This window comes from Myripristis murdjan, chromosome 1, assembly GCF_902150065.1.
Source record: "Myripristis murdjan chromosome 1, fMyrMur1.1, whole genome shotgun sequence".
Classification (NCBI taxonomy): Eukaryota; Metazoa; Chordata; class Actinopteri; order Holocentriformes; family Holocentridae; genus Myripristis; species Myripristis murdjan.
The window spans coordinates 9,408,068-9,531,483 of NC_043980.1; the positions used below are offsets into that span (position 1 = coordinate 9,408,068).

At 43.7% G+C, this 123,416-nt stretch overlaps 2 protein-coding genes and 1 long non-coding RNA gene across 7 annotated transcripts in view; all 3 read left to right on the forward strand.

Moving 5' to 3' along the window:
- Positions 1–8,978, forward strand: part of tab1 (TGF-beta activated kinase 1/MAP3K7 binding protein 1) — a 33,554-nt gene extending 24,576 nt beyond the window's left edge. The window contains exons 8-11 of one of the 2 annotated variants that reach the window (XM_030053292.1): positions 1,379–1,523; positions 2,047–2,260; positions 4,052–4,205; positions 6,810–8,978. In XM_030053292.1, coding sequence (XP_029909152.1) covers positions 1,379–1,523; positions 2,047–2,260; positions 4,052–4,205; positions 6,810–7,035 — 739 coding nt within the window. In that variant the 3' untranslated portion in view covers positions 7,036–8,978. The remainder of the gene's footprint in view (positions 1–1,378; positions 1,524–2,046; positions 2,261–4,051; positions 4,206–6,809) is intronic. The other variant, XM_030053300.1, reaches the window with a different exon arrangement.
- Positions 8,979–10,466: 1,488 nt separating this feature from the next.
- Positions 10,467–93,520, forward strand: mgat3b (beta-1,4-mannosyl-glycoprotein 4-beta-N-acetylglucosaminyltransferase b). Of its 4 annotated transcripts, XM_030053260.1 has the most exons (7): positions 53,072–53,082; positions 59,072–59,076; positions 61,900–61,983; positions 80,847–81,315; positions 85,010–85,677; positions 87,417–87,699; positions 90,546–93,520. In XM_030053260.1, the coding sequence occupies exons 3-7, from the start codon at positions 61,916–61,918 to the stop codon at positions 91,041–91,043; spliced, it is 1,986 nt and encodes a 661-aa protein (XP_029909120.1). In that variant the 5' UTR covers positions 53,072–53,082; positions 59,072–59,076; positions 61,900–61,915; the 3' UTR covers positions 91,044–93,520. The 4 variants fall into 4 exon arrangements, with proteins under 4 accessions (XP_029909110.1, XP_029909100.1, XP_029909128.1 ...); XM_030053250.1 differs by lacking the exons at positions 53,072–53,082; positions 59,072–59,076 and adding an exon at positions 10,467–12,549; XM_030053240.1 differs by lacking the exons at positions 53,072–53,082; positions 59,072–59,076 and adding an exon at positions 16,297–17,176.
- A 5,845-nt stretch (positions 93,521–99,365) lies between these two features.
- On the forward strand, positions 99,366–105,339 carry LOC115360398 (uncharacterized). The gene is made up of 2 exons (XR_003928341.1): positions 99,366–99,594; positions 100,250–105,339. It is a non-coding gene; the product is annotated as an uncharacterized LOC115360398 (long non-coding RNA).
- The last annotated feature ends 18,077 nt before the right edge of the window (positions 105,340–123,416 follow it).

Consider the following 123,416-nt stretch of genomic DNA (forward strand, 5'->3'; position numbering starts at 1 on the left):
TTACGTCTCTTTGACGCTTAATTTGACCCCCTACACATGCTCAAAAACTCACCAAAATCGGCACGTACACCAGGTCTGGCGAAAAAATCGATAAAATCAAAAATCGGACCCCCTAAGTGTAAAAATGGGCTCGGTAGCACCACCTAGGGATGCAAAGGCAGCCGCTGCGGCCCACAGGAATGTGATAGAAAGACCAAACCAGCGCCGAAACGTAGATCTCATCAAGCCCGACATTTTTTGTGCCGCCGCCCCCCACCTAAAACCAACAGGAAGTCCACAATTTGCATTTGAAAATCACGTTTTCGCCCAAATTTTCGCTTTGCAGAAAATCTGTCTTTTATTTATTTATTTGCACCATAATACAGAGACAATTACATCGATACAAAAAAACAATAATACAGAAAGTGCTGGAGAGGTAAAAAACCCCAAATGGGCTTATTCAAGGAAACCTCCCCAAAAATGAAGATAAGATAACAAATAAAATAAAATACTCAAAATTCAAGTAACGACAAAAACAACAACAACAGAAGTACAAATACCGTATCATAACACCAAAAAACAGTATAAAATTAAGAGTAAAAGTGAAAATGAAATAATTAGGTAGAAGCTGTAGAGTCTTGGTGTATTAGATAGGATTTGAGTCTAGACTTATAATTAATCAGAGATGTAGATGTTTTCGCTGAATGAAAGTATGAATTCCAAAGTAATGAACCCCTGTAAGTAAAAGAAAATTGACTCTGTGCGGTGTATTATAGCCGTTTTTTCCTCTGACTTTCTTCCCGCTGCTGTTTTAGCACAACTCACAGCCTCTTGAAACTGCATGACCTCGCGGCTCCCCCCGCACCACCCCCACACACACTTCTCATTTCCTGCTCCTGTCTGAGGCCCAGGCCAAGCAAATTAGGCCCAAATCTCTAAGACCCATTCCAATTATGATCCTCAATAAAAGACACTTAATAGAATCTTAATAGAATTTCCCCCCTTAGTGCCGCCGGAGAGAGTGCAGGAAATTTGATGTGGACAAAGCCTGAGCGATTCCTCGGATCTGAGAGATCAAATGAAGCCTGATTGTGTTTAGGTGGGGTGCACTTATCTTGTCTTCCTCTCTCTTTGTGTTTTTTGTCTCTGCTCCTCTCTCTGCATCCCTCCTAATCTCCTCCATTTGCCGCGTCTTCTTCTTTCCTTCTGTTCATGTCGAAGTCCTCCTTTGTTTTTTTTTTCTTTCCTTCACCGTCTTTTCTTCAAATCTCATCCCTATTCCTGCCTCTGTACCTCGATGTCCTCTCATTCTCACACTCTCACGTCCATCTCTCTGTCGTTTGTGTATTTATTGTCCCATCTATCCCCCCGTCCTCCTCCATCATCCCGGTGTCGTCAGTGCGGCCAAGAGCAAGCCAGTCATCGCGGAGCCAGAGATCCATGGCAGCCAGTCGCTGGACGGTGTGACGGGCTTCCTGCTGCTGATGTCAGAAGGTCTCATCAATGCCCTGGAGTCCGCCCACGGCCCCGAACAGGCCAATCAGGTTGGCCGGATTCATTTTTTTATCGTCTCCTGCTGTTTCATCCACTCCCCCGTCTCTTATTCTTCTGTCTTTTTCTGCTAGTCTCTTCCTTTTCTTTTCCTCTTTCTACCCTCTTTTGAAACCTCGTGTTCTCCCTTTACATCTTTGTGTCATTGATCTCCATCTGGCGTCTCCCCCCTCCCCTCTCTTCCCCTCTTTCTCATTCCATATCCATCTTCCTGGACCTCCTCCCTTTTATATCCATCTCATGTCTTTCCATCAGCTGTGTCTTCTTCTGTGCCCTTCTTCTGCTTCATCTTCTTCTTCTGCTTCTTTTACATACATACCTCACATTGTTTCTCTTCTCTTCTCTTCTTCTCCTCATCTCTTTTCTCAACTCTTCTCACATCTTTTTGTCTTCTCTCTCTTCTTGTGTGTTTTTGTCTCTTCTCTCTTCATCATCCTTTATTGCCTTACATCAATCTCTCTCTCTGTCTCACCCTCTCTCTCTCTCTCTCTCTCTCTCCTTCCCTGTCCATCAAAGGAAATGGTTGCCATGGTAGCAGCGGAGCTGGCCCAGCAGTCCAGTCTGGAGGCAGTGGCTCAGTCGGTGGTGGAGCGCGTCAAGCGGCTGCACCACGACGTCTACGTCTCCGGCTGCCAGAGGGCGCCATACTGCTCGCGTCACGAGGACATGACCCTGCTCATCCGCACGCTCAACTACACGCTGGCCGACGGCGCGCTCACGCCCACGCAAGGTAGGACAGCTGTCGGCTACGTGGCTGTTTACCTGATCGGTACGCCACGATCACTCCGCTCTTTATACAAAACATGGAACTTTTCAGGATTTGCAACTTAATATAGGGCTGTAGCGTATAGCATCATGTAGAAATTTTAAATCAAATTCTTTAGAGCCTTGAGATCACCAAACCATTATCCTACAGAGTCACATAAAACTTGCTGAGTCGTTTCATTTAGTAAAAATCCACTGGTGCTATTACTTGGGAAAACACCAGAAGAAATTAGCACGAAGGATACTCACTTGTTTTTAGTTTTAAGAGTAGCATTAATTAAACAAATTACAAGAAATAGGTTAAAGGATGATGACTTAATTAATTCTAAGTGGAAGGATCTGGTAAATGACATATATGGAATGGAGAAAATAACAATGAGAATTAGAAATCAGGTTTATATTTTTGAAGAAAGATGGGGAAAATGGGTGAGGTATACAACAAACAATACTCGTAATGATCCATAATATGAATTTTTGCGTACTTATTTTGTCTCCGAATAGGTCTGTATCTTGGTCCATGTAGTGTATATCAGGGAAATGTACCCTCCAAATGAAATGAAATCATATTGATATTTGTGTAATTAACTGATATGTATATATATTTTTTTGATTTTGTTTGATTTGTCTGTCTGTTTTGTTTTGATTGGTTGGTTATTTTTCTATTCTGTTTTGTCGTTGTCCTTTTGATTTTCTAAAAATGCAAATTCAAAAAAAAAAAAAAAAAAAACTTGCTGAGTTGTAATCATGTTGAACTTTTAGGGTCTAGCATCACATTTAGAGACATGAATCTCGTAGAACCTTTAAAGACCCTCAGGATCTAAAATCATTTGGACCATTAACAATCATATGAAACATTTAGAGTTTAGGACCGTTAATTTAGAATCATATAAAACCTTAACAGTTTTGGGTCACATAAAACCTTTATAATCACATACTGTCGATCTTGAAGAATTCAGAGTCATGAAGAGCCTTTAGACTGGGGAAGCATATGGAACCTGTGCAGAGATCATTTAACTGCTACCCAGCTTTAGAGACCAGCTTGGCAAAGAGTCCTCCTCGTCTCTTCACAGCGCAGCTTCTGGCCAATAGGACCCAACGCTGTGTGTGTCCTGTAATCTCACCTGACAGATGTCCATGTGTTTATGTTATGGCCATCTGTTCGCAGACGATGGCTAAACTAGAATGTGATCCTCAGATCCTCAAGATAGAAGTAGAGAGTATCAATCAAAGTTCAGCATCACGGTATCAAAGTTTTTTTTTTTTTTTTTTTTTGAAGGTTGTACCCAAACTTGCGCTTTTCCAGTGGAGCTGAGAATCGCTTCCTCACTGAGCCAAAACAGCAAGGTTGATGAAGATGAAAAAAAAAAAAAAAAATCCAGTTTATTCTAGATTCCCAGTTTGCCTCTTTTTCAGCTGAATCTACGCACGAATTTCATCCTCCTCTTTTTTTTCTACTCCAAAATATTTGCAAAAAGTCTTAAAAAAGGATTGCTGTGGCTCAGAGAGTTTCATTGTGAAATAAACTGAAAAAAGCAGACATTTACCCAGAACCCAGGATGTTGCTCCCACAAAATGAAAGCTCCTGTTCTACCTTTGTCATTATGGCTGAATAATTCACCCTTTGTGTCTGGATGCTCTTTGTTTGTTGGACTCTGTAAATGTCATGCAAATCGCTCAGAGGTAAAGAGCGCTGAATAAATTGAGTTCATCTTTGACCTTTTTGCCTCGGCCTGCGTTCCCTCTGCCCTTCTTCCAGGTGGGCGGATCTACCCGGTGTCGGTGCCCTACTCCAACAGCCAGAGCACCAGTAAGACCAGTGTCACCCTGTCGCTGGTGATGCCCTCCCAGGGCACCCTCACCAACGGAACCAACACCGCCTCCACCCTGGAGGAGGGCACCCCCACACCTGGGTAAGCTTCATTTCTCCCTGCCTTGTCCCCACGCTGCTGTGTCTGCTGTGGGTAAGCTTGATTCTCGCTCCTCTGTTCCCCCTCCTACCGCTGTGTTTGCTCTGGGTGAACTCGATTTTCACTCCCCTGTGTCCCTTTTCCTGCTGAGTGTACGCTGGGTGAGCTTGATTTTCATCCCCAAGTCCCTACCTATTGCTGTTGCTTTCACGCTGGGTAAGCTTGATTTCTGCCCCCTCGTGTCCCCTCCCTGCTAAGTTTATTTTGGGTAACCAAGACTCTCGACTCCCCCCGTCTCTGTGCTGCTATATTTACTTTGGGTGAGCTTGAATTTTACTCCCCTGTGTCCCTCCGCTGTTGTGTTTATTTTTGGTAAGTTTGATTTTCACTTCCCATCGTTGTATGCTCGGCACTGTGCCGGGGTCGCTTTCATGGAGCTTGTTGGAACGGGAAGGCTGATCAAAGAGCGGCGGCGTAACACAAGCATATGACAGCTTTTCCTGTAAGCTCGCAGCTCTGGAGAAAATTAAGAGACCACATCAAAATGTTTCACGGCTTACTGGTATGTGTCTGTGTTGCATCTAAGCTGGAATTCCCTAATAAGCCATCGACCACATTGGATTGTAATTTGCAAACAGTGTACTCTAATTCATAACATTAATTTTCAGTTGGTAAAAATAGCCCAAACACACAGTTATTATTATATTATACACTGAAATGCAAACTAAACAAGTTTGCATGTAGAAATGAATCTTCCAAATAACAGTGTCTTCACCTGTTTGCCATGGCTTTGATAAGTCTTGGCACATTCTTCCTGGCCTTTTATTGGTCCCAGCTCTGGTGCAAGAATTCAAACAGCATGAAATATCTGGGGAGACTGGAAGAGAAGATTTTCCACCACTGTCATACAGCAACACAGATTTTGAAAAAAACACAGAGTGGGCTCTTGATTATCTTCAGAGTTATATATATATATATACAGAACATTAACATTCACTTGACAAACATTATTGCTCCTCTCAGAAACTACGAGTGCACCAAGTAATTTAACTTTGATTGATAATATTACAGTTACAACTAAGACCTACGTTCATCTCTTGATTCATTTTCATCAGATTTGGCCGGTGTCCACTCACACGAAGCTAGTTTAGCTGAGAAACGGCATTAAAGTTTACTTTCTTTGCATGGAACTATTCCCAGCACTTTGATTTTACACAGGAAACAGCTACAAGAATATATGCCATCGGGGTTATTTTGTCCCCCTCATCATTCACAACTGAGTTTTTGCAAATTGTGAATGTATAGTATATTGCTTGTTATGCTACATTTGCAGGGACTGATCATGTTTACAGCTTTAAAGTGGCTGTTCAGCTAAGTAGGACTCGCACACTGGTATTGAAAAAGCAGAGTAAGGAGTCATGTTTAGAAAAACACTTGTTGTTTAATGTGTAATGTACAGGGAATTACTGCAAAAAGTGACAAGTAGACTGTCCTGGGTGTAAAGGCTTTGCACAAAGAGAGTCCACATGAACTGAAATGTTTTTTTCACTGATGCTCTGTAATTTTTCTAAACATGACTCATGAGTCTGATTTTTAGAACCCAGTGTATGACTACATGTCCTCAGTTGAATTTGAACTTCTAGTAAACCTGCACACCGACGCATTTTGGATGTTTTTAGCGAGCTCATCTACTCTTGTTGACCTGCCTTTTCATGTTTCATGTTTTTCTTCAAAGTGCATACACGACAATTCAGAATTATTGTCAGCGTGATCCCTGGCTTTATGGGCCTTATCAGCAAGGTTCAAACGCATCTTTTGTAAATCGTATTGCCTGTCGGAAACTACCTGTTTATGTACCGTAATATAACATGGCTGAGATTAGCATGCCTTTACTTGGATTGCTTCTTGAATGTGGCTGCCGCTGCTTTGGGCTGCTGCCTCGGTTTTTGGTGCATGTGCATGCTTTCTTTCTCCAATCATTTACTAGTCCTTTTTTTTTTTCTTTCCTTTTTCTGGCTCTTGCTGCTGCCCTTTGCTCCGTCTCCCACTTGCACTGCTTCTCTGTCTTCTCTTCCACTATGACTTGCCCTTCCACTCTGTTCCTGTCTTCTATTGACTCAATATCACGGTCTGTATTTCCCTCTCTCTCTCTCTCTCTCTCTCACGGGCCCCACCATGTCGATATCTGCCCCATGCCCCGCGATCTGCCCTCGAACTTTTTTCTCCTTTTCCGCTTCTCAGCAAGCTCCACCCCCACCCCGCTACCTGCCAAACGTCCGTCGACATCCTGCAGCCCATAATTGAATTCCCTCTTTCCCCTGTTTCCCCTCTTCCACCCCTCCCTGCTCTCCCCCCTCCTCGTCTCCCGCTCTCTACCTCCCTCTTCTCTCTGTCCACCGCCCCTGTTCACCCTTCTCTCCCTCTCTCCACCTCCCTCGTCTGTCTCTCCAACCCGGACTTGGACCCCTTCCTGTCTTCTGACGGTCCGACTCTCATCCCTCTCTCCTCCACCTCCTCCGTCCCCGCCCTTCTACCTGCCTTCCCCTCTTCCTCCACCCTCCCCGCCCCTCCTCCCCCCTCCTCTTCCTCCTCCATGGCTCTCCTCAGCAGTCAGAGCCCCACTGCCACCCTGCAGTCCACCAACACCCAGACGCAGAGCTCCAGCTCCAGCTCGGGAGACGGCAGCCTCTTCCGGCAGAGGGGCAGCCAGGCCGCTCAGCCCGACGAGACGGGCCGGGTGCCGCCCTACGTGGACTTCAGCCAGTTCTACCGCCTGTGGGGAACCGACCACAGCGACGGCCAGAGCACCCAAGGAGGCCTGGGACCCCAGTGAAGAGGAGAGGGAGGGTGGTGGGGTGTGTTGGAGGGTGGGAGGGTTGATTGAATGGATGCTGTTGATGTACCATAACTAAAAAAGTGACCCGAAGGTGCTTGGGGGGACAGATGGAGGAAGAACTGGGTTTTTCGGGGTCATGCAGTTCAAGGGCTGGTGGAAATAACCTCTTGACATATGGAGTGGCATCGCTGCAGAATTTAAAATGGAAACAAAATGATGCTCCCCTCTCTGTAACAGAAGCCAGCTGTGTGCGTATTCGCTGCTGTTGTGATAAAAACACATCTGCAGACACGGTCGCCGCAGACCTTGACGGTCCTTGAAAGTTTTAGCGTTTTAAGAAAGGCTTTAAAAGAGTCTGAACATGAATGGATGTCCTGGAAAGTAGGTGAGTGTTTTTATTATTATTAAAATACTTCAGTAATAAGCCTCGGTCGTGATGCCCCGGGTCAATCCAAAATCCTATTTATCCACAAATCAGGCCGATTCAGATGGAGGCAAGAGAGCGTTATTGGGTCTGGCAGTGCAGGTCAGCTCTCAGCATACTTATAGATTAAATTCCAAATACATTAACATAATCAATTTCTTATTTCACCGGCGTCTTAATGTGCTGCACCATTTCTATTTTCTCTGGAAACAGCATCCATATGCATGTCGCATGCGCTCAACAGAGAAACCAAACAACAAGCATCAGGCTGCTCAGATTTTTGGGCTGGCTAGGCTCTCATGGCGGATCAGGCTCTTGTGGGTATTTAAAAAAAAAAAAAAAAAAAAAAAAAGCTGGCTCTTCAGTTGCAAAGCCTTAGCTCTACCGAACGGAACAAAATGCCATGGTTGGTTTAGCCGAGCTATTAGCCTGTTGCTGTTCTTGATGCCATCTAGTAGTCAGATAAAATCGTATGGTGCACATTTAATTTTCAAATCAAGTATGGAGAAATCAAGCAAACATGCAGTTATGTGTTTTTTTTTTTCACAACAGCAGTAATATGTAATTTGTTGGAGTCTATATGCCTATCATGTAAGAAACAAGGTGAGATGGAGCGCATCTGTTCTTTATCCTCACAACCCAAAACCTGAAGGTGGAGTTGTTCCGCCACAGACAGGGACTAGAAGTTCACGGGATTTGGGAAGGCTGACGGGACATTATTCTTCGACAGCTATGATGCATCAAAAGTATGAAGCACGCCCCGCTCTTTGTACGCTGAACTCCAAACACAACAGCGAGGAAGAGGAATGGAAGAGGCCTCGTCCCGCCGTCCGGATGGTTTGGCATTGATGGATCGGGAGCGCGGGAGGCTCGAGCGCCGGCAGACTCTGCTTGTAACGCGGCGGAGGAAAAAATATAATCAGCCATCACGGTTAACGTTCAGGGTGAGGGGAGGCTGGAGAAAGCTGGGATTGGGGATGGAGTGCGGGAACAGGTGTTGATTGTCGAGGCGAATGGAGCCATTCATCAAAGTCAAACAGTCGTCACTTTTCAATGTTTCGCTCTTGTGTTTTCAGAAACAAAATAACTTCAATCGACATCTACAGTAGTGGTACCAAAATCTGTATTTATTGTCTAATATGACATTTTAAAGGAAAAATCCACTCTCTGATACTGTAATGTTGGTTAACTTTTTCATGTGCAGTGAATTTCAGGGGTTATTATGTGATTAAGTGGTGTGATTTCCTTTTTCAGTGTACCAAATGTCCTCAGCCTGTCTCATGTACTTCTCCCTCAGCGACTTCCTACATTTCCCAGAGTGACTTGTGACAGCTCCCGGAGGAGGAGGATGATGATGATGATGATGAGGAGGAGGAGGGGGTGGGGGGGTTCTCCTGTGCTGTATGTGTGCAGGTGGAGACAGCAATAGCAATAATGCAATAGGAATTTAAAGCTGAGAAAAACCGAGCGGAGAGCGAACACTGCTGCACAAAAAAAAAAAAAAAAAAAAAAAAAAGATGCTGAAGATGTACTTCATACATTACCGATGACACATCTGAAAAAATATGCAAGCTTTGGCTGCACTGCATTTACTGTCTACTGAGGCGAAAATCGGTGAAGAAACTGGTATCTCTGCCTCTTCTTGCATGTATTTACAGCTCTACTGGATTTCTGTTTACTCTGTGTGTGTGTGTGTGTGTGTGTGTGTGTTTTGGGTATCTGAAAATCTTGTAGACATCAGATATGATTGTAGCTGCGCTTGAAATATCTCCATGTGACGTTTTGTTGTGTGCTTTTGGCCAGTTAGCTTCGGGCATCATAGAAACACACCACCAAACAAAATGGACCAGAAATGAAAGGTTTATCACAAGTAGCTATTTTTTTTCCTTTTTTTTTTCTTCTTCTTTTTCTTTTTTTTACATGTTTCATTTTTGTGATGGGTTTTTCCTTTTCAATAGAGTGTGACTGGAGGTGGGCGGGCACTGTACCATCATGCCAGTATGTGTTTAGTGATGTTTGGAAATTACAGCCATTAGTCTCGCCATCCGGTGTTCTTTCTGTAGCACCACCCCCCTGGAATCTAAATCCAAACAAGGAATTAAAGTTGAAATCTGTCATGTTTCCCCCCCCTCAACTGGGAAGTCGGGGCCTGCATGTCACCGCGTCGGTCGGACTGTGTTAGATCTCAAAATCTGTGAAGTGGATTGCCTTGAAATTCGGTGACTGACATGCTGCCGAGAGAATGGAAATTTTCAGTTTTTATGAGCCTGTGACCTTTGGTTGCACCTCTCCTGGTTGACGGTGCCTGTAAAGTCTATTCAAAACAGAGCTGTTAAACTATAAACCAGATTAATCAAAAACAAACGCTCCAATTGCAATCTCATTGCATATAGCGCCTTAGCCGGCGCTATATGCAAAATAATGTTTGGACAACCTGAGTGTAATGCACAATGCTAGTTGCTGTGAACCTGCTGTCACATGAATATATTTACATGATCCTGGGCTGTTTTACTGTCAAATTTCAAACCTAAGGTCATTAAGATATTCACACTGGCATTATCAAGATAGGAAGTGACATGAGATCTTCCCCCATCCTGGAGCAACAATGTTCTGAAAGTTACAGATTTCAGCTTCAATTTATTCCCATTCATTAAATGAACACTTCTCTAAATCAGTTTGGCGTGAGGAGGAGTTGATCGGGGACAGAACTACGAAAAAAAATAATAATAATAATTTCCCTTTACAAATGAAATGGAAGTTTTATGTCTAGAAATCCTGAAAAAAAAAAAGAAAAGAAAAAATCACATTCCTGGTAAAAACATCAATATAAAAGTGACACCTGCTCTCTGATAAGTGCACTTAGAGCCATTCTTCAGTATGGCCAAGTGTTTGGAGACAAGACAGATTACTAATTGATCATTTTCAATTCAATTAACTTATTAATCTGTGCAGAAATTGGATGGAGGTAGGAGGCCCAAGGTGAACGATGAGAGGTCAAAGCACGCCGCTGCCGTCACCGCGCTCTCCTCTCAGCGTCTCCGCTCCTCCCTCTCAATAAGCAAATGGACACGGGCGGAAGATTTAGCGTCTCAGCTGTCACCGATATGATGTATCTCACATTTTGTATTCTCCATGTACCGTATGTTTTATTTTCACTCTGTGTGCTTTTATCTGCTGCGTGCTGGGAGATATAGTGCCTTGCCAAAGTAAACCATACTCGAGAAGCATATAGAGCGTGGCCTCCTGTCTTCTTGTGATCGATGTAGCCCGGGTGATCTCGATGTAAGGGGCGTGGCCCTGGACACACACGACCCGGGCGCCGCTCCAGCCCTCAGAATGCTGCAGGCCCTTCCTTGTTTACTCTGGCTGCGCTCGTAGAGATTCAATAAGAGAGCCTGGATCAGAATCAGGCATACTTACTGTGGCAAGTCGCTGCAAAAAGGACACTTTAATAAAAAATACAAAAAAACCAAAAAAAAAAACAAAGCTGATTCATTGTGCATATAATTTCAGATAAGCTGTCAATGACTATTTTAAAGTTAAATTGAGTGTAACACAGATTTAAGGAGGTTGTTTTCCAGCTGATGCCATCTCTCATTTGAGATTTAGCAGAACAGAAAGCCGGGGCCAAACGGAGCCGAGATGCATTAGGAGTGAAACACCCTTTTTAATTACTTAAGCTGGAAGTCTTTTGTTCTCAAACAAGATAATGCACTATAATGCAAAATTTGCTGTTAGCACCGCAATCTTCATGGAAACAAGCAACAAAGACCCTGATAGAACTTTAAAAAATATATATATATATCTACCACATTCCCACAATAAGGGGATTGAAGTTATTGAACTGTTTTTTTTTAATTTACTATTTACCTTTAAAGAGTTTATGTTTTGTACACAATAATTACTTATCCATATTAAGCTTTGAAGTAATCAATTTAAAAGTCTCACTGTGGTACAAATAGATTGGCTGTATCAATTTCTGCCAGTCATTATAAGTAAAAACAGTCACCTTTGTGGTGCAAAGAATGATAATGTGATCTGTACCTACCCGATCAAAACATTTGCTGTTTCAAATTTTCAACTTGGAAAAAAAAAAAAAACAGCTCCTCCAACCCACATCCAATCTGCACAAGCTCAATCACAGATGCCATTTGGATGGAAGCTCACCTTAAATGCCTTCGCATACTATAAACCGGTGTGTCTCGCAAAGCAAATCAAGTGTTTGTTCCCTGCCTCACAGGGAAGGTGGGAGGCCTCAAAGTAAATCTTTAAATTAACATCTTCAGCTCATCTGTTTAGCCACTTATTCACAGTTGCAGCCTGAAAGGGCATCACACGTTTGAACACACAAAAAAATGAAAAGCAACACCCCCTCAATCTCAGGTCCCTGAATAAGAGGGAAGAATCTCGAGGGCCATTATCTCTGTTTCTGTTCACTTCTGATGCATTTTGCCTTTTTTCTTCTTCTAAAGTGAGGCTGCTGACAGAGCTCCTTTGTGAGCCTCTGTCTGATCTCTTGCTCTGCTGTGTGCTGCACACAGCCCATCAGGTGGCAATATGGAGCCAGGCATGCAGGTCTGTCCACAGTCCACACACACAAGGCATCCTTTTAAACGTCAGCCTGTCCTCGGGTTCACAGTCAAGTTGTTTTGGGCTGCAGGGGTGGCCGGCTGATTAAAGTCACTGTCCTGTAACCTGAACAGCCCAGCCGGCTTCATTCATTACACCCCCAAGCGGCTGTGATAATAGACTCATTGTGCTGTGGTTGCAGTTAAAATGTTACCAGCCACTGGGCGGGACCTGTTATCTTCACCACGAAGGAGTGTTTAGGGTGTAAACGCAGCCAATGAGTAGGCAAAAACCTTACTTGTTGTAGTTGAGGTCACCAGGCAGCATGTGGCTGGATTTGTGTTACCTGCCCCTGTTGCTCAGTCCACACACCTGATTCTTATCAGCCTTAATAGCAGCGCTTGTTTAGCATCAGCTGCAAGCAGGAGCCTCCACCTGAACAGAATGAGCCTGGATTTCCTGCATGTGGACTTTTTGCCCCCGGCTGTTTAGCTTCATATCACTGCTGAGGATTACAGGTGAGAGCAACAACAGCGGACAGTGTGAAACTTAGACACACACGCTCATGCTGTTGTGAAGGAGAAGAGCTCTGCGTGTGTGTGTGTGTGTGTGTGTGTGTGTGTGTGTGAGAGAGAGAGAGAGAGCGGGCGAGAGTGCAGATAAAAGCAGGTCTGTCACCATGGTGGATTTAAATAAGAGCTGCAGTCTTCGCTCTGTCAAGTGTCTATAAACTGTTACCGCCAGCGTAATTTAATCTGTGTCTCCGTCTGAGAGTAAACAGCAGTGTCACAATTAAAGCTTAAACATGCCTGCTATCTTTTTATATGCTTATGGAACAACTAGAGCTGTCGTGGGATATTGACAGATTTTTTTTTGTTTTGTTTTCATGTCCTGGTATTGTGATGGAAAGGACGCACATGTCCAAAAGTGTGTGTTTTTTTTTTTTTTTTTAATAAGCCACCTTTGACTTCTGGAAAGAATAACCCCTATTTCCAAGAGCAGCTGCAGCTTGCAAAATAGGACCTGACTCATGCATATCAGCAATGCTTGTGCGCATGAGTCATGTATTGTAATGGATATTCTATCAGGGGATATCCATGGTAAAAGTTTTGTAACCAGTGAAGCAACAAAAAAAAAAAAAAAGTGCAGGAACCCCGACGTTGGCATTTTATCAAGTCATAAAGCTTATGACTGAAATTGACTTTTAGGATCAGCATAAATTTAATCTGGCCACACTGTTGTGTGTTTTTTTTTTTTTTTTTTTTTTTTATTCAGACATAACTCAAAGTGGCCGTCCCTTGGCTGTCTTTGCTTTTTGCTGCAGAGTGCTAAAGCGGAGATAAGTGTCCCCCCCCTGCACACACACACACACACACTCTCATTCTCTTCCGCATGTCTCTGTAACCTTGCCTTTGAATTAAGTTGCTCAGTTTGTGAAAACCTAAACCAGCAGGAGCACGCCTGTTTTCCCTGGAAATGCATCAGGTTGATGTTGACGGAGGCTCGATAGTCACAGAGGCGGATTCTGCAGCCAACCAGTTGAGTCTGTTTAGCCTCATTGTTCTTCATATCGGTCATATCTGTGATCTGATCAGACTGTTGCTCGGTATTTTTACATTCCTTCCACTTTAAAATGTGTGTGTGTGCATATATGAGAGCGTGCATGTTTTCATACGCCTGTCCAATGAGAATGAGTAAGCAAGAGTGTTTTGGAAGCTGCTGGCTTTTACTGTTTGAGTCTCCCTTGGCTGTGTTTGATTGTGTTGGACAAGAGACTGAGAAGCATGAAGCTCTGCAAAGAAGAATTTTGATTGGAGCCGATGCTCATTGGAAGCAGTGAAATAAACCTCCCCGGTTGAAAATAGCCAGAATTATCTTTTTTTTTTTTTTTTTTTTTTTTTTTTTTTTTTTTTTAAGGTTTGTTCTCAGGGTTGGATCTGTGAGGGGTTTTGAAGGATGTTGATGCTGGAACTGAGGTCAGAAATATTTCGTTCCACTGTTCAATATTTTAAAATTTCTTTTTTTCACACCGAGGAAAAAAAAGTATTCATTGTTTTCCAGGGAATTTCATTTGTTGGAAGGGAAGCCTGTGAAGCAGCAGCTCATCATAGCACAGAAATTGTCTGTTATAATGCAATATTTGGTAAAGTCTTGTAGACGGGCTGCTCATTAAGGTAGAGGTGACCCCCCTCGCACATCTGTTCAGCAGTAAGGGGAACTCTGGGATACATTACTGGCTTTTTAGAGGAATAATTATTTCACAAAAGCAGAACGATATCGCAAATCCTACCGAGCTGCCGTGCTGTTGACAGACAAGGATGGGCGGATATGTGATATGGGCTTCATGATTCAATACAAGCACGATACCACGTCACAAATAAAATGTCAATAATAAAATATGACTGTGCAGAATTTTGTTTACTTATGGGCCACAAATCTTTACAGCAAAAACACTGGACTGTCGGAGCATAAGCAATAATTTAACTATCATTACGAAAAGTGCAGATAATGCACTTTTGAAGGAAAGTTGTGATGGTCGAGTTGTCTCATTTGATTGCTAGAGAAAAATAAAATGTAGCCAATATTGCGATTCATCACCATGTTTTTGTATAGTAATATACTGAAATTTGATATAGTCCTATCTTTACTGTCAGGGGCCGCAGGGTAACCAGCTGGCTGCTGGCTGAGGCTGTGAGGAGGCTGAAGGGCTCAGGCACAAAGGATGATAACACTCCGAACTGCCTTGTTGGTTTGCAGGACAGGCGTACAGCTGTATTTCTGTCTTGGAAACTGACAAGCTGAGGCATTTCCAACGTCAGGGACTTTTTACATGAACGTTGACGCTTGTTCAAAGTGATAAGCTTGTCTTGTTTCTGCCGCCGAATGAAACAAGCCCCTGGACTTGCTCTTCTCGTCCCAGTGACCAGCTCGGCTGCACCGGCACTGAGAGGGACGGTGACCTTTAACCCGCTGGGCCCAGTCATAAGCAATTATTTTGATACATTAACATGCAAAACCACGTTTAATAAATTTGTCCTCATCCTACTGAAGTGCATAATCACCAAGTAAAATAAAACTCACTTGGAAATATGCCCTAATTTGCTACACATCTCATTTTGTTTTGGATTATGAACTCATTTTTGTGTTTTTTCATCGCTTTATAAAACATAACTGTGTGAATAAATTGCACTGCACAGTATAAAGTGCATTAAAACTCGCATTTGCTTTTTTATTAATTTAGATAATTATTGTGTAATAGTAACTATTCTGTTTAAAAATGATACATGGTGATTATTGCCCAGCCCTGCCCACTGTTTATCCATTCATCAGGCGAAGGCAAATATGAAAAGGTCAGCTTTGTTTGTACTGACCTCGATCCCAGGTGCAGCCTTAAAGAGCTTGAAGGCAGTCACACCATGAAACGATAAATGAAATGTGACCATTCTAGGTATTGCACCAGCACATTAAAGACATTGAAGTCAACATCATAAATGTTAGCCAGACAAACAAACCGGAGAAAGTTGATCTCCACAAGCTGCCAAAAGCTGGAAAAATTCCCAGGGCCTCCGCATCAGAGTCTCCGAGGCCTTTTGAAATGATGCGGCTTGCCGATAAAGGCAGCAGAACTGAACCTATTCACTGTGACTGCTGACTAAACAACACGGCTAATTCATTTTGTGCTGGCTGCTCTATAAAGTCCCCTGCAAGTGCTCAGTTTTATTTCAGGCCTTTCAATTATCAAGTTGAGTTAGACGCCTGCAGCCTGTTTGTCTGATGCTGGTGCACATGGGGGACTCGGCAGTGCAGGGGTAAAATAAAACAGGAACAGGTGGGGAACCTAAAAAGATCAAGCAGCCACCAACATAAACAAGTCAATCACATTTTCACAAAACCCCCCTCCCTCTCACAGACAATCTTTTAAAATAACTTAGGCCTTCATCATTTTGATAAAGCTCACTCTGACTTTAACTTACTACAAAGTGACTTCACACTGTAAAGCCTGCAGACAGACCACGCATTTTCCTGCGGCGGCTGCTCCGCTTGTTTTCTGCGGGGTGAAACGGGGGGCACGGTGCAAGTCTTGGTCACCGGAGACTCCTAAAGGCTACAGAAGTAGCGTTTAAAAATAACAGAAGTGTACTCCAGCTTCTGCATTGAGTTGTGCAAGCGAGCTCCCACCACTTCTCTCTCTCTCTATTTCCTCTTTTTATTTCCTCATCGCCCCCCGATGTGCGCCCCCCTCGTCCGCCGCTGATAAGCAGCATAACGGGGAGGAGCTCTCCTCTCCTGGGGCCCCTCCTTCCTTCCCCTATTTTTTCTTGCTTTTCAATTGCCCCGCACCAGTCCTGCCTCTCTTCGAGCCGAGGGGAGTGAGTGAGTGAGTGGGTGATGAAGAAGTAAAAGAGGAGGAGGAGGAGGAGAAGAGGAGGGGGGGTCTTATTTTCTTAGGAGCGGAAAGGCGTCACACCGGGTGCAGCGCGCAGTTGGAGGACGGAAGATAGAGGGAGTCGCATCGCGGAGAGCGAAGAGAGACCGCGATACGGAGGGAGGAGGCGACAGCGAGCCGTAAACACGTCAGAAAACGGCGAATAGGACGACAGAGAGCGGCGGCGGCGACCCCCACCACCACCAACACCACCCACCCCCGCTTCCCTCCCCATCTCTCCATCTCCATCCCCGCTGCACCGTCGGTGCTGATAACCCGCCGGAGCGGAGCGGATCGCGGCTCCTTGCGCACCGACGCAGCTCGGTGCGTGTGTCTCTTTTGTGTATCTGTCCGCCTCGCCGTCCCTTTTTTTTTTTTTTTTTTTTTTTTTTTTTTGTAAAGAATAAACAGCACCACCAGAGGAGGCTGGCTCATCAGCACGACCGACAGGATCCACCGTACACCGGTCTCATCCGGGGCGATAGGAGCCCAGCATCGGCGCAGAAAAACCGGGGGGAAAACAACGGCGAGATGAGTGTAGCGTAGCCCGGTCGACGGAGAGACCCCGGCCCTGTTCCCGAGCGCACCGACACTCCAGCATCACCGATGCTCGGGGATGGCACCGCGATTTCTGCAGCGACACCGCTAGACTATACATCATCAGCACGGCTCTCACCCACCATGAAGCTCTGAAAGACATCCGACACTGGCACAGATGGGTAAGAGGAGATGCTGTCTGTTTTCTGTGCTCGGGGTGGAGGTTGAGGAGGTGGAGGAGGAGGGGGGGGTGGTAGTGGTGGTGGCAAGAAGGCTTGTGACGTGCAGACCCCTGCCATTGCACTTGCACGACTGCAATGTTGGAGGAGGAGGAGGTGGTGGTGGAGGAGGAGGAGGAGGTGGAGGGGGGGTAGCCTCTGTCACAGTGTATGTGTGTGTGATTAAGTTGCTTATCTGCTGCTCTCTCACGAAATTTAAAGGGAAACGGCTGACCATGAAATGATGGCCCTCCACAAGAAGCAGCCCAGGATGTGCCTCTATTAAGGCAGAGTAGCCCATGTGCACTGCTCTTTATCTTTTTCCATCCTGTGTTCATTTCCACCCTGACACTGCTGGGGGTCTCGCGGCCCTCCCAACTATTGTTTCAGGTGGGGCGCAGGTTTTGTCCGTGCAGGATGTGTGTGTTGAGGCTTAGTTCTCATAAAGGAGCTGGGAGTCTCCACGAAGCCCACAGCCAAGTGCAATGCCAGTGACTCAGGCTGTGGATCCCATGTTCATTAATAGTTAATCCTGGAGATTTCACATCGGTTATGTAGCTGAACAAGTCTGAAAAGTTCACCGGGCAGAGGAAGGGAAGGCGCCGGCGCTGCTGCCAGCATTTGTGGTTTGACTCCTCGGGCGCCCATGTTGGAAACGTCCGAGCTCGTGATGTAACGCGGCACTTTTTATCCAAAATGATCCATGTAAACAGTGAAATGTTGTTCAGGCGAGCTCGGTGGCTTTATCACAACGTTTCCTCTCCTCCACCACGCCCTCTCATTAATTTCTGCACATCCCATTTTCTACCAAACGCCAAAAACTGATGGCAGCTTGTTTTTTTGTTGTTGTTTTTTTTAAGCCCTTCCTCTTGTCAGCAGCAGGCTATGTCTTGCTGCTCAGAGGGAAGCCCCGCTGCACGTCACCCCACCTAGACTGAATATCCTTGCCCCAGGCAGACATCTTCTGCACACAGAGACTGCGAGCCTTGCGGTCGCCGAGGCCCATTTCCATCTAACCTCTAGTCAAAAACCAAACCACAAGCCACCGTCGCACCTGAACCTCTTTTCTAAATTTCCCACGAGAACAGGCTCGGCTCCTCAGCTGAGGCTCACGGGTCAGGTATTGATCTGGGTCCCACATGGGTAATGGTGTATACACAAGGGCTTTGGGGGGGGGGCAGTCCTGGATAGATGATTAAGGGCAAATCTGGTGCAAATGAAGGAGGGGGAGGTGGCAGCCTCGAGGTTAGAGATGAAGCAGATGACGGTTTTTGCTGCAAGGCGAGAAATGCACGGCTGTGGAGAGGAAATGCAAAACACCGTCTTCCCGCCGCGACCTCTGGCAAGGTGCCCTTGAGCAAGGCACTTCTTAACTACCGGCTGCTCACCGGCCAGCAGTAGACTTTTTGTTTTTTTTTTTTTGTTTTTTTTTTCTGGTCTGTGTGCAGGTGTGGCTGATGAGCACAAGCGTGGCCCGTCAGTCCCTCCAGGATAAATGAGGTTTCACAAAACGCACGGCAGGTCTCACTGGACAGATGGTTAAAGTCAATTGTCGGGGAATCCGTCTCCATTTACTGCAAGGTCTCTCCAACAGAGACTGTGTGTCGGTGTGTGTGTGTGATAATTTTGGGAGGAGTGATAAGATCGACACTCTACATGTGAGCCAGCTGTTTATGGAAGAGCAGGCTGACTCCTCTCATTGTACTTGATGTTGTACTTGTACTTGTACTTGTATTGCACCGTGACACAAAGCAGGTCTGCATCTGGATGGTAGTCAGGTGGGACGGCACCCCTCAGGTGATCCGTCATGTTTCTTGGCCAACCAAAACTGAGGTTGTTTGATGTTGTTACCCCCCCAAATATCTGCACAGACAAAAAAAAAAAAGTGCAGTAGAAGAGCAGCAGGAGCCTCATTTGATAGGTTTGTACATCAGAGCTGTCAATTAAGATTTAAAAATTTATATTATTTAAATATAGTCTTCTCTGGCATATTCACAATACGGTTTGAAGTGAATTCATGATGAACATTGTAACTGGTGCTGCTGAAGAAGGGCAGGTGGTGGAGGAGGAGGAGGAGGGGGGGGGGGGGCAGTAATTAATAGACTTATCAGTGGGAAATAGGGGATTTGCTTGACCAAAGAAATCATTAGCCCGGCCTAGGCCTTCCTTGCACGGAGACTTCACTGTGTTTGTTTGCAGCGGCGGCACAAGCGGAGGCAGCCGCCGCCGCCGCCGCCACCGCCGGGCGACATGGGTCGTGATGTCACGGCGGCTTTGAACGCTCCGCGGCGCCCCAGCAAACATCCCAGGTCCCCATCGCCCCAAAACAACAACAACAACAACAACACCAAGGACCGCGTCTCATGGGGATGCTGGCCTTTTCAGTCAGCGCTGATGCTGATTCTCTGAGACACAGCAGTGGGCTGGTGTGTGTGTGTGTGTGTGTGCGTGCGTGTGTGTGTGTGTGTCAGAGGGGTGTTGCACAGAGACAGAAAATAGGAGGAGAGCAAGAGAGAGAAAATGTTTCTGTGGGGACCTTTGGGCTTTTGGACACCACAACTGGGGACTGAACACAGCTGTCACACTTGAATATGTATGGCGCGCGCGTGTGTGTGCGTGTGTGTGTGTGTGTGTGTGTGTGTGTGTGTGTGCAAGCACTGGGGGACAACAGTGTAGAGCAAGTGAGGTGAATACACAGCTGCTGAGGAGGGAGAAGTCGGGACGGGGAGATGAATGGAGCGAGATGTAAAGAGACAGAAGTGAAGAAAAAGGATGGATGGATAGATTGATGGAGAGACCGAGTTGGCTCGATAGGGACCCGGGGAGGGATGAAGGCAGGGAGGAAGTGTTATCCAGTCATCCATCGAGTGTGCGTGGACTCCAGAGATCCACCTGAGCCCCGCCGCTGAGGCTCAGTTCTGGTGCCAGATTTGATTTAAGAACAAATTCCCATCATTTCTCTCTATTCCCCCGTCTCTCTTTCGCTTAATTGGCACGAATGCGGCAACGCCACCGCCAAAGTGTCTAATTAGAGCTCAAATTCATCTGTAAAGGAAGGAATAATAGCAAAAACGCGTCCTCCCGAGCTGCACTTTCTCCTCTGATCTTCCCCTCCTGTGCAGTCTTACACCTTTCCGGGTTATTTTGTTACGGCGCGCGACCTTTCCCACGACTCCGTCCCTTCTCTCCCGGTCGTTCTCACGCACACCCTTAACGTCCCGCTCCTCGTCCTTTCAGCGTTTGCAACTCGAGCCGCGAGGCCCAAAAAAAAAAAAAAAAAAAAAAAAAAAAGCCTCCGCTGGCAAAACCGAGGCTGTCAAGTTAGCATCGCCAGAGGTGACGGGGCGGACAGAGAGCAGCGGCGTCTCATTGTCCCTGTCCTACTTGAGCATCCTGTTCCGCAGACGCCGGCCCGCGTCGCCCGAGGCCACCGGGATCTTAGCTTTGGGAGTCCGCAGGCGAGAATGGACAGAAATCACCGAGCAAACTCCCTCTCCACAGTTGGCGATGTTCTGTGTGCAGGTTGCCGGCAGCGTAGTTTTCACCCACCGTGGGGAGGGACCGTTCCTTCAGATACTCCTTCGATTCGCTTTGCTTGAGCAGGTGAGAGCGATGCCGGTTCCAGGGAATCCAGGGATTTGTTTGCCCGCAACTTCAGGTTGATTTTTTTTTTTCCTCGATCTATATTTTCTGCAGCTGTCGGCATGCAGAATCAACCAGAAAGTTGTTTTGTCTGCTGGAGTCTATTGGTTTGAAAAGATCGAGGCAGTCCCAGTTGCACGTCAGATGCTTTGGACCCAAATGGAACCTGATTGCAATCGCACTCCAGCGTTTGAGTTGTTTAGCTGCTGCACTGGTCCAGAATGGATTCTTGTTGGGTGTGTGTGTTTGTGTGTGTGTGTGCACAAGTGTAGAATAAGCTCCAACTCTTCACTCACAGCCACATGCAAAGAGTGGATCAAAGTTACAGCGGTCCGACTATTTTCTAGAAACTGCGTCTCTAGGATCATCATGTGTGATAGAAGTGCTCGGTAAAGAGACTTAAACCAGGATCAGGCCTCATGATATAAACTAATATAACAGGGTATCCGCAGGGTTTTAAAAGGTAGTAAATAAAAGAAGCCCAAATTAAGGCCCTTAAAAGGTAGTAAAAGGTAACGAACACAATTTTACTTGGTAGTAATTTTTTTCATCATCCCTTCAATATATTATGACTTTTCCATTGATGCTGATTTTTTCCTTTACAGTTCATTTAATGAAAGAAATATTAAAACGAAAAGTATGTGCGAGCAGGACACCAGGACCTGTGTCGGCGTCGATAGCCAATCAGTGATCCTGACTGCATTTGCCGCCCCGTAGCGTGTACACGATTGGTTCACCTGCCACATGTGGCGCTCATGCGGGTCTCAAAACGTTAGCGTGAGCAAGCCACTCGCCAAAATGGGAAAATGTGAGTTTTCACAGCTTTGGCTGGATGACCAACTGATTAAGTTATTTTGTCGTCTATTGCGATTGCGAAACTGTCAAGCAGACATGAACAGCTCATTCTCTTCATTTGTCTGAATAGAAGAAAACCCTTGTATACTGGATTAAGCCAGTAATGGGAAATGACCGGGAGGCTTTTCGCTCCGTTTGCAAAAAACTATAAATGTTACCTGGAACGGCGTGAAAGCCATTAAATCACACGGCGAATCCACCATTCATCAAACAGCGGGTTCGCGTGTGGGGAGAGCAGCTTCCCATTTCGTTTTTTGGAGCTGCACAAAGAAGTGCAATTGCAACCTCAGTTATAATGTAATAATAATAATAATAATAATAATCATAAACTTTATTTATATAGCATTTTCATACAGAATGCAGCTCAAAGTGCTTCATAAAAGGAATAAAAATAAAATAAAATATGTATACGTGTATATATACACATACATACACATTGATAGATAAACAAATAAATAATTGAGAACATCAACAGCAGGAATAAAAGGGGATAAACGAGAAAAATAAGAGGTAGTGCGTTACATTAAAACATCGGAAACGCAGCTAAAAATCTGAAGTAAAAAAAAAAGATCAGTCATGAATAAGAATACAAATGCCTTAAAATGGATTTTCGTGCTCAAGTCTAGCCGTCACTCCACCTCAGCGGCCAACCACCAGCACCGTCACCAGTGCTGCTGCTCAATGCCGTGTTGGTAGTAAAAGATATTTGAAAGGTAGTCAATTCAACTTGAGGATTCCTGTATAAAGCACGAGCACAGATGGACGCTGTGTTCGGCGCTCACGAGAATTCATTTTTCACGGCGTGTTGACCCCAAAATAAGCAGCACATCTCACCGCTTTGTGTTGAGGTGTTTAGCTGGGGGTTCATTTTGCGAGTAGTCCTAAAGAGTAGGGCCACAATCAGCCTTGAAAATCATGTCGTCTGGCCCTGCCTCGAGCCAAACCACCACGCCGCATGCGGGTGGAGGAGGATCCACTTGGAAAAAGCCAAAAAAAAAAAAAAAAAAATTGGCTGCGTTAGACTTCACATCGGGGGTGTCCTGGGCCATCCTGCACGACAAATCTCAATTAAAGGAACATGTCACCGTACTTGTTTATCGTTTACGAGCGTCATCCCGGGCGTGGTGCTGGAAATCTGTCAGACACGACGAAACCGTGTCAGGATCGCGGCTGAACTCCCGCCGCCCGACCCCGGCCTTTGTGAAGCTGAACGATGCCGGAGGGGAGGGAGGGGGGCGTGTTTGTCCCAGCAGCTCGTGTGACTTCACGCCTGGGACCGGGGGCGGGCGAGGCTTAAAGATCCTCCTTGTTCCCGGGGAAGTCAATGGGACGCCGGACAAAGGGATGCGTTCAGCGGCGGGATACAGACGGCGAACTCCTGCGAGCCCTTCAACTAATTACAGGTCGGAGTTCAGCGGCGAGTGAAAGGAAAGGAGAGGGGGAAAGAGGGGAAGACGGCGAAAAAGAGGCTCGAAAACGAGTAATCCGTCCCGAGCGTCTTTCACTGCAAAGTCCCTGTTTTGCTGCTGTTTCCTCCATGACCTGTTTTTTTTCCCCCATTTCCACTGAGGGGTCATATCGCAAAATCAACCTCTTTTTTTTTTTTTTTTTTTTCTTCCTCCACCTCAGCTTTGTGTGTAATCTCTGCGGGACAGGCCGGCCCCTCCAACAGGTTACGTACGGCCAAGCACAGCCTGCTGCCGCCGCCGACCGGGAATTAAGCTGTGCTCCACCTCTGATCTGGCATCTACACACACACACACACACACACGTGCATATACACAGTCCTACGCTCCTGGCTGTGCACACACTGTTCCTGGAGAGAGGCAGACACACACACTCTGTACTCAAACACACACACATGAAAACCGTTTTTTCTCCCGTCTCTCATACACACATTGTCATCCAGTGTGTGTGTTTTTAATTTCACTTTCACGTATTTTCGGCCCTCCTCCCCCCTGAGCTTGAGCTGCCCCGGCCCCCTCCCTCCCTTCCTTACCCGCTCTCTTTCACTTCCCCACTCGCCATCTCTCTCTCTCTCTCTCTCTGCCTACATACCATGTAGACACACACACACACAGAGACACACACACACACACGTATGAAATGTGCAGCACATACCACCGTAATGATCAGCCCCCTCTGCCCACGCCTGCTGCAGATCTGCTGCATTGAAATACAGCGAGGAGGGAAAACAAGGGAAGCACACAGGGCGTTTCGGCATTTTGTGAAGGGGGGGGGTAGGTGAAGGATACGGCCTCCACCCCCACCACCCCTCGTGCCTGCAAGGTCACCATTCAGAGCCCTCATTAGTTGCTCGGGTGGCGTTTGATGGCTCGATGCGGCCGCAGTTCCTCGTCTCTAACCTGTGGGAGAAAAACACCGTCTCAGAGCGTCTCAGGACGTGAAAGTTAGCGCTCCGCCGCTCCGCTTTGACTCGGAGAGCTCTCGTGCAGCTGCCGTCTGTGAGACTGGCATGTTTGATGCGCTGGCTTACAGCACGTTATGCGAGTAATGCTCTTCCTCCTGTCAAGGTGCCCTTGAGCAAAGCACCGACTGCCAGCAGTCAGAATCCTGCCAAAGAATTTTTTTGCATGACTGACAGACAGTTTCTCCAACCTTTTTATCAAACCAGTTTCCCTAAAAGACAAATGTTCCTCTATGTGGTTTATTTTCAGTTTTGGACAACATGACTACTGATTGATTGGTTCATTTCTAGTTTTTATTGAATATGCATTAGAAAATTAGAGATTTACTTTAGTCACTTTTTTTTTTTGTTTTTGTTTTTGCACAGTTATTTTCAAATACTGAATATCAACACATCTGTCAGCAGTTTTAAAGGACCATACGAGTGATTTTGCCTGCTTAGTGTCATACCTACAAAATGTGTGAACTTCACGTTTCTGCTCATCTTTTCCAAAAGCCAAGCCGTCGTATTTTTGAACTCCAGTATCATTTTTTCCTCCCTTTTTATTCAGTCATTGGTTTCCCTTTGTTTCACCACGATACTTTCTCCACACCACTGTTCCATCACGGTAATAAAGTCCCCCACATTAGTTTTCCTCAAAGCAGCAGCACCGTTGTGTTTTTGATGACGGAGTGAAACATTCTCTCCGCCGGGGAAAGTAGTCCCCGAGGAAATGTTTGTTTTTACACCGATAATTATCAGTTCTGTGGCTCATGAATGGTGACGGCGTGGTTAGCTGCAGAAAAATCATAATTGATCAGTGCCAAAGTGATTTTGATTATATTGTGAAGTCTTTGGTACCCCCACACACTGCAAAAACGCAAAATCTTACCAAGATTATTTGTCTTATTTCAAGTCAAAAATGTCTTATTTCTAGTCAAAATATCTCATTACACTTAAAATAAGATATGCTTGTTTCATTGGCAAAATTTGCCAGTGGAAAAAGTGAAAATTCACTTGAAATAAGTGAAAATTAGCTAGAAACAAGAAACAAATTTTGCCAATGAAACAAGCAAATTTTCACTTGTTTCAAGCAAATTTTCACTCGAAACAAGAGACAATTGTCTAAAAACAAGTTACTTCTGAGGTGATCATGTCTTATTTTAAGTGTAATGAGATATTTTGACTAGGAATACGACATTTTTGACTTGAAATAAGACAAATAATTATGGTAAGATTTTGCGTTTTTGCAGTGCATGATTTGCCACGTCTTGTTGCGGTGTGAAATCTGGGGAAATTGTAGAAAACAGGCCAAACGTTCAAAACCTCAGAAAATTGGACTCAGTATCTCTCGTAAAGAACCCGTGTCGATCAAGTCTTACTGACGAGCAGAAAGACGAGGGGCTTATAAAAGATGTAAAGGACGCCTGACAGCAAAGAGCTCATGAGTTTAGTCGCTGCACGGCTGAGGATTCATTATAAGGAGACTATTTATAATGAATGATAACCGATTATTCATGTTAGCAGGGAAAATCCGACGAGGCTGTGAGTGGGCTGTGCTTACGCTGGATCATTAAAATTCGTCTCTGTTTTGCTATACGTGCTGCTTGGTCGTACATTCATCTGGGTTTGAGGATGAAGATGTGATGCGTTACCTGGATGCATCAAACGTTTTGCAGAAGAGGGCTTATTTTAATAACGCCGCATCTGAGAAAGGCGGGCAGTCATTTCTGTGAACTGCATGAGGAGGAGATATCCAGATCAATAGGTCGTGCACAAGTTGACCAGTATAATAATGGTTCATCAGCCAGAATACACAACTAGCACAAGGTATCAGGTTATATTTTGGCTCTGGAGTATTACCGAAGTAAAGATAGATAGATACTTTATTGATTCCAGATGAGATTTAGGCTTCCAGTAGCTCAGTCCAGTAAATACAGACAATATGATAAATACCCAGTCCAAATTAGAAATACACACCATATTTGCAGCCTACAGTCGAACAGCCTGAGCCTGAGACGATGAGACTGAAGGCAAATGAGCTAAGAAACTCGATTAATTTGAGTAAAGCTGGTTAGTTGGATGTGTTCAGTTTATTTGCAACAGCATTTGTCAGGTAATGTGTCTGCAATGAGCCTAGAGCTGGATGATGTATCAATATCACATTTATGGTGATAGAAAACTGGATATCATGGGCTTTTATTGTGATATCCTCCTGAGACCCAGCCTATTCAATTATGTCCTCTGTAGTGGACATCAATTGATCGTCTATATCCTTTTATTGATTTGAGCTACCCTATCAAGTCCTGGTGCACAGAGGACATCCAGGCCTTTCCAATGATATCTCATGTGATAAGGTGGGATGAGGTGAACACCCACTTTCTATTGAGCCAAAATGGCAGCTGCAGAAAAACGCACGTCGTGAAAAACGAAACAGGAAGTCAAATATTGTTTAGCTATTGGTTTTTACTCATGAAAATTATGTATTTTCTTGTTAATGGCATTGATTGCCTGTAAGTGATTATCTGTGGTTATTTGATTGTTTTTTTTTTTATTATTTAAATTTAAAATTAGCTGTTTTTTACAGTAAAATCCACTACAGTGGACGTACTGTAAAATCTAAAACAAAAATATTTTTGTGAAATTCAAATTCATGTGAGTTGTTGTTTTAACTCTCAATAGACAAGAAATCACAAAAAAAAGTTAAATTGGAAGACACTTTTTTTCCCCTCGGGTCTCAGGAGGATATGGCTTAAATGTTGTCGTTTCCTGGTTTTGAAAGCTGCGTTACAGTGAAAGGTTTTTTTTTTTTTTTTTTTTTTTGAACTTCCTGGACTGTTTTAGCCGCAAAAAAAAACAAACAAAAAAACAGTATTTGCCTCATCCTGCTTCGTCATCACATCCACGTTACTGAGACGTGTTTACAGTATCAATACAATATTGAGCTATTCGGTAAAAGATAGTGTGATGTTACAAAAACAGACGTCTCCTTCCATCGCCATACTCGCAAAGTATGTTAAAGTAAATAATTTACCAAGCGGGTCGAGAGCTTTTTTTTTTTCTTTTTTTTTTTGGTGTGCAGCAAGGTGCTTTGACTTGGAACATATTGTGATATTACGGCGTGTAGAGGTTACTATCAGAGGGATTTCCAACGTAAACAGCTCAATAAGGGCCTCGTAAAAAAATCCCTGCAGTCACTCAGCGGCCTCAGCAGATCTCCCGGCCGACATAAAGAGCGGTGGACTTTGGTTAATATCCTTAAAGCGTCGCTCTGTAACACCACCTTATCGCACGTGAGGCACGGCCTGAGAATGTGGCCCGTCCCGCTCCAGAGACACGGCTCTCTAATCCAGCAGCAGCCCCCTCCCTCGGACCGTCACACACACACACACACACACACACACACACACACACGTGGAAAAGCAGGGTCTTGCGATGATGAAGTATGGATCCGTGTTATGGCAGGTCAAGCTCGGTCTGGCTGGGGCTGCATGTGGGGGGCGGATGAAGAGCCCTCCATGCACCGCCGCTGTTTGTCAAGGAGAGGAGGAACCGAGGAGGAATGTGTCGCCCCGCCGAGCCGGACCTGACGCCTCTGCTCTCCCACCTCCCTCACCCACTCTCCATCTCTCTCTCCATCTCTCTCTCTCTCTCTCTCTCTGTCTGTGTGGTACTCCTGTCAGAGGGCCAAGCAGAGTTTACCACCGGGCCAAAATAGAAGCCGTCTGTCCTTGAGGATGTTTCCCTCCCTGTCCCTCTCTCTGCCTCTGCCCTGCTTTCTCTCTCTCTCACCCACTTTCTTTTTTTCCCTCCCTCTGTGACCTCAGTGTCATCTTACAGTCACGTCCTGCCGTGCCCCCTTTTTGTGCGACTCACCTCGCGGGGAGCGAAAATGGGCCTGACCTGCGTTCGACCCGGCGTGTGTGTGTTTACGGAGGCGACAGCGCTGGAACGTACCACCGCGGCACAGCTTAAAGGGGGAGGGGGGTTTGCCATCGGTCGGAAACAGCGAATCCGGCAGAAGTCAGGCTCCTCCAGTCAAAAAAAAAAAAATGCAAATTCACACACGCACATTATTCTTGGTGTTGTTTTTTAAAACTCACTCGCAGCGCCAGATGGTTGGGCTCTCGCCATCAAGGAAAGAGACAACGAGGACCAGAAACCATTTGGAAGTTTGGGTTCGTCATACTTGACGGTATCTGGATTAAATAAAACCTAATACTTTAAGTAGGTTAGGACAAAAGCAGAAAAATGTTTGCAAATGCTATTTAAGCCAAGTCGGATGTGAGGGTGGTTTAGAGTGAATTTATAGTCCGAGCTGGAACGGGAGTGGAAGAGAGGGCATGGTGACATTGCAGAAGCTACTGTTAACAGCTGACTAGGTGTTTTTTTTTTTTTTTTTTTTGTAGTTTTTTTTGTATGAGGAATTGTTGGATTGCAGTTTATCAACGCAACACACACACAGCTGACACAACTGTGCTCCATGGCTCTCTGAAAGGCCCACAGTGTGTCCCAAAATCACCGTGAAAAACAGCCTCAAAATAGCCGACGGTGTTACGCTATTTCCAGGAACATAACACACACACACACACACACATGCACACACGTGCACGTTCACACACACAAACATACACGCACCTTTTCAGTGTTTTTCAGTTGTCAGCGCCATGTCGGTGTTGGATAAAAAAAAAAAAAGGGGAGAAAAAAAAAAAAAAGGCCCTCAAAAATCAACAAAGCGTTTTGCTGGGAACCGCTGGCATAACCACAGAAAGGCTTTCAGGGAGGCCGAGAGAGATGGAGCGATCATGAAAGAGATTCTCTCACATTACCGTTTGACCACCATTATTACTTTAATAACATGCGGTAGAGTCTCTGCTGGAGAGTGCAGAGAGGAGAGAGAGTGAGAGAGAGAGAGAGAGGGAGGCCAAGGCAGAGACAGACAGAGAGGCAGGAAGGAGGTCGGGGGCGGACTTATGATTCAGTTCAAACAGCAACCAAAGCTGTTTGGCCACTTGTCGGCTTTTATGACTCTCACAATGACATGTGGCCGTCACATACTTTTCTTTTCTGGCTGCTGAGAGAGAGAGAGAGAGAGAGAGAGAGAGAGAGAGAGAGCTACGTCAGTGAGGATTCTGCCTCCAGTAGTGTGAGGGAGGGATGGACGGAGAGGAAGTGAATGGAGTTAGGGAGGCAGAGGAAGACAAGGCTGCCAAATGTGTGTGTGTGTGTGTGTGTGTGTGTGTGTGTGTGTGTGGGGTGGGAAGCAGAGGATGGATGGATGGACAGAGAGAGAGAGAGAGGGAGGGAGGGAGAGGGAATGAAAGCAGGAGGAAGAGGGAAAGATATTTTCATCAGGATTATCCTGCGGCAGAGAATCTCATCTGGGGAAGTGGCCCAGTGCTCACTGAACACACACACACACACACACACACACACACAGATTGTTGAGGCTACAGAAGCTGGGAAGGCTCCTCTGCACCTCCGCTTGCCCAACAGACTCACGGTTGATTTTTTCTTTTCTTTTTTTTCTCTTTTTGATCAATCCCAATTGCCTTTTTTTTTTTTTTTTTTAGCTCGACTCGCCGGTACAGATCTCAAAATCGATTTTCTGTCGTTTAACATACAACTTTTCAACTTTAAGGCTTTTCTCTCCGTCCCATCTTTCTGCAAAAAGCTCCATATAATCTGAGCGCCGTCATGTTAATGTAGGGCAAGAGAATCCATACATAACTCTGTCATAACAAACTGGAACAAAAATTTGGAATTAAAGTGTTTTGAGTCAGTTTGTCACCTGATTGATAATTTATTACACATAAAAAGTTATAATTAATATGCACGACATATTAGTCTACCCAGGTGTTGTGCACTAGGTTGTATTTTAAGCCAAATTTATACATTTTCAGTCAAATCTGAAGATTATTGCCGTGTAATAACTACATGTCATGTTGTGGCCTGTGTTTTGTGGTTGCTCATATCCAAACTTCTGTATAACACAGTTTTGGCTCTCTTAGTTCTTATAGATTTGTCACATTAAAACAAAACGTCCGTCTTTCCCAAATTAAACTCAAGTGCAAACAGACTGAGACGCCATGTGGTGTGTGTCACGACAGGCGTGTTACGGGACGGGTGCTCCTTTGATCTTTTTTCTCTCTCTGGCCTCATAAAGGCCTCGTTTGAACAAAAGAATTAAAAAATGCCACGTTTTTTTTTTTTTTTTTTTTTTTTTTTTTTAAAAAGACTGGTTGAACAAACAGCTGGTCAATCAGTGGGTGCATCCCAAGTTCACTGCTGTGCCCCCTAGCAAAAAAGGGGCAGTGTGTGTGTGTGTGTGTGTGTGTGTGTGTGTCAGTCTGCCTCATCCTTGTTGAATGTGAGAGCTCCTCCCAGTTGATTGTGTTGTTTGTTCGCTGTACGTCTCTCAGCCTGTGGTTTGATTTTTTTTTTTTTTTTAGGCTGCAGCAGCCAAATGAGGAGCTCTGTCACTTCTCGCCCTCCGCTCTCCGTCACACACACACCATCCCTCGTTCCTCAGCCATCACCCCTCCTCCACAGTCCTCACCCCCGTATTGGTCATCTATCAGCCCCGCACTGCATGTGTCTCCATCGATTATCGCACCTCTCTAACGAAGGCATCCGTCAAACAGGCGTGAACTTCAGTCGATGGCAAAATGTCTCTATTTGGTAGAAGAATAAACAATTTTTCTGTCGCTCATAAACAAAATCTAAATATTGTACAGCTTTTGACACATTTTAGTTCGAGGAGCCAAATATAGAGCATATGGAAAAACTCAGTTTTAACGGCTTATTAATCGTCATTCGTGATCACCTAGATTGTTGTATTAACAAAGGTCATTCACATAATCATTAAAACGTTTTTTAAAAAGCCACTTCAGGTTTTAGTATTTGGAACGCGTTTAGATCCAGTTTCTAATTTAGAAAAAAAAAAAAACGTCCATATATTAATTTCCAGCTGTCACAGCCCGTGCCCTGCAGGCTGCAGGCCGACAATGCAGAGACACTGAAATGGGGATGCACAGGTCCAACAAGAAGAACATGTCAGCTGGATTTGCGTGCAACACACACACACACACACACACACACACACACACACACACACACACACACACACACACACACACACACACACACGTAATTTCTACCACCAAGAATAAGTATGCTCACTTTTTTTATTTTTATTTTTTTAGCTGACACAGTCATTCAGAGTTTACTGCATTAGGTAGAATAATTTTCAATTCTTTAATCACATTCAATAGAGACAATATAATATACAATATATAATATAATAACATATACATATATATAATATATGCCTGGGTGAGGGCTTTTTTTTTTTTTATCACAGCCCTCTCAAGCCAAGCACAGAAAAAATGGCATCTGTGGCATTTAAAGTAAGATTTGCTTATTGAGATATCACATAAAGCATTTCAGAAGGCTTTATATCCTGTCTTTTTTTTATTTATTTATTTTTTTTATAGATCAAAATATGCTCAGTTTGGATTGTTTTCATGTTGTCGGATAAGAAAAGTCACGTTCAACCGTCAGTGAAATGAGTTATTGCGCCAGTCCCAAAAAAATGAGTGGAGATCTGTTTTGTGGTTTTGTCAGTCAAGTCAGCTTCCCTATTTTTGACTTCCATGTAAAAACGCTGATACACACACACACACACACACACACACAGAGTCAGAATGATAGCCGTGGGGTCAGAAAGCAGGCCGGGCAAAGCGGCGATTGTCTCGGGAACTGAAACTTGTTAGTCCAACTCCTACACGAAAACTGCTGGCTCGTTCTGAGCGAGCAGGCCGAGCGATGTGAAGCCTCATCTCTGCAAAACATCTGAGCCACGGCGCAGTGAGTTTGGAAAGCAGGTGTGCACTTTTATATGCATTATTAATACTCACTGCATTGAATATTTGAATTTAAATTGTGAGGCTGAATTGAACAGGTGGACCCCCGGTGATGACTGCAAAGCTTCTTTTAGGTTTTGTTGGCTTGAGTTAAGGCACATGAGCGGAGAATATAGTATCTAGTGAACTGGCTTGAGATGGTCAAGTGCATTTTTTTGTCTTTGTTGGTCCCAGTCAGTGAGCAGCATCTGACTTTACTGGGAACATGAGTTTTTTTGTTGTGTTGACTGAAATAGTGGCTGTCGCGCGTGAAGGTTGAAGCTGCGAGACTCCAAGTGTGCACAAGTGTTCCTTCAAAAAAAACAGCTTTTGAAAACGTTCCTCTTCAAATCACCCTGAAAGGAGCCGTTTCCATTTCCCGACCGTTTGCTGCTTTTTCCGTGTTTGCCGCTGAAGCCCCTGTGAGAGCAGCGTGAGCGCTCCAGCCCGCAGGTACCCGCACGGCATCAAAGACCCTGATGCTTTTCCCGATGTTGTCTCTGGAAATTGAAATGAAAACATTTTCCGTGAAAGCTGTTGAATCTCATCTAATGGTCGATCAATGGCTGCTTTTTTTTTTTTTTTCTCTCTCGCTCAAAACCAAAATGGATTTTGATGTTTTGCTGCGCGTATTATTTCAGATTATCGCCCCGGCATTGTGATAATATTTAATTCTGGTCCTCTGCTTCCATTCTTTGTAATCCCCCGAAGCTTTGATTTGATCTACTCCACAAGCCAAGAGTGGAGAGCCAACCAGGAAAGCTAGTGCGGTGGGTTCTTGTAGTGGTGTGTGTGCGTGCATGCGTGTGTGTGTGTGTGTGTGTGTGTGACAGAGAGAGAGAGGGAGTGAATGAGCGGTGCATTTTAATGAACATAGTGGGATGTGGGAATATTCATCATATCACACATTGCTGTCTCCCCGTGGCATCTTGTTGTTGCCAACATAGCTGCGTATCATTAGTTCTGTGGTGTGTGTGTGTGTTTGTGTGTGTGTGTGTGTGTGTGCCACACTGCTGTCGTGCTCCTTTTGTTAAATGAAATTGCATACACCCCCTCGTGTAGTGCAGCAGGGTGGCCTGCTGGTGTATCACGCCGCCCCGTATCCATTAAAAAGGGTTAAACTGCCACCACGATCTCCATGTTTGCGTCACTGACCCCTTTAACCTGATCCTGGTGTTCGCTGACCTTTGACCCCTGTGCATATGGCTTAAAGATTGATCTGTCTATCTGTCTCTAAATCAGATTGTGTAGAACGGGGAGCTTGGCGTGATCTCAAAATGGCATAGAGAGGCTTTGCGTGCCTCCGTTATTGGTTTTAATGAAGCGGAGGCTTCATTGATAAAGACGATCCTTGAAACTATAAAGTCAAAGGAGCTGATTAAAACGCAAATGAAAACAACTGGATGCGTTCGTACCTTTTTAGGGAAAACCAGTGTGATGCAGTTCATGAGATGAACATCAGGAGCAGAGACTTTATTAAAGGATACATAATATAATAAACATAATATACCTCAGCTGGTGGCTGTTTTATAGTTTTATAGTGTTATGAGTGCTGTAAACTACACGCTGGGCCTCAGGTGTGAATGATCTCCAGTTTTTACACACAAAACCTCAGTGACGAATCAAACTTCATTTTAAAGGAGAAGTTTGCCCTTTTTATTGTGTGGCATCATCCTCACGTTACTTTACTTTCTCATAGATAGATAGATAGATAGATAGATAGATAGATAGATAGATAGATAGATAGACTTTATTGATCCCAACCAGGGAAATTCTGGTGTTCCAGCAGCAACAGTAGAAACATACAATAAAGTTAAATAAAATAGAATAAAGGCTAAATATTTACAATAAAGACTATAAAGACTAAAAACTAAAAATATACAATAAGGGCTAACCTAAGAAAAGAGATATGAGATGTGAAATATACATATGGTTATGAATATGAAATATACAGATTGAATTGTATAGATAAGGAGAGTTAGCATGAAACCCCGAGAACCAAGAACCAAGTGGCAGAACCCGACGCCCGGTACTGGGATTCAGGAACTAACAGACTTGATTCGACCTCTTAAGGAATCATCCACTTCCCCTCCAGTCTGAAAAACAGTGTGAATGTATATTAACCTAGGATGTAATATATAGATAATAAATAATAAATAAACAGTCATCTTGCACATTATTCATGATATTTTTTTTTACATCAAAAATCTCATTGCGGAATTAAATTGTGAGAGCACCAATAGTCATCGCTACGATATCGTCACAATATCCACGTTTTCCGTCAGAGGAAATGTGATGTTTGATTTTGTCCAAATCACCCAGCCCTACGTGGATATCACAGCCATGTATTACTGAAAATATTGTGGATTTCAGCTTTTAAACGGGATGTGTTTGCCCAACAGTTTGTAATAAGTGTACTTAAATGCCCCAGTAAGCACACCTCTGTCTGAATTTCCACCTCACTGACTTCCTGTTCATTGCCCTGGAGAGGTTGTGTAACCAAACCCTGTTCATCTCAGAGGATCCCCAGGTGCGCTTCCTGGAAAACAATGGCGAGCCGGATAGGCGTGACTGGGCGGGGACTGCCTTCTGGCGCTCCGCCATTGTGGGTGAAACGTGGGAGAAGGTCAGCCGGCAGATCAGATGTGTTTAGCGCCTATCACATTTGGGTGACACACACTCACGCGCCCCGCAGACAAGAACCTAATCTGTAAACGCGAGAAGGCCCGTCGGTGAAATCATCGGTAATCCAAGACCACGCCCGTTGAGATTAGCCGCCGCTCAGACGATGCGGCCGTGTCACATCATATTCTGACTTGAACAAATACATCGTCAGGTCGGTGTTGAGTGTCCGTAACCTTCCATCACTGACGAGTATTTAGAGCACAGCAAAAAAAAGACACCCGCTATCGTTTACATGGACTACGTAATTTGATGCTCTTTTTGTTTGTGAAATTAAGGCAATACCTGCATCAGATCAGATCACGGCTGTGACAGGAAGGGTTTTTTTTTTCTTTTTTTTCCTCATGTAACATGACTCCCAGAAAACATTTAATCACAGTTTGACAGTGACAGTTTTATTATGAGCTTTATTCTTATGTGTAATTGCGTGGGTATTTGATTTCAGGGAAGTGTGTGCCTTCTCTCACCAAACGAATGCTGGCATGAAAGTAAAGCACATTATTGGTTCCTGATTCTGTTACCAGTCATCTGAGGACCTTTTGCATAGACAGACAGGCCTCTGAGGGTAAGATGATGTTGGTTTTGAATATATTTGACTGACTTATCGGTGTAAATTTCCACCAAATCCCATGTCCCGAAATATCTTTGAGATCATAGTTGCACCCCTGTGCTCTGTTTTCCTATGGGTGTGAGTCTGGAGCCTTGTTCACATGCCCAACAGCTTGGAGGAATAATCATGCCATTAAACTTTAGTAACTGCCCAGCGACAATAAGCGCGTCACGCCGACGTGGTGTCATTCCAGCTACATCACGGTGACTTCATGCCTCTGAATCTACATTTTTTTGAAGTTACGAACAAAAAAAAAAGAAAGAAAAGCCCTTTTAGTGTACGATCGTATCCATCATTGATGAGCACAGAGGGTCATTACATCCCCGTGTGTGAGCTTCACATGAGACATAAACCGTTTGCGTGCGGCGGCAGAGTGACACTGTGTGATGAAGGTGTGTGTGTGGTTGTAATTCACAGGCTGACATGTTATCCCGTAGTCACATTTTCTCATGATGGTATTACATCAACGTAATGACAATTGAAAAGACGGCTTTATCGAGGATTACGCAGGCATGTGCACGAGCGTGCGTGCGTGCGTGTGTGTGTGTGTGAGAGAGAGACTTGTGCAAAGACACACATGCATGCACACACTCGCTCCATCAGGAGCTGTGATGCAGCACTATTCTAGCGACAGGAGGTGGGTGCAGAGTTGAATGGACCTCATTGTGTTCTACCAGACGTATCTTGGAGACAGACCGGCGAGCCAGCATGGACACACACACACACACACACACACACACACACACACACACACAATCACAATGTTCCATGCCTAGGCCCACGCTTGACCCCACAATGCTCTCTCTCTCCCTCTTTCTCTCTCTCTCTCACTCACACACACACACACACACACACACACACACAATGAGAGGTACTGTATTAGAACAGATGAACCTTGTTTTGCTTATCGGGATTCTGCGTTCCTGATAAGCAAAACACAGCAACATTCCTTCACCAAAGCATCCACATGAACTAAAAGCTCATACTCTATTTACTTTGAAGGAGAAAGGCAACAGTTTTTTTTTTTTTTTTTTTGGAGAACTGATATTATTTATTTATTCATGTATTTACTTGGCAGTTACAGAGAGAGACAGCAATGACTCGGCAGAGACGGGGGAGGGGAGCGACATGTAGCAAAGGACCGGCTGGAGTCGGTCCTGCGTCGCTGTGTCAAGGACCTTCTGCCCGGCACACACCACATGAAATCATGACCAGTTTCACCGTCCCACACAAATTTTCAAGATCGGCGTGAAAAAGGCACGTCTTTGCTCACATAGTTTATGAAGGTCAGCCCGTCGTGTCGTGTCCTGATCTGATGCAGTGTGGGTTCATCTGAGATGTCTAGGTCGCTTAGATGTTTTTGTCCTTGCCCTTCTAGCGGTACAATGAGATGATTCGTCTCATTGGAGTGCAGCAGGATGGATGAACATATGTAGCCACTAGGGGTCTGACGATATATCGATCTAAAGATCAGTGATCCAGTATAATCGATACAAAGTGAAAATACCGGTCCATATCGTCATCTTAGCAATACGCCTTTTATTTTGAAATTCCCATGGCAGGTCTGTGTCGCCATGTCTGTCCAAGCACACGGGCTTCAAATTGTGCTACCGCCAGGAAGGTAATGGCAGCCGCAGACGACGGCCAATGAAAAGACAATAAGGATATCTTCTTACTACTTAGCAGAGATGGGGATTTGAGTCATTGCGACTTGGACTCAGGTCAACTCAAGTCACTGTCTTAATGACTTGTGACTTAACTTGACAAAAAATAAAGAACTTGAGACTCGACTTGGACTCGGAAGTTTAAGACTCGGGACTTGACTCGACTTGAGACACGATGACTTGAATGACTTGAAATATTGCCTAAATATCTCTAGCCTATCTCTAGCCCTCTCTACTACCGACCTTACGTTTTGGAGAAACACACCCATCATATCAGACGGTGTGCAGGTAAGATTATAATAATGTGACTTGACTTGGACTTGACTTGATCTATTACAGGACTTGACTTGACTTGCCCAAGAAAAAGTTACTTGGGACTTACTTGAGACTTGAAGGTTAAGACTTGAGACTTACTTGAGACTTGAAGGTTAAGACTTGGGACTTACTTGAGACTTGAAGGTTAAGACTTGGGACTTACTTGAGACTTGAAGGTTAAGACTTGGTACTTACTTGAGACTTGCACATGGGTGACTTGATACCATCTCTGCTACTTAGGCGTTAATCAGCACTGTGGAGATATTTTTGTGGATGTTGTTATCATGGAAGCAATTGATTTCTTTCTCATCTTCAATTCTTTTGCGAAACTGCGATGACCCAACCATCTACAAGCCCAAACCCTAGTTACCACCTTTAATCCACACATAGGAGTGTGTAAAACAACTTGATCCGTTGAGGTTTTGGTGCTAACATGCAAACGTCCTCAGTAATTTGACTTTCCGTCTTGCAGGCTCTAGTGCCGTGACTTCAGCATCTTTGTCCTTTTTGAGGCTTTGCAATCCCTCGTCCTCTTGCCCTGTGTAAACTCGCATTGTTGCCCGATCCTAAAACGTGTGCGCCACCACCGACGCGAGATGGGATTATGGCTCGGCAAACGTGAGACGTCTTGCAGCATAATCTGGTGTAAGATGACTGTGATCGTAAGGGTACGTGCTCTACTGAAATGAGCCACCAGGATGCACTGTTTTTTCAATGAGCGATGGCTGCCAAGTCTCGAATTAAACACTGAGGTTGGCATTTTTCATGTTTGTATGGTAGGCGTGCATGAGAGTTTTAACTAGAGCGGCTTAAAATTCATGAAACAGAAGATTGAGCTTCGGTTCACAGACGTTATGAGCAGACCCAGTGCCCGGGTAGTATTCCTGTCATCCTTATAATTAAAAAATAAACTAATCAGCACTGTCATGTGTCTGACTTTTGCATGCATTTCACACAGCAATGCTCGTATCTCTTGCTTATACATGATAACCGTGGTCTGTTAGTGTGCATTATTCACCCAACTTGTAGTTTTTGATGTTGAGCCTTGTTTTGGTCTGTGCCGTTTTTTTTTTATTAGGTCTGTGACAGTGCAGTGATGAAGCTGGAGTCGAGAGCCTGGCTTCCTGGATGCATGTTTGGAGACAAAGCTCGCCTTTGTGCCGTTTTCAAATCAAGGGAACAAAGCTGATCTCAGTTCTAAGACGTGGAATTGTCGTCGTGATATTGCGGGGGGGAGATGGGCGTACAGAGGAGCTTTCAGAGCCGCTTTTCTCGCGGCAGCAAAATAGGAAGTCGAGATTCGCAAAGAAGTGATACTGGGGATTATACCAGAGACGGCTCAGAGGCAGGATGGCCCAATGCCTCGGTTGTTTCCTGCAGTTGTGTCACGTGGGGTTCACACGGCCGCTCCCACACTCACACTGACACACACACACACACACACACACATACACAGACGAGACGCAGCTCCTGAGTCAGTTTGCTTCGAAGCAAACTGGCTCAGGAAGTGGAAGAAGAGTACAGATTATGACTTAATGTCCCGTAAGCACTGAAGTGAAAATTAGACCCATCGCCGCAAATCTTCAACAACATCCTGACGTTAAATTTGTGTTTTCCAGACAAACGTTTGAGGAGGAAGGTGAAGAGTTTCAGCTGCTGCAGAAACATTTCTAGAAAAAAGAAAAAAAAAAAAAGCAGTGAGTGTAGTGTAGTGCTTGTAATGTTCACCTTTCGATAAACGTGAGGATTTGCAGTATTATATTATTTTACCTCGCTGTTCCACATTTGAACTGATGTGAACCCTTAAAAAGTCATAGAAGAGGGAACCTTTCCTCCTGCTACCTTCGTTCCCATGTGATGTAACCCTGCTGGACAGGCGGAGGCAGAGCGGTGACCTGAGACTTCAGTGCAAGAGGAAAGGGACCTGGAATGACATCAGACTTTGGATTAGGATTATTGAGGAGAAAGCTGTCTGTTTATTTTTTATTTATTTATTTTTTTTACTTTTTAGCAGGGGCTGGCTGGCGTTTTCTTTCTTTTCTTTCTTATCTCGTCCCCGGGACATCCCGCCACAAAGAGCGAGTGACACTGTTTCTGTGAATCCCAGCGTGCATTTTTTTTTTTTTTTTTATCATCTGGTTCCCCTGGTGCCACAAAACATCCAACCTGACTGAAACTCGGTGTTCGTCCTGCACCACGAACTGAAATCTAATACAAAAGATGAGGATTCATCAGTGATAATCACAGGTTGAAGCTGCGCTGGGGTTTGGTTCTCCGTTACTGCACCTTTTTCTTAAAACCACAAATTATCCGGCGCCTCGTTACACCTCCTAATTGACACCCAGACGGATAATTAGCGAGGGCGGCTGCACGGCTCAGAACGCGGCGCTGAGGTGCTGCTGAACGTGTTCGGAGTGAGCGGGCGTCCTGGAGGGTCGGGGGGATTTTGGGGCTCAGTGTAAAAGGCCTGCACGTCTCCCCCTGGTCACTCCCCTTGTTTTTGCTGCTCTCCTCTAGGCACAATCTACATTGATTTTTTTTTTTTTTTTTTTTTTACGTCCTTACTTCCCCTCCCCACCAGTTATTAAATAAAATATAAGCTTTGGGGTGGGGTATTTGTGTTTGCCTTGCAGCTAATGCGCACACACACACAGTCTTAAGCCTCTCCGTCTCTCACATATTCATGCATGCTGTTAGAGCTCTCTCTCTCTCTCATTCTCTCTCTCTGTCTTTCTCTCTCTCTCATGCACACACACACACATGCTCTGCCAACTCTATGTGTGGCGCAGAAAGACAAGCGTTCACTGTGGTTCCTCTTTTCTCCCCCATAGTCCGCGGTTACGTCGCGCTCGCGAAAACACAAATTAACTGCGACTTGTTTCAGCAGGAAAGAAAACGAGACAGGTGGAGGTTGAAGCTGCTGTGCGATACTACGTAAACAGAGTTACTGTGAACATATTACAAGGCGTGTTTGCATACTTGGTATAGAAATAAATGACATGCATCATCATCCCCCACACAGTTCACACCCAAAATGCCTGTTGGAGCACGTAACGGTGTGAACCGCACGTTAAAGCGCCCGCACAGTTTCCTTGAGTCATATGAGGTAAGTTGCATCTGCGTCTTCTATCACTGAATCATATTTTTTAAATTTATTTTTTGTCACTTTTGCCGTCTTGGCACACATACACACATGCACACACACACTGCCCCACACCTGCAATTTCTCAATTTTTCTTGCTGAGCAGCACTCTTATTTCACAGTCATGCTGCACTGGGCAAGATTTTTATTTTTTATTTATTTATTTATTTTTTTATGTAAAAGTAAAGCCATCTGACTGGCCCGGATCACAACATGGGGGTGCGGTAGCGAAGGGCGCCCCTGCCCTTTTTAACAGAACACCGACTGAATCTCATTTCAGGAGTGTGAGAGTGTGTAATGTTTTACGTACGTCACGTGGAGGGAAACTCGCACGGCACGAAAAGCCAGAAAGGACGAGGAGCGAGCCGGTATGAAAATAAGCAGGGGCCTCGACGTTACCTTTTTGTGTTTTTTTTTTTTTTTTTTTTTTATGACTTCACCTCCCGTTCCCACGGAGAAGAATCCTGCTGTTCAACCCCGACGAGTTTGCGCACGTCAGCGATTTCATATTTGGAATTAGAAAAATATTGGAAAAAAAATTCTTGAAATTCCAAAACAATAAACCGGCTGCACTCCCTCAGATGGAGTCGGAGCTCTCGAAGGTTATTTTCAGTGAGGAAGGGGACAGGAAAGGCCCACATTTAGCCTCTGCTGATCTGCCACAGTTGGCCAAATGAAATTCTGGTGTCAGCGTGGAGCCTGGTGGTGAATTTTCTCTGCGTAGGAAGTGTTGAGTCTAAACTTAAGCTGGAAATACAGGCTGTCTTTGAACAGCATCAAGTATAAAAAAAAAAAAACACCGTCCAAGAAAGCCGGACTCAGCAGTGTTTGATATTTTTCCTCTAAGTCCCTTTTGGTTTGAAGCATCACAAACAAACATGAAAGTGCTGTACAGTTTCCCGACATAACATCCATAATTTATGCATATTGAAGTCCTTAAAGTAATCAGTGGTATTTCCCAATCAATAAACGGTGCATATCGGTAAGTGATGGGTATCCAAACTAGACCCAGCTCATGAAGGCTTTTACATTCGCACCCTGCTGAGTGGGCGTTTCTAGCCAAATGAGATGATTCAGCTTCCTCTTCCTCCTGTTTTGGTGACATGCGGCTTCATGCAAATGGTGACATGCACCTCCATGGAAATTGTGACGTGCAACTTCAAAGCCGCAGTGTTGCAAAATCGCCGAGGAGCGCGTGGAATTGGTGGACCAAATGTGTGGAATAAGCACAAATGGTTCATAATCGACATGTTGATTTCGCATTTTTGCCAATTTGAGTCTGAAACAATCCGTTTGGAGTTCAGTATCTTGGTCTACATGATAACTCCCATGTAGCTCACAAAACACACACACACACACACACACATTACCTTCATGCACGGATCTGTAGCATCTGCCTGTTCCCACAAAGTATCATCTGTCACCTAGTCTTCCTGTAAACATGTCTTATTTTGACAACACAGTGAAATGATCCTGCTATGAGGGGAGTACAGGGGGAACTAATATTAGAATAAGGCCTAAAAAAATCTGGCAAAAATGATGTCATCGTCCTCGTGAGGGGCTGCTGGACGCCTCGTGCTCGTGCTCGTCTCCGCTCGGCGTGAACACACTGTTGCACGAACGGGTTCCCCGGTGCACGGGTGGAGTGTGCACGACCTATATTAAAGCCGCTTCGGGAGGGAGGAGTGTAACTCGTTCGAAACACCCGTCTTTTCCTTGATTTCCTCCCTCGATTCCTCCGATTCACACACTCCTCCTCTCAGCGACACCTCTCTCGACCTATTTTTACCTCCTTTTCTTTATCCCTCCATCAGAATGGCTCCGGGACAGCGACATGCTGCCGTATCAGCATGGCACCAGCCGGCACTGCCAAACCACCATATTGGCATGTTGTTTTTTTTTGTTTGTTTTACATGGTGTGTGTTTACGAGGAGAGGTTTTCACAAGTACATTCTCTATCATACCTCCGCCTTTCTTTCGTCATTCATACTTCATCTGGCTTTGGACTTGTTATTGAGTCATGGGTGCAGCTTCAACACGCCGCGTGGAAATGACATCTTTAGAATTTATATTCAAGTGGGAAATGACCTGTAAACTTGCCAACAATAGACACTTTTTCCTCTTCAGACCAGTGAGCTTTACTACAATTTGTTGTTTTGCTAAAGCTTAATGAATAATCTCTAAATTATATATGATCGTCTTAGGTATAAAAAACATGCTGTGGCAGTATCAGCTGCTTCCGGATTCACAAAGTATTCTGTTCACACAGAGACGAGAAATGAGGAACTCAGTTTGTGGGTTTGTGGAAATAGTTTGTTGTGATCTGTGAGAACTCGGCACATTGAGGGAGGAGGTGTGTCTGACGCAGAGGAGAGAATGGTTGTCTTTCTTTCTTTACAAACATGGGCAAATCATTGCTTCAGCTAATTTAATTCAGGGATGCACTAGTATCAGTATCTGAGTAGAGAAATATCATCAGAGTACAACAATTAACATTAGTTAATGCTGTAATAAACATTAAGTAACAGGTAATAAACATTAAGTAACAGTTAACTAACTAATGTGTCTAAGAATCATGTACTAATGCTGTTCATGCTAAGGTATTAATTTATATGTTATTTAAGGGTTATTGTAGATATTATTAACATTAGTAAATGCCATAATAATCATTAACTAACAGTTAATTAACCATTACGGCATTAACTAACATTAATTGTTGTACTCTTATTGTAAAGTGTTACCAAAATATCAATTTTATATCAGTTTTGTGACACCAAGTTAATAGTCCAGGCTAGTGAAAGTAATGGTATCAGTAAATACTTTCACACACTCAGTGATTTGGCAAACGCTAAATGCTGTTTGGTAAGCAGAGCTGGTGGGAAAGTTTTCTCTCAACTTACAATAGAATCAAAAATAGCTTTTTTTTTTTTTTTTTTTTTTAAATGTGTGGAAAAAATAAACCCCCAATGTCTCAAAAACTATGAATAGAGACGGAAGCAAGGCTGCTGTTGTCTTTCAGTGTTGTTGACCCTTTTTCATGGGAAAACAAATCATTAAATAGTATTTATTTAGCAAAACAAAGCTCGGTCTGAGTCAGGAAGTGTGTGCGCGGCGTGTCTGTGTGTGTGTTCGTGCTGATGTGTGTGGGCGTGCACTTGCGCATGTCCATAATTTGCTCTCAAAGACCCATTGACGAGGCGTGAAGTTGGAGAAAAGCCCCCAACTGTGTACCCCCGCACTGTTTTGGGGACATAATGTAGCATTTTATCAGAAAGAGAGAGGCTGTTTGTGCGCATAAATGATGCAATTTATCTATTTCACTGTGCAGCTGCGTTCGCATTGAAAACGCACCACATTGTTGTTGTTACCGATGGGGACCGCTCCACCATTGTCGGCTCAATTCAGTTTTCTGTTTAGCTCAAGATTTTATTGTCCCAAGCGGGAAACTTCATTTGAGGCACGTCCTAAAATACAAAAACCCACTTGCATAACAAAATATACATAAACGAGACACATTACAATACCCGATGGAGGTGAAATGGCCTTTCAACCCCAGTCAGAACAAGAGTCGCTTTCCATTTGTGTTGCAGGATGAAAACTCATCACTTGAAAAAGGACCTCTCTTCACCTCTCTGAATAATAGTTCCCCTCCAACATTGTCTTCCTCGGCTCACTTTAATTGCACACATTCAAAAAAAATCCCCCCCAATAAATGACTTCTCTCCTCTTTTTTTTTTTTTTTTTTTTTGGCAAAGGTTTTCTCTCTTATGTGATAATTCCAGGGTCACATGAATATTGTTTTCCATCTGTTGTTGGGCGTCTGCGGCTCAGACCTTTGCACTTACAAGTGGTTGCTTGTAAAGGTGATGATCTAGGAATTGCTGGGAAAGTCAACAGTGTCAGCTAAATGTCTGAAATGCAAACAACGGGGAAAAGGAGGAAGCTGAATGATGAGGGAAGCGGGGGGAGTTTCACCCTTTAGTCCAGTAATTTTAGGCCAAAATTGGGGTCAACCTAGGACAAATTGCAGGAGAAGCAAACTCAACTGGTTTTGTATCCTCAGTTTGTCCTGAGTGAGGGGAAAAAAAGTCCCAAGGAATCCCATTAGTGGGAAATTTTGAAAATCACCTATATATATGACCATATAATACCAAAAAACACAGTTTTTAACACACAGGTGAATGGGGTTCAAAATTTTACTTTCAGATATCACTATAAAAATTCACAAGTTGATTACACACACAAAGACAAGAAAAAAAGTCAGTTACAAGTTCTTTGAATTATTCTGTTTACACATGCATATCACACATTATCTGATTGGATATGCGCTAATAAGGAATATAAGGAATAAATGCCAGAAGAGACATTTAAACAGTGAATTAAGGTTATTATACATTCTTAAGGTTATTATACATTAAAAAGGTTACTATACATATATTAACCTTTTAATTCACTGTTTAAATATCTGTTTTGGCATTTATTCCTTATATTCCTTATTAGCGCATGTCAAATCAGATAATGTGTGATATGCATGTGTAAACAGAATAATTCAAAGAACTTGTAATTGACTTTTTTTTCTTGTCTTTGTGTGTGTAATCAACTTGTGAATTTTTATAGTGATATCTGAAAGTCAAATTTGGAACCCCTTTCCCCTGTGTGTTAAAAACAGTGTTTTTTGGTAATATGTGGTCATAAATAGGTGATTTTCAAAACTTTCCACCAATGGGATTTCTTGGGACTTTTTTTCCCTCACTCAGGACAAACTGAGGATACAAAATTAGTTGAGTTTGCTTCTCTTGCAATTTGTCCAAGGCCTTTTCATTAAATGACTGGACTACTTTGGCTTCCATCATGTGACATAATCCAGGCAAGGAGAACGACAGTGATTTGGAGGACAGTTTCTCAAGGAGTCGTTATTGATAATGTAATACGTCCTGAAGGTCCTGCTTTCTATTTCGAGCTCAGTCTCTGGCCCGTGCCATTGATCCTGCAAACACTCGCTCATTACAGGGCGAACCCTCTGGCATGGAAAGCCTGTATTTAAACAGAAGGCAGAGAAAGGCAAAAGAAAACATCCCAGTCTGAAGATTTAATTATTGTCTCAGAGTCTGGACGGTGATATTCTGATAACCCAATAAAGACGAATCAACCCGAATAAAGTCATGGAGCAAGAAACGCTCCATTTTAGCCGTGCACACACACACACCGTCGTCGTGACCCTCTGCTGGAGTCGGTGCAGCGTCTTGCAACACACTCAGCGATCCAGATGTCTGATGACGCACGCTCTCGTTGAATTCGCTCTCATGAACAGTCGTAAAAAAGAGCAGCTTGAAGCACGATTTCGGCGAGCAAACAGTCACAAAGGGTGAAAACAGCACAGCATGACCGTCGGACGTTGGAGGAAATCGATATCGTGACGCCCAACATGACACGGCACCGTCACGAGGCAGCGTGTTCAAGGCTTAAGTGGTGTTAGCCTTTGACTGGTTTCATAGAAAATGATTTCATGTGCAGTAAAATATAAAATGCCTTTAGGATACTTACCTAAAAAAACAGTTTTAATAAAAAAAAAACTCCTCACCCAGCACAACAAAATATAAGGAAATATAGTTTTTGACAGAAATCCACCAAATTGATGCACTGAAATAAATTCATGTCCCAAGAATGAAATTAAGTTTATCCAGCAGCTTCAAAGGAATGGGAGCCGATTTTTTTTATCATCACTACGAAAACAAAAAGAAATGAGGCGTTTGCAGGATTGATCTTGAGTCATGGAGCCCAGTGCGATTGTTTCAAGTTAAAACCAGCGGAGTCACACTGGTCGCACTGGGCCCGTCCCAGCTGCATGTCCATATGCAAAACACCGCCGAGAGGGAAGCTGACACGTGCAAATCCACCACAGCCATTAGTCATGCACCATCCCAGCCTGCCATCACGAATGGGAAAGGCTTAACATCACTAATAGGCCCTCTGTGATTGTGTGTGTGTGTGTGTGTGTGTGTGTGGGTGTGTGTGTGTGGCTGATTGAATGCTGTAAAGTCAAGATGAGGAGGAGTGGACAGATGCTGCTGAATTGCCAAGAACTCAATTAGATTTCATCGCTATGTGGGAATTATGCAGTGTTAGGGTGTGTGTGTGTGTGTGTGTGTGTGTGTGTGTGTGTGTGTGTGTGTGTGTGTGTGTGTGTATTTACAGTATGAGGGAGGGATAATTGTATATTTTGCATGTCTTTGTATGCATGTGTTTGTGTGTGTGCGCAGACATGCCTGTGTGTTTCTCTATGTGTATGTGTGTGTGTGTGTGTGTGTGTATGTGTGTGTGTGTGTGCTTCACTGCTGTCCTATACCGTCGTAACAACCAGCTCTCGGGGTGAGGTGCGAGGCGCGCTCGTTTCCGTTAACAGGTTGTCTCCCCGGCTTTAATGAGCTGCCGTTAGCCGGGCGCCCTGCTCGCCCCGCCCTCCTCTTCCTTCTCCTCTTCCTCCTCCTCCTCCTCCTCCTCCCTCCTTTACTATTGCATATATTTATTCATTTATTGGCCTCTGTCTTTCTCTGTATCGGTCTGAATGCCTGTCCATCTGTATCTTAACACAGTGATATTTACCTCAGTGGAAGAGAGCACTATACTTTAAATAGAGATTTTTTTTTTTTATTTATTTAATGTTGCTAATATGCCTAAAGTCATAGAATTTAATGGTATTTTAAGTTTTGACACTTGAGCCCTGCAGATCAAGTCAAGTGATCTCAGATTCAATTAGTACATCTTCTGCTATTTAATAAATAGGACTGCCATTAATGATTATTTTCACTGTCAGTTAATTTATTGGCTATTTTTTGATTCATTTCTTCTATAAAATGCACCTATAAAATGACAAAATACGAATCATAGGTTACAAGGGCCTAAATTATACCTTTAGATTGCTTCCTGACTGACCAGCAGATAAAACCAGCTAAGTGTGAATTTTATGATACGAAGGGAGAGAAGCAGGAAAACCACAGCGTTTGTGAAGCTACACCCAGAAGTTTTTTTTTTTTTTTTTTTTTTTTTTTTTTTTTAGTTAAATGACTAAAACGATGACTTGATTATTGAAATTAGACTAAAGAAGCACTTGTAGTCACTTCAGCCATGACAAAACAATTAAAAAAGATGTAAATAAATAGAGTTGCTGAGGTGCGCTCTGGCTGGATCAGGTGTTTCATGACTCATCATCTTCAACACATAATGTGTGTGTTTTACATGGCAAACCATCGCATTTCGGTGTTGATAACAAACTGGAGGGCTGCCAGGACACACTGACCCAAACCGTGAATGCATCCAAACAAAAAAGCAACGAGAAACTTCCAAAGCCACAAAAAAATAAGCCAACAAACGCTGTCTGTCATGTGGCCTACTTTCCAACACACAGCAGCGAGGCTTGACCGCGCCTCCTGCAGCACCGCTATGATTTATAATGAATTTCAAGGCTTTTTGTGCCATTACCTGCATCAGCATAATAATAATTTGTGATTTTTTTTTTTTTTTTTTTTTTTTTTTTTTTTTTTGTAGCATTTGGAATGGCTTTTTGTTTCAGCTGAGGTGTGATGTTACTCTTGTTTCTGCTAATGCTGGCATGTTTATTTTACCCAGCTTTATGTATGGAGATGCACCACATTCATCAGCTATGGCACATGCCGGATGTTTAGTAGCCCATTCTTAACCGGCTGAGGTTTTTAATGGACTTTTTTTTTTATTATGTATGTTCACCCATCAATCAATCACTCCACTGTCTCTGAGGATTCATCTAAGCAGGCTGTTCCTGTGTGCTTTCCTGTTGCAGTGCAGTTTTTATGTTTCGCATTGTATTTTTGATAACCGACAGCAGAGACTCTCCAGTTCCTGAGCAGGGAATTAAACGCAGCAAAGGTCCAAGGCCAGATTTGAGCTCGGGCCTTTGCAGACACGTGGTGCGTACCTCAGCCAGCTGCAGCCACCAGGATCCTCCGCACTTCTCTTCTGGACCCCAAAAAACTCTTTAATTGTAAACACTTGTCTTGTGGTTGTGTTTTGTGGGGAATTTGGGCGTACTAAAAATATTTCTTTTAGTACCTCGTTCTCACCGGGGGCGGTGGGAATGTTCCCGCTGTGGCGGCCAACAATGAGCACAGACTAAAGATGTAGAAATCTGCATGCTCCGTTGAGGTCAGGTGTGTGTGTTCGCCTGCGGTGTCGGTTTTGCATTTTGCTTCAGATCATGCAAAGTCAGAGCTATTTGATATCAGGAAACACGATCTTATGGTTTGTGCGGCCTCAACTTGTGCCGCTGAAGGAGACTCTGGTTTTTGCATCTGAAGTGAGGTGCACCGAAACGCGCCGGTGATGCAGAGTAAAGGGGCAGCAGAAACACTCGACACTGACAGGTCACCACATGTAAAACAACCTCGCTTTGCATTTTCACTTTTGCTTTGCATGTTGCTTCTCATAGCAGCCATTACTTGCAGAGCTCATGTCCTAAAAACGTCCACTTTAATGTGAGAAAGTCCACGTTAACAGTCACTGCTGTTTGTTGAGGCAGGCGGGCGACAACTAGGGCTGCAAAAGGGCCGGAAAAATTCTGCAAAAGTTTCCATGGGAAGTTAAGCTGGGGAATTTTAGAAATATTCCAAGTTGGAAACTCTCCATGGGAATTACATGAGATATATGGGAATGAACAAGATTTTTTTTTTTTTTTTTTTTATGGGAATTAACTGGAAGTTTGGGGTAATTTATACAAACTGCATCATATACAAATGTAAACATTTTGTTTTGTCATGAACAGACGTGTGCAAACTAACACAATTTTTAAAAATGACATTTTTGACTTTGGTTCGTTTGGGAGTAGAACTTTAACCTTTAATCGATTCTTTCACTGAGCGAAAAAAACGTGAATGTTGAATAAAATAAACACTTTCCCTACCCCGCACACACCCAGACACACACACACACACACACAGAAAAAGTCCCATCCAAAATGTAAAATGAATGCATTTTTCCTCCATACTTTGAGCTCTCTGTGGCTTCTCAAAATGATCTGTGCATCTGATGGAGGGACGCACAGCACATGGTAGAAATTCAGCATAATTTGCATTAAATCTGCTTGTTTTAGCCGAGATTATGCTGCAAGATTCCTTTTTTCAACTAAATTCAAGTTCCCTGAAAGGCTAAACTGTCATTTCCCACATATTCTTATAAATTCCCATGGAAGGTTTCCAACATTACTGGAATTTTACCGCGGTAACGAGAACAGGTGCAGTTGAAAAGTAACTCAAACGAGGGCGGGAGGAATCAAACCTGAGGCTGTGCTCTGATTGGATCGCTCCGCTCTTACATGCTAGACGTCCGGTTTGACTCAGGAGAAATCATACACACTACACCTAATGATAACAATAAAAATCATTTCAATGAAAAAAAAACAAAACTCCAGATGTGTCACTGTGACCCTGGAGGTGCAGGTTTTTATTTCCAGCGTTGATTTCACTGATGAGCTGCTCCTCTGGTCCACGGTGCTAATCAGCCAAAATCAGCTGCAGGTTGATTCGGCTGGAGCGGGAAAACCTGCAGACCGGGTCACGACGCCGCACGATTAGGCAATGTCGTGCTATTATTAGCGAGATTTAGCACGCGGGCACGCCTCCGCCTTCCCTCGGTGTTTACTTAAGTTATTTATGGGAGGATATATATTTGGAATGCGCCTGCAGCTGCTCTCCGTGTCGACGTTTGTTTATGTTGCAGCGGTGTAGAGCTTCCCGAGCGTCAGAGCTGTCATTCAGAGCTGCAGCATGCTCGTTCAGGCACACACACTCCCTCACACACACACACACACACACCCTCGACCTCTCCATTAAAGCAGAATCACACAGGAAGCTGTGCATTTTCAAACGCTCCGATTGTCTCCAGTGGTCCAAAGCACACTAGAAAAGCCTCAAGTGATGTGTCAAACCACTTGGACTTGTCTACTTCAGCATCAACAGGAGAGCAGAGAGGCCCGGTTTTGTGAGATTTTTTTTTTTTTTTTTTTTTTTTTTTAAGTCAGGCACATATTTCAAGGCAAAAAGACGTGCCGCGTGTTTTTAAGCCGGTGCTTCTTGTTGAGAAGAGAGCTCCACGAAGCAGCGAATTAAAACGGTAGAAAGTAAATCTAAATATACTGAGCATGAGTGTGCCCATGTCCTCCCTCTGATATGAAACAGGTTATTCTCTAGGGGGAAAAAAAATAGTTTCACTGTCTTATGTATTAACAAAGTATTAATGAACATATTTTTTGTTTATTTTTTGTCTTTTTTACGGCTCAGATGTATAGATAAAATACAACTACCTGCACTAATATACACCTATGCCTTCTGATATTCAAAGAGGCTGCCTGCAAAAGCTGAATCTGTCACAGAAAATATGAAAAGGTAACTTTACTCATCGCAGTGTAGAAAGCCAGTGCTGCTGATGGGTTAAATGTGTATTAACATGTTATATGCAGGGCCGCCCCTGGCCAAACTGGGGCCCTAAGCGGCATTTTCTTTGGAGGCCTCTTCACCTCCCGGGTGAATCAAAAATTACCGGATTTTTGCCTGACACCTCCCGCCGACCACACAACCCCAGATGTATAATAGGAATGAAATGACAGCATAGCAACATTCCATTAAACTTGACAAGCTTTATTAGTAAGAACAAAGTACTGTAAGTGGAATAAGCAGCACTGTATGAGTCAACTAAAAAAAAATAACTTCAAATTAGAATAAATAAATAAATAAATCTGAGTCACAAATAGTCATCAATTTAAAAAAAATAATTTTAACAAAGGTTTTGATTGCCTTATTCCCTTTAATGAATAAAATCATTTAAAAACTTGTATTTTATATTTACTCGGGTTACCTTTGTCTAATATCAAAATTTGTTTGATCTGAAACATTTAAGTGTGACAAATGTGCAAAAAAAAAAAAGAAATCAGGAAGGAGGCACATACTTGTTCACAGCACTGTGTGTGTGTGTGTGTGTGTGTGTGTGTGTGTGTGTGTGTGTTTGTGCTGAAGTTTGAGCAGCTTCACACCAGCAGTTATCTCCTGTGCCACTCCTCCACGCTGACGAACTGCAGAGGCACATTTGGTCGTGGCCTCTTGTACCTGGCGCTGTTCAACTTCAGAGCCAAGACAAGCGGACGCCGCCCGAGGCTCATTTCGTTTTCGAAATGAGCCGACGGTCGATGCGGCGTTACGTTCGGCGCGGCGTGTCCAGCCTCAAAGTTCGCACGGCATCCACCGGCAGGCCGTCGGAGGAGAAAGAGGAACTTTCCCCGGCCTCTGATGAGCTCAAACGCATTCAGAGGTCATGCAACATGAGCATTGCAGCGTTTGCACGGACTATTTTACCACGCAAAAACCGAATCTCCTGCCTCCATTTCCTCCCTGTTTTATGTCGCTGCGTTAATAAAAAAAAAAAAAAAAAAAAAAAGGCAGACAACATGTAATCACTGCCTTTGAACTGCTGCACAGCTCAAACCTGCTCGGCCAAATACCGATCTGCGTTTGTTCCTCGAAGCCATTCTGCAGTTTCTCATCATTTTCCTCGCCGCGAGTGATTTTGTCATAATAACCAGTAATAGGATGCATTGATGTGCTGTTATGCTGCACGGCGAGCTCTTAGCGGTGTTGTCTGCGCGGAGGGGGGGGGCGCTCGCCGCTGTGCGCCGGCTGTGATCTTGAAGCGGTGGACGCTTTAAAATGTCAGCAAACTTTTTTCCCCTTTTTCTTCCTTTGTCGAAGCGAGACGGCCAGGGAGGCAGAAAACCGGTGGAATCGTGTTTTCTGTTTCCGAAAGCCCCTGGAGCGGAGAGGAGGATGGAGGGAGAGAGAGAGAGAGATGGATGAACAGGGTGGCGGAAAAAGAGAGAGGAAGACGGAAAGAGAGATGGGAGGCGAGCAGAGAAGAAACAAAGAATGAGATGTCAAATAGGGGGAGATTGAAAAGGGTGACAATAGGTGTTATCAGTCAGTGTGTGTATGTGCATGCGTGTGTGTGTGTGCTCAAACGTGCACGCCCGTGTGAAGATTAGCATGAGCGCTCGCAGGAAAAAGGGAGTGCAGCAAACAGCCCAGGGTTATTTACCCGGCTCTCTGAGGGATCGGACACGCTCGCACGCTGCCGCCGCCTCGAACCCCGAGCCCGGCCGACGAGTCGCTCAGGGTGCCTGACATTTTTCTTTTCATCTATTTTTTTTTTCCCCCCATTTTCCCTTCCCCTCTGCATTCCTGACCTTTCCAGCGAGCGCTCCAAGTGCAGGTGGGCCTCACGCCGTCCGGAGGAAAAAGGTCAGCGGAGATATGAGCGCTCGAGATGCGAGCCGGCCGGCGGTGCCGTCTCATGGTCAAGATGGACGCCGCAAGACAGGAGAGCATGAGCGGCATGCAGAGCCGAGCACGCGGCTGCTGTGTACGAGGATGATGTTTTTTTATTTTTTTATTTTTTATTTTTTTTTGGTTTGCACAGCTTCAGTTGCAAACGTTAAAGAGTTCAGAGGAAGCCGGCACTCGCATCACTTTGGCTTCAGAGGCGAGGTTTGCCGTCGACTCCCGGGTTTAAAGATACTCTTACGACAAATGTTGCTCTTCAAAATAAAAGCCTTTTTCATCACTACACTGACACAGTCGCCGTTTAAACACGACACATCCAGTGAGCCCTCATTCTAGACTCCTGCCGGTGGCCCTTCATGACATCCGTTTTTTATCAGGATGATGGGAGAAGTTTCCTGAGGGGGGAGGCTCATTACAAACCAGGACGTGTGGAGGAATTTAGTTGTTTTGAGGGTCAAATCACCAGCTTCACAATGCTCTGAGGGATGCATATTTTCCGAAGATGCACTGCAAACAGGACTGCAGATTTTGAAACATCGTGTTTTCCGAGCATTTTCCTAAGTCTAGATTTATCCTGACATCACAGTTTGATGCAGGAGTGATGACACGCTTTTGAGACAGAATTGATGTGGGGTTTTTGCCGCGTCATGCCTGAAGCCCGGCACAGCTCGACTCGACTCAGCATGTTTTCACATCGGACCCGACGTCCAAAACGGCCGGCTAAGCGAGTCTGTTTCGGCGGACGCGAGTCTTATCGGCACAAACACCGCGCTCGCTGACTGACACAGCGCTGGTTCTGACATTTACGGGCGGCGAGGTGACAGACCTCTGAAGGCCGAGGACATGCAGCTTCCGCAGTGTGAAGGTGTGTGTGTGTGTGTGTGTGTGTGTGTGTGTGTCGTTCTCCGTCTGCAGTGCACTCCTTTTCTTTGTCTTTCTCTTTCACTCTCCCCGCTTGTCACTTTTTGTTTTGTTAACCCTATTTTTTCCTTTTCAGTTTCTTTGACTCATTATTCCCCTTCTCTCTCTCTTTTCCAGTTTTATGGCAGCGATATTTATTAGGAACTGTGTTACCAAATCAGTACACTGCATTGCAAAAACTCAAAATCTTACCAAGATTTTTTGTCTTATTTCAAGTCAAAAATGTCTTATTACTAGTCAAAATGTCTCATTACACTTAAAATAAAACATGATCACCTCAGAAGTAACTTGTTTTTAGACAGTTGTCTCTTGTTTCAAGTGAAAATTTGCTTGTTTCATTGGCAAAATTTGTTTCTTGTTTCTAGCTAATTTTCACTTATTTCAAGTGAATTTTCACTTCTTCCACTGGCAAATTTTGCCAATGAAACAAGCAAATTTTCACTTGTTTCAAGTGAATTTTCACTTGAAACAAGTGAGATGTTTTGACTAGGAATAAGACATTTTTGACTTGAAATAAGACAAATAATCTTGGTAAGATTTTGTGTTTTTGCAGTGCAGATTTTTGAAAAAGCAGCTTATGCATTCACAGCATAAAGAGATGATGAATTTATCCTGAAAATTTCCTAGCAGCTATTTGACCATGAAGGCCTGATTGGCACAGTCTCCTCTTAACAGTTGTTCTAGAGATGGGTCTGCTGCTAGAACTCTGTGTGGCATTTATCTGGTCTCTGATCTGAGCTGCTGTTAACTTGCGATTTCTGAGGCTGGTGACTCGGATGAACTTGTCCTCAGAAGCAGAGGTGACTCTTGGTCTTCCTTTCCTGGGTCGGTCCTCATGTGTGCCAGTTTCGTTGTAGCACTTGATGGTTTTTGTGACTCCACTTGGGGACACATTTAAAGTTTTTGCAATTTTCCAGACTGACTAACCTTCATTTCTTAAAGTAATGATGGCCACTCGTTTTTCTTTAGTTAGCTGATTGGTTCTTGCCATAATATGAATTTTAACAGTTGTCCAATAGGGCTGTCGGCTGTGTAGTAACCTGACTTCTGCACAACACAACTGATGGTCCCAACCCCATTGATAAAGCAAGAAATTCCACTAATTAACCCTGATAAGGCACACCTGTGAAGTGAAAACCATTTCAGGTGACTACCTCTTGAAGCTCATCGAGAGAATGCCAAGAGTGTGCAAAGCAGTAATCAGAGCAAAGGGTGGCTATTTTGAAGAAACTAGAATATAAAACATGTTTTCAGTTATTTCACCTTTTTTTGTTAAGTACATAACTCCACATGTGTTCATTCATAGTTTTGATTCCTTCAGTGAGAATCTACAATGTAAATAGTCATGAAAATAAAGAAAACGTATTGAATGAGAAGGTGTGTCCAAACTTTTGGCCTGTACTGTATATATATATTTATATATATATATCTATATATATCTATATATCTATATATCAATATATATATATATATGTGTGTGTGTGTGTGTGTGTGTGTGTATATATATATAGATATATATATATAGATATATATACTGTATAGATATAGATATATACACATAGATATCTATCTATCTATATCTATATATATATATATATAGATATAGATAGATATAGATATATATAGAGATTTTTTTTTTTTTTTTTTTAAATCTTCTCAGTGTAGTCGTCCCCATTCCGTGTCCATGTTGGATCATGTAACAGCGATCCACATTATTTAGGTCAGCACTGCTCTGCGCTCCGTCAGGGCTTCAGCTGTAACAGTCATATCGATACGGAAGATGCACAAAAAAATTATCCTGCGAATACAAGTGAACGCTGTGATGCCCATAAGCTCAAACCCACTGGAAGAGAAAATGAGTGTGTTTCATTTGCAGCTCCATAATGGCTCAAAGGCGTCACCTGGAGCGCCACCTGCATTTCAGAACCATCATATTTTCAGTTTTGCAGCCTGGCCCGGCACGCTTTATTTATTTATTTATTTATTTCTTCCCATTTGGACTCCAGCCGGCGCAGCAGCCAGACTGTATTGTCCATATCTGAAGGGGCCGTGCTGCTGCTCTCTCAGTTGAAGTCACACACCACCGGGTGTTTTTGGATGTCGTTAAATAGCTTTTTCCTCCACATCCGTGCCTCGGCTTCCTGTCGCCCACATCTGATCAGCAACACGCAGGAAGTCCATTTTGCCTGGAAATGTCAGCGGTCACTATGTTTCCAGAAACCTCTCAAAAACAGCCTCTTTTTTTTTTTTTTTTTCTTTTTTTTTCCGTGCTCTGTTGACGCTCTAAAGTCAAGCTCAGAGCACATGGCGTCGTGCGCTGCTGGCATGTGAACAGTGAGACAAACGCACGCTTGTTTTCGCCGGTTGAAGGGCCTGAAACTGGCTGAAAAAAGGGATTTTGAAGCCGCAGTCGAGGCATGAGGAGAGAGCGTAACTGTTAAGAAGTTGTGTGTGAATGCGTTCATGGGCTATTTTTACGGACGTGCATTTGCCTTTGCACCCAGTCCTGCTCTGTTGATGGCTGCTAAAATTAGGTCACAGAGTTGTGAAGTCTGCAAGTGAGAGCTGCTCGGTTTCATGGTGATCTTATCATGAAACACACACAGCCTTATTTTTTTTTTTTTTCCTTTCACACACTCACAGCTTAAAGACAAACATCCCTTGTTCTCTCACAGTCGGATACGCATGCACCCTGTGTCACAAGTGCACGCGAGCCTGCACACACACACACACTCAGTCCCAGCCAGCAGCTTTGAATTCCCAGTGTGCACGGCGCCTCCCAAACTGTTCCTGTAACGGAGGCCGATAAGTGAGCTGTGCAGTGCAGAGACAAGTCTGGTGATTGCACTTGGCACCGGTCACGCTGCGAGTCTGGACAACGCCGGCGCCGCGCACACGTCTGCCAAACCCACCCTGACACCGCCGCTCTCGAGCGCGCGGCGACGCCCACCGGTCACTGCAGCCGCACATTTAGAAAAGTCCTCGCCCCCCAGAGTGGGAACGAGCTGTGGGCAACGTGAGGGAAGCCGACACAGAAGATGCTTGTGTGTGTGTGTGTGTGTGTTTCTCAATCACGCAGGTCTGAACATGTGTTTTTGGGGTTGTGCAAGGCGAGCGGTGTTGTTATGGTGTGAGTCAACTAACCGGTTCCTTGCTGGAAGCAGTCCACTGACCCTGCGGCCTGTACAGTGTGACCCTCAGCAGAGAGGAGATGTTGTGTGTGCTGACAGCCGAGGCTTGTTCATTCAGAATTGAATTTCGAGTGAGTCACACACCTCGCGCGGCGGCGCCTCGTCAAACCGCCGCTGACGAAAGGCACCGCCATGCGAGCGTTTGCACACACTGCAAAAAGTCCAAATCTTACCAAGATTATTTGTCTTATTTCAAGTCAAAATATCTCATTACACTTAAAATAAGACATGATCACCTCAGAAGTAAATTGTTTTTAGACAATTTTCACTTGTTTCAAGTGAAAATTTACTTGAAACAAGAAACAAATTTTGCCAATGGAACAAGCAAATTTTTACTTGTTCACTTGTAAAGTAGAACAAGTAAAAATTTGCAAGTAGAAATTTGCTTGTTTCATTGGCAAAATTTGTTTCTTGTTTCAAGCTAATTTTCACTTGTTTCAAGTAGATTTTCACTTGAAACAAGTGAAAAGTGTCTAAAAACAAGTTACTTCTGAGGTGATCATGTCTTATTTTAAGTGTAATGAGATATTTTGACTAGAAATAAGACGAATATTCTTGGTAAGATTTGGACTTTTTGCAGTGCATTTAAATCTCGCACAAGTTTGGATGAGATTGCTTGAAAACACCACATGGAGAAAGGACGTCCACTTTGAAGAAAATAATCACAATAACAAAGGCGGTTGAGTCTTTCAGTGGGATGGCGATGAGCAGCATGTTTGAGCTTTTGAAGACGTTTGTCAGTCACTGCTTTTATGAGTTTGCAAAGCAACACGAGGCAACTAAAAAAGTTTCCATCAAGGCCAAATGGTAGGTGCCTGCATTGCAAGGGCATGAGTCACACACACACACACACACACACACACTCAAAAAAAGTATTTGGTCTTGGAAACCAGCACAACTCGTGCCAAACATGGACAAACTGTATGCAAAGAGGAACAGGTGTTTCGAGTTTGTCACCGACAGGGACAGATGAACCAACATCTTTGTGAAACAGTTTCCAGTGAAACTGTGTTCCGTGTGTGTGGGTGTGTGTGTGTGTGTGTGTGTGTGTGTCCTGAAGCTGCTATTTGGAATATTTGTATATGCACGCATGCTTGACTCCTGGCTGCTCTGTCCTCCAGCGTGTTGACCTGGAAATCGATCTCTACCTGCCACCTTGAGGACGTCTCCGCTCATGAAGCTGCTCTGAGGAGCCTTGAGCGCGGAAACGCAGCTGCATCCTCGGAGCTTCCTGCACGGAAGTCTTCATTTAAAAAAAAAAAAAAAAAAAATTGCCCCAGTAGGAATGACGCAGGTTATAAATCCTCTCCCTACTTTATATCTGGCATTTGGAATCATAGCAGGATCGCCTCGTAATAAATTTTTAGCCCAGGCGTTCATGGACTAATCTCCTGACCTCACAAGGTACATCTTTTTTTTGTCATTCCGCGCGTCGATAGTTGTAACGCAAAAGATTAAGGTGATCACTTTGAACCTTTTTTTTTTGCTGTGTGATATAATATTGAGCACCAAAGCTGTGGCAGCCACATGGACCTGAAACAGGAGGCGGGCAGCAAGACGCCTGTTTTTGCCCCCCAGTTCCCTCCATTAATTTTCCCCATCAGTGACAAAGTTAATGTAGAGATGGCTTGCCAAGAACCGATGCTACATGCATTTATTTTTTCTCCATGCCGTTGTAATAGCATTCAACTATTTAATCCATGTGCACTGTATGATGCCGCTCTTTTATTTAGAAAAGCCTCGTGACATTGAGATCGCGTTTCAAATAGTGAGAGCTAAAACGATTCACTGTCCAGTCCAGTGGAAGGAGGAAATGACATCCGTGCAACACATCGTTTGTAATGGACACCGTTTTTAAAATGAGGCTTGAATTGAGCAAAGAGGTCGCGTTTGGAAAATACTTGCTGGCTGCTTGGATTTGTCTATTTTCGGATCTTCCTTCGCACACGGGAGGGGCTAAGATGGGAGGAGTGGCAGCAAATGAGGGAGTTGTGGGTGTGAAATAAATGAATGGGATACAGGCCGGTTGCTAAAGAGCACAAAATGTGGACCATTGAGCAGTAGAAGAAAAAAAAAAAAATACCTTGGGTTCCGGTTCCTTGTCATTTAAGGGCATGAATAGGTAGGGAATTCATTTTATTTTATTTTTTATTTTATTTAGCATTTTAAGGATGGGTAGGGGGGATTTATTTTATTTATTCATGGGAAGGATGGGTAGGTAGGGATTTTATTTTATTTTATTCTTTTTTTTTATTTTCAGAAGCGATGCATGGGTTGCTTTTTAAATATGATTAATTCAGTATTTGCATAAGTTACCACCTTTTTAACGGACGGAGCAGCGTTATTACTGTCAGAGGGAGGGGTCTCTGTCTCTGGTACCTGAAGTCGAACACACCCATCACGCCATCCGCCACAGAGCCAAGCTCCACGGTGCAAACCTACAATGGCACTGTTTCACCTCTTTCATTACATCTGCAAAGGTTTTCTCTTGTAGTCGGATTATTTTCGCTGGTGGTTTCCGAGGACAAATCACACACACACACACACACACACCGTGCGGAAGTCCATTCTTTCCAGCCGGTGCTGTCGGTGGCGCGTGATTCCATGAAGTTATTTTCCGCGAGAACATCACAAATAAGGCGAGTGCAACATACATCAAAATAAAAGCCCTGCTTAACTTTTGACCAATGCCGGTCGCATAGTGCCTTTATTATTTATTATTATTTTATTCTTACACAGAGGCCAATAAAATAACCTGACTCGGGGGTTAAATGGGATATTTGGTCGGGAACCGGAACCCAGAATTTTTTTTTTTTTTTTTTTTTGTCTCCTTACCCATTCTCCTACATGTGGATATGGAAAGCCAAAGGATTGCTCAAACCCACATCTGTGGGCGGTGTTGAAACACGGTCGTAGATATGTACTGGTTTGTGCAGCCGTCTCATTTAATTTGATGATTGCTCTGCACGGCCGTATAAAAAATCAAAGGATATGAGGCCGTTTTACAGGACCACATGCACGTCCGTGACGTTCCCATACGCAAAGACGCTGACGCCGGCATCAAACTACCGAACAAAATTCAAACTCCTAAAGTCGGGCACTTGACGTCGCCTTGCATAATCACCGCATCGACGTCGTTAATTGATGGGGAAGTCGCCAGGAGGATTTCCAACTCCTTCATCCGTCAAAGAACTTTTTCCCCGTCTTGAAAAAACGATCCAACATCCGACTCTTCACATTTCAGGACTCGGATGACAGCAAATCCGAGGAGGACTGAAGCCGCCCTGAGTGCAGCTGTCAAGACGCCGCTCTGTCTCGCTTTGTCTTGTCAATCTGTCACCCGCTCACACGGCCTTTTATAGATACACCAAACCCTGAAAAACGCCCTTTTGTTAACATTTTTCAACCTCGGCTATTTGGCTCCTCGCTCTCACTCCCTTATCGTCTCCCTTCCCGTCTTCCTCCGTCTCGTTCTTTGACACCGTGACCTTTGACCGACGCTGATTTATGTCGGTGATCTGAGAGCTTGAGCTTCTTCTGCAGCGGAGCGACTCATGCCGACACCTGCCAGCTTAGTCAAATCATCTCAACCGCTCTCTCGCTCTCATCTTTTACTTTCCCTTCCTAAAGGGAAGTCCTCGCTTGTTCTCGGGTGACCGCAGCGTGCAGCTGCACCGTGCCCTCACGTTCCCTCCTGCAAAGCTGCAGCCGCCAGCCGTGCTTCACTGTTGATCTGATACTTACACTGCAAAAACTCAAAGTCTTACCAAGATTATTTGTCTTATTTCAAGTCAAAAATGGCTTATAACTAGTCAAAATATCTCATTACACTTAAAATAAGACACGATCACCTCAGAAGTAACTTGTTTATAGACAATTGTCTCTTGTTTCAAGTGAAAATTAGCTTGAAACGAGAAAATTTGCTTGTTTCATTGGCAAAATTGTTTCTTGTTAATTTTCTAGCATCTAAAAACAATTTACTTCTGAGGTGATCATGTCTTATTTTAAGTGTAATGAGATATTTTGACTAGAAATAAGACATTTTTGACTTGAAATAAGACAAATAATCTTGGTAAGATTTTGCGTTTTTGCAGTGTAAAAGAAACACGCGGCTCCAAGGAAGACAGAAAAGCAAAAAAAAAAATGACAATACAGACTTAACGTTTGATCCAAATATCGAGCAACAGAAAATGAAATGCAAGGAACGACTATTACGAACATGCAATGGATGAAGCTCTGAGAAAGTGACACTTGAACACAAAGCTGCGATGAAGTTGTGGCGTTTGGGATAAATGAGACGTGAATTTTTGAGAAGAGATCAGATGCACGAATCTATTAAAAGCTTATTTTTTCATCTGCGAGGCCACCCCTTTACCAGAAATGTTATTATTTTAGGAAGTTTGCGTGCTGGACATTTGGAAGCTAATTAGAAACGACAGATTATCTTCCTCTTGCTATTCCCGATTGCACTTTGTGTTCATGTGTGTAGAAGCAGAAGTTTCAACAAAATATCTGCAAGATTGTTTGACTTTTTATTCATTTTTGCAGCAATCCCTGGCACTTGCTGTGTTTTTTTGGGGTTTTGTTGCACCGCACGTCCCAGATGAGCTGTCAAGCCGCGTGTCCAGGACTGTGATGTCTGTTTCCTTGGATTTCCTGCTGATGAAGCTCAAGTTTTTTTTTTTTTTTTTTTTTGTAGGAACAATCTTGTGTTTTCAGCTAGGACCTACCCACTTCTTCTGCTTCCGTTTACAACAACCCGGCGCTGCTGCTGCTGCTGCTGCTGCCAGAAACATAAAAAAAACGCATCACTTCCTCTTGCAACAGAGGTTTTGTTTTGTTTTGGTGTGTTTTTTTTTTTCTTTCCCTCCCCCAGGAAAAGAGCCATCAGACACGGGGTGTTTACAGCAGCAAATGTAACCGCTTTCATGAATACAGAGTGAATAAATGCTGTGTTGTCTGGTAGAGATGTTAAGGTGTCCATTGGTTGTCTTTTAGGTAGGAGGAAGAGAAGATGACAGGGGGGCGAAGACGAGTGGGGCTGCTCCGAGGTTTACCCCGGCTCTCCGCTGTTATAAGATCGTAAGGCCAACAGAAATGACCTGTTTCTCTCTCTCTCTCTCTCTTCTCTCCATCTCTCCATACGTTGTGTTTTCCCGTCTTTTTTGTGCTGTCTCACTTCTTCCTTCTTCCTTTTTTTTTTTTTTTTTGTGTGTTTTCCTTCCTCCCCACCCATCTTCACTGTGATCTCTATTGCACACACAGCTTCGAGCCCTTGCCTTATTCAGGGCTTTCAGTGCATCCCTCCTCCACATCTCTCTCTCTCTCTCTCTCTGTTCCTCTCTCATCTCCCTCCCTCGCTCTCTGCCTCTCACACACGACCGCACATCCTCACGCCGCGCCACGTTCACCCGGCGACCCGCCTCCCTCTCCCCTCTCTCGCCCTCAGCGCTGCCCCGTCTCGCCTCCGTCTCCCTCTCGCTCGTTTCTCCTCACCTTCCCCGCTCGCTCTCCATTCCTCTCCTCCGCTCTCCGATCGCTCTTTTCTCCTCGAGCGCCTCCATCGACCTGTAATTAAAAACGCTCGCTGAGGCCGAACAGGGCCGCGTTCGGGTTTAGCGCCCGGCCTCCTGTCCTCCTCCTGTTACTCGGCGTGTGACGGCTGCCGCAGCACACACACTACGCCGGCGTCAAAACACCCATTTGGCTTGTCACCTGAGAGAGAGAGAGAGAGAGAGAGAGAGAGAGAGAGAGAGAGAGAGAGAGAGAGAGAGAGAGAGAGAGAGAGAGGAGGCTTTGATTGAGTAACCACTGCAGGAATCGAATGCATGGCTGTCAATTGTCATGATTGTGGGTTTCTTTTTTTTTTTTTTTTTTTTTTTCGAACATGGCTACTTTTCAGCGGTCAGTGTGCTGATTCTTCATGCATCGCGCAGCAACATTACTAGACACAATGGCGCCATTTCCTCAGCCCCATCAAGCCCAATTCCTTGCATTCAGCAATTACTGGATCGGATTGTGCGCTAATGCAAAGACCATCGGGCCTCAGCCGAGCCAAACGGCAACCTTTCTAATGGCTCCTATCTTCCTGTTTCCTCTCAAACAATGAATAATGCGGCAGCCACACACACACACACAGAGAGACACACACAGTAGGAGCCTGTGAGCGCATGTTTTGGCCTATAACAACTCTTTAGTGTTTTTCGGGGATGACCTACTTTGGCTAATCCCCGGCCTGTGCGTAGGGAGGATATGCCGTGCGATAGGACTCCGCTGGCAGGCTGCCGTGAGCCGCTTCGACTGAGCGTGAGCGTCGGGGGCACAGGATGGACCCCGTGTCTTGACTTTGCCCGTCCACGGGAGCATCCGTCTCTTTGTTTTCCGCGGCGCCGAGGTTAAAGAAGGGCAGCAGAAGAGAGGAAATAGAGCAAACATGGTGTAGCACAAGTGTGTGTAGGATTTGTGTACACATGCACTGGTAAACACACTCGCTACCAGTGCAACTCCATTTTTCTCACATATACAAACACACCGAGACACATCGTCTATATGCTTTCAGTGCCTATATAATGCACACACTCATGCATGCAAACAAAAGTCATGATTTCAGCCCTTCAGACGGAAATAGAAGTGGTGGTTCTTCAAGTTCAGCAGGCGACCGGGAGGAGAGAGAGAGAGGTGTGGGATGGGAAGGTGGGAGTCGAGCAGGAAAACACAGACAGGATTGGTGTTTTCCTCCTGCCTCGGAAATAACGACACACCTGGGTAAAGAACCGCAACGTCGAGAGGCTCTTTGTTTACCGCGAGGATGATCTGTCAAGCCCCCGCCGTTACCGCTGATGTTAACGGGGCGCGCTCGCATGACTCAGCCCGATGGCGGCGCGCGGTCGGTAACGAGCGACCCGGAGCCGAGACGTCGTCATGGCCCGCCTCCCGGCTTCAAATGGAGAAGTGAGTGGGCGTGGCGAAGAGCAAGATGGATGCTGTGAGTGACTTGGAGGAGTGAATCCCCGCAGAGAAAATGGCTTTTAGAGAGAGAGAGCGCCGTTCATTAGTGTATCTGCGCTGTGGTGTGCGGTGCAGATGATTGTTTTTGCATAAAGCGCTCGCACCGCGGTGACACTCTCCCTAGGCCCAATTTGTAATTGGCTTACCTTTTTTAATTTGGAGTTCAGTCAACAAGACGGGAGGCCGCGAGAGGCTGGGGAGGCACGCTGAGAGGCTGCCGCCAGTTTTACAGGATAAAGAATTATTCGAGAGAAAGACGTGGAGAAAGACGGAGAAGAAAAATTAAACGGAGGTGGGGGTCAAAGGCTCCTCAACATCCCGAGTCGCCACTGATGTGACATTGATTGGACTGGGACGGCTGGTTTGCAACAAGAAAGGATTTGCAAAGCTCTTCCCACCATGTCTGGCTCCATTTTTTGGATGACTGGCTGTACGTGAATAATTTCTAAATTTTAAATAGCCATGTAGTCAAAATGAGTGACTCCTGAAACAGATTGTTTTTAGTTCACTGCAAAAACACAAAATCTTACCAAGATTATTTGTCTTATTTCAAGTCAAAAATGTCTTATTACTAGTCAAAATATCTCATTACACTTAAAATAAGACATGATCACCTCAGAAGTAAATTGTTTTTAGACAATTTTCACTTTGCTTGTTTCATTGGCAAAATTTGCCAGTGGAAAAAGTGAAAATTCACTTGAAATAAGTGAAAATTAGCTAGAAACAAGAAACAAATTTTGCCAATGAAACAAGCAAATTTTCACTTATTTCAAGTGAATTTTCACTTGAAACAAGAGACAATTGTCTAAAAACAAGTTACTTCTGAGGTGATCATGTTTTATTTTAAGTGTAATGAGATATTTTGACTAGAAATAACACATTTTGACTTGAAATAACAAATAATTTTGGTAAGATTTTGAGTTTTTGTAGTGTTGAACTCAGCAATGTTAGACTTGTGTCTACATCTACATCTTAAACTGTCTTGTCTTCAGTCTTAGTCTGTACTTCAAAGCACAAGAGAAACTCAGGCAACCTAAACAAATATTATTTGGCAACTCTTGTTCACCATTATATTGAATAATTTAGCAAAACAACTGATATTAATGTCAGCACATGACTACTAGCTACTGCTAAGCCTGGCCTCTAATAGACACATCAGCTCGTATGCATATCAGATATGTCACAACAAGACAGTGAGCCAACGACACCGCGTAGTGAGTTCGCTGAGAGGCTGATATTAACTAATCACAAAGTTTATCAGAGGTGAAAGCAGTGAATTCCCAGTGAAAACCAGAAATTGGCCACTGCTGCATAAAAGCTGAAGACCTCCAATATGGCCACCAGAGGCTGTTATGAGAGGCTTAATTAATCAATCATGGCAATAAAAAAAAAAAAAAAAAATCTTCCAATCATATTAAATCACAGCAGCCTACACAAGTATGTGATATTTCAGTGCTAACAGAGTATCTGTGAGAAAGACCGGGGAAGACCGAGAAGAAATGGCACCAAACCAAGATCAGCACAGCGGGATCAGCATTTCCTTACACCGGAATGGAAAGAAATATTCTAGACACAATATTGTAGAGGTCGATAGAAAAAGGAGGGGGAAAAAAATAGTGGAAATTGTCTCAGGGTCTCAGTGCCTGTGAACTGTGAACTGCTGATACCAGAATGCTGCAGAGACAGAGCGAGAGAAAGACACGGAGTGAAAATAATATCAGAAAGAAGGGTGGAAGGAAAGAGGGAAGGAAGGAAGGAAGGAAGGAAGAGTACAGAGAATGGCTGAATCAGCTGCGATGGAAGAAAAGGGAATATTGGGTTTATCGTGTGGCCTTATTGTCCCTCCGGTGCAGCGGCTGTGCAGCTTTTAGAAATACAAACAAGAGTACACCAGTACAGTAACGATACAACAACACGATGCATTATGCAGGATTAGTCCAGCTGCAGCTGCCACCGTTACCGTGGTTACTCCTATGTTACGACCTACTGCTAATAATACTACTGAAACTGCCACTTCCATTACTAATGCAAATACTACTTCTGTTTCTAGGACTACCACCACTACTTACACTGCTACTGTCACTCCTGCAGCCTCTACTTCTCATAGTATCCTGCTGCTAATACTAATAATAAATAATAATGATCATAATAAACAAGGCTAAAGGTAGCATGTCATTGTCAACAAATCAGGAAGGCGACAGGAGTAAAATCATTTTCAAAATCAGGTTGCATCACACACATAAGGAGAAACTTATGATGTTCCTCTCTTTAATCTCAAATATGCACAAACGAAAATAATATTACTAAGATTATCTTGAGGGAGAAATGCACCGCCTCACGTGATCTCACATGATCTCACATGATCTCACAGGGAAGTGGTTCCACAATTTGCTTTAGCTGAGGACAAATAAAAGCAGAAGGCTTAAACGAGACTGGATTTAAAAAAGCGGTTTGGGAGACACGGTCAACGCGGGTCGAGCGGAGAGCTGGAGGTGAGGTTTGAACTCCGTTTTTATATTTATCAGCAGTCGTACGCTAGCTACATGAGCCTCAAGGGCGAGAACGTCTACTGTTGCATGGCAACGGCGGACCTGTCGATTCGATCGTGGCTCCCCGCTCGGAAACCTGGATTGGATCTTTAAACCCGTCATGTCATCAGATAATCTGGGTTGAACGTCAGCGCCGCCCCAAGTCCCGGAGCAGATTTCTTCTCCGGTTGTCAGGAGGGGTGAATCAGAGATCAGTCGGCATCAAAATCCCTGCAGTCTGAACCCGGTTTCATGGCCGGTCAGTAACGAATCATTCACTTAGTTTTGCCCGTTCAGAACTAGTGCCCCCTGTGGGCCGGTTAGTGCATGTACATCATTCCAGAGTTGATCAAAATCCAGCTAGATACTGTGTGTGATGGATGGACTGAAGGAAGGAAGGAAGGAAGGGAAGTGATCCATAGTCCTCCCTCAGATTTCATTTTGGGTGACAGTCATATCTCAATCATCATAAAAAAAAACTGTGCAGAACAAATCCTACAAATTCAGCACATCGCCATTCAAATCAAATCTACTGAAACCTCGGCTTCACAATCCGCTGCTCACAGCTGCTACGCCATTAGAAGGAAGATGGTAATGGATGGCGATGGAGAGATGGAGAGGGAGAGAGAGGGAGCTGTAGCACAGGGCACTCGTCTCCACCTTTTATTGCGGAGAGAGAGAGAGAGAGGAGGCCGGAGAGAGAGAGCGAGGCCTCACGGACCGCCACCGAGCTGAATTATAGATGAGGCTGGAGGAATGGAGGCATTCCACTAGGTTTTCCCAGTCTCCCACTTCAATCCATGCACCAGTACACACCAACACACACACACACACACACACACACTCAAAATCATGCCTACACCCAAACAGTATTCCTCACACGCAGCAAGTCTCCCAGAGGTGGCGCACACACACACACACACACACTCTGCAATCCCAACCCAACCTGTCTAAACATACACACACATCTAAACCCTACCTCTGGCACACACACACACACACACTCATACACACACACACACCTCCTGTGGCCCTCACCCTGCCTGCATTATTGAAACCCACTTAGCACCCCGGCTTTCTCTTGACATCTCACTCAGCGACCCGGTGAACCAGAAGCCGAGAGAAGAGGAGCTGCTCTGCCTGATGCTGCCGAGCTCCTCTCTCAGATACGGCTGCTGGAGAGACAAGAGGGAGAGGAACTGCTGTGTCTGATACGGCGGCCGGAGACACGAGACAAGGACAAGTACGGAGAGAAAAGGAGAAGTGGTGTCTGCTGGGAGAAACCTCAACCGGGTAAATATTTGCACTGAATGGACCAGAAAAAGAGGAAGTCATCCCGATACTGCCGACGGTCGAACAAGATAACTATTTTTGGCCAGACCTCGTGGCGGGGCCGGCGCTACCAAAGCGGATGGAAGTTAGACCGACGGATGAAGTTATGCGATTGGTCAGCCGAGCGTCGACGTCACTGGTAAACATGGAAGAGGCCGGGCAGCGATGCCAGTTTCCCCGTCGGCCGTTGCTCTTTCAATTTAGTTTGCACCAACAGGTGACATGAAAACACCACAGACCACTGATCGGTCAGAGAGACACTGAGCACGTTTACATGCACACCTTATTCCTGTATTAACCGGAATATTGTGAATATTCCGGTTAATACAGGAATATGGTGTGCATGTAAACGTAGTCATTGAGCAGCTCTGTGTACAATCAGGAAATGCCAACTCAAGACTCCTGAAACTTGTGTCATAGTCGATAATCTACCATTTTTTTGACTCAAAAAGTCTTAGTTCAACTAATATTGTTCATGTGAAGCAGCCATTTCGTGTTGGTCTCGATTTTTTGGGGGGGAAAATAAAACACTTATTTCGGGGGTTTGGTGCAGAATGGAGGAAAAACTAGTCAACACACCTACAAGGGAGTGGCAGGGCTCCACTGTGAGGGTCTACTTTCTGCAGTGGACAACGAAATCCAGAAACGCAAAAGCGAGTACACACAAGCCACGCTGGTGCCATGTAGTGGAGACACAGCTTCCACGGATTGCAGCGGGGTTTGGAAACAGAAAACAGCTCTCCATTTGTTAAAGCACAAATAACAATCACTCTGACAAAACACTCAATACGGAATGAATCTTAGAAAAACAACCGCAGAAAAGTGCACATGAACATCTAACATCCAGGAATTCACACGATCAACGCCGACTGTCCCTGCAACCAAACTGGCAACACCGAGGGTCTGTCTCAATCGAAGGGCTAGACGACTACTAGGTCGCAGCCCACGGTGCCCACGTAGGAGGCGCCCGACGTAGGTACCGATATCAAGTTTACCGTAACTAAAAGTTTAGTGAATTGGGACGGTGTAGCCGTACTTCATTTGTCCCACAGGGGAAAATTTGGGTTAAGTTACATCCCGTCCAAGAAACACAAAAAGACACGACAAATACAGGGTTACAGGATCAGATCAGATTCCTACGTCATTATTATCGAGGCTTCCCGAAGCGCATTCAAGTGATGCAGCGTAAAATGCCGAAGAAGGTTTCGGAGGTGTGTCAGTGAACACCTGTGCATGAAACAAAACGATAAGCAGCTTCAACACTCTCAAGATGGACAACACTGATTCTGTCGTTTTATGTATTTTATTTTATTTTGTCTTCGTGAAGATGCAGGAAATTAAGATCATTGTTACACCTCACAAACTGCAACAGACTATCCCAATTAAAGTAATTGTGCACATGGCTACATTGTAACTTAATTGATGCGCTGATGGTTGCTATGGAAACATCATGCAAAATGCCTATCTAGCTCATCTAACTAAACTTGCATTTACAGGCGTTCGGATACAGTTAACAGCTAAACCGAATCTCTGGTGGTAGTTATAGGCATGAAAACTTATCAAAACGTCATGATATAAACATTAAGACGGTCTAAAACAGGCTTCATAATTCCGGCAATGGTGGCTGATCCAGAAATTCAACCAGACTGAAAGGTAACCCGGGAAGTAGGCTGTGATGTCGGCCGCGAAGCATCGTGGAGGTGTATCCTGCAAATTAGTCAAAAAATCAAAATCGGGACAGCACTTGTTGCGGCGCTGTGACGTAAGCAGCCTACAAATACGACCTAGGTAGCGTACAGTAGTGCTGGGCGGTATGACCAAAAATGTATATCACGGTATTTTTCAAAATTATATCGGTTTCACGGTATATGACGGTATTTTCTTTTTTCATGCACGACTGGGTGTTAACCACATTTTCTAATGATTTAGAGAAGAATTACTGCAGTAAATTAACTTAGAATGACCTATTTTACTGTCATGAGGAATGAATACTGGACATTAATGTCCAAGTTGTCCACCCTAGTATTAATACAGGTTTACATGGCAACACAAAATGATGCAAAGAGGTGGCACTCATGATTCTAATGAAGTGAAGGAATCAGAATGCATGACAGTTGCAGTCAAAATACAGAACCTTTTTATTATGCAAATTTAAGGCCAGGTATTGGGGTATCTGAAAAATTCATATCATAAAAAATAAATAAATAACACCGGTATTCGGTATGAACCGGTATACCAGCCAGTATTAGTGTACAGCCTTTGAGTTGGGACAGAGCCCTCGTCTTGTTTCTCTCTTGCTAATGCCACAGCAGGAGCAGCAGAAGAGCCAGCAAGAGCTCGCTTGTTATTGTCAGTGTAGTAAGTATTACATATGTGCTGCAAAAGACGACTCTGTGGTAGATCTCAAGATGAGATTAGAAACTTCTGATGACTCTCACAAATGACTCAGCAGACTGTGTGGGTACATTTATGCATGTGTGTGTGTGTGTGTGTGTGTGTGTGTGCAGAAGGGGGAAGAGTGAATGAGGAAGTGCACTCCTTCAGTCAAACGCCGTCTAGAGTCCAGTGACCCGGACCGAGCGAGGCGAGCGGGGCGTCATCATCTCGCTCTCTCCAGTGAAAAACTCTTGTTTGCTAATGGAGTGACCACCCATGAAAAGGGTTTGCTAAGCAGAAGCGAGGGGAAATTGAGGTCAGTGATACTCTCAAAGAGTTTGAGTGCGAGACAGAGAGAGAGAGAGAGAGAGAGAGCGGACGAGAGAGGTTTGCTCTTGTGCTTAGGCAATGGAAAGATGCTCTTATCAGGCCCAATAAACCTTTGCCGTCGAAGGGTTTTGCTCCTAAATGCTCCATATGCATCACGTTGGGAAGTGGCTTCATATTAAAAGAAAAGAAACTGCAGATGGTTGCGTTCTTTAATATGTTATTAAGACTGCTAATAACTTCAAGCGATATCCATTAAGGTTTTTTTTTTAATTTCATGCCGGCGTTCATTTTATCAGCCGAGGTGTCACACTTCAAATGGCGACTGTGATTTTGGAACTGAAGCTCTCAATCAAAGAAGAGGCTGTATTTTTCTCTAATTGTTTTTCTCATACATCTATAAATGTCTGCATGCTCTTTCAAGTACTGCTGCACTTGGGCTCTAGTTCTTTTTTTGGCGGGGGGATGCCTGTTTTGAGCCTGGTTAGTAAAATGCCAATACAGGATAGATGCTGAATGCATTAAGATGTTCTTGGCCACTACTGTACACATCTTTGTATAATATTCTAGCCACCAAAATATCACTTTCTGTGCACTTAATCCATGTTTTGTCTGGAGATGAGATGGATTTACTGTAATAGAAGGGTGTGTTGAATGGTGGCTTGATACTCTACACTTTGTTTTATTTAGAAAAAAAAAAAAAAAAATGATTGTTTCTGTCCTTAAGCCTATAAAGCCTGAACTATGAAAGAATTGGCAGAAAATTCCAGTTTTTTGAAATTGAACCCTTTATTTAGTCCTATAACAAAATCTAAAAAAAAAAAAATAATAATAATAATTCAAAAAATATGTTATTACACAATCTTTCTGTTGTATGATATACAATATGTACTCGAAGTGCCAATGGTTTGGTCCAGGGTGAACAGGGGAAGTGTCCAAAGGTATACAACAGTACTTTGGTCAAGTATTGATTAAACTGAAAATGAAATGTGGTATTTGATAATGTGTATCATATGATACAAATGGCTTTATAGGGTTAACACATGTAATGACTGTGGATACGAGCATGTGAGTGTGTTTATGTGTACTCTGTGCGTGCGTCACCCCTCACCCTTTTGAGATGATTGCCGTTCCCGTAGTTGTTGTTTTATGACAGTAAAATTAATTAAGACAATGGATTTTCATTTCCCCCAGCCCGCCCGCCCCACGCTTCATTTTAGAATTAATCCCACCTCCCACTCCCTATCAGAAGCTGTGTAATGAGAAGCCGAGGAAGTGGACACCGCCGCAGAGTGCTGAGCGCCGACAAAAACGGCCCACAGAGCGAGCACGTGACCATGTTTGGGTCGAAGGGAGCAGGACACTGCTTGGTCACTGATATTGGAGAGGGTGTGAAGTCAGATAAAAATCGGAGGCTTTTCAGACTTTTTCATGTTCCACACCCCCAAGTTGACTTTTATTAATCTGCAGATCTCCATTTGAAGTGATAGATAGATAGATAGATAGATAGATAGATAGATAGATAGATAGATATACTTTATTGATCCCAACCAGGGAAATTCTGGTGTTCCAGCAGCAACCGTAGAAACATATAATAAAGTTAAATAAAACAGAATAAAGGCTAAATATTTACAATAAAGACTATAAAGACTAAAAACTAAAAATATACAATAAGGGCTAACCTAAGAAAAAGAGATATGGGATGTGAAATATACAGATGGTAATGAATATTAAATGAAACATACAGATGGAATTGAAGTATATACATGATTGTATAGATAAGGAGAGTTAGTATGATTTGTTTCCCCTCAGGACCCTGATGTAAAAAAAAAAAAAAAAAAAAAAATCAAAATAGTGAGGTTGAACATGATGTTTTAGCAAATGTTACAGCATACTTTTTTTAATGTTGAACAATTTCAAGTTGAATGTAATTATCGTGTCATTATGCTGCTGCTCATTTTGCCGAGGTGTGCCTGAAAACCCCTCGTTGGACCCCTGGGGGTCCCCCGGCTTTAACCCTCCTGTTATGTTCACATTTACGAACATCTTTTATATTTGGGGTCAATTTGACCCCTGCAGTTTAAACTTCCACAAAATTATTATAACTAAAATTGTTACCAAAGTTTACGTGTCAAGTACTTTATGTTTCTTTGTTGACGACCTAAATAGCCCTTTAAATAAAACATAACTCCCCCCACACCCACACTTATACATCCAGTATTCGTATTACGCGATAGTGGAAAAATATGCAAATCACCATAAAATCTCACTGATTGATCTAAAATTGGAAAGAAATATTAATTTTTGGTGTTTTAATGGCTTTATATTATTTCTAAGTAATGATTTTTGTTATTTATAACCAATGCGTTACAAAGTGTGTTCATCTTTACCCGGTAGTGCCCATTACTATGAAGGACGAAAAATAACAAAACAATAAATGAATGAACAATAAAGAACCGCCCACCTCATTAAAATACGACACAGAAATACAGAAATAAATAAATGTGGAAATGTAGAAATACAGAAATAAATGTAGGAATAAATAAATAAATGTAGAAATAAAAGAAGGAATAAATAAATGAGTAAATGTAGAAATAAATAAAAGTATAAATAAATAAATGTAAAAATAAATATATAAATAAATAAATAAATAAATGTAGAAATAAATAAATATATAAATAAATAAATGTAGAAATACACAAATAAATAAATGCATGAATAAAAACAGAAATAAATAAATAAATATGTGTAATATTTATTAATTTAATTATTTATGCATTTATATATTTATATGTGTATTTATTTATTTATTCATTTATTTATTGTTTTGTCATTTTTCGTCCTTCATACATTACACTAGGAACACTCATTAAATATGAAGCAAAAAAAAAAAAAAAAAATGATGTTAATCCTTTATTTAGAGACGTTAAACATTGGCTGGGGTCAAATTGAGCCCAAACAGAATAGGAGGGTTAAAAAACGACGGAGACCGATCACAGCTCACCAGCAGCAGGAATCTGTGGTTTGAGCTCAGGTTGGGTTTCAGTCGTCATGTTACACATGTTGTATTTTAGCCGTTTGTTTCATTGGACGGACGCACGGGGGACGCGTTTCACCCGAGCGCTGTCTTGATTAGAGGGCTTTGATCGGGCGAGGAGGGTCTCTGTAGCCACGGGACCCAAGGTCCTTTGTTTTTTTTTTTTTTGATGCTTCACCCCCGGGTGCTCGTTAAGATGAGGTCAAGAAACTGGTCAGAGCGCCGTGGTGCTGAATAAGCCGAAATACCTCGTAGTTTAGACGAGGCGATCCAAAGGGGGCCGTCCCAGGTGGCACCGGATAGACGTTTGTGAAATTTCTGTTTTTTTGCTGGAACACAGCGCGTAGATGAGGCCCATTTCTTCTCACAGCCAGAGTATAGTTAAGTACACACAGTCATACAAGTACGTCTGCGCGCACACACACACACACACACACACACACACACAGTACCAACATTACTTGCCCCTATTCCACATAAAATAAAGGCCTTTAAGCACTTTGGGGAAGCAGGACATCATTTATCACTGCACCTATGAAGCAGTTTAGCTGACGCAGCAACATTTTTAGAGCCGCAAACCATGGCTTAATGGAGTGTGAGGGTGTGAGAATGTGTACCTCTGTGTGTATGTGTGTGTGTGTGTGTGTGTGTGCATATACGGGAGGTCTCCCCAGGACAATGCCATGTTGTTGTTGATGAATATAGATAATAGCCTATAACCCAATTTTGGCCCGGCTCGTTAAGCCCCCACCCACCTTCCTCCTCTTGCCGTTTCCATGACAACAGACAATGGCCTTGTCTATGACTACCTCCCACACCCATCCTGCCCTAAACTGTACCAATGAGCGAGTTTAGTGTGCGCCTGTGTGTGTGTCTATGTTCATGTGCATTTGTTTTGCTCAAACTGTGAGAAGTTTTTCGTTCACCGGGTCACCAGTAGCAGTGCCAACTCTCACATCTCTCACACACAACCACACACACACACACACACACACGCACTTATACACAGCCAGTCTGATCAAATTAGAGGCGGTTCGCTGGGAGAATTCCTCCGTCCCACCATGTACTTACTCTGCGGTTGTTTATCACTTGGATCGGCCTCCACGTCTCCAAACCAAATGTTTGAGCTGCGTTCGTAAACTGGTGGTCGGGCATTTCCAAACTCTCCAGGGGTGTGTGTGTGTGTGTGTGTGTGTGTGTGTGTGTGTGTGTGTGTGCAGGCTTTTTCTGAAAGTCCCACAGGGAAGGGAGTAAGGGAAGGAGGGGGGGAGGGGCGATGCGGAGGGGGAGACAGAAAGAGGGGGATGTAATCTACAAGTGAGACCCGACTCTGAGATAAACAAACATTAATGAAGGGGAGAGCATCCCTCCCTCCGCTCTCATCCTCCTCTGATATCTGAACGTCCACAAATACAAGCCACATTATTGCTTTCAGTTGTATAAACACAGGAACCCGCCCTGGCCTTAATTTAAAAAAAAAAAAAAAAAAAAAACAGTTTGCCTAAATATTCCTCTTCCCTCTATTCAGTGTGTTCCAGAGCTGACTTCATGCCCAGTTTTGATTGGCTGGCTGGCTGGCTCATCGCCGTGGCGACGGGTGCCGGGCCCTGCCCTGGTCACTGGTTCACATTCAGAGGAAGAAGTCAAGTCAAATTTAGCTGTGATGCACTTTCCCCCCCTAACAGGTTTGCTGCAAAGTGGCTTTGCAGAGCCAAAAGTGAAGTGAATGGAGATTTAAACACGAGATAAAAACAGAAGACTAACACATGGGTTGCAAAGATAGGGAGCCTCTGTGTGTGTGTGTGTGTGTGTGTGTGTGTCTGTGGTCTTGCAACAGGCATCCGGTTGCAGTTTACGTAAATGAAACACATTTCTGAGCAGTGTGTTTTCAGGGTTCGCACAGGGCGGCCATGATAAGCCTTGAAAAGTCAGTAAATTTTTAAAATAACCGTTTTCAGGTCGTGGGAATGCTACGGAAAATTAGTGTCAAATAAAAGTTTTGGGAAAGCCATGGAAACTGACTGACTGACTGATTGTGCAGCATCAACTCTGTTAAAGATTAACAGAGCAATAAAAAAAATGAGGGTGGAGACATTGTGGTTGGCTCTCAGGATCTCTGTGTGTGTGTGTTTGTGTGTGTGTTCACGGATCTGTTTGTCTCAGAGGGAAGTGTAACATTACTTATTTTACCTCCAGGGGTAGCTACAGTAAGTACCATCCATATTTCTGCTCTAACTAATTTCAAAGCATGGACTCAAATTTAAAAAAAAAAAATGAAAAAAAAAAAAAAAAAAACATATCTTAGGTGTATGTTGATTACTCTGCTGATTACTCATGATCTAGAGAGCCTTATTCCCAATATTTGAAATGTACACCAACTTAAACAACAGGAATAACGTTAACACAGCTTTTTAAGTTGCAACAGTAAAAATGATTTTTTTATTATTATTATTTATTTATTTATTATTATTTTTTTAAATTTAATTTAATTTTTTAAAATTAATTTTGATTAATTTTTTGTCCTTGGAAATTAGGCTAAAATGCGCGGAGAAGTCATGGAAAACTCAGTGAAAGCCTTTAGTGATGCAGAATCCACATTATTTTTAAACGTGAAGTTTTCCATATTGGTTTTAAAAAAACAAAACAAAAAAAAAAAGGAAATCGTGCAGAAACAGAAGTTATTTTACCTGCAGCCGGCTGACTTTGTGTCCTTGCAGACGGGCACCTGTGTGCTGGCTGTTATCACGGCCGTGCAGAGCCAGCCGGAGCCATCTGATTTTACAACCCTGTTGCCTTATCTGACTAGCAGCACAGCACCAGGCGAGAGAGAGAGAGAGGTTGTTAAAGTAATGTCTGGCACCAAACGGTGATATGATCCGCACTGTAATGATTTCTCCAGTCATGTCTGGGGCACCGAGGCAGCTGGGAGTTTACTGAATCAAAAGAAAACATTCGCTTGGCAGGCGCCCATTTCGTAAGTGCTTTGTACACGGGTTGTTGTCGGGATAAATGATTTGACTTTGTTTTCAGCCCCCCCCCTCCACCACCACCACCACCTCCGCCCAGTTTTGCCCTGTTTGTTATTATTCTCCAATTACATTCAAAGCCTTCCCAGGACAAAACAGATGAGTTGGGGTTTATGAGTTTTCACATGACTGTGGTTTTTTTTGCAAATCCGGAGTGCGTCGGGCATTTGTTGTTGCGTCGACCGTCGAGATTGTGCGCTTTTTTTCAGAAAATTCAAACCGAGTTTTTCTCTTTTCCTCCGAGGGGTTTCCAATTTACTCCCTCCAGACTTTTTTTTTTTTTTTTTTTTTTTTCCGCGTCTGTGCGTACAGGTAACAGGAGGACGGGCGTTCTGATTAGGCCGGCGCCGTCGGTGCCCGGCGGCCCGTAAGAGACGGGGGGAAAATGCCGCCGCTCATACGAGCTCTGATGCTTCTTCTCTGTCACTCTTTCCTTTCAATTTCCCTGCGTGGTGTGGGGAGAGAGAGAGAGACCGAGAAATGAGCGCACTGTCTTTCATGCAGGCCTCACTTCCTTCGCTTTGTCGCTCCCTTTCATCCCATGCTGTGTGGGAGAGAGAGAGAGAGGAAGACAGGGAGTGAAAGTGAAGGAGAATTGGAGATGACAGATAATAATGGGGAATGGAGCAACTCGGGGAGAGGAGGTGCGGCGGAGGAGCGGGGCCTCGACGATGCACCCAACACCACCAGATATTCCCATCTCCGCTCCCGCCTTTCTTTCTCCTCTTTTCCCCTGACTTATTCTTCTCTCTTTTTTCCCCCCCTCCTTTCACCCCCTCACTCCTGTCGTGTGTGATTATGCATTCCTGTCAACGGCAGCATTAGCGAGTGTGCTTCATTTACATGACAGCGAGGCAGCCAATTTTGCAAAAGCAATATAGTAACTCCGTCACACACATCTCTCCCTCTCTCTCTCTCTCTCTCTCTCTCTCTCTCTCCGTATATGGCTGTGTGTTGCTGCAGTGTCAGGGCTTGTTGACTTGTTGAGGACGAGCACGTCGAGCACGGGGAGGGATTCCTTCTGGCAGCACGGCCCGAAAAAGATCATCAGCGTCTCATTCGGGCTTCCTCGCGTTGAACATCCAAGAGCTTTGTTCTGAAAGGAAGGCAGCTGCCATTTGGGAAAAAAAAAAAAAAAAAAAAAGTGGCATCTCTCCTTCTAACACAATAGGAGGCTCCTCGAGTCCCTGGTTGATAATTTATTCACCGCGACAGCTTGACTTGAGATAGTGTTTTAGATATCGAGATTTAGAGCCGTGCTTCCCAAACCTGGATCAGTGACGGCTGCATTCAACCTCCCATTTGAGGAGATTTGGGCCAAGTAACCTGACCGGAAGGGATTTTGTGCTCAGATATGATTTTTAATTTTTTTTTTTTTTTTTTTTTTTTTTTTTACATAGAAATAAATAGCTGTAGATCAGAAGGTGCAGTCACCTACAATAAATGGACTTGAGGGGCTGCTAAAGTCAGTAAAGGTCAGTTCCTTCTTCTTTTTTTTTTTTTTAGTTTCTGGGACATTTTGGTCCCTTTGTCGGCGGTTAATCTAAACTATGAAGCAATTACATTGCATAATCACAAACGGTCACTTTGTGATGTGTTTATTTTACCTGATAATATGTCACCCGACACATTTGTTCATTTATTATTACTGCACGTAATAATAATTAAAAAAAAAAAAAAAAAAACAGTATACATAACACATGCATGACACTGTGAGGAGATTACGATAACTGAAATAAATGTGCAGGAGGAGCCAAAAAAAAAAAAATATATATATATATATATATATATATATATATATATATATATATATATATATATATATATATATTGTAAGGGCTTTTCGGGTCGGCCTCCTAAAATGAGACAGCGACACAAAAGTTATTACAAGTAAATACATGAGCAATCTAAGGAAAACCATAATAACTAAGGTGAGGTGACTTTATTCTAAGTGCAGTGAAAACATTTAGACAGTGAGCGTGGCTCTGATGGTGCATTGCTTAATTGGCCCTCAAAGAAAAGGATAGTCAACTTCTTAAGAGTTTAGGCTGGAGTCTCTGTGATCTGGTACGCGGGTAAGAAAAGACGGAAAGAGAATAGAAACTTTGGAGGAGGTTGTCCTGAAGAAAGTGGGATAGAGATTGTATTGTAATTATGGACTGAGCTGAAACACACTGACCGGGAGTGAGTTTTGCATAATTTGATCCGAGGTAGGGAGGATGCGTAGAGATCGGAGCGGAGGAGTGGATGTGCCGCGTGCCTGTGTTGAGTGTCTGACCCTGAGAGCCGGAGCGGCGGGACGTTGTTACCGCCTCTCTCCGTCTCTTGGCCCCGGCGGCCCTTCACACGAGTGCAGGAGCAGCCTGTTCTCACAGAGGACGCTCCGTCTTTCACATCACCCCCCCCATGTCCTCCCAGGCTCCCATCACTCCTCCTCACAGCTCCCACGGATGGCTCGCTCATTCCTCTCCTCCCCTCCACTGGACCACATCTCTCCATCCCCCCTCCTAACCGCCCTCTCCTCCTCCTCCTCCTCCTCCTCATCTTTCTCCCACTTTTTTTCATTCCTTCATTTGCTGTTCTCCTAGTCATCCCTCCTTCCCTTTCCTTTTCTACGCTTCCCCTCCTCCTCCTCCTCTTCTCTTTTCATGTACAGGAGTTCCTGTGGGTCCCTTGGGGGCCATGCCGAATAAGCTACTTCAGATTCATGCGCTGCTTTGTGGGGCGATTACTGGCAGACTTGGCTTTTTTTTTTTTTTTTAACCTTACGTCAGTGTTTTGTTGGGGTTTTTTCCCCCCTCCTGCCAATTGTATGCTTAAGGTGGTCCGCAGAAGATGTAAGACATTTTTTTTTAAGATGGATTAGAGTGTAAGAATAGAAGTTGCTGCATAAGCAGTGAGTGTCCCCGTTTCCTGACAGTGCTGCCTGCGCCCGGCTAAAAAAGAAATCCCAGTCGCGCGGGGGACTTCTGCGAAGTCAGAGCCTCGGAAATCAAGGCACAACTGCACGTTCATGTGCTTCAATTTCATTTACCATATCCTTTTGATGACATTTTTTCTTTTTCACGTCTGTTTTTTATGACATAATAGAGTGATTGTGGTTATCAGCCACAGGGGAAGGGATCATCCAACTGGGGATTAGATTGTAGTGATTTGTTATTTATCAAACATCACCTCATATTATTGATGATTATGAAGATCGGAGATTATGAAGAATTACATTTTATCTCTCGTCTCTCTTCCGTCTTCCCCTCCTCTCTCTCTCTCTCTCTCTCTCCCTTTCTCCCGCCTCTTGCACACTTGGAGAGAAGGGAAAGTCAATTTGATGATAAAATGTGAGACAATACCAAAGTAAAAAAAAAAAAAATGTCTCTTCTCTCCACACTTCTTCTCAGACTTTGTTCTTTTCCTTCCATCTCATCTCCATCATTTTATTTCTGTATCATCCTTGTGCAGCGTTGGAATGCGGAGATGCAGCTGGAAAATAGATTATCAGCGTGATCATTATCGTAAATCATCATTAGATTATGGATAGCTCGCTGGGTCGAGCGCGGCAGCCAACACTGCCAGTGGGAGGAGTCTTATTCTCACCGGGGCCATCTATATTTTCACAACATCCAACAAATGGCTGATGTTCTGCTGAATTACAACACCCACTGTGTCTCTGCCAAACTAATGAAAACTTCTGGCAAGCAAAACCTGCTCGCTGAATGCAAAGTGTAGGGCTGCAACTATCGATTGTTTTCTTTTTCGAATCAATTTAATATCAGATTATTGCATGAAAGCCATATATGAGATATGATCAATTAGGACAGGGGTTTTCAAAAGTTTATATGATCCGGAAGCACAAATTGGACTTTCTGCACCCCAATTTCAAGTGATTTTCTGCAAAGGAATGCAGATATGAAAACAGATTTTGGTGTTCAGTATTCATATTTGAACACTCAATTCTAGATGCAAAGTGGTGGAATTAATAATGTTAGAATAATCTTACGTTTTTTTGTATCGTAACAGTTTTTAGTGAATTAAATTATTGGGAAATCAAGCCATTCGTCATTTTGCTGAGGAGCTGCTGGAAGCCGCGGGAGTTCCTGGAAAGCATTTTGAAAACCACCGAGTTAGCCAACTGCTCTCACTGCTTTCAGCAAACTACACCACAGGGATTGTTCAAGAATGGAAATTGCATTTTAAATTAAAAAAAAGAAAAAAAAAATTTGTTTGGGAGTTTATCATGTCCATTGCAGCCTCAGCAAAGTGTCAGTCATGAGTCCCCCGCTGACGTGTGTGTGTGCTCTCTCTCTCCCGCTGCAGGATGAAAATGCGACGGCACAGGGTGTTCTTGCTGTGCACGGTGGGCCTGTGCGTCATCTCCTTCCTCCACTACTACAAGGCCCTCCACTACGTCTCCCTGCTGCGCGAGCTCTCCGCCCCATACCCCAACATCAAGTCCTTCATCATGGTCACCGGCTTCTTCTGGAGGGAGAGGGGCGTGGCCACCACTCCGCTCAGCCCCGCCTCCCCGGAAGAGGCCCCACCCCCGCCGGTGCTCCGCCTGTCTGACAGCAAACCCAGAGGGGCAGCGGGCGCTGTGGGTGGAGGAGGTGGAGGAGGAGGAGGTGGCGGCGGCGGCGTGATGGGGCTGGGGATGGGTGGCGTCGTGGTCGGAGGTCCAGGAATTGTTGGCAAGGCGGGGCTGGAGATGAGGCTGGAGGCGGAGCCAGCGCCGCCTCATCCCTGGGAGAAACCAGAGGAGAACAAGAGGGGAGACACTCCGAGTGAGGTGAGGGCAGCACATGTGCATTTTACCAAATGGTTATGCATTAGAAATGGGATTTTTTTTCTTTTGAGTTTGTGTGTGCAATGATGCAATTACATTACGCAAGAGACAGGAACTGAGGACAGTTACTGTAAAACTTTAAATAAAGACTAGTGTAGAGAGAAGTCCTACAAATGATGTGTCTAAAATCAAAACTCAATGCAGTGAAGATAAAATTATTGCAAAGCTATTGTGCTCTGCAGTTTGTGTTCATGGGGCTGGAGCTGCAAATTTATACATCTCTTCACCACAGCTGCCTGTTAGTATGTTTGTTTTAAGTTCTTAAAACAGGATTCACTTGTATTTACTGTTATGTAATATTATCAAAACTTAAAACGATAAATTTGCTAACACTTAACAGAAGAACCTCACTGTCCTCTTCAATCTTCCCTTGCCATTCATACCTGAAAAGACAAAAATGTATAATAATCCTGTTGGAACAACTATACCTTAGCGGTAATCTGACCTACATATTAATGCATTTTTAGGCGCAACAATAGGGTATAGAAATCATATTCCGATGATTTTAACAGATATTGTGATATGAGTCATGATGTTCGTGGGAAAGCTAATTTTTACATCATAGTTTTTATCTTTGCTGAGAAAAAAATTACTAAATTGATTTTGATGCAGTTTTTCCTGGGGTCTGTGCCAGACCAACATGTTTTCTTACATCAGGAGAATATGGTTTCTAGCCATTTGACCTTTAGCAAAATATTCCAGTTCCTGCGATTTGGATATTATAGTTCGCCATATTGCATACGGATTCATAAAACTCAAATAGTGGCCAAAAACCAAAAAGGAACTGAAATGCACACTTTATAATAACATTTGTGACCCTAGAATCTAATTTAAATTCACAAAATATATTACCAAAAACAGATGTCACAAATAATTGGGATATAGCAATGGCAACAGTAGCGCTGATATCCTCCTAGTGTGGCATGATATGAAATTATGTGATATCAAGCCCAAGAGCACAAGTAATAATTTCACTGTCAGTGTCAACATTTGTCTGCTGGAATGGGAAGTGCCACATTAATTAGATGAGATGGAAGACAGGGCGTACCACACTCCTTTTTTTTTTTTTTCCTTCATTAGAAATATTTTAATCATCCCTTATCACTTTGGTGCATCTTAATGTTGTTCTTTCATTTTCTACATTGTCATAGTCCTTTATCAAAATATTGTTTCTGTCTGTTATCCAGTTTTTTTTTTTGTTTTTTTTTGTTTTTTTTTTGGTGCCCCTCTCCTTTGCATTGCACCCAGTGTTGTCAGCAGACAGTCAGCATGGTGCGAGATATGAGGACTCATTTTCCTGCCTTCAGAAGACACAATTCGCTGCCACTCACTCTCGTGCGAGTGTGAACGACTGCCTGAAGTAGATAATCCATCAAAGTGAACATGGAGCCTTTATTAGGCTTTGTCAGAGTTTATCTCTTATCTGTTGTTTCCCCCAATGTCTTCATATCTGTGTACGCGCTCTCACTGGACCAAAGAATATTTTAGATTCTTTGATCAGACAGCTACAAACTTTTTTTTTTGCACTCTCATCCCCTTATTTCCAGAGTCTTTATTAGCCGGGACAGCAGTTCATCTCAGCCCGTGTATTATCCAAATAAAAACAAGCGCTGCCGCATGAGCGCGAGTCACAAGGTCACCCGGATGTATAAACTTCAGAATGAGGTTTATACGACTGGAATAAAGAGGCTATGTAGCTGAGATCATAATCATAAGGTGCCATTAGGCTGTGAAAACAATGTTTGTATGTGTATTTAGCAGGGATATTAATTTATCTTTACGATTCACTAGTGGGTGATTGGATTCTGGAATTATTTTTCTTTTTTGGACTATTTGATGTAACCAGGATTTGATTAATTGATTCGACTTGAGTAACCTTTTCTCCTTACATTTACCTTTCCGTTAACCATATGTAGTGATGTTAAAAAAAAACATTTCATATATGAAAAGTGAAATATTGAAAATAACGCTAACATTTTCTCCAGTGTGGAGAAGAGCAGAGCTGCATTATGCACGGTGTCGTTTTTATGAATGAAAGGGGTTGTAACCTAATCGTAAATGTCTTTATACACCTGGAACAATCTGGTAAATTTTTTCACCAAACAAGTGGTGGCCAGGTGTTGTGTTTCCAAAGTACTTTATTTGCGTTTTACAATCCTAGGTGCTGTTCCTCCCACCGAAGCAAATAAAAATGTTCCTGGACTTTGGATTTTAGGCGTGGCAGAGCTGCAAACATTGTTTCTGTTGTGTCAGCCAGCCGTTTCTTCACGGTGTGGTTGCAGAGACAGCTGTCTTTGTTTGGTTTGTGTGGTTAGTACCTCATGTAACAGGACGCAGGGTCCATGCATCAACACGTGCCTCATAAAATCAACTCATCGATACAGTAAATGAATCCTTACACCCCTGTTATTGACACGTACCTCCAAACAGCACTGAGTCTGACCCACTCGAACTCTTCCTGTGATGCTGGACTTTTGCATAATTACAGAATGGCGAGTTTTACCCCATGTTTAAAGGTGTTTAAAGGTTATTTTGCGGCTTATTCAGCCCTGCAACGGTTAACCGTGCATGCATGCTCTTTCTCTGCAACACTCTGCCTTACATTCACACTCGCATTATGTATTCACAACTAGTAGCTGCCCAGTACAGTACAGTACAGTCCTCTACCACTGGTAACTACTGCAGAGCGGAGAGTGAGGAGGGAGGGATGACATGCAGTAATGCTCACGAGCCACGTTGCATATTGCATATTGCATCCCATGCAAAAACCAGCATCACTTTTTTTTTTTGGTCTTTCAGTCATACATACTGTATGTTCACATTAGACTCTCAGGCAAGGACAAGATATCACACGCTTAAAATTTTAACTGAGATTATTGTGCTGACTCCTGAATAATCTCTTTCATAAGTGTCTCTGATCTCACCGACAAATTAATATGACGTTAAAAATACATGTACTAATACGCATATAGGTAAAGCTCTGGGTTGGGAGACATTGGGGGTGACTAGGCGTTTCCAGGAAAAAGATGATGCTACTGGAGGTGGGCTTATACATTACATTTATTATAGGACAAACCTTCCCATAGATTTCAATTCTGTTTGCCTGAAAGGGGTTAAATGGGAATGCATTATCATTATTCATATAACACTTTTGCCTCACCTCAGTAACCTGGTCTTTAGTTGGTGGTCTCCAGTGTTTTTTATGGTATGGTATAAGGACCTGATCCCCCTCAAACCGCTCTCATGGTCCCGGGTGCCAATTTTACTGCTTAATTGCCTGTGGTTGCACAATAAGGCAACTTCATGCTAGTCCTTGTATTGCTCTTTCACACCTGATCCAATTAAGGGATTCAGGCTGATTGGTTGAAGCAGAGCTACCTGAACAGGGCGTGCTTGAAGGTGCATTGGGGGCTTGATTAGATTGTGGTTATAGTTTAACCATTAAACCTCATAAGAAAACAGGTTCACGTGGGATTTATGATCACCAGGCAACTGTCTGTGCATGATTACCCAAAGTTGGATGGAGTTAATCATTGAATGTTTTCAGAAGAACAACCTTAGAAAAACAGATTTTTTTTTCTTTCAGTTGGAAGTTTGTTGAACCTTTTTCCCCTCTCGTCCATTTCCCTGTATTTAGGAAAGAGGTGAGGACCACATGAAGCCGTGGTACCCCAGCCACCCAGCCCAGCCTGCCATGCCAGATCTCCCAGCAGAGAATGCCCTGGCTGGGAAGGAGCATCGGGTGGTGTTCCTCAAGGATCAGGACCCCTTAGAATCCTTGGGAGACCTCCACACCCGCACTCACATTCTTCAGGACGACAAAACACCTTACTTTGTCCGAACCAAAGCTGGAGCCCTCTGCTTCAGGCAGGGGACGGAGGTGGCTACTCCAAGGGAGGACTCTGGGAAATCAGGGGGCCCGGTGGCCACTGGAGCTGGGGCAGGATCCCGGGCTGGGGCCGCTGCGCAGCGGAAACCCCTGGAGGCCCAGCAGCAGCCCTCCACTGCCATCCCTCCCAAAGCCAAGCCCAGGGCCAGGGGCGGCAAGCGGCTGGTCAAGTGTGTGTGTCGACCGGGGTGGCACGGACCTTACTGTGGGGTTCCCACCATGGTTTACCACTCCAATCTGCCCACCAAGGAGCGGCTGACACCGAGGGAGACGCCGCGGAGAGTAATCAACGCCATCAATGTCAATCACGAGTTCGACCTGCTGCATGTGCGCTTCCATGAGCTGGCACAGGCCGTGGATCTGTTCCTTGTTTGTGAGTCCAACTACACTGCCTATGGAGAGAAACGGCCTCTGAGGTGAGACTCAGGAGTCTGGGCTTTTGTCTGTGTGTGTGTGTGTGTGTGTGTGTGTGTGTGTGCGGTGGGAGGGTTATAGGAAAGGTGCCCTTAATATCAAGCTGTCTCTGAGCAATGCACATAACTTTGAAATGAGCTGCCCAGTGGCCGTCATTAAGAGACTGTTTGTACCCGACAGCTTCCAGGTGTGAATGTGTGCAAATAAAGTTTGAATAAAGAGACTGACACTGGCTTTACAACTATGATCTCAATGCAGATACGAGATTAGACACAGATTAAGCCTGTATCCTGTCAACCAGGGTGCCAGTTTTTTGCGAGCCGTTGGAGCAAAAGCCTGCCAGTCAAAAGTTTGTGCCAGGCTGCGACACCTCCTCGGCGTGTCGAGTTGTCGCTGTCAACAGCTCGCAATCTTTGTTTACATCCAACCTTCACGCTTCCCGAGTATCACTGCTGTATCGAAATTACAGAAGAAGTTACTTCGGGAACATGAAGTGCCTTGGGAGCAATTTTACAGCCGATTATGAGAATAGAAAGATGATTTGGCTCTGTGTGTAGCCTTGGAGGGCCAGATTGGCGTATTCAATCATAGTTTGTGGCACTGCATGAAAATGACTAGATTTGGGGAACAATCTCTTTCGCTATGCATATCGCTGAGTTAATTGAGTTATTCTCCCAATCGGTATGTATCAGTGTATGGATGATGGGTTTTTCCTGTGTCGGCATTTTGTCAACCAAGCACTTTTATTGCCTGCTGTTCTTTAAAAAAAAGCATCTGTACTTTTGTCTGAATTGTTTTGTAAGAGTCGGTGTCACTTCTGTTTCACATGAAGGGTATATCATTTTGGAATAAACCCCCCTCAATTTTAATCATGTACCCCGAGCATAGATTATTGCTCTATCTCCCAAGGTTTCATTCCTATTTCGGCCACTCTTTCTAAAAAAAAAAATAACACAAAGAAAACAACCCAAAAAAATTTAATCGGTAACATTTTACAATAAGAGTACAACAATTAACGTTAGTTAATGCCGTAATGGTTAATTAACTGTTAGTTAATGATTATTATGGCATTTACTAATGTTAATAATATCTACAATAACCCTTAAATAACGTATAAATTAATACCTTAGCATGAACAGCATTAGTACATGATTCTTAGACACATTAGTTAACGGATAGTTAACTGTTACTTAATGTTTATTACGACATTAACTAACGTTAATTGTTATACTCTTATTGTAAAGTGTGTTACCCCCCGCCCCCCCTCAATTTTAATCATGTACCCCGAGCATAGACTATTGCGATATCTCCCAAGGTTTCATTCCTATTTCGGCCACTATTTCTAAAAAAAAAATAATACAAAGAAAACAACCAAAAAAAACTTAAACGGTAACACTTTACAATAAGAGTACAACAATTAACGTTAGTTAACGTTAGTTAATGTCGTAATGGTTAATTAACTGTTAGTTAATGCTTATTATGGCATTTACTAATGTTAATAATCTCTACAATAACACTTAAATAACATATAAATTAATACCTTAGCATGAACAGCATTAGCACATGATTCTTAGACACATTAGTTAATGGTTAGTTAACTGTTACTTAATGTTTATTACCTGTTCCTTAATGTTTATTACGGCATTAACTAACGTTAATTGTTGTACTCTTATTGTAAAGTGTTACCACTCAAACTTAATAAGCTGAATTTCATTTGTAATATTTGTGATATCCTTCCCAGTTTCTTGCGCCTCCTCCTCAACGGTACGTACGACTACATACGGCACAAGATCCTCTACGTGTTCCTGGACCATTTCCCGGAGGGCGGGCGGCAGGACGGCTGGATCGCTGACGACTACTTGCGAACCTTCCTGACCCGCAACGGCATGTCCAGGGTGGTGGGCGCCAGGACGGACGACGTCTTTGTCATCAACGACGCCGATGAAATCCCGGCGCACGAGGGCCTCGTCTTCCTCAAGCTGTTTGATGGCTGGACCGAACCCTTTGCCATCCATATGCGCAAGGTAGTGAAGATTCAAGCTCCTACGAGTTAATAACTGTAATGGCATGGAGCTTCAGGGGACATTCCCCTTGTTATACTAACCATCCATTTTAATTCTTGATTATCTTATTTATGAATGAGAATATGTCTGTTGCACTGTCGCACATAATAGAGATGGATTGATGGGTGGATTTATTCAGAGGCACATGTGTGATCAATTAATAGTCATGATGATGAGTGCTATAAATAGGCTGAGCCGTGCGTAATGACAGCGATGACGACTAAAGGACCCTGCTGTCTTCCATGTCTAAAAAAACAACAAAAAATAATGAGAAGCAACAGCTATTTATGTGGAAATGAGCTAACTGGGGGCGTGGCAACCCCTGTTTATGGCTGATTGTGGGAGCGTGCATGAGGCGAACATTACACAAAAGACTTGAGATTTATAAAACAGACGCATGCGCATCCATATGGCTTCATAAATCCGACAGAAAGAATGCGTCTGCATATTTACGTCCATGAATCGACACAAAATCTGCATCCATCACATGAAACTGCTTCTCTGGCCCTCACCTCCTCGGGCGTAAACCGGTAAAATGGCGGATTCTCCTCCAGGGGAAAACAGTCAGCGTCCCGTGCCGACGAGGTAACAGTCGCTGTCACGAGCCATTTGATGAGCCTCGTGAAGGAGAGCAGGTGCGGCTGAAGGCTGTCAATCAAAGCAAGGTGCGCACGGCAGGAAGAATAAAATATGATTCTCTGGCCTCATGTGAAAACAGATTTATATCCCTAAAAAAAAAAAAAAAGGTTGAAATCAACTGTTAGACCTCTTCTCGCAGAGGAACAACATCATAATCTCAGTTTCATGGCAGTTTCATATCCACCAATGACAATGATAATTTTTTGATAATGTATTTTCTGCTTTTAATCGACAGTAGCAGTGGAGAGAGAGGAGAGACAGGGCAGAGAGAGGGGCTGACATGCAGAAAAGGGTCTTAGCAGGGGCAAGCGGTCATAATAAGCTATAAATGCAGCGCATGCCCAAGCCCTTCAATTAAAATCTTTAAAATGTTGGTCTCCTAGTGTGACCTTTTATAATATACCTTATTTCTATCATTTTGGTTGCAAACCGCTGCCTATATACACGTATCTATCTCAATTTGCTAGCGAAATGCTGGAAAGTTGACAGCTTGACGCGCGCATGCTCTCGGTGATACCGAGTATGTACAGTAGTTTTGTAGCCGGTGTTTCTGTACGTGGGCGTTTTGAATGGAAAATAAGCTGCCTGCGAATCAGCTTTTCAGAAGACGCACGCGCAACACGAGCAGCTACGTAGCAGCTCGCTTGAAATGTTCAGCGGCAACAGCAAGTCATTCCCTTGACAGCTAGCTACCGTTAACGGCGTTAGCTGGCTAGCTAGCACGGGAACGTTAACGTTAGTTTGTTCTTTCATCTGCATCGTCCCAATCAAAATGGGTGAAAATACAACTTCAGTTGAGTGACCTGGCATGTTTCATCGATTTAGGCTGTTGCAGGTGTTATGAAAAAGAGGTGTTCTCTGACGTTTATCACTTTGGTGCGTAGCCTGATGGGCAACTGGGCATGTTTGTGTGTCATTTCATTGACCATGTAGGCTAGCTGGTGACATTGCTGTGTGTTTTCACCCCGTGACATGTCCCAATAGTTCAGATCTCATGGTAAATTACATCATTTTGATGGTAACACTGAGCATGTTCATGTGTCATTTGCTTGACTCTGTAACTGGTTATTACTGCATCATCCGTCCGTTCTAATAATTTCCGCTTTCATTTACACTGTAAATTGCAACACATTGTTGTTGGTAACACTGGGGCAAAATGCGCACACGTGTCTATCAAAATCGAGTTGACGAGTTGATATAGTATAGTTAAAAACCATATTATTCGTTTTTATTAATAAATAAATGCCCAAAAATTGACTACATAAAAACGTCACCGCTCGCCCAGGGTCTTAGCCTGATTCAGTTCCATGCTGCTGCAGCCTCTGAAATGTTAGTGCACTGTAACTGTATTGAAGATAGATAGATAGATAGATAGGTATACTTTATTGATCCCAAACTGGGAAATTCACACGTTACAGCAGCATCATCAATAAAAAACATAAAATGAAATTAAAAATTAAAATTAAAAGTATATACAATAGAGACTAAATATACGAAATATATACACTAAAGACAATAAGGGCTAAGTATATACAATAAACTAACCTAAGAATATGAGATGTTTAAGTGTTGAAATGTAAGAAATGTAAGATATACTGAGGAAATAATAAATATGAAAAATGAAATACAATGGTCCCTCGTTTATCGCGGGAGTTACGTTCTAAAAATAACCCGCAATAGGCGAAATCCGCGAAGTAGTCAGCTTTATTTTTTACAATTATTATAGATGTTTTAAGGCTGTAAAACCCCTCACTACACACTTTATACACTTTTCTCAGACAGGCATTAACATTTCCTCACTTTTCTCTCTTGTTTAAACTCTCAAAGTTCAAACCTTCGTAGAAAAAGTCCAGTATTATAGAATGAACACATTCTGTACTGTACAGGAGACACGGCACGGAGGAGATTGATTGACAATGGTCTACAGTCCCTTAGCCAATCAGGACGCAGAACACAATGCGCGGGCTCTCCCTTAGCCAATCAGGACGCAGAACACTGAACACTGCAAAAAAAAAAAAAAAATGCAAAATTGCACAAAAAAAAATCTGCGAAATTGCGAGGCCGCGAAAGGTGAACCGCGTTATAGCGAGGGACAACTGTATACAGATAATCTGAAATCTGTGCTAATGATTTTGTCGTTCATTTCCTCTCTCTCTCCCCTCGTCCAGTCCCTGTACGGGTTCTTCTGGAAGCAGCTCGGCTCCCTCGAGGTGGTGTCCGGCTGCACTCTGGGGATGCTGCGGGACGTCTACGACGGCGACGGCATCCGCCTGCGCCGCCGCGAGTACTACACCATGCCGGGCTTCCGCAAGTACGAGAACGACACGGGCCACATCCTGGTGCAGTGGTCGGTGGGCAGCCCCTTCCACTTCGCCGGCTGGCACTGCTCCTGGTGCTTCACGCCCGAGGGCATCCACTTCAAGCTGGTGTCGGCGCAGAACGGAGACTTCCCGCGCTGGGGCGACTACGAGGACAAGCGCGACCTCAACTACATCCGCGACCTGATCCGCACGGGCGGCTGGTTCGACGGCTCGCTGCAGGAGTACCCGCCCACGGACCCCAAAGAGCACATGTACGCGCCCAAGTACATGCTGGAGCACTATGACAGGTACCGCTACCTCCTGGAGAACCCGTACGTCAACGCGCGCGCGCCCAGCGAGCGCTAGCAGCTCCGACGGGAAGGACGAGCGAATCGGCCGGTCAGGCCCGAGCGATTCGAAGCCTCAGCACTGATTGTGGGGTTGGTGGGGGGGGGGCGGGACGATACCTACGATGAACTACACCTCTTACGTGGAGCGATACAGGCAGCACTGACGTTGCAGGGATGTAAAAATCCTCCTTGGAAAAAATTCGTTTGGGGTTTAAAAAGGGAATCACACTCACCGTGGATTTGTGCCGAGAGCGTTGTGAGGATATAACCACTGGATAAATAAAATCATTGATTTCCTCATCCTCCCCTTTTCGCGGGGGGGGGCGGGCCAGACGCTCTCATGTCGTCGCCCTTCCTCCCTTTCCACCCTTTTTCCTCCCTTTCCTCCTCACCTCAGCCTTGCTCTCGATTCGACGCGGGGTGAGGCCGCCACGGTGGCGAGCGAGGGACATTTCGTGGGCGTGTGAAACCTGTGGAGAAAAAACAAAAAAAACAAAAAACAAAACAAAACTAGGAAGCAAAGGACCGTTTTTTCTTTTTTTTGTTTGTTTGTTTCTGTCAATGTTTACTTCGCTGTACGGACTGACCCGATGCCCCCCACGCCCCCCCGCAACTCGCCGCCCGCCACCCGCCGCCCTCGGATGTCTTCCTGTCATATTCGGCGACCTCCCTCCAGAAGCACTCGCTGCACACACACTCCCACTTCACGCTTTTTACTTGGGTCAGCCTCGAGAATCATAATTCACATTGATGCCCTTTTTTTTTTTTTTTTTTTCCTCGCCGAAATCGGAACGGACTACGCGGAGCCATCTCAGCGGTGGCGGTGTGCGCGGCCGGACTCTCCAGAATGACGCTCACACTCATCCACATGTACCTCTGTCCTTGTGTGTGTGTGTGTGTGCGCATGTGTAGTGTGTGTGTGGTCTGTCTAGTAACATATTTGAGCGAGGCGATGGGCCGCGAAGGGGGGACAAGATCAGAGACAGGAGGCAGAGAGAGAGAAAGATGAAGGGGGCGGGGTGGCGGACCGCGGCGGAGGAGGAGGAGGAGGAGGAGGAGGAGGTGTAAAGGAGCCAGAGGAAGATGGGAGAAAAAATATCTTGAAAGATTTTGAGGGGGAGGGAGGCAGGAAGAAAGGAGGAAGACGAGGGAGGAAGAGCGGTGATGAAACAGGGAGGAAAGGAGGCTCTCTCATTCCCCGTCCCGCAGTGTCTGCTGACACAGACATGAGTGTGCATAAACCGTGTGTGTGTGTGTGTGTGTGTGTGTGTGTGTGCGCTCTGAGGGACTCTCTCACACACACACACACACACACACACCGCTCTGAATAAATCTGTCAGTGGATGTTTGTCCGGTGTGAGCCATCACGGCCAGTTTTGGGGGGAAAGGATCACCCTTCTCTTTCTGTCTGTCTGGCAGCTGATGTGACTTTGTTTCCGTGGTAACGGAAGCGGACGGGCGGGGGTTAAGCGGGTGAGGGGGAAGTGGGTGGGGTCACACGAGGCGAGGCGAGGCGCTGCAGCGTTCAGATGAGGTCGGCCCGTCCTCTGAGAGAGACGCACAGCAGCTTAAATATTCTCTCTCGTCTCCTCTCGCAAAATTTCAGAATCTCTGTTTTTCAGCCACTCTCTCTCTCCAACCCCGTCCACACACACACACACACACACACACACAATACCTGCTCCGTCTGCAGTGTGTATGCATTTCCTCTCAGTCCTCAGAAAATGTCTGTCAATAACAAGGTGATTTTTTTTTTCCTGTTTGCCTCAATTATTTCGCTCCCTTTCTGTCAAAATCTTGCTCCACACTGCACACACACACACACACACACACACACCCATGCAGTGTCTCTCGCTCTCGATTTCGGGTGTGTATCCGTTTACTCTTAATCCCCAGAAGAATGCCTCGTGTCAATAATAGGGGTGCATTTGTCTCCTCTCCGCCTCATTTCTCTCCTCCTCTCTTTACAGGGTAGGGCAGCCGTTGCCATGGCGATGCCTTCCCCTTGCCCACATATCACTATCATCTGCACATTTAGGCATGAGCGCTCTCGCCGTGCCCTAGATGGCTGTCATTGGCAGGCGTCGCCTCGGGGAGACGTGAGCGGATCGACGGGGTTTTTTTTTTTTTTTTTTTTTTTTTTTTCGAGAGGACGGCTCTCAGAACGCGCACCAGCCTGTCCGGTTTTCCACTCCGCTATTTTTAGCGGCGCGTGTCCCGGCAAAGCGTCCTTGACCGAGCCCGAGAACAAACATCCACCTGGGGTAGGGCGGCAGGGCTCCCCGAGGGAAAGAGAGATCATAAGTTTGATGCCCCCCTTGCAACTTTAATCAACAGCTCGCTCTAAATAAAGGAAACAGGTTGAGGTGTCAGGCGTGTAAACTCAAACACACAGGGTTTTTAAAAACATGAAGACGGACGCTGTTGGAGCCTGACCTAGATCACACTGCAAAAACTCAGAATCCTACCAAGAATATTTGTCTCATTTCTAGTCAAAATGTCTCATTACACTTAAAATAAGACACGATCACCTAAGAAATAACTTGTTTTTAGACAATTTTCACTTGTTTCGAGCTAATTTTACTTATTTCAAGTCAATTTTCACTTGTTCCACTGGCAAATTTTTCCGATGAAACAAGCAGATTTTCAGTTGAAACAAGTGAAAATTCTGTGTTAAGCACCAAATGCCAGCCCTGCCCTTATTTCAAGTCCAAATGTCTCATTTCTAGTCAAAATATCTCATTACACTTAAAATAAGACACGATCGCCTAAGAAGTAACTTGTTTTTTGACAATTTTCACTTGTTTCAAGTGAATTTTCACTTTTTCCACTGGCAAATTTTGCCAATTTTTTTAAGTGTAATGAGATATTTTGACTAGAAATAAGACATTTTGACTAGAAATAAGACATTTTGACTTGAAATAAGACAAATATTTGTGGTAAGATTTTGAGTTTTTGCAGTGCAGGGATAGGAGATCATGTGCAGGACATGGAGAACATGCAGGTTTTTATTCCAGTCGATCACTGCAGCAGCATATCTCACTGATCAAATCCCCTTTTTGTGTTAATCCTGACAGAGCTGGTTGAAACACAGCTATACTTTTTTTTTTTTTTTTTTTTTTACATTAAAATAACAACAGGTCAGTCGGACACAGTCCACATTATTGGTCTGTGTGTGTACGCGCTTGAATCCCACATTTTTCCCTGCAGGTGGATTTCAGTGATGTTCTGGATGTTTCGGCTCACATGCATCTCTCTCACTGTTGAATGGGAGCGGCCTTTTTTTATAAAGTGGCTGTCAGGCATTAAAAAAATTCATGTCGGCGTTAACAACAGTGACAGCCGGCCTTATGGAATGAAACAATACCAAAGCTCAACACGCTGCACACACACCTGCGGTGGCTTTTCAGACGCTGTTTACCGCAGCCTCAGGCGAGAAGCTGTTTGAAAGGTAACGTCTCATCAAGCTGACTGACAGGTTTGGGTGAGGAGACATGATCAGGCACGGGGGAGGGGGGGGTAACAACGCCCTTATTGCCTCAAGGGAAAAAGTTTCATATTGTAGCTTTCATGTCACGTTGACATAAAGCAAACGGAGATTTTTCATCGTCTTCGTACGCGTCTGTCGTGATTTCTGGGAAAAGTTCAGGCTCGCTGCTCGTCTTTCAAGTCCAGTGGCTTTCTGTCTTTCCCGCCGCCTCCACCTCGCTCTAAGTGTCCTTGAGCAAAAAAAATAAAACTAAACCAGTACCCATGTACCGTTCGCAGCTTTGGAAAAGAGCTGCAGCTTAAAGCAAAAAATATATATATAAAATGAATTTGTTTTGGGTAACACATGTAAGCTTCAGCTTGAATTCCTGCAGTTCATAACGTCTGATTGAATCGGGCATGAAACGGAGCAACAGCACACTGCAAAAAAACTAAATCTTACCAAAAATATTTGTCTTATTTCAAGTCAAAATGTCTTATTTCTCGTCAAAATATCTCATTACACTTAAAATAAGACATGATCGCCTAAGAAATAGACAATTTTCACTTGTTTCGAGCTAATTTTACTTATTTCAAGTAAATTTTCACTTGTTCCACTGGCAAATTTTGCCGATGAAACAAGCAAATTTTCACTTGTTTCAAGCAAATTTTCAATTGAAACAAGTGAAAATTCTGTGTTGAGCGCCAAATGCCCCGCCCTGCCCCACCAGGGTTGGAGAGAAAAGGGTCGTAAACCGGATTTGATTTTACAGCACAGCAAAGGCAGCCGTTATGACTGCGATGATTCGTTCTCCAGAATGAGATTATCCCCCATTAGAAGTGAAACCAGCACTTTCAGAATGATGGACGGCACAAAATTAAAACAAATTGTGTTTGGATTGTAAAGGACAGAAGGTAATGTCAGTCCTCGGTTAAGACGAGACACTTTCGCAGAGTGGATCTTCTAAACGAGGAGTCCAGGCAGTGATTCTTTCCCCCAAAATAGATGAGTGCCACTTTGGATGAAACACCAGATTTTACAGTTTTGCAAACTGTAAAAAAAAATGGCAGCATTTTTTAAAGAAGTGTTGTAATGAAAGTGCCTGATGTCAGCAGTGTGCTGTTAACACGAGGCTCACCAGGGGTTTTATTTGATATTTAAAAAAGAAAGAAAGAAAGAAATTAAGGCCTCAAACCACAATCCTGCAAAGCCTGTCTGCCTGTCCGCCTGTCTGTCTGTCTGTCTGTCTGTCTGTCTGTCTGTCTGTCTGTCTGCCTGTCTATCTGTCTGTCTGTGTGGTGCAAAAGGAGCCCAAACTCAATTCACACACCATCCGAGGCAACAAAAAGTTTTGTTTTGTTTTGTTTTGTTTTGTTTTGTTTTTATAGACAATGAAAGAGCAATTCAAGTAAATTAAAATGGCAAGCACATGTGCCGAGGGCTGCTGGTTCAAATCCCATCAGGGGCTGGTGTTTATACGGCCAAGGGGCATTTAACCAGGGTTCACTCCCAAACTCCCAGCCCGCTGTAATCAGGCCGCACATCTGGTGAAGACTGTGTGTGTGTGTGTGTGTGTGTGTGTGTGTGTGAGAGAGAGAGTGAGTGTGTGTAGGCTTGCTTCTGTGTTTTCCAGTGTGTGTACTTGTTTGAGGCTCTCTGTGTGTGTTTGGCGACTTTTGGTTTTCAACCTTCTTGGGCGAACATGTATGTGTTTTGCCTGGGTGTGTGTGTGTGTGTGTGTGTGTGTGTGACAGACAGAGTGAGTCATGCCAGATAAGGGTGTCTGCTTGGCCTGTGAAAACAGCGAGCACGGGTTACCTCACTCGGTCCGTTGCCCCCCTCATCACCATGGTGACGATTCCCTTGATGAATTCCTGATCCCTAACACTATGAGGTCACCAACGGCAACCGAGATAGCGGACCAATGAGATAAGAGGCGGGGGGGCGGAGGGGGAAGATGATTTGGGTGAAGTTGGAAGGAATCCTGAAACCATTTCCTAAGGGTTTTTGTTTTTTTTTTTTTTTTCAAACAGCGTGCACTTACGCAAGCAAAGCCCTTCAGTTAAAATGGAAAAGCTCTGAGCTCAGTCGTTTCTGTAAATGCCACAGAACTGAGAGAACACACACACACACACACACACATCATTAACCGGCCCCATACCTCTTTTATGCTCCTTTTTTTGTTTGCATTGATGTGACTTCCTCGTTACAACAAGTAAAAAAAAAAAAAAAAAGCTCATTTGCATGTCGGGAAGAAAAGCGGGGAAAACGTGTCGCTGTTTCATCTTCGGCCAAAGCAGATGAATGGGGAAGACGATTTCTTAAGATGGAGAAAACAGGAAAAGAGAGAGGGAGAGAGAGAGAGAGAGGGAGCAAAGGTTAACAAACAAAGCCAAGTATGATGAATGGGGCCTCAAGTTGAGAAAAAGAGACATTTGGCAGCAACTTTCCCATCGCCTTTCACAGAAACAGTCGTACGGGACGGAGCGTGGGCATGATTTTTCACTCCGACGAGAAAAGAATTTACTCCGTCAATGCAGTCAAAGCTCGCCAAACGAAGGGGGGGGCGCTCATCAGCCCCGCCGAGGGAAATCTGTAGACACCGGATCGCTGCGGTGAACGATTGCCCGTGCCGTTTGTGCCGCCTCGCCGCGCTCATGACGGCTCCGCGCCGTTTGATGTTTTCATCCGGATCTTAAAAGGTTCATTGTGTTGCTCAAGGACACGTCAGCAGGACAAGGAGGGGACACAAACCTGCCACGTTCTCATCACAGGGATGCTCTCGAAAACATCCCCGAGTCATTTAGCCTCATTCAGTCTTAAAATCTTTATTTTCGTCACACTACACTGCAAAAACACAAAATCTTACCAAGAGTATTTGTCTTATTTCAAGTCAAAAATGTCTTATTCCTAGTCAAAATATCTCATTACACTTAAAATAAGACATGATCACCTCAGAAGTAACTTGTTTTTAGACAATTTAGACAAATTTGCTTGTTTCATTGGCAAAATTTGCCAGTGGAAAAAGTGAAAATTCACTTGAAATAAGTGAAAATTAGCTAGAAACAAGAAACAAATTTTTCCAATGAAACAAGCAAATTTTCACTTGTTTCAAGCAAATTTTCACTTGAAACAAGAGACAATTGTCTAAAAACAAGTTACTTCTGAGGTGATAATGTCTTATTTTAAGTGCAATGAGATATTTTGACCAGTAATAAGACATTTTTGACTTGAAATAAGACAAACTTGGTAAGATTTTGCGTTTTTGCAGTGCATCTGTTTTTCAGATGGCTAGACTGCCTTGCAAGATTAGTATGTGATAGAAGGTGAAATCATTAATACAGCATTGCAGTAGCAGTGTCTTACATGACAAATAGTGCATTAGGAAATAAAATTAGATGGTCCATCGGCAGGAACTACTGGGAACCGCTGTCATTTTAATGCTTCTTTGATCAAAGAATCTCAGTAAGCATGTCAGTGACAGTATTTGCTAATTTCTGTTATAGAAAATGTATGTCCACATATGGGCCTGTTTAAACCATGAATTAAAGAGCCCGACTGCTAAGTAACAATGGGCTTTCATAGTATTTGGAAAAAAATCTGTCAAAGAAAACGCTTATCGGCACATCAGCGTCAACACGTCAGCTTATCGGCGCAATGTGTCGCAGAAAAACGAGCGCTAAGAAAGCACATCTTTCATGTTCTTTGACAAAGCCTGTCAAACACACGTCAACATATCAGCGTTAACAACTTAGCTGGGATACACTGTATGTATGTAGTAGCTGAACGCCAATGAAACAAGCAAATTTTCACTTGAAACAAGAGACAATTGTCTAAAAACAAGTTACTTCTGAGGTGATCATGTCTTATTTTAAGTGTAATGAGATATTTTGACTAGAAATAAGACATTTTTGACTTGAAATAAGACAAATAATCTTGGTAAGATTTTGAGTTTTTGCAGTGCAAATGAGGAAAAATCGGCCGGCGGGCTGAGAACACAGGGGCAAATCTGTCGAAACGAGGCGGATCCGCCCACGAGGATCAAGACGACGACGATCGAGTTGATGAGCATCGGGATTATCTCATCTCAACTGGCAGATTTTTTCATTTCCAACAAGATTTTTACGAGTCAACGTGAGACTGAATGACTTGTTGATGCAGATTTATCTTTGCGGTTTTAAAGTCATAAATCAAGGCTAATTATTTCTGTGTCGTTTCAGCGATAACACTGGAGAGGCGCCAGTAACTGTAATAGGATGCAACTCCAAACATGCTTGACAACAATCAAGTCTGTGCACCCTGATTGACCTGCTCCAACCCCTATTTTCAAAGCACACACACACACACACACGCATTTTCGGTCCCTCCCCCTTCCTTGGTGTGTGTTGCAGTGGCGGAGGAGTGGCCGGCTGCCGGGCTGCGGGGCGACGTGCCTTCACGGCTCTGGCTCCCGGCCAGCTCCGTGGCTTCCACCGATTGATCTCTTGCAAGAAACATTAGCGGCAGGCAGTCAAGCCGGAAATCAAGGGGACTGGCTGGCAAGGGTGTGTGTGTGTGTGTGTGTGTGTGTGTGTAGAGGATCATTTTACAGGGGGTGCCTTTTTTAAACACTTCTTCAATTTCTTTCCTTTTCTTCCCTCCCTTTGTCGGGGCTGCTCCACAGGCCTGGAAATATCTTGAAAAACAATGTGGGTATTTCCAAAGTATGGAGAGGAGACTGTGCTGACCCATACACTGCAAAAACACAAAATCCTACCAAGATTATTTGTCTTATTTCAAGTCAAAATGTCTCATTACACTTAAAATAAGACATGATCACCTCAGAAGCAACTTGTTTTTAGGCAATTTTCACCTGAAACGAGTGAAAATTGTCGAAAAACAAGTTATTTCTTAGGTGATTATGTCTTATTCTAAGTGTAATGAGATATTTTAAGACATTTTGACTTGAAATGTTCTTGGTAAGATTTGAGTTTTTGCAGTGTAGGACTCCCTCCCTTTTCCATCAGGTCTCAGGAACAGAAGCTGCTGCTGCCAGTTTGTTATTGTCCTGTTTATGTAAGCAACGGAAAGAAATGTGCACTCGAGTGTTTGTGCATGTGTGTGTGTGCGTGTGTGTGTGTGTCACATTCCAGAAAGCTGAAAGATTACATTCCCCCCCCGCCGGCTGCCAAAATGTGCGTCATCACCACCGATAGGCAAGTGCTGGGTCTTCATGCCACAGATATCGCCCGCAGCAAGGACAGACTGGACCAAAAACAGGCGCCACTCCCTCACGGTTTGTTCCTCGCGCTCGGCCTCGAGATCGCGAGGGAAGCACGTAAAGAGCGTCACTCGTTTAGCGGTTTCTTTTTCAAGCCGTCAGAAGCTGCGCTGTAAAAAAAAAAAAAAATAATAATAATAAATTACAGCATCACACGATCACTTTTGACTCAACAAGGAAAACCATAACATGAAGCAGCACATTACTGTAACGGCGAGGAGGAGCGGCCGTGTTTGTGATCCGGCTGCGTCTCGGGGAATGATTTGACATTTCCCCCGCTCTGTAAACATCTCGAGAGCGCTCCGGCGGACGTGCGTGGCATTTCGACGAGCGGGAGGAGCGTGTGTGTGTGTGTGTGTGTGTTCGGCCCGCGTCTTCGCACACGCCGTAACACGCGTTTACACGACGGTGCGGGTCAGGACTCATAACGCGGCCTGTTTTTTCCACGGCAGATTGTTGGCCTTGGTGAGAGAGAGAGAGAGAGAGGAGGGAGGGGTGTGTGTGTGTGTGTGTGTGTGTGTGTGTGTGTGTGTGTGTTGGGGGGGCGTCCAGGAGTCCATATGTTGTGGCACCGCAGATCAAAAAGATGAAAGACACTGTAGCGCCGAAGAGACAGATGGACTCGCTGAAACACACACACACACACACACACAAATTTGGGCACACAGGCAGGCAGACACCTGGCCGCATATCAAATGCCATTAGAATAGAGAAGCAAACTGTGTGTGTGTGTGTGTGTGTGTGTGTGTGTGTGTGTGTGTGTGTATACCTTTGTGTTAGGGCTCGACCGATTTATGGGTTTACGGATATCCGGCGCCGATATCTGCCTTATTTTTATTATTATTATTTTTTTTTAAATATATATATCTTGATATCGGCGTGTCAGATGTCTTTCCTCTCGAGGTTAATCTTTAGTTCTTTTTAAAAAAAAAAAATAAAAAAATTTAATATCGTTTGCACTTTCATTTTGCTTTATCAGCTTTGCATTTGGAAAAAGATTTATCCTAATTTTTTTTTTTTTTTTTTTTTTTTTTGCCCTAGAAATATGCTCATTTAAAGATACTGAGGTACTGAATACTGAGTATCGGTCTTAAAAAAAAAAAAAAAAAAAAAATACATCAGTCCAAGCCTACTGTGTGTGTGTGTGTGTGTGTGTGTGTGTGTGTGTGTGTGTGTGTGTGTGTGTGACCAACCCTGTAACTCTAGCCCACCTGTAATTGGCTGCTCACTCGCCCCAGCAACTCTCAGACACACACCGTCCCGTTGTGGCCAGACCTACTGAACTGAGAGAGAGAGAGCGAGAGAGAGAGAGAGAGAGAGAGAGAGAGAGAGAGAGAGCCTCCAGAGGGGTTAGTGTTCCCCTAAACCAGAAACAGAGAGAAGGGGGAGTGACGGCGGTGGGTTTTATCCGTACAATCAGAGGCAGCACAGGGAGGAAAACAGGCCCCGCTCACCTTTCCAACGCTCCTCCGTTTCTCCCCCTTTTTTTTTTGTTGTGCACTTTGCTTTTGTGTGAAGTCGCTCGGTCGGCGTGCCGTGTGTTTTTCTGGTTATTGTTTCAATCTGTTCTGTAGAAGTCGTGAGAGAGAAAGAGAGAGAGAGAGAGGGAGGAGGGCGGGAGGGGTGTGAGGCGTCTCCAGCCCTCTGTTTTTCTATTTAACATTGTTTTTGTACTTTTTTTTTTTTTAAACTTCATCCACTTGGCAGCTTGATATTTAATGTCTTTTTAAGGCGTTGCGTATGTGTCGGTGTGTGTGTGTGTGTGTGTGTGTGTGTGTGTGTGTGTGTGTAAGCTCATAAGCACTGTCTCAGCCTACTGCATGAATCGAGCTCCACCCCCCCACCCACCCCCCACCCCGAGTCGATGGACGGTATCCCGGCCTCCTGCGAGGTCACACCACGGCGGCCATTTTGGTTCCTCTGAGTGACAGTTTCCTGTTGCCAATCATGATTTTGATAGAAGTCGACTTAACGACACAAAGAAACCACGTTGTGTTTTTTTTTTTGTTGTTGTTGTTTTTTATGATGTTTTTTTGTTCGGTTTGCTTTCACAACTTTGTCCCAGTTTCTCACATTCACTCACACACACTCACAAACACACACACACACACACACACACACACAGTGCAGCCTCTGTTGTACGCTGTGGTCTGATTGTGGCTGTGTCCTCTTGCCAGTCAAACAGTCGGACTACTGTAGCCGCTGTGTTTGTGCCCGAGCTGTTATGCGATCGCCATGAAGGCCGGCCATTGTGTGTCCCAGCTCATTTTTGTCGTCGCTCCGCAGCTCAGAACCGGTTTGGGCCGGAGTCCCGGGCCGCCCGGACCCCAGGAGAAAAACAGCAACTTTCGACCTTATTCTTTGTTTTAATGTTCTGTGTCTGGTACCAAAGCGGTGCTGGTATGAAGCTTTTTTTTTTTTTAATTGTTATTATTATTATGATTGTTATAATTATTTTTATTTTCCACTTCCTCTTTGATTTCTGGCAACCTTTTATTTCTTCCTCCAAATGGTGAAAGATGTCAAAATATGAAAAAAAAAGAGACTATCATCTCTTGAAAAAAAAAAAAAAAAATTATTGGAGTTGCATGCTGAAATGCAAATGGTTGTCTTGTCTTTGAAACTGAATTGCACCTTATCAGAGGGATGTGGTTTTATTTTTTTGTTTCTTTTATAATATATACATGGAGGATGTATACTTTTTTATATAAAAGGTAACTGTTAGCTAGCCATGCAATGGTGTTGTATCCTAAGCAGGGTTTTATGAGTTGATTTCTAATGTTTTTTTTTTAATTATTATTATTATCATCGTTATTGTTTATGCCTGTTAATTGCCAGGTCTGATGATTGATTTAGCCACTGGTGTTTCTTGTGGGAAAACTTCACAAAGCGGGATCAGCAGCTTCGCCCAAAGATAGTGAATATCTAGAAGAGCACTGGGTCTCCAGAAGTGGCGCCTCTGAGTGCGAATCAGCGGCGGGTCGAACTCTTTGACCCGAGAACCCGAATCTGAGCTCGTATTTAGTCCAAACTGAGATACGTATCATCTGAAAAAACACGAGGCCAGCCCCTGCCAAAATGATCGATCGCAAAAATCGGTGGGGTCGGTCCTCGATTGAAAATGATATCACATTTTGTACGTGTGTGTGGATCCTCTCTCTCTGTGTCAGAAATATCGAATCGCTATTAAGATGATGTAATGCGATTTCTTAGGTAGGAGACGTGGAGCAGAAACAGGCCTTCGCTGTGAAGGAGCTGCTGGAGGCTCATAGTCGATGACTGGCTGGGTAACTGCTGCTGCTTTGTGAAGCCTTGTCCACACACACACACATGCACACACACACTCACACACACACAGCACTGTCCTCACACAGTGACCACTTGCAGGCGTCCTGTTTGTCCTCTCGTACATCACACATACACTTCCTCTGCCTTCTGTCCATCTTGTCCTTGAATCAGAGCGAATCACTGACTGACAAAAGACACCATGTTGTCTGGACACACACACACACACATGCACACACACACACACACACACAATGTGGCCTTGGCGGCTGACTGGCACTAGGCTTGGTGCTGCCACCCGGTCCCACGTCCCCGGGGCAGAGTGCTGTCTGCAGCCAATTAACCAGCAGGGCCGGTTGCCAGGTCCATATCCATCTAATCCTCTCCACTCTCCCACTGGGCCGCCAGATTTAGCCCTTCACTCTTCACTCGGACTCTGTTCTACTGCAGGTTGTTAAAAAAAAAAAAAAAAAAAAGCTCTATAATGTGAGTGGGATTGTGAGAGTTGGTTCAATGACTTGGTTTTAGGTGTGTTTTTGATGGAGGAAAAGCGAGCAGTTCCAATCCAGGTTGTTTATATATATATTTTTTTTTTGCTTCCCATCATTTATAATTGCACGATAGCACCAGCTCACTGCTGACTTCACTGATGAGAGACTCACCGCTCTGCTGCCACCTCATGCTCACCATCAACACGGTCTGACGGTCACTGATTTTCCCAAAAACCATCATAAATGTCCTTTTTGAGAGCAAGAACTTCACAACACGGACAGATTCGTCTTGAAATTGTCAAAAAAAAAAAAAAAAAGGTTGCAAACAGTGATTCCTAACCTTTTAGTTTTTATAACAACACATTGCCTTGTTTACATCCATTTGAACTCAGAAACCAGATTTTCTGACTTACAATCTGCGACGATGTGGCGTTCAGAGTCACAGGGCGCCCATTAATCAGGCGGATGCTGCGAGTTCCCAGGTGAAGTGAATGCAGCATTAGCAGACTTTGCAGCAGAACGGTGTGGCATGTTAGAAAACAGCATTTGTAATCTTTTTTTTTGTGTGTGTGTGTGTGCATGGGCAGATTCAAGACGTCTTTGACTGTGTTGTGAGTTTCCTGTTTTCAAAAAGGACATTTCTAATGTTTTATTGGGCCAGAAACCAACGTTGCACTGATGCAGGCTAATGCTTATAGCAAGAAGGTGCAGCGGAGTGGTTTCTCCTCGCTAAAGCCAGAGGTGAGGCTGTGCCATGTGCAGTTATCAATGATGGGAGTCAACATTTCAATACAACCTGGGCTGAAAAAAAAAAAAAAAAAAAAAAAAACACTGCTTTTTTTTCTATTGACCTGAATGGGAATGAATAGACGGAAATCAATCTTGTCTGCAGCTTTTGTCCATCCTGATCCACCGTAAAGCTGTTGTTTTAATGTTCATACCACACACACACACACACACATACACATACACACACACACACGTCAGACCAGTCATTCCTCTTGCAGCTTAGGTTGAATCAGCTCACCGTCCACGTTGAAGCCCGTGCATTATGTTCGCTGACAGGAGAGGACAAAGTGACGAGAAAGCTTTTTTTTTTTATTTTATTTTATTATTTTTTTCCCGAACAGCAGCGCTTCATGTGAATGCACCCCCATCACACGTTGTGACATTGTACAATAATACAGCCCATATCCCCCGCCTCCCTCTGCTCCCATGCACTGATAATGATTGTATATGATCACATAGTTCATTTTTATTTTTTTATGTCATTTTTGTGGGTTATGGGTTTCTGCGGTTGTTTATTATTTCGTGGTGTTTTTTTTTAAATGATTTGATGGGTCTGTCTCTCTGTATCGAGGTGTGTGTGTGTGTGCGAGAGAGAGAGTGTGTGTGTGTGCGCGAGAGAGAGAGAGAGAAAGCAAAGAGAGACCGGGTGTGTTGTTCAGTGGCTCAGTGTTCAACTTCCAACGCTCATCAGCCCCCCTTTGCCCGTGTTCATCATTGTGCCAGTGTGTTCAGGTGTTCCTCGCCTCAGCATCCGTTCATCCAAATAAGAGAGAGAGAGAGAGAGAGAGAGAGAACGGGAGAGGAGGAGGAGGCAGAGAGGGCCTTTTCCCTGAGGGGAAAAAAAAAAACACACGAGAAAAGATACTTTTGAAAAAAGGATATTTTTCTCCTCTGCGGGGTCACAAAGAAGAGTGTAAATTTCTAAGTTAATTGAAAACGATGAATAAAAAAAAAAAAAAACTCATTTGTTCTCTATATGAATGGCTGTATGTTAACCATGAACAAAAAGTAATGAGTTCTATGACAAAGAAATATAATAAATTAATTTTAAAATTTTAACACTGTTGCCTGCCTGTTTCTTACTTCAAGGCATGTGTGTGTATGTGTGTGTGTGTGTGTGTGCGCCCATGTTGTGCAGTGCATTAGATTGCGGTGATTTGCATCATCCAGCCCTCCTCTCACTAGAGGGCAGCACTGTAGCATGCATCATCACAGCTGATTAGGGTGCATCACTGTGCACAGATTACATGTGTGCAGCTGCAACATGCAAAACTCTGCAAGCGAAAAAATGCAATACCGCACGACTCTAAATCACAAGCCCCCCCCCCCCCCCCCCCCCCCCCCCCCCCCCCCACACACACACACACACACTACACACACTCTGCATTAGCGCACCAGTCCGAGTGTGTCACAGCAATCACCGAATCAATCCAGCGTTTGTTTTCAGTCATGCTGTATTACTTGCAGCGGCACTGCCCAGGTTAGCGGCACCGCAGCCTAATTTCTCATCACTGAAACGCTGCGCTGGAAATTCAACTTGTAAAAAAAAGTGTAACAGCCTCCAGGCACAGATCTGCTACAAGCCTATCCACATCATAACCAGGGAGAGAGGAATCACAAACCTGCACTAAAAATGGAACTGCAGCTCATAAAGTGACAGCGAAGGCACAGCACCGAGCACAGACTATAGGACGAGAGCTTATTTATTTCAACTTTATCTGCAGAAATGGATAAATGCCACTCCTGAAAAGAAGAAATGGCTTGTGTGTGTGATGCCTCAGAGACGATACTCTCCAACATTTGGGTGCAAAAGCGAACATCACCCCGCTAGTATCATTTCTTCATGGTTTATAGAAATGAATGCAGCACAACTGAAGAAATCTGTTTTTGCAGATGAACTTGTATCTTGTTTTCTATGAGTGCAACTCCATCTGGATAAGAGCATCAGCCAAGAGAATAAACCTTACAATGTGAATACTTTATTTCTATAGCACCTTTTATAAACAGGGTGTACCTCAAAGTGCTTTACACTAAGGTGAAAAATCAAGAATATAAAACAGTTTAAAATGTACAAATGCTGCACGATGAAACCAAGCAATCAGCTGAAAAACAAAGAGTAGCAAGATAAGACAAACTCAGATATAGAAACAGTAAGATATGTAGAAACAAAGGGAGACATAAATATGGGAAACAAAGGATGACATGAAAACAAAACAGATAAAAGAATAACACAAAGGAAGCATGACAGTTAAAAGCAACACTGAATAAATAAGTTCTCTGTTTTTGTTAATAAATGTCCGTAAAGCCTTGGGTAGGGAGTTAAAAATGGCTACAATCTGTGCCATAAAGTTTCCTTTTCTTGCTGCCTGTAATACTCAGGTTTTCCTTTTGTCACAGTGATGTTTCTATGTTTGGCACTGAGCTCATTTTATTGGACTGCATTTTATTGAGGTGTTTCCACTATTCTGTCCCCCTCATGTTATATAAATGAGGAGGACAAAAAATCAGAAACACCTCTCAATATAATGTTGCCCAGTTTACTACCTCTGCAAACCACAACCTCAGTGATAAACACAGAATTAAATTTACACATTTTCCACAATGTCAACACAAACTGAGCATTATATTTCTTAAAAGGTAGAATTTATGACAGAGCTGTTGCACTGAACTGCATTATGATTTTTAAGGTTATGGCTGATGGGTGTGTATATCAACACACACAGACACTCCCCTTCAGATTCTGACAAATGTTGTTCAGTCCATCCGTCCATCTTTGGGGGAGAGCAACAGGCGCCGCGTGACGTCCGGGGCCTTGACACCGCCGGGCCTCGTCCAGCCAGCGGGGAAGGCGCGGCTGTGTGTAAACGAGTGTGTGTCTTAATGTCCAGTTGGAGTTGCCAGGTCAGCCGCAGTGGACGAGGGTGTAACAGCGCCCTGCCCAGCCACAATCGCAAAGGAATGCACCGCTGTTGTTATTGTGGAGCAGCAGTGGAGACATTCAGCCACGGACAATAGGGCTTTAAATAATCTCCACACACACACACACACTCAGGCAGACAGGCAAGGAGATATACACACATGCACAGAGTATTATAAATAGCATGTGATGTTCACTGCATGGCACAACAACCATTTAGTGGGTGTTTTTGAGTAAAAGCGTCCACCGGGTGGTTTATTTTCACGCCATGTTGTTTGTGTTGCATGCTGTTCTGCTCTAAGTTATGTTGTTAGGAGCACGTTATCCCCTTTAGCATAACCAGAGAGAAACGTGCGCTCTTATCCACCGTGTCATGTGTCATTTGCAGCACCCTGGTGGGTAGCGTTCGAGAGAGAGGGCTTCCTCTGTTACCACAAACGATGCAGAGACCACATCTTTAGTGCACACTGAGAGAAAGAGAGAGAGATAAAAAGTGAGAGGAGAGCTTGAGAGCGTGGATGATGTTGTCAGCGTGCGATTATTTTGACACAGGAAATGAGATATGCAAATGAAAAAGCGTTGTTCCAGCGTGAGATAGGCATCGCTTGAGCCGAGAAACGTTACCCCTGCCCTTGCAACCCCACCCCACCCATGCACACACACACACACACACACACAAACACACACACAAATGATCCATCCAATTTTAGTGTCCTAGTTAGGCCAACTTACAAAAAAAAATATCAGTTCAAAACATTTTTTTTTTTTTGTCAGGCCAATTCATACCCCATAATTTACATGGAAAAAGAAGATTCTTTATTTTTGGTATGGAGTTTTGCAAGTTGCATTGAATTTATAATTTATGCTGTCATCGGAGAATTACAGCACCCCCATCAGGTTAATTAAAGTATTATTTTTTTCAAAGATGTTGGAGAAACATGCCAAAATACATCATCCCTGCAAGTGCTGTCCAAGTCGTGTGTGAGTTCAAAATGTTGGTCTTTAATTATAGTGCCTCCATTAGGCCAGTCAGTGTATTTTATATTTAAAAAAAAAAAAAAAAAAAAAAAAAAGCTGGAGCACAGTAAGATCACTCTACTCGTCTCTAAGGACATTCTTAAGTCCTCGGTTGACATGATGATGACATTTTTAAAAGACAGTCCTTGATGTGGGTTTTTTATGGATCTTGTTTTGGAATCGAGTTCCTCAAATGTTTAAAACAGTCCCGTCAAAGGTCTGCAGCTGGGCCGCCGCCGCGTAAATCGATCGTCGTATGATTTGCACGTCCCGCCGGCGGCCGCTTTGCCAGGGTTTTCCAGGAAAAGTGCAGCGCCGTGCCTCTCTCCCCTTTACTCGACACCCCGCGAGATCCCTGTTTGCACAACGTGTCATGAGGTGTATAAATCAAAGTCGTGTTTAACTTCTTTAGCTCTCAGGCGCCTGCTCGGCTCGAAAAACTCCATCAGAACTCCATCAAACGCGCCGCTGACAGACACCCTCATCAGTCCAAAGCCATAATCCATCATCTCGCTCTCAGCACAGTCGCTTCTGTGCGTTGAGACTTAGCATTCCTCCCAGGCAACGACTTTGATAACTGGCGGCAAGTTCCTCGACAAGTCGCGTCTGAATAATAGAAAAGAGCATTTAAATGAATATCTGAGTTCAGCTTCACACACACACTGTTAGCTAGAGGGATAACGCCGACTCTGTAAACACTGCGTAAACAGTCAGTGCACGTTCCCACATCCTGATGCATGCCTTTATGTATCGTGTTGCAGGTTGCCTCAATGTCTCCCATGCAAGGCAGACTAGACTCATTCTTACACATAAATAGTATTTTACGGGCAAAGTGATGGAACCTCGCATTCTCTCGCTCTTTCTCGCCTATATTTTCTGTAATTCACAGCGGCGCACCATCAAGCAAAGCAGGGATGCCGTGAAAATTAAACCAACACGCATCAGCCGGGTGCGAGCCAGAGGCCTTGCGTATTAATATTAATGATAATAAGTCATGGAAACCCGCTCCAGATGGAAAACTTTGGATGGTTGCTTCGCTGGATGGCAGAGATTAGACAAGGCCTGAGGCTGCATGGATGGGTATTGCTCCTGTATTGCATGGCGCTCAGTGTGTATGTGTGTGTGTGTGTGTGTGTCAAGCTGCTTCTCAGAAAAGCACGGGGTGGGGTCAGGCTAACTAGGGCGCGCCAGTCTGTAATTTGCAGCAAAAAAAAAAAAAAAAAAAAAAAAAAATGGAGCCAGACAGCCCTTCATTTGGCTTGTGAGCACACGCGTGTGTACTGTATGTGTCTGTGCACATGTCCAAATGAGTGGCTGCAGGCTTGTGTGTGTGTGTGTGTGTGTGTGTGTGTATTTATTTTGTGCGGGTGCATGTGGTGGTGGTGCTCGGTAACAGCATTAGTGAGACATTTCGGTGGTGTTGTGTGGCTGCAGCTGGCTGTCTGGGTGCCCTCCCCTCCACCGGCAGCCTGAGTTACCGCCGCCCGAGACCGAGGCAGAGACAGGGGAGGCACACGAGGTCGGGCCGGCTGACTAATGACTGCTGACGGGAAGCTGACCTGGCTGCTGAGCTCAACCCTCAAAGCATCAGCCTCCCTCACCTGACCCAGAACTCCAAGAAAATTCGGGAAATGTGATTAAAGATGATCACTGTGTCCCGCCTGGCTTTTTGTTGCTCTGGCCGGCACATCTTCAGACTTAAACTTAGACTTTCTTTATTGTCATTGCACAAAAAAAAAAACACAGCAGTGGGTTTTTTGCAACAAAATAGAGATAGATAGATAGATAGATACTTTATTCATCCCGAAGGAAATTCACAGTTTTCAGCCATATCCACAGAGTACAAGATTAAATAAATAAAAAATAAAGAATAAAAGGTGACACTCGAGATCTAAAGATCTAAGTACCCAATGTGCAAAAAAACAATGTGCAAAAAAACAAAAAAAACAGTGTGCATGTCGTTCCTTGGCTTCCGGATTACAACAGAGATGGAATTGTGGGGCAGTTTAAATAATTAAAATATAATCTATATAACTAGCGCGTAAAAAACAAGAGCTAAATAATTTTATTATTATTTATTATTATTTAATATTTATTTTAATGATGATCTCTCAAATTCAAGTGACCATTTATTTTTTATTTATTTATTTATTTATCTTTCCCTATGTCATGCGTGTTTGTATTTTTTGTTGTGTGTGCTCCCTTTGTTGCGGAACTAATTGCCCCATTGGGGACAAATAAAGATATATATTGATTGATATTGATATTGACAGGGGCGATACATACAACATTGCCACAAAAAAGGGAAAATGTGACGTATATAAGACGTCTGGCTTCAGCTAATTTGCAGTCTTTGTCCCTGGTCAGGCTTTTAGTATATAATGAATGCAAGAAAGAATAAATAGATAAAACAGAATAAACAGTGTAAACAACAGAATAAACAGTGTAAACAGCAGAAACATCGTAGCAGCAGCGTGGATCATCATACATGAACACACCACAGACATCACACACACAATATGGTCACTTTATTATGAAAGAATGTTAGTCGTGCACAGTTTCTTGTTTGTAACACCGGCATCTAGAAATTTAAAGTGTTGTTTAATGTTGCAGCCCATTTTTTTTCTGTCTATGTCAACATTACATTTCCTCCAATTGTTCTGCAATGTATCCTGTATGCAGGCTTGATACAGCATATAGAAGGATGGAGGAATGGATGGATGATTGGATAGAAAATGTGCTTTTTAAAATACATAGTTTATGGTTTCAAATACACGGTAGCTGCAAATTAACGTCTGTACATGAAACATTAAAAACATGTGAATGAATGTGACGGTTCAGTTTATAAAGCAACGTGTTTTTGAGGGATTATCGCCTGACTTTCAGTTCTTCCTGTGGGTGTCAGGTGGATGACAGCGAGCAGGGCGTAAAGTAATTCAGCGCAGTGATATAAAACTCTCAGCGCGGACACAATGCAATAACAACAAAACAGAATCTCTGACAAACCCAAATTAAGGCTTCAAGTTTACTGTGACGGATTATCCAGCCTGGCCGATTTTCGACTCGGTGGACGTCGTTGTTGTTCAGGCTGTGCTGCGAATGAATGGTGGCAAATTGCTTCCTCTGAGGGGAGGAAAACAGCTTTGATGGTGCACCGACAGAAAAACCATGTAAAGGAAAGAGGCAATACAGCACATCTAGAATCAGGCACACACCGGCATAAACATGTGAATAATGTCCTTTAAGCTTACGGCTATTGTTACTTTGGATAAGAGCATCACTTAAATGACTGAAAAGTAAAAATATAAAGCTCACATGACATTTTATCCACTTAAAGTTCACCTACCTGCTCTCTGCATATTTGTGATGACTACTCTTTTCTCTCAAGTAAAACATTGCCAGTATCTCTCAATTTGTGTTGCATTTAAAACATGATTTATGTATAATTTATTAAAGTTATTTAGAGTCTCCATGAAAATAAGTCCCATTACTTTTATTTCCTGAAAAGCAGTGTGTCTTAAATGGTGATCTGGTGTTGCACCAGGAGGCATAAATAAAAGTTTCACTGCAAAAACTCAAAATCGTACCAAGAATATTTGTCTTATTTCAAGTCAAAATGTCTTATTTCTGAGTGAAAATTGTCTAAAAACAAGTTTTTACTTAGGTGATCATGTCTTATTTTAAGTGTAATGAGATATTTTGACTAGAAATAAGACATTTTGACTTGAAATGAGACAAATATTCTTGGTAAGATTTTGTTTTTTTGCAGTGTTGAACCAGTAAAGCCCACAGAGATTTTCAAGCAATTCTACCCCTCAACTCCTAGCCCTAAATATTATATATTCAATTGAAACTATATTTCTCCCCTTAACTGATATCTTATTGGTTTATACCTTTAAATGATCGCTCCTCATGTTATGTCTGCTCGACATCCTGTTATAACAGGAAACACATAAAATCTATGAAGTAGGTGCCATTTCATCGTGTCTTGAAACCATAACCTACTTCTATGCTGAGAATATTTTTATTTTTCTGCTCTTACAATTATAATAAATAGGATATATTACACAAACCATTGCACAAATAAATACTATAGGAGCTTGACTTTTCAGCTGGCACAGTGACTTCATTAAAAATCTGTCTGTTGTCTGTCTGTGACGCTGTGTGTTAAAAAAACAAAACTGTGTTTGCTTGAAATTGGCTTTTCATTGATATTTCATTGACATTTTGGCATGTAAGCCATTTTGTGTGGATGCCAAGGAAAGACTAACATCCACACAGCCGCAAAGTCCGAGACAACAAAAAATACAGAAATTATTAAAAAAAAAAAAAAAAAAAAAAAAGATTGAGATCAGATCCTTCCTTTAGCAATGCTGGTTACCATGGCCACAGGCTGCATGACAGCACATTTTGGGAATTTGACCAATCAAGGAGAAGGTGGAGGAGGAGGAGGAGGGCAGGTCTAACAAATCCTTTTGCAGTCTCAAGGCAAAAAGTTGTGTACTGCACCTTTAAACGAATCTTTACTCGCATGCTTACCTGTCACGACACGCACACTCAGATGCACTCGCTCAGACGTGCCGACTGAGGCCTTCTGCTTCTAATGTGAAACTGTGTTTGTTGGGCTCCTCGTGGCTTTTCAGATCACTCTGTGAGAGGCTCGTGGTGGTTTGATTTGATTTTCCTGTAATGGGGACGATGTTTGGTCATCATCATGCTGAATGGATTGCGACCGGCTGAGTGCGTATAGTCATAAAATGATTAAACATGTCCTGCTGTACAAATTACTTTGTAAAGTGCTTAATAAATGAGGCACTTAAATTGTTGCTAGGATCATTAATGCCCTCAAATGACCTGCATATAGCACTTTGGCAGAGCACAAACACACTCTAACACATTAATGCACACAGACACACACACACTCACCTCCTGTCTCATGCACTCACACACACACACATACACACACGTCGACACACAGACGCCGACACAGAAAATGTCTCCAGGTATCGACTGGGGAATCAGCGTTCTCTCTTCCAGCTCGACACCACGTGCTGTGCAGGCAGCAGATAAGAGCTGTGACCCGGGGCCATGTGTTCAGGAGTCGGCGTTTGTTCCGCGGCCCACCGAGCGGATCGGGGCAAATCGGGGGCCTGGATCAGAGGAGAAACCCTCTCCTCCTCCTCCAGGATTGCCCCGTCAGCTGCCTTCTCCGGCTCTGAATACCAAACGTCTAAATTAGCCTCTGATGGCGAGATAAGGCGGAGCAGCGAGGTGCTTTCTGTCTGTCTCCACATCTGCCCGCGAAGCAAATGATGTCCTCTAGAAAACCTTGGCCTTGTTTTCACCGCACTTCAAAAACGGCTTTTACAGTAATGCTCGCCGAGCAATATTGCGCCTTTTAAAGCATTTTTAACAGCAGAACTAACAGGCTTACTTCTTTTATTAAAGGTGCAGGTCACTAAAGATGGCGTTTTTTCAGTATTTTAAGTAAACCCAACAGCCCAAGGGTTAGAGAGGAGAGCTAATCTGAAAACTGAATAAGTGAATAATAACTCTCATCCCCCAATGTGCAATTAATTAAAAAAGTAATTAAGTAAAATGAATCATTACTCTGTGCAAAATGTACTCACATTAGGTTACTAATTACTCTCTCTACAAAGTAGTTAGATTACCAATTACTTTTGCATTTCTTCCTAAAACCCAGATCAACCCTAAAGAGAGAGAGTGTAAGACACCAAGTAGACTACTGATCAGTTTTACATCATTATTACATCATATTAAATTAAAGTTTGTATCTGATCCTAGACCAGCACTATTGGTACATCTCCATTTACAGAAACAGATTATCACCACCGCTGATCATTCGACCCGTAGCTCTCTCACTGTCCCCCAAACATCCGCATGTGCATGTGGTTCCTTTTCATTGTCCTGTGGTTTTCTGGTTGAATATCACGAGTGATAAATATTATCAGGATTATTCTTAGTTACAGTCACTGCAGTGCCAATCACATCTGGAAATGAGTTAAGTTTATGTTACATGATCCAAACTGGTGAGTAGTTTCAGTGTTTTACTGTTTGGATTACAGGCTGGTTAAGCTGAAACTGCTCGTTACTTTCAGTGGACTGGCGGCAGACTGGTCGGGACAAACCTCCACCAGACTCACCTCATCTCATGTATTTTATTCTGCCTGCTGAGAATTCATATCTTTAAAAAACAAACAACTTGATCCAGAGGAGATTTTTCCAGGGATCTGGATGGTTTGGAATGATCTCCCTGACAATCCGCCGATCTCTTTCACCAGGCCTGACACTGATATAAACACTCAGTGGCCACCACTTTATAAGGTCCACCTGTACAATCTAATACAATCCTATACAACAGTTCTACCATAAAGTTTACTTTCCTGCTGCCTGTAATGCTCAGGTTTTCTTTTTGTCACAGTAACAGAGGTGTTCATTCACTTCTGTATTTGGCATTGAGCTCATAGTTAGTGCTGCTGTTGGACTGGACTGCATTTTATTGAGAGTTGTTTCCACTATTCTGTCCCCCTAATGTTATATAAATACGGAGGACAAAAAATTGGAAACACCTCTCAATATAATGTCGGCCAGTACAAGACCTCTGCAAACATTCTCCACAATGTCAACACAAACTGAACATTATAAACTTTGTTAAAAGGTAGAATTTATGGAAGGGCTGTTGCACTGAATTGCAGTAGATTGTACAGGTGGACCTGATAAAGTGGCCACTGTATTTTAACTATGTCAACACAACTGTATCTTGATATTGCACTACCAAAACATTCCTGCGGTCTATAAAAGTGGGCGTAATCCTTGCATGACATTACAGCACAAAACACAATGTTGTAGTAAACATGCCTTCATTCAATAAATGCTGAGAATTATGCCCCAAGACTTTGAATCAGAGCTCTCAGCAACATCCTCAAGGAACGATGTTTATCTAAACTGTCAATGAGAACTGACACGGCTATTGACGCCAGGCACTCTGGCAGAAAAACAATACGACCCAGCCAACACTCAACAGCACTCACACATTTCAAAATAATCCAAAATGACAAGAAAGTTCACTCAGCGCACAGAAAACTTTAAACAGCTGATGTGAGGTGTGAATGAGTGTATAAACCAACACCATGAAAGAAACTAGCGTGCTGTTATCCACAAAGGTAAGTCCAACTGAGTGCACAAACAAACTATTTTGCAGTGCATGGAAAAGAGGTTTCCAGTGTCCTTTCAGTGGAACTGCCACAATCACAGGAGGGATTTAATTACGCTTAATGGGCTCTCAGCGATGACAATATCATGCAAACACCCAAACACAGTATATGAGAAATGCGGCCAAATGTGACAGTCACTAAAAGCAGCTTCCACTTTGATAGTAGATTATAGCTACGATGCTGCCGGCTCAGCAAGTCACAGATCAGGAGCTGCACAAAAAACTGCATCATTGCGACTGATGATAAACTATGCAAGTTAGATGAAGGTTCACCGTCTGAACAGGACTGGATTACATTCACCTGTGAATTTCTAAAGAACATGTGCATCAGTTCCTTCGTTTGCAGTGAATGACTCCCTGACATGTACCTGAATCCCGACTTCTGCTCTCTGTCTTCATGCCTTCACTAGCTGGGTTTCCATCCACCTATTTTTATTCGCATTTCAGAAATTGTGAAAAAAAAAAAAAAAAAAAAAAAAAAAACTTGGATGGAAACGCCAGAAATTCGAAAAACGGCCGAAAATTCGCAAAAAAGTTTTTACGTTTGGAGGGGGTGGATTTCTCAGCGTATCAATAAAAGAAAATGTGACTTTTTGCTGTGGAAACAGGTTTTGCAAATAATCGATGACTGGACCGGATACCACGTCACACTTCTACGCTACAGTCTTATTATTAGTTATTATTATTATTATTATTATTAGTCTCGTATTCCTTATTTAGGATGGTTCGGTACGAAGTTAGCGCTGCTGCCAAAATAGTAAGCAGACTTCTCCCAAGAGCCGACAAGTTCAGCAGGAATCTGTCCCTGATCAGCTGTTGAGTGTCAGCTGAGTGTTTGTTGTTGTTCAGTCGACACACAGACGGTATATTATGGCGTAATCTCACGGCGCACTCTCCTCTCAATAATCACAAAACAAAACTAATGGAAACAGGCATAAATTCGCATTTTCTTTTGCGCATTTTGACAAAATTCGCTCAAAAATTTCGATATATTTGGATGGAAACCAACCTAATGTCTTCATTTTTCTTGCAGCAGTGCAGGAGGAATAGGCCTACTTGTGTTTTGCCATCATGTCATACTTTAGCCATCATATTGTACTTTAGCAGCATAATGACTGACTGGACAGCCGCTGCAGCACCTTTGACAATCAAATCCATCCATTGGCATAATCTATCCATTAACATAAGGGAACATCTTCCAACAACTTTATTGCACTAAAAAAAAAAAAAAAAAAATTGCATTCACGGGGCTCTGTGCAGTGCATATTCAGCATGCAGGGTGGGCCGGTGTCGTCTGTCACTGATCCAACCTGCTGCAGGCCAGGGATTTTGATGTGATTTTTGAGATGTTAAATGAGCCTTAAGTCTACTGAGGTCCTGCCTTCAAGTAACGGAAACAATATATTTTTTTAGTAGAAAGGTAACTATAATCTGGTCACCAAAAATTCATATTAAAACATTATTGTGTCATGCAATTACAGTGATGCCTAATGTGGTTAACTGGTTGCCAGCTGATATAAGAAAATGGTGATTCAACTTATATCCAGCTCATGACAGGTTTTACATTTGATTTTCTAAACACTCTGCAGCCATTCCTGCAAGAATCCTCTGCTGCACATCCTGATGTATTTTCTGTTTGTATTGGAAGAGTAATAGCAGCTTGTGTGGGGAAAATAGAAGAAAACTGGTGGTTGGCTTTTGCAGCACAAAACAGACAAAGAAAAGGCACCTCCTCCGCAAAGTCAAACTTCATTATCAGAGAATCGAAAGGACAAGGTGCCACAGAACAGCTTGTTTTTTTTATTTATTTATTTATTTATTTATTTTTATTTACTCCAGGAAGGGCAGTGCAGACATACGACAGCGAAAATCAGGTACCAAAGATTTTAAACAAGATATTTCTTTTGCCGCCAAAGATGCCAAAACAATAATTAGAATAAAAATGAACACAGATCTTAAGGATTACCACATTAAAAACCCAAATCCTTGCTCCACAACAGCTGCTGGAGAACAGTTTGCCGTCTGAGCGAGACCATCTGCCAAGTTGTCATCGTAAATGTATTCATTTGTTTTTACTGACCCGACTGAACAAGCATTTATCATCTGCTGGCGAGGCGCAGACTGACAGTTTGAATCAACAGCATGTTATATTGCTGTGAAAAGCCACTACCGGCGTCATGGCCGTTCAAACCGAGCGCTGTCACGTCCTTCAGAGATGTTGATATCGCACATCTCTCACACGCGGATCAACCAGGGGCTCACCCAGTTCTGGAAAGTGCCCCAGTTATTTGTTCTAGTTTGTTCTATGTGTTTAGTTGCCCCCGCCGTTAAGTTTGCCCCACCTGAGCTCAGCTGGCTATATTTGAAAACCTCCAAGGTGGCAATAACCTTAATATCTATGCTCTACATTCGTTTGCATTGTGTGTTTGTTTCTCGCATCCAGAAGCCAATAAACCAGGTTGGGTGCTCTGTGCTAGTGGTTCTCAAATTGGGGTACACGCACCCCTAGAGGTATGTTTGAGTACTGCAGGGTGTACGTGAGATTTATTCAAAATGTAGATTTAAAATATATCAATCACCGGAGGCCAGACAAACATCAAGACTGAAGGAATAGTGGTTGAAACGTAGCAGCGATGCAGCTGAAAATAAAATATCCTCAGTATTGTTGCTGTTTCACACACTGATGGAGCTGCATTGGGCCTCTTTATATACACGTTTTCCTTTTTTGTACTGGTCACGGGATACTTTGCTGGAAAAAAGGTATCTCAAATGGGGTACATTATTGGAAATAGTTTGAGAACCACAGCCCTATGCCTCTGGCCGTGGATCTGAAGGTGGTGCTACCTTGTAATAAGACAAAGCTGTAATCATGTGTGCAGTGGGATGTGCTTTGTATGCACTGTGTGTTTTGTATTTACATTTTTTAGTGCTTGGGTCAAGTGCTTATACATTTGTTTCTTTGCAGGAGTGTCTTGAAATGCCAGTGTGTGGGGAGGTTTTTACACTAAATCGAAATACAGGCCAGGAAGAGAGATCTGAAAGCCAGAAATCCCAGCATCTGGTAAAGAAATTAGTGAATCATTGTTATTGATTATATTGAGCCGTGTATATGTTATTGTTATATTGAGCTTTGAGGTGGAAGAAAATCTTGCATATTGCCCCTTTAAGTTAAATGTTGCAGTGACTGAGCTGAATGAGTTAGTTACTGATACTTGTTTTATTTTGTTTAACTTTAATTTGTCTTTTTTTAAGGGACAATTTAACAAAAAACAAACAAATACACACAAAATCCCACTTACCCCCCATTCTCCAACCTGAGGGACTATAATCTCTTGCAGCAGATACAGTTTTGCTGGTGTTCTGTGGCAGGAAATAGTTCCCGTCTGAACTATTCACCCCCAAGAGTTATGATTATGTCGTGTATCCGTGTCATTGTTTGTGGAAAAGAGCTGTTGCTGTTGAGTTTTTTTTTTTTACATGCAACTTGTTGGTGGTTTGCGATTCACACAAGAATACCCATCTAACCCTATATTTGGTGAAGCGAGACAGACAAATTGCACAATAACTGTTCAGATGGATAGATTGCGCTGGTTGCAACTATTTTGTTTTGATTTGAGTTTTTTCTGTAGTGTTTTGGGTGAACTGTTCCTTTATCCACTCTCCAAATCCCCCGTTTGTCTGCCGTTGTCCAGCCCGCTGCCTTGGTGTGTCCGCCTCCTTCACGCAGACCTGAGTCAGCTTGTCTTTCCATAACTCATGACCTGAACCACAGGATAAAATAAAAACCAACTGACCGTACAGCAGCGTCTGGCGGTGCCATCTCCCTCCTCCCCTCCGCCATCTCCTCCCCCCCGTCTGATGTCTGACTCACCCGGCGGCGCTCTGGCAGCCTCCTCCTTCGAGCCATTACCCCGACCGTTAGCCAGTGAGTCTTTTACAAAGGAGAGAACAAGAGAGAGAGAGAGCGAAGGCAGTTTCGAGGGGATGAACAGAGGAAGCCAGCGGTTTCCTTCCACCTGTCCCGCTCCGTCCCGTCCACTGAGGCCCGAGCCGGGCTCCCTCACAGCGCTCGGCGTTGAGTTTCAAAGGATTACAGGCGGCTGGATTATGGTGATTTGATTACAAAGCGTTGTTAATCTGAAAGTTCAAGGAATACTCCGACATTCTGGAAAGAAGATGTTTGATACCATTTTCACCTCTGTACATCCAGTGTGTATTTGAAAAAACACATCTTGGAATTAAAAAAAAAAATGAGGGCCAATCCCATTTCTTATTTTCACCCCTACCCCTCTTTTTCGAGTGCCACTTGCCCCTTGCAACAAAGTTACAAGGGGTAGGGGTTGAAATACTCACCCCATGAAATGGGACAACCCTTCATCCCCGGAAACGTCATCATTAGTCATTGGTGTTTTTTTGCCGGTAAATCTCAATCTCAAAATGACGTCTTCAGCTGTGGTAATCTCTCTTGCTTCGGCTGTTGGCATCTTTTTGCGGTTGTCAATAGCGAATCGGAAGAATGTAAGGAGATGTCTCCGCTGTGCGTCGTGCCGCCAATAAGAACGCCCCTCAGCCGTTGTAAAATCCCTGTAACCCACGGCTTCTCGGGGCTTATTGTTTAATTTGACACCTGGGAGTGCCGGTGAATCAGCTTGAGGTATGAATGATAGACCGTAAACAAGTTTTGTTGTAGTTAGCCCGACGTTAGCCACACAACATGCTAGCCAGCTGGTGTAGTGGTGTAATGTCAAACAAACAATCGCTGACTTTATTGATTTTTGTGTTAATTGTGTGAGAAGTGTGTGAGATTTCTCGTAGCACTCCACCCTCTCCCTCCGCCTCAACAAGAATTGGGACATCCCTACCCCTATGCGTGAACGCGCAAAACGGAGGGGTAGGGGCAAGTGGTGGGGTTAAGGGGTGAATTGGGATTGGCCCTGAGAGTTGGCTTTGGGAGAAGTTAATTTGGGCTGGATCTTCCTCTACCTTCAGCGGTGCACCGGTCACAGCGATAGATGGAAAGATATGTTACAGCTCCACCATCGAACTTCAACTCTTGTTGTTTTTTTTTTTTAAGTAAATCCCAAGATGTGTGTTTCAAATGCACACGATACATGATGAAAATAAGACAGCTTGGGAGTTGCTGCAAGGTTTATTTTTTTCACTATGATCGCGAAAGGCTAACGACTCCCATAGACTTCAAGTCTTTATGCTAAGCTAACACAAAATGCTACTTATAGGAACTGAATCACTGGACGTGCAGAAAATATGAAAACATCTTGTCTCAGTCTGTTCAAGTCAGAAAAAGGGGAATTTTGCCCAAATGTTGTCATATTCCTGTGAAATTACTGACATCACACAGTGATCAAATTGCAGGTCCATGGAAAGGATAGTGACAGTTGGATTACTCAGAAAAATATTTTTAACCCTATAAAGCCTGAACTATGAAAGAATTGGCAGAAAATTCCATTTTTTTGAAATTGAACCCTTTATTTAGTCCTATAACAAAATATATATATAGATATAAAAAAATTCAAAAAATATGTTATTACATGACCTTTCTGGTGTATGATATATGATATGTACTTGAAGTGCCAATGGTATGGTCCAGGGTAAACAGGGGAAGTGTTCAAAGGTATACAACAGTATTTTGGTCAAGTATTGATTAAACTGAAAACGAAAAACGGAATTGAAAATGTGTATCACATATGATACAAATGGCTTTATAGGGTTAAAATTCTTTACAGAACCTGAATAAAAATGTAAGATATGGTTCTCTATGATGATGTGAGCTTCAGACTTTTGCTGTCCATTTAGCTTCATATCCAGCGAACAACTGAAAGTAATCTGACTACAGTGAAGATTGCAGATTAGTAATCCGCTGGACGACTCTCACAATCTGTTTGCTGTGACCTACAATGTTTTGAGACTCTGACGCACCAACTTGACGGCTGTTCGCTCTCGTCGGGCCTTCTGTGCCTCCCGACCGCCTGCAGTTTGTCAGACATATTCCTGCATGACGAAGCTGTTTGAGCAGATTCAGAGAGGTGTGAGGATGAAGGGCTCAGGCTGCTTTGTTTCTTTATTCTGACACGATCTTGAGGCTTCCTGCCATGTGGAGTTATTTCCTTTCACACAGACGCAGAACGTGCTGCTTGCTTGCTGACAGATGTACAGTAGTCTGTGTGTGTGTGTGTGTAGCTGCGAAAGCGATCTGAAAGTTGACCTCCACTGGTGCCAGTTCTTTGACGCTGGCCTGGTTTTTCTTGGGCTTTTACTCTGTTAGATAGTCCCAGATTAATATCTGGCTCATTTCCAAAGTTGTTCATCATTTAATTTAATATTTCTACAGCTCAGTATCCTGATAACGCAGGAGTACTCCCGCTCCACCCGACTCAAATAATTGCGTAAAGTCCTGGAAGATCAGCAAATTCAAGTAGAAATAAAGATATCTGCACGCTTAGTCGCCGCAAATTTCACTTCACTGAGCTTTCGGCCTATGAGACGTTCATCAGAGCGTACATGAAATAATAATCTCACGAGCTCTAGTGAATCTCACAGACCGAAAAATTAGTAAAGTGAAATTCACACCGACTGAGTGTGCGGAAATCCTTATTTCTACTACGACTCAGTTTCCGAAAAACAATTAATGTTTCCAGCAATCCTTCAGAAATGACTATTATTTGATGAAATTCTGCTTTCAATCATTTTGCGACCAAAGATGACGCCACGCGGCTGCACTTGTTAAAAATATAATTTTACAGTAAGAGGAGGTCCTCGGAGAGCTCGAGGCGTAAACGTCAGTCAGTTTTTCATTTTCACACAAGCAGCTGCTTTTTATGAACAGGAGGAGCGGGAGTCAGTGTTTTTCTCCAGATGGTGGATATCTCATTTTGGAGCAGACCTGCGCGTCTTCACACACACACACACACACACACACACACACACACACACACACACACACACACACACACACACAAACTTCACACACTTTCAATGCCTTGCTCTTTGCTTTTGGATTCTAAAACCCACCCCACCCTCCACCACACAAACACACACACACACACACACACACACACATCAGCCATATAAGTCTGTACACACACCACACTTCTTTGGTTTTTGCCTGATTATGTATATTTGCACATATATCCACACACACACACACACACAAACATGAAGACAAACACATGGCACACTTTGTCTCTTGTTTTGTCTTTGCTTCTTGGTCATCCTCTCTCTCTCTCTTACACACACACACACACACACAGACACACAGACACACACACACACAACTCTTTTGTCTCTGTCTATTCCTGTGTGTGCGTCCCTCCTCCTGCTCCGGGTCCCTGCAGGCCCTCGGCTCGCCGGGTGTGTTTATGTTGGCAGAGGCTTCGCAGGGAGCAGTAAAACCCCCCGCTTCCATCCAACAAGCCAAGAAAACATCGCTCACCTTCAACTGTGGGGCAAAGCGTGAAAAAAAAGAGAAAAGAAAAAAAGAGAAACAACTGTACACTGCTGCCAACCTGAAACTCAATGGCAGCCTGACCTCCGTGCGCCTCCATTAGCTAAAACACGGACACACACACACACACACACCATCACTCACCTCAGTCTAAAAGGGGAATAACTCTCCAGCCCACGGAAATTATGTTGCTTACTTTGGAGGTTATGTGAAAGGTTACTTGGCTTTCTCTCGGCATGCCTTCCCGGCCCTCCTGTTTATGCAGCAGCGCTCGATTGTGGAGGTAGGAACTGTAGATTTGTGGGGATTTAGATCCTGTGGTGTTTGTTCTTTTTTTTTTTATTATTATTTTATTTTGTCAGGGCGGTATGTAAGAGAAGCCGGCAAATTTTCTCTCAACTTCCAGGTCCATTATCGTTTCTTTCCACCCCCTCGCTTATTTACTCCCACCTCTATTTTGTTGTC

Bases quoted from the DNA above. Each gene is read 5' to 3' on its own strand.
- mgat3b (XM_030053250.1), top strand. From the start codon at position 61,916: ATGACAGGGGGGCGAAGACGAGTGGGGCTGCTCCGAGGTTTACCCCGG. The intron at 81,316-85,009 runs GTGAGGGCAGCA...CCCTGTATTTAG, and splicing joins GGGGAGACACTCCGAGTGAG to GAAAGAGGTGAGGACCACAT. The intron at 87,700-90,545 runs GTAGTGAAGATT...CCCCTCGTCCAG, and splicing joins TTGCCATCCATATGCGCAAG to TCCCTGTACGGGTTCTTCTG.